Source organism: Neopsephotus bourkii, unplaced genomic scaffold (genome assembly GCF_033783945.1).
Source record: "Neopsephotus bourkii isolate Nb327-2 ecotype Australia unplaced genomic scaffold, CSIRO-AGI_Nbou_v1 NB_923, whole genome shotgun sequence".
Classification (NCBI taxonomy): domain Eukaryota; kingdom Metazoa; phylum Chordata; class Aves; order Psittaciformes; family Psittacidae; genus Neopsephotus; species Neopsephotus bourkii.
Genome location: NW_026901417.1, coordinates 706,387 through 827,492, shown reverse-complemented (window position 1 = coordinate 827,492; position 121,106 = coordinate 706,387). Strand labels below are relative to the sequence as shown.

At 46.2% G+C, this 121,106-nt stretch overlaps 1 protein-coding gene across 4 annotated transcripts; it reads right to left on the bottom strand.

Annotated features, from left to right (window-relative positions):
* Positions 1-36,229: 36,229 nt before the first annotated feature.
* On the bottom strand, positions 36,230-120,353 carry PHF2 (PHD finger protein 2). Of its 4 annotated transcripts, XM_061357770.1 has the most exons (22): positions 119,766-120,343; positions 77,596-77,681; positions 72,535-72,649; positions 69,655-69,815; positions 66,913-67,054; positions 64,041-64,227; positions 63,640-63,802; positions 61,736-61,823; positions 60,999-61,105; positions 59,749-59,840; positions 58,396-58,485; positions 56,802-57,173; positions 55,858-55,977; positions 54,511-54,629; positions 53,125-53,303; positions 52,855-52,928; positions 51,007-51,164; positions 43,178-43,455; positions 41,357-41,452; positions 40,354-40,463; positions 38,907-39,168; positions 36,230-36,458 (listed from the first exon to the last, which is right to left on the bottom strand). In XM_061357770.1, the coding sequence occupies exons 1-22, from the start codon at positions 119,861-119,863 to the stop codon at positions 36,370-36,372; spliced, it is 3,186 nt and encodes a 1,061-aa protein (XP_061213754.1). In that variant the 5' UTR covers positions 119,864-120,343; the 3' UTR covers positions 36,230-36,369. The 4 variants fall into 4 exon arrangements, with proteins under 4 accessions (XP_061213754.1, XP_061213756.1, XP_061213755.1 ...); XM_061357772.1 differs by lacking the exon at positions 38,907-39,168 and having other exon boundaries at positions 119,766-120,349; XM_061357771.1 differs by lacking the exon at positions 41,357-41,452 and having other exon boundaries at positions 119,766-120,347.
* Positions 120,354-121,106: the final 753 nt, after the last annotated feature.

Genomic DNA, 121,106 nt, shown 5'->3' with positions numbered 1-121,106 from the left:
TCATGTTGGTGTGAGTTTCTCATCTGTCTTCAGTTTTAAGTGAACAATTCCAGCCATTTTTTGCAGGGGGTGTTGGCGCTGTGGTGCCCAGGAGCTGTGCAGAGCTGGACCAGGCTGAGCTGGGGACTCCAGCTCATCACTGACCTAGCCAGCAGAAAGTGGCCTCTGTCTCAACTTGTGTCAGAAATGGTCTTGAGCTTTGTCAGAAGTGCCTTAGGGTTAAAACAATTCAGTAAACAAGTACGAAGAGAAAAGAGCCGCATACTTAGTGCTAATCATCCTTTCTTGAGAATGCCCCATTCATGGAGGTTGGAAGGCCAGGTTGGACACAGGGGCTTGGAGCAACCTGGTCTAGTGGAAGGTGTCCCTGCCCATGGCAGGGTGTTGGACCTAGATGAGATTTAAGGTCCTTTCCAACCCAAACCAGTCTGGGATTCTGTGAATCCTGGTATCAGATCTGGTAATGCAACCCATAACATGCTGGAAATCCTTAGATGTTGGATATGAACATTGACGGTCCAAGCAAGTATCATCAGCCCTAACATTTGCAGCCTTGGGATGAGCATGGCATTTCTGCAGAACCTCAGGATGGTTAGCACGGAGAAGGTAGGACCCACAGGCAGTGATTCTAGGTGACACAGCACTGCACAGACATGGAAATAGTTCATTTGCTTTTTACAGACCTAAAAACTCCTGCTGATGAATTAAGTTTTGGGATCACATGGGGGTTTCAGGACATACCTCCACAGGCACATTCTCTAGTAACAGACAACTAACACGCAGTATTTCATACTAATTTGGAAACTGATATTCTGTAGCTTTCACAGCAGTGCCTAAAAATTATTCTCTACTAAGATCCCTCATAAATTTCAATAGCACATTTATGTTCCAAATCTGCATTTAATTTAGATTTAATAAAACATTTATAATATAGCGTATTCACTAAATACTAAATGATTATTAAAACCTGTGGAGGATTAACAACTCCATAACTCATACTGGAGATAGATACCTACACCAGCTATTAACTTGCTTGTAGATACACCACCACTGCCGAGCTGGTCTAAGACCCTTAAATCAACAGTTTCCCTTCCAAAAGAGGGGACTTGCACCGTACACATGATTTCCCCTTGTGCCCCAGACCAGAAAAGCCTCCACTGAAGCAATGTGAGTTTCACCATTCAGGTGCAGAGTGCCAAGATTTCATCCTCCAAATGTCCTCATTTTTCAAGGCATGTCGCAAGATTGTTTTAGTGTTAACAGAGACAGCCCAGACTGGGACTGTGATGCTGATATAGTTGTGATTGAGAGCTGTTTAAGAAACATGCTCTGTGTTTTGCACCCCTTAAGTTGTGGAGGACAGGCAGAGTGGGGCAGAAATATCAGAGATCATGTGTACCTCTGCCCTGCAGCATGGTCTCTGTGATGAGATCTCACGGGGCAGCTTCAGAGATTATATGTGACATTATATGTATTTCAAAATGAAGATAATACTGGAAATCTGTAAAATGAGGTAGGATACAACTAGAAATGTTTCAGTGCAAGGACCCATTCTGCTATTCTGCTCTTTGCTTCTCCTTATGCTTGGAGAAGGACTGATGCACTTGCTTTTCTTCTGCCAGAGGGTACTCAAGGGTCTGGAACGGCCCTTAGTCCATTAAGACAAGCAAAATTATTACAGATAAATCATATGGATCTGCCATGTCAGGCATGGATACAGGGTCTTTATCCCTGCAAGCAAGCAGGACAAATACAGAGCAATGAGAGCAGGTGATGGATAGAAGGACCAGAAGCACCCTGCCAGCATATGGCCATGTTTTGCCTTGATAACATGAGGATCATGTGGCACAGCCCTTCAGCACAGTAGACTTAATTATTCTTACCGAATTATTACCCTTAACCGAAATGCTCACAATACAACCAAGCTGAGGCGGTTCTCTCAACTGAGGGCCAGTGGGCAATGACTGCAGGGTCAGCATCAAGGCTTGTGGCTGGAATCAGAATGTTTGGTATTAAAAAAATCATTTTTTAAGGGTTTGCATTGGAACATGAGGGTATTTTCCAGAGCTGGAGTAGATTTCTTCAATCCACATGTACTGTCTAGTAGGAAAATGAAGTGGACAATACATTTTTGTCTATGTATTTTGCATGCTGCTGCATCGGCTGCACTCCTGTTTTAACCAATGTGCAATACAATAGACATAACATGAGAAGTATGAGACAAAATAACGGAGTGAAAGCTTCAATTTCCTTGTCAAAATATCTGTTTGTGCAAACCTGACAATGCCTCCTGGCGTGTGGCATGAAAAATGGGGATTATTTCTCTGGGTACTGAAGAGGGGACACTGCATCAGTCAGTCAGATCTGTCCAGACATGCCGAACTCTACCCTGCAGCCTGATAACATCAGGTTATTTAATCCTGCAAAATACCTGCTAACAAGTCAGCAGCAGGAAGTTGTTGATGTGTGGAAGGAAGAATGATAGCATCATCCCACACTGTTCATAAAATAACAGTTTTTTAACGTGGCCTAGGCACCAAGTAGCGTTTCCCCAGCCAAGCTGGAAGAGAAGCCTTTGTTTAATAACTGCGAAGTGCTTAAATCACTCATAAACTATTACCCAGATTTGACAAGTTCATCTTTTAGTACTGCTGATATCCTCAACAATGGTGTTTCTGCAGTGAAAAAAGGAGCATTTGATATGAGGGTGGATGTATCATTTTTTAAAGCCTTACTAGCAGTTCAGTGTGATACTCTCATGCTGTCTGCCCTGAACTCTTAACCACATCTGTGTACTTCCCGGGTTACTAAAGCCTCTGTCCTAGTAGTGCAGGTTGTGCTGTAGGAGCCAGACACATATTGCTGAGACTGGAGCTTGTCTGGGATTAACACCAGAGCAGAGGGATGGGCTGTGCTTGAAGCCACGCACTGAGCAGAGCCAGAGCCACGAAGGGACAGGGACCCGCAGGGAAGAGGGTCACCTTTGGGCACAGTGGGCATTCCTGTGGGGTGTGCAACCAGACTGAGTGCCTTTAGCCCACCCAGCCCCTCCATAAAGCTGTGCTAGATCTGCTAGTCAGTATGCTCTAGGGAAGCTGGCACCGTCTAAGGAGCACCCGTAGATGGCCAGCAACAAGATCAGCCCTCTAGATCAGCCATGGGCTCCTGTGATGAGCTTAGCTGGGTGCTTACCTGTTCTGTCCTTTACTGCCACATCCATAAAACAACACTTTATGGTTGTATGAGGATACTGTGGTGTAAAGGATTGTGTTTGAAGCTGAAAATAACCAGAAGCCCAAACCCAGGCAGTGCCATACTGGAGAAGGCTCAGTGTATCCTGTGTGCAGAAACCCCACAGAGTTTGGTCCTCACCCAACTGAACAGTTCATTTAAATGCTAAAAAGACAACTAAAATACCACAGTTAGTAGATGTGTAACTACTGGTAACAAAGCGGGCAGTCAATAGATTTGTCACCCTGTGCTTGGGTGAAGAACTAATATTAAAGGAATTATTTTTGTTATCAAATCTTTCTAGTCCATCAGGATTTATCTAGGCACTCAACATTCATTACTGGTTATGGTTTCTGAAACTACACTCTTGGATTTTCTGTTCTTGAATCCTGCACAGTGGAAGGGAGGCTCCAAGCAGGCATCTTTTAGCCTGTTGAGGTGGGGTTTTTTCTCCTATAAGGAAAGAATTACCACTGTGCAATGTGCCTGCACAAGGAAGTCAGGGGGCTTGGGACAAGCCCGTTCAGGCAGTTAACAACAGATTGCTTTCATTGCTTTGGCCTGTCAGTGATTACTCTAATGCCGAGCTCTGGTGGGGGCTGCACGATGATGGTGAGTCCTTGAAAACTGGCCCCCAATTCATTATTCCCCACAAGCCCAAAGGTCATGCACCCGGGGGCCGGTGATTGGGCACCTTACGCGCAGTGCGCGTCCTGGGAGGAGCCTCTGACAGCTTTGATTTTTCCCACACACAAACTGTTGGTACAAGATGTAATCTAGGAATGAAAGGGCCGTACACAGGATGATTGAGGACAGCTGCTCCCCAGAGGCCTCCAACAGCAGAGCTCCCCCCTGCACTAAATACTCTCTGCTTTCCATGGCCTCAGGACAGGAGAAGTGTCAGGCTACAAAGAGGCACAGATGGAAGTGAATAGGATTAAGCAGTGCTGATTAACTATAAGTATTTTTTCAGTAATGTAATGGCACTTAAAAAAAACAGGAGGTGGGGATAAATGAAGGAGGAAATGCGCCCCCCCCCCCCCCTGCTTTTTTCATTCAGCAGCTGAGGATGACCAAGGCTGTGCCTGAGGTGGGTCCCTCGTGTTTGCTGGCTCATCCCTGCTGAAACTTGGCTTCAAAGTAAATGAGTCTGGAAGCAACACCCTCTGCCCTGCCTTGGCTACTTTAATGATTAATAGAAAAAGACACGGTCCTTTTTACAGCCAGATCTCAAACCCACCTGAGGAAGTAGCCATGACTTGAGCAGCTTTTGGAGCAAGTCTACACAATGCAAGAGCTTCTCCATTGCTTTAACTAAAAGGTGTCAGTTCTGCAGCTAGAGGTAATTCCTGCCAGTGTTCATTTCTTCTTTGCTAGCTTAAGGCCATGTGTGGGTAAATCCTGCTGAGCTCTAGGTGGAAAGATCCTTGTTGACTGCACAGAGTTCTCCCAAGTTAATTTCTTTTATCAAATCTTAGTTATATAAAGATGGATGAAGAATAAACAAGCTTTTGCTTCATTCCCTTCTTTTGTAAATGGATGATGTTCAACTTTTTGATAATCAGTTACTTTGACACTATAATGAAAGCTCTTAAATCTGAGGAGGTGGAAAGGCAGGTTTGGAAGAACTATATGAAGAATCTGTAATGTGATCATTGATCTACAGAAGAGATTCCTGATGTGCAGAACAACTGAGCTGTTTTCTGATGTTTTGATTAATCTGTGTCACATAATGGACTTTGGCTTAGGCCAACAGTTAATTTTAATTAACATAGAATGCATAGTTTCTGTTGGCATGTCTGTGTTACTTGTCTCTCAGCAGCTTTTCTCTGTGCGGATCACCTGCAATGCTCTGGCTGTCAGCAAAATCTGGTATCAAAGTGATGATCCCTTTTCTTGTTAAATGTCTGCTGTTTATGGCAGTTCTCCCCACCCCCTTAAGTCACCAGTTAGATCACAATTACCCCACTAGGGTTTTAATTTTCCTCTCAGTTAACAGCGAGTTCTTGTGCATTTGCTCCCAGAAAAACTGGGAGCACTGAGGAGCTCCTGGATTAGGCCCCCACACTGTATGCTACCCTGCTGATTCTGCTGCTATCAGAACCCTACTTGCACATCACCAGATACTAAAGGTTGCATAAAAAAGGCTGAGCTAATCCAAAAGAGGAGGAATTTCCAACTCCATTAACTTCACTGTAACCTGAGAAAACTCTTCCCAGATTGTCTGTGGGCAAATTGCTTTTGCTAATGGCCAGAGTGGAGCTGGCAATGTTACCCCTCCTACTGCCAAACCCCCACCCATTCACAGGCAGCCCTCACTTTGCAGCACTGATTCTTTCTAATTATATAATAGAAAGTGCTGCTAGTGAGATACTTAAACTTCTGCAAGAAATCAGTTGCCTTTAACCTGGGTTTTCTATTTATTTCCTCCTCTGCATGTCCTGTTTCTCTGCCCAGGACAGTGAAGATCTATTTTAGCAATTGAATATTTTGTACTTTGCTAACATGCAGTTTGGTTAAAAAAATAATACCAAACCACTGCCAACAGAGAGGTGTTTCAATGCCCCTGAAATACCCGTGAATGACTGTGTTGGCCATTTTTCCAGCACTCCCAAATTGTGCTGATGGTTTTGGGGGTGAAGTATCTAGTTAATGGGAATTAGATTACATTTATCCTGCCTTCACCAGCAAATACACATTAACCATTGACAGCTCATCTGTTCTCCTCTGTGCAAGAACATGGGACACACTGAGGCACATTCTGGGTGCAGACAGGCTCCTTTTGTGGCTCCTTTCTGATAAGAGCTTCATTTATCTGCCTTATGGTCAAAGGAGGTGGCACTTACCCATTGCTTTACAAATGTATTTTATTTTGGTGGACATAGAAAGAACTGATTGAGTAAAACTGCACTACTGTAACTGAGCATATGCAAGTTCATTTGTATCCTACAGCATCACTGCTAATGATGCAGTTCTGGCTCTGCTGACTGGCTGTGAAGGGTGACAGTAGTGTGAATTTCCAACTTCTATTTCCCAAAGGAATAGCCTAGCATGGGGGACATGTCTCATTACACAGTAATATTATGGGTTTCCAATAAAATGCCTACACAGAAAACGAGTTGCTCCCTAGGGGATGCCAGTGGATGATGAGAGAAACTTTCAAGAGGAGCAGAGTGCTGTTTTCATGAACTCAAGTGCTGCACTTGTGTGTAACAGGGGCTGGTTGGATTCTGTATTTGTACATGAAGTTGAAAAGGAAGCAAAGCTTTCACCCCGAAACTGTTCAGCCACCACAGCAACTTGGTTCCCTCCATGCTCTGCTTTGTTAGGTGCTGGGAATCAACAATCTGCTCCTGTAGTGCCGAAGAACAAGCACAGAAAATCTCAGTTGGCACAATTACCATCACAGTGCTGCGTATCTGCCTCTGCTGCATTCCAGCTGGAGAGGAGAAAAAATGGGGAGCTGTTTAAAAGACACGTCATGGATGTAGCATGGATGGAACGTGCCTGAACACAAACTTGGAGGAAAACAACACGCACACGTCTGCTGGAGAGGCTCGGCTGTGGTTTCAGACTCAGTCACTGACTTTGATCCCATTCCATAAATAAACATGACAAACTCAGCGAAGCACTGAGATTACGGACCAAAGACCATTGCAGACGTAGGGCCAGTTATTTTTAAACTCATATAAATGTGGAGGCAGGGCCTCTACCACATACACCATTGTCCAAAGCCACATAGGATCGCTAAATGGTTATGGTATCAAAGTCACAGGAGAAATGCAAGACCTCCATAAAAAGCTGAGACTAAAGTACATTCCCCACTGTGTAATGGGGCAAATTCCAACTTCTGGTTAAGCCACAGTGAGTTTGTATTTTATTTCTTTGTACATTCATAAATTCAGCTCCACCAGAGCCCCCAAATTACCACACTCGTCCTCTGGATTAGCAGCTGCTATAGTCAGCAAAAAAAAAACCCATTTCAGTTGGATTAGATGATAAGATTTCCATCTGGAATTGTGATCATTTTGTCTTTATAGGCCCAACAATAATTTTCCCCTTACTTGAGAAACAGGCCAAAAATTTCCATAGTTCTAACTCTCAAAGCATCTTCCACCTCACCTCCTTGTTGGAAATGCCACTCCCACATCAAGCAGATGATTTTAATGTAGGCTGAATTTTGAAAAGTAACTCTGTATCCACACAGCATCTGGGTAGGAGTCAGAGCAAGTGGAGGACTACAGCAGAGTAATTTAACAGGTTTAATAGCATGATTATTTTTATATCATATTACATAATGCTCATGTATTTATAGACAATTTAAGCTCATGAAGTCAAGTTTAATGCAAAATCTGCTACTTCGACTCTGCAAAAAATATCTCTTTTATTTATATAGGTATACATGGCGGACACATGGATGCCTTACTCCAGAAAAGGAAACCTCCCACTGTGTCTGATTTGTGATAAAGCATTCAACAGTTCATTAACGTGTTTAATTTTGCAGTTCAGAAAACATAATGGCCCTAATCAGACAGGTCAGGGCCTGTTCTGTGCACAATCTTGTAGCAATCACAGTTATTTCTCTTGTGAATACTGTAAGATCAGTGGATAAAGACATTTGGAAAGCATTGCTTAGCAGTGGATTTCAGTGAAATACCAGTTTATCTCTCTACATGGACTCCCCAAACTTTGGTTTCCCTTTGCTGCAGCCAGATCAATATATCATAGAAGGAGTAATTGCCAAGTTTTGAACAAGCACAAGGTGTGAGGAAGCCTTCAGAAGCTTGAGGAGTTTTCTATAACATCTTCATGCCTTTTAAAGCTGAAAGTGAACAAGCATTGTTATAACATATTAGCAATTATGAAGCTAACAGCATGAAGAACTCTTCTCACATTCACATTTCATTCAGCCGAGTCCTTACTTCGGATGGAATTTTTAGATAAAATCAGATTTAAAATAACCTCCATAATCTTTTTATATAATGACACCTGCAAATGGCATCTGTTTGAATCCAAAAATCTGCCAGAGCAGTGAATATTTGCTATTTCTTTAGACTTCTATAGAATACAGTGGGAAAGTTTTGGCCCCCCCATTCCTCCATTCCCTCCCCCCCCCCACACACACACTTCTGCATGCTGTGCTGTGACAAGATACTTCCATATCTTGTCCTTTTGGATTTAGTCAGTGAGGAACAAGGACATTTTCATTTAGTTCCTTCAGTAGTTTTAACTCCTGCCTGCAAATGAACAGAAAGACTTGCTTGCAACTGAGTGTTTATTAAGAGGAGCCTGAGTAACATCTATATGCCCACACAGTACTGTCAGCTTGGAAAACTACAGCACAATCTGGTCCTCAGATTGCCACTCTGAAAACAAGAACCTGGATGGCATCTCCATGTGCCCATTTTATTCTTAAAGTGTGAGGAGCCTCTGAGGGTTAGCTTTGGCTGCACGCACAGGACCTCTGTTGCCTAAGTATATGGCGGGGGAGAAACTAAAAGCAGCAATGCATCATCCACGCTCAAATATTAATACAAAAAAGCTTCTCTCTTTTGACAGAATTATGTCTTTCTCCTGCCAGCTGTTCCCTCTGTTCTGCATGGATTCATCCCAGCACCACTGGAACACTGCTGGCAGTCTGCAGACACACAAACTGCATGGAGGTCAGGCCATAAGCTCAGCTAACGGTAAAACAGAAACCTTTCCAATCCTACATCATTCAACATGTTACTTGTAGTAAAAATAGAGGAAATGGAGAGAGGGTGAGAAATGATGATCTCCAAAGTCATCAGGACCCAAGAAGACCCCTGTGCTTTCTCACCTTTGCACATGGTGGCAATGAAATACAAGTTGACAAAGTCTCCTAAGGATGAACCCTAATACATCAGCCATCGGGAACCTGGCCCTATCACAGTATCACAGTATGTTAGAGATTGGAAGGGACCTCAAAAGATCATCTAGTCCAATCCCCCTGCCGGAGCAGGAACACCTAGATAAGGTTACACAGGAACATGTCCAGGTGGGTTTTGAATGTCTCCAGAGAAGGAGACTCCACAGCCTCCCTGGGCAGCCTGTTCCAGTGTTCCATCACCCTCACTGAGAAGAAGTTTCTTCTCAAGTTTAAGTGGAACCTCTTGTGTTCCAGTTTGTACCCATTGCCCCTTGTCCTATCATTGTTTGCCACTGAGAAGAGCCTGGCTCCATCCTCGTGACACTCCCCCTTTATATATTTATATACACTAATAAGGTCACCCCTTAATCTCCTCTACTCCAAACTATAGAGACCCAGCTCCCTCAGTCTTTCCTCATAAGGGAGATGCTCCACTCCCTTAATCATCTTAGTTGCCCTGCGCTGGACTCTCTCCAGCAGGTCCCTGTCCTTCTTAAACTGAGGGGCCCAGAACTGGACACAATATTCCAGATGAGGTCTCACCAAGGCAGAGTAGAGGGGAAGGAGGACCTCTCTCAACCTACTAACCACCCCCCTTCTAATACACCCCAGGATGCCATTGGCCTTCTTGGCCACAAGGGCACAGTGTCGGCTCATGGTCACCCTGTCGTCCACTAGGACCCCCAGGTCCCTCTCCCCTACACTGCTCTCTAACAGGTCGTTCCCCAATCTATACTGGAACCTGGGGTTGTTCCTGCCCAGATGCAGGACTCTACGCTTTCCCTTGTTATATTTCATCAAGTTACTCCCTGCTCAACTCTCCAGCCTGTCCAGGTCCCTCTGGATGGCAGCACAGCCTTCTGGCGTGTCGGCCACCTCTCCCAGCTTAGTGTCATCAGCAAACTTGCTGATAGTACACTCAATTCCCTCATCTAAATCATTGATGAATATATTAAATAATACTGGTCCCAGTACCGACCCTTGAGGCACTCCACTAGATACAGGCCTCCAACTAGACTGCCCTATAGACTACAACTTTCTGGCTTCTTCAGCCAGTTCACAGTCCACCTCACTACCTGATCATCCAGATCACACTTCCTCAATTTAGCTGCGAGGATGCTGTGGGAGACTGTGTCAAATGCTTTGCTGAAGTCAAGGTAGACCACATCCACCGCTCTGCGTTCTAGCGTTTTTTGTTGTTGCTGTTTTACAGAAAGTTTTATAGTGTCCTCATCTAAAAAAAGCTGGGATTGGTCCCTTCCAGTTCTAATAATTCTGTGATTCTATGATTATGTCTCCAAAAGAGCTTTCACTTTGCAGGTGGGTCCCGCACATTTTTCCATGGGTCACACTGGAGGTTACATTTCAGGTTGACAGGCTAATGAAGAGTCACCCTGCCAGGTGAACGAAGGCCAGGTGACCTTTCTTCCCCTACTTACCACATTATGAAAGCTGAAAGAAACAGCATTTGGAGATGTCTTTGACTGTTGAGAGTTCATGGTGTAAAAGGCACTAAACAGGAAGTGCAGTTTGTGAACAAATACTAGCAAAATGAGTTTCGTACCAAGCAATATTGCTTTTCTGCTCTTTTAACAGATCTTGACAGTTATTGTTTAGCATAGCTTGGCAGCATATAAAAAGATACATTCTCTAAACAAGACCCCACTTAACTGTTTGCCAGCATCTCCTTTTCTGTTTAGTGTAAGTAGAGGCAGCTTCCATATTTTTTCCACCAAAAGAAGAAGGCATTGAAGTAGGTCTGATGGGTAGGTTGGCCTCTCAGATACTGCCAGGGAAATTAGTCCCTCACATACTGGAAGTTCCTTGCCCTATAAATAGGTCATGATCAAAGGGGTACAAATCTGGCACACAGGTGCTGAGGGAAGAGCTACCTAAAGTCTGAAACTGAGAAGAATCCAGTGTGGGGAGAGTCAGGGGTGTGTTTTTGAGCGGGGGCCTGGCAAGTTCTTCACAAAAAAAATAATGTCCAGAAGACTTAAAAATGGAGATATTACCATTAGTAATTATTATTATTGCTGATTTTGTTATTATTTGAATTTTCCAAAGGTTTCCTGGAGCTCATTCTGTCCGCCTGTGAGTGTGTCCGTCTGCTTCCCTCACTTTCTCTTTCTGAGTGGAGGGTTGAGAGGTTGACAAAGGGATAGACTCCAGATGTCAGGGATAGAAAAAACCTCAGAACTGATCCCAGCAGAGAATGTTCTGAATCAATGGGCTCCATAGTCTCACAGCCCGTGGACCCCAGCTCTATTTAACAAAGGCATTATCTGTGCCAGGAGCGATGCTGCTGCCTGACTGTATTTGTACTACAAGCTTATTCATATTCAGAGGAAGTGCCCTGGGTCGGTGAGTGTTCAGCTGTGTAACCCCAAGGTCAGCTTTAATTGCTCTAAAAGGTGGCACATGGCAATGAATGAGCTCTAATGATTTAGATAGTATCTATTTCACATCAAGAAGTTTCCACTCTGAACAGACCTAATTGAAAGTAATCTGAAAATTAGGGAAAATAAAAACCATGCCCACAATAACCTAAATACCTATTTCCTTGAATTTTATGCCCTAAATAACCTCATGCCTGGGAAGTTTAATTTTTCCCTTCTGCTAAATATACAATTGCCTGAGAGAAAGGACTGGTCAATAATCAAGCTTTTTAAAGCTGCAACTGTTAAAATATTATTGTTCTATTAAGAATATTGGAGGGGAAAGCAGCCAGTGTAGAGGGAGGGAATATCCCCAGGCTGTCAGAGTGACTGTCCATGGGAACTCTACTCACACAGCGCTGCTTTCACATCTTTATATATGAACATTTCATATATTTATATATTACTGACATATTTTTATATTTATGTCTATGTGTATATATCTGCATATGTATATATATTTCTATTTATATGCACGTATATATGTATGCAGTGTGCATGTGAACGTGTGTACGTACATGTTTAAGTACGGGACATTGAATAACCTTAGTTTCGCCTCCTGCTCTCACAAATAAATAATGATTTACCTCTCAGAGTAATGTGTGATTCTGTCTCTTTCACTTCAAAAGGAACAGTGAAAATGCATCAGAGAAGCCAACGTGCAGATGCAGACAGTGCCAGTGCATTGGGCTGCTGTGTGACCAGGACCGGCACAAAGTCAACATCAGGGTGATGTGCTGGTGTCCCCCTGCCTCTGAGCCATCATCGTCTCTCCATGCATGTCTCATGTTTGTGTTTTACCCTCCCTCCCTGGCCTCTGCACCCTCGTGTCTTTAGGCAAAACATGAACTGCGTGAGCTGTATGGTCAGGAGAAGACTATTGTGTGTCCAACGTTCCCACTTCCAGATGGGAAATGTTTGCTGAAGAGATGCTGGAGCTGTGGCAGATGTGCTCAGGTACCCCTGGCACGTTTGGTGCCTCTGACTCAGCCATGAGCAGCAGGGTCAGAATGGCTGCATTTGTTGCCCAGTGCTTTGTTGCACATCAGATATAAATCATCAGAAAACAGAGGGCTCATCCTGTGCCTGTGCCCTGCACGCTTGTCCTGCTCTATACTCTTGGTCAGGCATTCCCAGGTAAACGTGTGGCATACCAATGTTGGACCAAGCCATGTCCTCTGATATTTCCAGACTTCCTGTGCCCTGGGGAGTTGTGTGGTGGCTGCATTTGTGCTGGGCAATCCCAGGCAGAAACATGTTAACTCATGTCAGGAACACAAACCTACCCCCACGACTGAGGAGGCTGTGGGATTGGGTTTGCTAGCAATTAACATATTGAGGGTTTTGTTTGGAAAAGCTAGTGATTTCTTTATGACCTTGAGCCATCAAAGACTAAGTATGCAATTAGCTTTAGCTGCAGCGAGGCATTTAAAGTCAAGCATGTGTTTTAGTGCTTTGATAAATCAGGGCAGAGCAGAAACAAATCTGAAAATAAAAAATATACAGAAAGTTGAGGGGAAAACCATTGCAGCTTTCAGCCATGCCATTGCTCCAGGTCGTCACGTTACACAGCTCTTCTGCTTGACAACAATCCTGTGAACTCCAGTGATGTGATTGCCTGTACGTGGGTAAAGTGAAATAAGCTCTGCCCTACTGCAACACTAGCAGAGTCCATGCTGCACTAATCCCCTGTTGTGATCAGCTCAGAGCTCTGTAAGTCAGCATAAGGAAAGCTGAAGAGCTTTGAAGAAGAAAGCCAACCTTGTGTTGCCTTCAGGTACAGCTGGAACTCCATCTAGTTTAAATTGTAATATTGATTTCAGCAGAGGACAATTTTAACCATAAAGGTGGCTATAAACATATAACCATTATAATCATAAAAATGGCTATAACCATATAACCATTATAGTCATAAATGGTCTTAGGGGTACAAATAGTGCCTTAGAACTTTCCTAAGAGATTTTCATGGCTATTCATCTACAAAATAAGAAGATTCAGACTTTCAACAACATATACTGAAGGCCTAGCTGTGGGGAGGAAGGTGGTAATGGCTTATGTGATTGATAAATTAAAAGAGACCCTGGGGTGTCTTCATGTCCATGGGGGCACTGAAGAAATTGAAAACACATACAACATTTTGGCTGGCTCTGTGGGGGAAGCAAAAGGGAAGTGCACAGAGACTCCACACAGGACTGTGCTGTGTACACAGTGGGAAACCAAGAGAATCCACTTATTTCAGTGGCAGTTAATGATTTTCTTCCATGGATGTGTATCCTACACCCTGTGTACCAGTGGTTCCTGGGTGCAGAGGATGCTGCTGGTGTGCAGTACGAACCTGTGACTCAAAGAGTGGAAAACGGGGCTATCCAACCACTCTTCCATAGTAATATGTCCCTTTCTTTCTCCCTCTATTACCATCCAGGCATCTTATTGCAAAACATGGACATTTTACACTACAATTTGCTTTTGCTGAGCTATTGATCCTGATTGTGCCTGAGATTTGGGAGTTTCCCAAATACAATAAGGGTGTTTACATGCAGTAGTCAGAGAGGAAATTGCATGTGAAAGCACTCAACAAGGAGAGGGTATTTTGTTGCAATTATACATAAGCCTTGTGTTTACATGGGGTTTTTAAGGAGAATTCAAAGCATATCTCCTTCTTGTGATGCATCAACAAGCATATCAAATGATTGTTCAAAAAGCTTGTATTTTTTGCAAAAATAGAAACCAAATGGCTGAGTAATTTCCAACAGAGAAAGCAAAAACCTGCTACAGCAATTCCATGGTCTATTTAAACCTCTTTTATAAAACCTTTTAAATAATAAAACTCTACACTCCCAATTAAAAAACTCTACTGGCTCTGTTGGTTTCATGTTTCTAAACATTATACATTATAGGGCAGTATATATGAACTGCAGTTTTCCCCCTCCATACATCATGTTTCACTCTTCTGCAGATGCCCCTCTGGCCTGACCCCTTCCCTGATGTGGTTGTGGTCCCACAGAGCCCCATGACAGTCCCATCCTACATCCTTGGCACTGCTTTGGAAGTGGTTGTCTCTGAATCAATTCTCTTTCTGTGCTGTCACCAGCTGAGCCTCCTGCCCTTGGCTGAGCTGGTGCCTCCTATAGATGGTCCCATGAAGGAGCACTCCTCCTGGGTTCAGACCCCATCACTGTGACCTGCTTGTACTGAGGAGATCCCACTGACCCCAATGGGATCCACTGCCCAACAGCTGGATGGTGAGAAAATGGTGAGAGAGGAGAGGAGAGGAGAGGAGAGGAGAGGAGAGGAGAGGAGAGGAGAGGAGAGGAGAGGAGAGGAGAGGAGAGGAGAGGAGAGGAGAGGAGAGGAGAGGAGAGGAGAGGAGAGGAGAGGAGAGGAGAGGAGAGGAGAGGAGAGGAGAGGAGAGGAGAGGAGAGGAGAGGAGAGGAGAGGAGAGGAGAGGAGACAGAAAGAGGGGAAGGGGAAGGAGAAGGGGAAGGAGAAAGGGATGGGGAGGGAAAGGGAAGGGGAGGAAAGGGAAAGGGAAAGGGAAGGGAAGGGAAGGGAAGGGAAGGGAAGGGAAGGGAAGGGAAGGGAAGGGAAGGGAAGGGAAGGGAAGGGAAGGGAAGGGGAAAGGAAAGGGGAAAGGAAAGAAATGAAGGGGAGGGGAAGGGAAGGGAATCAGCAGCTCCACAGCATTGCTGCATGCCCCCAGCTCTGCTGCTTTCCAGTCTGGATTCACAGTCCAAGGCAGGAACACTGAGCATGGGGCTGTTTCTGCCATACATGAGCAGAGCCAGGGACACAGAGCCCGTGTTGGGCGGAGAGCAGTGTCAGTCATTAGCACATCTCAATTAAAGTCTCCTTTGTCATCTTCACTGCCCTTCACTACAAGTTCTCTTTCAAGCATCACACCTGAACATTGGCCAGTCACAGGCTCCATTCAAAGGACACGTCTAACGCTTGGGCTCATGTTACAGAGGTGCCTTAAAAACAATCCTCTTTTTCCCTAACAGAAAGGTCTTGTAATTTCACCTCAAAACAAGTTAAACACATGACAAACTAAACCCCTGGTCTTTGCAGTCCCATTAGAGCAGCAGGCCAGCTCACACCATGGGTGAAGAGGCACATTGGCTAGTTCTCTTGCACTGTGAACAGGACCTGCTGCATTGTGTGCTGGGATGGCACCTCTGCTTCAGAATTAGCCCCGCGTAGATGGGGTCAGATGCAGTTTAGCGTGAAGTCGATGGCCAGGTTTGTAGCAGTGCGTGCATAAGCCAGGCTTTGGACATGGGTCTGTCTGTGCACCTTTGGGTGTCCCTGCACTGCTGCTGGCTCAGGAAGGGCCCCCTGCGCCTGGCATGGCCCGTGCCCATGTCTGTGCTGCAGTGAGGCTCTCCCCATGCTGCTTGGTCCCCTCAGCCTGGGCTAATGCGCTGCTCACCCCTCACGTGGCCTCACACATGGAGGGGAACCTCTGCATCATGGGTCTGTCCCTGCTGGGGACCTGGATGTGGCCCATGGGTTGATGAGCTTCTTTCTTTGGCAAAACTGGTGCTGAAAGCTCCTGTGGGCAAGCACCAGCAGGACAGCCTGGGCCCGAGCTCCTGTTCCCCTTACGGCTGCCGGGCTCTTGCCAGGCCTAGGGGATCTGAGCACCTTTGGTAATGGAAGTGCTGCTCAGGGTGGGCACCTCTGACCTCCACAAGGATTTCTGTCCTTTCCCAGTGCTTTTCTAAAACCAGCCTGAGTCCAGACAAAGCTCCAGCAGTGAGCACCAGGCAGAAAACAGAGCCCCCAAGCTGTGCTGACCAGTGTGGGGGCACATTTATTACCAAAACATCATCTTATCTCTTCCCCATGAGGATACAAATCACTTTGTGTCTTCATCACGTCCTGTACTGATGGCTGCCATGGGCACACGATGAGGTCTCACTCTTAAAGGTCTCCTGGTAACCTGGCACTATTTCCACTGGAGCAGTGAGGATCCACAATGCCCACTTGTCAATCTCTGGATTTCCAGCTCACCTCTTGACTTCATCTCTTTGCTTGGTAGTCCCATTGCTGCATGTGATCACACCGGGAAAGGCACCATCCCATACCCCCAGTGCTGGCTGTAGGAATCAGGGGTAACTTGTATGTTTTAAATCTGGCTTATGTCTCTGTGTTTAATGAAAGCTGCTTTTCTCATGTGCATATGCACACACACATTTTTAGCCATATTTTTCCAATTACTTTCATACAGCAGATCACATTCAACTGGGACTCTGAGGCTGCGCTGATAGTAGCTCAAAGCACATGGATCTTTTGCACGCACTTGCAATATGCTAAAATCTTTTAGTTATTAACAAAGCCACGTTGTTGATCATTGTCTTTTGCAAGGGAATATTTAGAGGCCTGGCTGTTTAGATAAAGAGGAACTCCCATTTAGTCCAGACTCAAAGCCATACTATTGCCTTTGCTGTGTATGGGGTGATTTCTCCTGGATGGTGCAGCTGGCTGCCCCGGTGTTGATGAATGCTGATACCTCTACTTGTCTGAAGCACAGCTGCCAGACCTGGAGTGCACTTTCCAGGGGAGGAAGAGGAAACACAGTGCCATCTGTGCCATCTCATGGCAAAGTGAAATCACCTGGGTAGTCCTGGAAAGCCAGGGTTTTCTAGCATGGAGCACATTCACTTGCTTCTGGAGTCACTTTAGCAACTCTGAGCTCCTGAGAAAATACCCAGTGGTGGTGTCTCTCCATACCTAAGCAGTGACTCGGTGCCAGTGGAAGTAGCAGTTATCTGCAGGTGAAGACAACATGTTCTTTTCCAGATCTATTATTTTTCTGTTCTTCCCTCCCTTCTTTCTTCCTTCCAGCAGATCCCCAAGTTGTGGAATTTGTCTCCAGCTCAATACAAATTATCCACAATGTATTTGATTCTCCTTTTCTTAGCTGTCTCTAGACTCACTTTCATCCGCTCCATGTAGAGGGACACCATGTAGGAGATGTACTGACACAGGGCCGACAGCTTGACCTCATCCGTTCCACCCCAACCTGTGGCCAAGTGGTGTTTGAATGCTGAGTGCCCGCTTTACTTTGAACCTGAGCTGAACAGAAATGTGTTTGTGTTCAAAACAGCCCTGCATCTCAAAGGGAGAAACATTTTTCTGATTAGTTTCAGGTTCATAACTTTCAAACTCAATCAGAGAAAGCATTGCTGCTTCTTGAAACCAGACTTCTCTGACGACCTCCTTCCTCCAGCCATGGTCCTTGCCGTGCTGGCAGGAGCTGATGAGGGCTGTTGCTGAGGACGAAGGGGCTTAGAAAGTGCTTGCTCATGTGGTCTCTAGAGGAACCTCATGCCAATAGTTTCTTTTTTGGTTTTAACTTTTTGTTACCTATAAGGGGTGCTTAGAAATAGGTCAGCTTGTCCAGGGACAGACAGTACCCTGTGCTAACTGCCTACCTGAGCTGGTGGCACTATCATCTGTTGCACAGTGCAAAGGCTCTGGTGTTCAGGTGCTCAACTGGGGTCCCCTCAGTTTTGGCTCAAGGACCATGCTGGGCATGCCTCAGCTACTCTCCTGCTGCTGCACCTCAGGGAGAGAGCAACTGAAGTGTGGTTTCCTGTACAGCAACGCACGGAGCTCCCTCTTCCGCTAGGGTTTTAATGCAACTCTAGTTGCAGCAGAGACACTCCTCTCATACCTGGATAGCTGCAGAGTGCTATTGTGAGCAGGCATGAGCACCCACCCATGGACCCAGCATGAGGGCTGTGAATAATTGCCCACAGCAGCACCCACAGCCCTATAGGCTCTTCTTTGCCAACCTCCATCCCCACAAAAGCACAGTCACAGTGTGTCCCAGCCTTTCACATCCCCCCAGAACCCCAAAATGAAGTGCCACATGCCAGGCTCAGGTTAATTTTCCATGCTCTTAGAGCCCTGGGAGCATCATTCTGACCGTCAAAGCAAGCTGCTCAGCCCCTGCCATGTTTGTCTCCAAGGAAATGGGATGTTTATGTTTATTCAAATTGATACTGATGGATTACACTTTTGTTCCATTTACCAGCTGTTTGGACCATTTCATACCACAAAGGGAGATTAAGATCCAAAGTACTTTAGGGTTGTGTTATGAATAACAGCCGTTTAATAGCAATAACAATGAATACCAACTTGAAGTATGGGGTTTAGCTATTATTATGTCTGGTTTTCATGTATATAAATACATATATGTATTCACATATACAATACATACAGAAAAGGAATATACCTAAGGGCAAAGCACTGTGTTTCCAGACAGCAGCCTTCCAATATCTGAAGGAGGCCTACAAGGATGCCTGAGAGGGACTCTTCATTAGGCACTGTAACAATAGGACAAGGGGTGATGGGTTCAAACTTAAACAGGGGAGATTTAAGTTGGATATAAGGCAGAAGCTCTTCCCTGTGAGGGTGCTGAGGCACTGGCACAGGGTGCCCAGAGAAGCTGTGGCTGCCCCATCCCTGGCAGTGTTCAAGGCCAGGCTGGATACAGGGGCTTGGAGCAAGCTGCTCTAGTGGAAGGGGTCTCTGCCTGTGGCAGGGGTTGGAGCTTGGAGGAGCTTTAAGGTCCCTTCCAATACAAACCAGGCTGGGATTCTGTGATAAGATCCCCCTACTATTCTAGGTTTCTCATCCTAGCCACTTACAGAAAATAATGTTTAAGAAGTAGTGAAATGTACCTTGTGAATCTCTAGGCAGACCTGAGCTCAGGAATCCCACTGTGGAGCCATGCAGGTGGGCTGCAGTCAAATCGCACATGGGTCCATCAGCCACAAGCGTGTTGGCTCATAGCAAAACTAAGCACATTTTTCCTCTTCAATGCTGTGTCCTGCCTTTGGCACACAGAAGTAGATGCTTGTGCATGGGATGCTCTAAGAAACAGCAAACCTTTAACCAGCAGCAGCAGTGATGCTTCTCTCCATTGGAATCACAGCACAGACAACAAACAATGTCTGTCTCTGCCCAGCTCTCAGGGCTGCATCGCCACTGGAAGATGCTGCTGGAGCTTCTGCTCAACTTGCTTGGACCTGGCGCCTAAGCCAGCATCTGCCCTAGGAAAGGGACCTAGGCCAAGCTTTCTCTCACGCATCATAGTGTGTAAATGTGGAAAGACACATGGATTTGAGGACTGCAAGCACAGAATGGTCCGGTTATTAATGTCTATGCAAATCTACACTGTGCATAGGATTAGTGGGACTTCCCAGGATAGATGTGTGTGAAGGACCTCCTCTGGGCAAACAGTTACTGACCATTTAGGGCCAAAGTGGAGGCAGTTTTCAGGAAGAAATCTCCCTTGACCTCTGCATGAAAAATAATTGCTGCTGACAAGAAATAACTTTAATAGGGTCTGGTTCCTTATCATTACTGACTAGGCAATTAAGGAGTGAATAGTTGAAAATACAGCTTTCAGTATGACTCACTCTTCTATTTCATACAGATACTCTAGAAATTAGACCATAGAGAGAACACCGAAACACGACTATTACATTTTAAAAGACTGGTTAAATCCAAAGGAAAAGATCCTGGGTTCTTATCCTGTCTGACAGGTGGCTTACTTCTGATCCCACCTCTTAATCTTCGAAGTCAATGTTTTCTTTCAAACTCATTCTGTTTCAAAAGGAGACTGTGGCTGTGTAGGACATGTTATGAAGCACAGAGGTGGCAAATAAAATGCTTTTACAAGAATAAACTCCAGATCAAACTGTTGTCGTGGTGACACTGCAGGACATAACCATGGCAGAGGTTGGTGAGGCTGTGGTTGGGCAGGTTCGATTTATCTGCAGTATATAAACTGTTGGCCTTCTTAGTCACCAGCGCGCTTGTAGTAAGCGTGGGTAAATGCCCTTCCCAAATCTTTGTTCGCGAAGTCAAGCCATGATGATGATGATGAAACTGTGCACTGCAGTGGGCTGGCCTGCAGCATGGTGGTGAATGAAGATGGTGGCTGGTAGGAATCTCCTGGAGAGCACCATGCCCATCTTGCAGGGCAAGGTCCTGGTGTTCTACTCCCTACACAGCCCCTCACCTGCCCATTCACTATTGTGTTAATCATGTTCCTCCTCACACTGTCAGGGCAGCTCAGCCATCTGAAAGGGCTCTGTGTCGTGTGACCCTTCCCTTGTGCTGATGGTGCACACCATTTCATGGCAATGTAGGAACATGTGGCTTCCATTTTGCAGGGTTACATAGCAATCAACAAGCCTCTGGGCTTCTTAGTCCTTGATGTGCAGTTATACTCAATCCTCAGCAGTCCCTTCACTCTTCCGTTGTAGGAAAATGCTGCTGCAAAGGAGCACAAGCTACGGAGGTACAACCAACCTACATACCCTTGCATGGGAGGCACAGCAGTAGGAAAACGGTGGTGGTGATCCACCTCCAGCAGTGGCTCTGATGGTAGTGATTGCAGTGCCACACTCTGCCCTTGCCAGGAAGCTCTTAGGCTCATAGTCAGTCCCCCAAAGCCCAAGGATATCCGTTTGCAGGCACAGAAAGAGGCACACTAACAGTTCACGAGCCTTTTTGTCTCATACAAGGCAAGCATGAATTCAAAACCTACAAGTTGAACAGATTTATTTCTCCCCCTGCTCCTCATTTAGCAAACCAAGATGATTGTTAAAACTCAGGAAAATATTTCATGAGGCTTTTGCTGGGCAGTGATTGAGCTCTTGAATAAAAATGGAAGGAGAGGGATGTCAGAAAGGCCTAGGAAGGGTACAACTGGTTTGCCATCTAGTTTTGTGGGTTACAGGCTATCCAACCTTGCCAAAGCAGAGGGGATGGGGGAGAATAACTGTGGCCTTTGTCAACAGTCATCTGGTTTTTAATGTTCCTTAATGTACTGCTGAGAGACTAGTGGAAGGTTTTGCAGTGAGTGCTGTACAGAACTGCAGCATCAATAGCACCGCACAGTGAGTTCTTTTTGACAGCAAAATCTGTAGAAACAAAAGAGTCTAGTCTTTTTTAACTCTGGGCACTAAATAATGAGGACTTTTGTTTTACTTGCTCATTTGCTTTTATTATAGGGGACCTGATATTCTGCATAACAAGGAACGTGCTCAGAGAAATGAGCCCTATTTTAAGATATTGAAGGATTATTTGGATAAGCATCATGCTTCCTCCTGTCTTGCTGGTCTCCTCCATAACTCAATAGCTTTGACCTTTCAAAAGAACTGACAGAAGCATCTAACTCTTGTCAAACCTCGCAGTGTGCCAACACTCTCCATTCCCAGTAATTTCACTGTATGTAACAGGATCATTTATCTTTGATGACCTGAAAACCTACACCTTCCTCACGTACCCATTCTTACCCCAGAACAAGCCCAGCCTCACCCTGTGGGTCCCATTCTGTGAAAATCCTTTTGTTTGCTTCTCCCAGGAAATCTTTGCTCCCTCCTTCTCTCCCCCATTCCTTTTTCTTTCTTGCAAGCTCCCTTCTACACATGGAGCAATGGTCCTGTGACAGTCACTGAGGTGGTTATGTCCCTCCCTCTGAAAGGTCCGGTTTGACATTCTCAACATGTTGGGCTCTTCATAATAGAAAGCGTAAGAATGACTTCTGTGGACTTTTTGTAAATGCTGTATTGAAACAGGCAGCAGAAATTCTTTACACTGATGGTGGTAAAACATTGGCACAGTTTGCCTAGAGAGGTGGTGGATACATCCACCTGGAATGTCTCCATCCATCAAGGCCAGGCTGGATGTGCTTCTGGGCAACCTGATCTAGGTGGAGATGTCCCTGCTCATTGCAGAGGGTTGGACTAGGTGAGCTTTGAAGGTCCCTTCCAACCCAAACTATTCTATGATCATATGATTCTATTACATGTGAGATCCTGCAATGTGAGATTTCTATGTGCTTGCTTTGTATCTCTCCCCTCTCCTTATACATAGTAGAAGGTTAGCCACCCAGGGTGATGGCACCAAGACTCTTCAATGCACGTGGGTCTCCAGAGGGGTCTGGATATTGTGTGAAGGCTTGTAATCAGTAAGACCTTTTCTGTTACAAGGACAAACTAAGTCAGTGTGAGTTTCTATAGGTGGCATTAGCACTGTGGGACCAGCTGGGTAACTCCTGAGATTCTCCCTGTTCTGTGGGGAGATGCATGGTGAGCCGAGCTGACCTCTGGAGAGCATGAAGATGATGGCTGGCAGCTTCCTTGATCCAAATCCCACTGATGTTGATGGAAATCCTCAGCACGGTGAGCCTGGCAATGTAGTGTCAATAGTTCACAACACTGAGAGTTTGGAGACCACCTTTGCTTGACTGTAAAGGGTGACTGCGAATGACAGCAGAGCTCCTCCTGCCATTTCTGTGGGTTTAGGCAGCTAGTGAGAGGGCAGCCCACACACAGCAGTCATCAGAGATGATGCTGACACACAGCAATCATCAGAGATGTTCAATACAACCGCATCTCCAGGAGATGTATTTTATCACTTGGGCTCGTATTTTGTGTTATGAAAGGTCAGTTTGGGGGCCTGACAATCTGCAGGCTCAGTAATTGTGCCTTCTCTCCTTTTCATCTAAAAAGAGATAACGAGGGTCTCTTTTATCAGAACACTAAATGCAGAGACAGAACAGCTCTAGAGTGTGAAGGATGCTCAGACTGCACCAAGAGGACACTCCCATGGCTTTTAGTCACTGGAAGTACATTTGGAAAGTGCACAGTAACTGGTCAGAAGGATAATTCGTCATGCTGTGAGTGCTGCTACTGCTATGAAGGGTGAGTTTTCATCCAGTGTGGCACCATCAGATCTGCTCTGGCCAGTAACAACACAGGATCCTACTGCCTGCAGGTCTGTGTTATCCAACAGCTGAGATTTGTAGGAATCCAGCTAACCACATTGTTAGTCTACCTGAAACATACTCAGCAGGGCTCTGGAAGGAATAAATGTGCAAAGTGATAACCAGGAGCTCAGTGGAAATACATCTGCAATAGGAGGGAGGAAGCCATTGGACATGAGGACTGAGTCATACTCATGAGATAAACCACCATGTAAACAGGCCCCTCTGATGTTCCAGCACATGTATCCATGTATCCAGCTAAAACACACTGACAACAAAGAGCAGAGTTTCTTAATTGAAGTTAATTGCTTTGTTTGGATGTATTTCATTTCCTATTCAGTTTTAAGCATTGGACAAACTCTAATATTAATATTTTCCTCTTTTTCATTATAGTCAATGTTTCTTTCTGTTCCTCAAATTGTCTTTGTGACATTATGGTTTAGTGGGTATCATTGCCCATGGCAGGGAGGTTGGAACCAGATGATCTTAAGGTCCTTTCCAACCCTAACTATTCTATGATTATGCAGAAAATGGAGAATCACAACATTCTGAGTGATTTACACTTCTTTTTTCCACATTACAAATAGCTCAGAAGAAGCTTATGAAAAGCTGAGACTCTTCAGGTCCTACATTACAAAGCACATTTACTTCCTTCTTGGACATCCACAGCTAGTACAGGCTTTGGATAGTGCTGGAAGCCAGTGGCCTGAGCAGCAAGTAAAACCTTCCTGAAACAGCCCTGGATGAGGTAGAAGATTATGAGGAATGGCTGAGGGACCTGGGGGGGGGTGTGTTCAGTGTAGAGAAAAAAAGGCTCAGGAGGGACCTTACTGCTCTCTACAACTGCCTGACAGGTTGGTGGGCTCTGCTCCCAAGGAACCAGGGATGGGACAAGAGGAACCGGCCTCAAGCTGCACCAGGGCAGGTTTAGGTGGAGCTGAGGAACAATTCCTGCCCCAGAGGGTGCTCAGGCATTGGAACAGGCTGCCCAGGGCAGGGCTGCAGTCACCGTCTTTGCAAATGTTCACACACCATGTAGATGAGGCCCTCAGTGACATGGGTTAGTTAGTGGTGGCCTTGGCAATGCTGAGGAACTGTGGGACTTGATCATAAAGGTCTTTTCCAACCTGGTTGATTCAATGACTCTATGGTTGCAGCTGGAGATTTAGAAAAGCATTAATGAGCCTCATGGATTAAATCTGCTGCATGTTAAGAGGAGCAAAAAGTCAATTTACAGTGGTTTCCAAACAGCTCTCTGATAGACAAGCTACAACGAAAGTGTCTGGCAGTGAAACAGTGTCTTGGAGAAACTGAGGCGTGTAGCTAGAGAAAAAGAAAAGTTTCCTTTGTCTCAGGAGCAGAAAAGTCACCTAATGTGATGAAGGTTTAATCCCTGCAGATGGGCTGGAGTCACAAAATCTTTATTCTCTTCTCACTAGCATCTGTCGAAAAGTTGTCATCGCTGCTTATGCCAAATGCCGGACAGGGAACAATTTGTGTAAAACCTGCTCAAGATAACAAGCTCCTTAATAGCTGTAAGCAGCCAAGGTACACTTAGCTATGACAGTTTTCTTTCAGAGGGCTGGGGAACTGTTATCAGCTGTGACAGGGCAGAACGGGTGGAATGTGGGGAACAAAAGCCTCACACAAAGGGAGCATTTTAGGGTTGGAGCGTGTCTGGCTTCCTAGAGGCCACACAGGGCATACGCTGAGATTCTTTAATTAATAACTTCATTCTCAGAGCGAGTTTCAAGTTATCCCTTGAGAGAAGTTAAAGGTTTGCACATTTTGAGGCAAAGTAATGAGGCTGGTGAGCTTGAATTAAGAAAGTATGTTGAAAGGAGCTGTTACAGTCTTTAACCTTGGGCAAGGGACATGTAAACTGTACAGTATTAGTGCACTTTTTTATTGTATAACTTGTTCTATGTCCTATTTTATGGGCTGCTCCAATAAATTTATACATAAATGCTGCTAGAAAACATTCACCCCTTCTTCCCTTTCTACCTCCTCTGGACTGGGGCATCTGATATTCCATATTCTGTGGAGGTGTTTGTTTTCCAAACCAACCCACCAAATATGTTTTATGACAGCAATAAAATAAAGTGGCTATGTGGCTGGAACTGCTGAGAACAGCAAAGAAAGCAAAAAAAATGGCCAGTGGAGGAAAGTTTTTGCTGGCAGCAAGTGCAAGGAGTCTAGATAAAGCAGGATGGTGGGTCATCCAGCCTTCACAGTGAAGATCTGTGTGACACATGGGTGTAGGGACAGCCACGGTGCATTGGGCACTGCAACAACAGGATCACATCAGTCATTATCAGCAAGATTATAGCCACCTAAGCAGCTACAGGATAAAACTGTGTCAGTCATCATAGAGTCATAGAATGGTTTGTGTTGGAAAGGACCTTTAGATCATTCAGTTCCAACCCCCTGCTATAGGCAGGGACTCTTCCCACTAGAGCAGGTTGCTCCAAGCCCCATCCAACCTGGCCTTGAACACTGCCAGGGATGGGGCAGCCACAGCTTCCCTGGGCACCCTGTGCCAGTGCCTCAGCACCCCCACAGGGAAGAACTTCTTCCTTATATCGAGCCTAAATCTCCCCTGTTTAAGTTTGAACCCATTCCCCCTTGTCATGGCCTCATCTTTCAGGTTCTCTATTCAAGGCAATGTGAAATAGAAAGGTGACTTACTGGCAAGACAGGCAGAAGTGAGTTCTCTGAACTTCCACACAAGATGGTTACAGCAGTGTGTCAAAGCTGAGCAGCTTCATCCAGCATTGTCTAGTTGTCTCCACCACAGGTTATTGGTAGGCAGCAGTCTCTTAATCCAGCTGTAATTCCTCAGGATACGGTTTGCCCGAGAGAGCAAAGTCATTACAGATCTCAGACTTGTAAACTAGAGGTACAGTAAGAAAAATGATGCCACAAAGTGTTGAGTGGTTTACCTATAAGCTTATCAGGTGCAGCTTGAAGAAAGCCCTCCCTGGCTGAGCACAGCAAGAGGCACTTAATCCATCTAACAGCTCCCATGACATTGATATACCAGCTCTTTCACTGCTGTGTTAAGGACCTCTTGAGTGTTCTGCTCATGTGTCACTGGATGACATTATCCCAGTGTGTTACAGCCACCGGCACATAATGGGGAAACCAGCTAAATTATTATTGTGCATTCACAATGGCAATGCCTGGACCCTTTAGAGACTCTTCTGAGCAAGAAGCTGTGCTTATTTTATTTACCCAGTCTATCACAGTGATGCACCTCACTTGCACGAAGTGCTTCACGGTCCCATGCAGTCTAGTGCTGCACCTTCTCCTTTGAGAAGCTCTTGCAGGTGTTCCTACATAGCAGGATCTTATTTGTTCAACCCACTAGCAAGTGAGGGGGAGTATTGATCTCTCTGGGGCTGGAGGTACATCATGGTGTGACAAAAGAAAGGGTAAAGAAGAGAGGCAGGAAAGGGATTTTGGGGGTCTGGAACTTCTTGGTAGGTCTGTGAGTCCACATTAAAGAGGGGTCCAGCTCTAGGAAAGAGCCATTTGTTTCACAACACAAATGCTGAGATAAGTGTTCTCTGTAGTGCAAAGTGGACCAAGAATGAAGATGTGTGGGAGAATCTGCACCAGTGGCCTCATGCTAAAAGTCCTCCAGCTGTGTTGAAGAAACCAACACCCAGACTTTGTACAACCTTCCTGACCCACCCATGAACAGACTCTGCACACCCACGTGGTGCTCACAGACCTCTGTGGCACAACGGTCTTTATGAAGTGATGGCAGGTTTTGTGTGACTATGAAGCCACATCTGCAGAAGAGCTGTGGTTGCAGGAGGGGTCTGGCCTGTGGTGCCCACTGCCCTCTCCCAGCTAATGGCCAAAACAAAGTGATGAACAGCATCATCACAGTATCACAGTATGCTAGAGATTGGAAGGGACCTCAAAAGGTCATCTAGTCCAATCCCCCTGCCGGAGCAGGAACACCTAGATAACGTTACACAGGAACATGTCCAGGCAGGTTTTGAATGTCTCCAGAGAAGGAGACTCCACAACCTCCCTGGGCAGCCTGTTCCAGTGTTCTGTCACCCTCACTGAGAAGAAGTTTCTTCTCAAGTTTAAGTGGAACCTCTTGTGTTCCAGTTTGTACCCATTTCCCCTTGTCCTATCATTGTTTGCCACTGAGAAGAGCCTGGCTCCATCCTCGTGACACTCCCCCTTTATATATTTATATACACTAATAAGGTCACCCCTCAATCTCCTCTTCTCCAAACTATAGAGACCCAGCTCCCTCAGTCTTTCCTCATAAGGGAGATGCTCCACTCCCTTAATCATCTTAGTTGTCCTGTGCTGGACTCTCTCCAGCAGGTCCCTGTCCTTCTTGAACTGAGGGGCCCAGAACTGGACACAATATTCCAGATGAGGTCTCACCAGGGCTGAGTAGAGGGGAAGGAGGACCTCTCTCGACCTACTAACCACCCCTCTTCTAATACACCCCAGGATGCCATCGGCCTTCTTGGCCACAAGGGCACAGTGTCGGCTCATGGTCACCCTGTCGTCCACCAGGACCCCCAGGTCCCTCTCCCCTACACTGCTCTCTAACAGGTCGTTCCCCAACCTGTACTGGAACCTGGGTTGTTTCTGCCCAGATGCAGGACTCTACGCTTTCCCTTGTTATATTTCATCAAGTTATTCCCTGCTCAACTCTCCAGCCTGTCGAGGTCCCTCTGGATGGCAGCACAGCCTTCTGGAGTGTCGGCCACCTCTCCCAGCTTAGTGTCATCAGCAAACTTGCTGATAGTACACTCAATTCCCTCATCTAAATCATTGATGAATATATTAAATAATACTGGTCCCAGTACCGACCTTGAGGCACTCCACTAGATACAGGCCTCCAACTAGACTGCCCCATAGACTACAACTCTCTGGCTTCTCTCCTTCAGCCAGTTCACAGTCCACCTCACTACCTGATCATCCAGACCACACTTCCTCAATTTAGCTGCAAGGATGCTGTGGGAGACTGTGTCAAATGCTTTGCTGAAGTCGAGGTAGACCACATCCACCGCTCTGCCATCATCCATCCACCGTGTTTTTTCCTCATAAAAGGCTATGAGATTGGTCAAGCATGACTTCCCCTTGGTGAAGCCATGTTGACTGCCCCTCATAACCCTCTTATCCTTGATATGCCTTAAGATGGCACCAAGGATAAGGTGTTCCATCGCTTTCCCAGGAATGGAGGTGAGGCTGACTGGTCTATAGTTACCCGGGTCCTCCTTCTTGCCCTTTTTGAAGACAGGAGTGACATTTGCTTTCCTCCAGTCCTCAGGCACCTCTCCCGTTTCCCAAGACTTGGTAAAGATGATGGAGAGCGGTCTAGCAATGACCTCTGCCAGTTCCCTCAGCACCCGCGGGTGCATCCCATCTGGACCCATGGATTTATGGATATCCAGATTGCTCAACTGGTCTCTAACCCATTCCTCATCGACTAAGGCAGACCGCTCCGTTGACCTATCTCCATCTGAGGTCTCAGTGGTACAGGGCTCTTCAGGACTGCCTCCGGCAGAGCAGACAGAGACAAAGAAGGCATTCAGTAACTCTGCCATCTCTGTATCTTCTGTCACCAGGGCACCTGTCCCGTTCATCAGCGGGCCTACATTGCCTCTGGTGTCAGTTTTATCTGCCATGTATTTGAAAAAGCTCTTTCTGCTGTCCTTGACCCCTCTCGCCAGCTTTAATTCCGAGGAGGCCTTAGCCATCCTAGCAGCTTTCCTACATCCTCTAGCAGCAGCCTTATATTCTTCCCAAGTGGCCAGCCCTTCCTTCCATGACCTGTAAACTCTCCTCTTCCACTTGAGCATACCCAGCAATTCCCTGTTTAGCCACGCAGGTCTCCTGACCCTCTTCCTTGACTTCCTACGTGTCGGGATGCTCTGATCTTGAGCTCGGAAAAAGCAGTCCTTGAACGTCAACCAACTATCTTGGGCCCCTTTCCCTTCAAGCAGCCTAGCCCATGGGATTTCCCCTAGCAATTGCTTGAAGAGGCCAAAGTTTGCCCTGCTAAAGTCCAGGGTTGCGATTCTACTTGCTATTCTACTGGCCCTACCACACAAGATCCTGAATTCCACCATCTCGTGGTCGCTGCAACCAAGGCAGCCCTCAACCTTCACTCCTTCAACCAGACCCTCCTTGTTAGTGAGGATGAGATCCAGCAGCGCACCTCTCCTGGTTGGCTCATCCACCATTTGCATGAGGAAGTTATCATCCATACACTGGAGGAACCTCCTGGACTGCGGCTGGGTTGCCGAGTAGTCCTTCCAGCAAACATCAGGGAAGTTAAAATCCCCCACGACGACCACGGCCTGTGACTGTGAGGCCGCTCTCAGCTGCCTGTAGAAGGCCTCGTCAACTTCCTCACCCTGATCCGGTGGCCTGTAACAGACCCCCACAACAGTACCCCCCCTGCTAGCCTGCCCCTTAATTCTCACCCACAGACTCTCGACTCGCTCAACATCTGTCCCCGGACAGAACTCAACGCATTGTAGCTGCTCTCGTGCATAAAGAGCAACCCCACCACCCCGCCTGGCTGGCCTGTCTTTCCTGAAAAGGACATAGCCCTCCATGACTATATTCCAGTCATGTGAGCTGTCCCACCACGTCTCTGTAATTGCCACCAGATCATAATCTCCCGACTTAACACAGGTTTCTAACTCCTCCTTCATGGTACAGGCATGAAGCTTGTGTTCAGGCTGGTGTGAGGAGCTGAACTGAAGATGCCCTGGTGACCTCAGGAAGAAAGGGTGCATCGTGTTTTCCTTGGGCTGCCAAAGAAAGCTTTTTAAAGAGCTAATGAAGGAGTAGTGTAAACACAAAGCCTTTTAAGATGTGTCTCCTTGTCACTTAACTGACTGCTAATTATTAATTTGATAGAGTTGAAGGTGAGGAAGACTCATGGTCTGCAAATGCCTGCCTGTGTGCCACAGGGTGAGCCAAGGAGCGAGCCAAGCTCTGCCTGGCAGCTATAGGCCGTTATGTGCCTTTCTCCAAGAAGTGTGCCATGGAGCTAAATGTTTAGTAAATACAGTTAGCTGAGGGAAAGAGGTATGTGAATTTTGACAGAAGAGTGGTCTGAAAATGGGCCTCAAAGAGTGTCTTCCCAGCAGACTGGAAACAGAAGGAAATCTAATTAATTATAATTATTACACTTTTAAGAGGAGAAGCAGGCTTGCTCTTATGATATACAGAGAACAACTTCAGAACTGTTTACACAAATGCTCTGAATCCTGCAGGGTGGGTACTACAAATCTGTGTCAGATGTTAATGGAAAGAACAGTGTCTGCAGTGCAGGATGGCACCTGGCCACTGCTGTGAATAACAAACCTACTCTCCACAGTGCAGGCAGCACCTGCCCCCACCAGAAATGAAAGATGAACATAGGGTCTGTGAGACTAACGTAGGACTGTGCCAAATGTCAAGTTTTGAATGATTCTTGTCAGTTTAAAGACAGTAGAAACCCTTTAGACCTCATAGCAGCCTTCCAGTATCTGAAGGGAGTCTACAGGGATGCTGGGGAGGGACTCTTCATTAGGGACTGTAGGGATAAGGACAAGGGGTAATGGGTTAAAACTTAAACAGGGGAAGTTTAGATTGGATATAAGGAGGAAGTTCTTTACTGTGAGGGTGGTGAGGCACTGGAATGGGTTGCCCAAGGAAGCTGTGAATGCTCCATCCCTGGCAGTGTTCAAGGCCAGGTTGGACGAGGCCTTGGGTGATATGGTTTAGTGGGAGGTGTCCCTGCTCATGGCAGGGGGGTTGGAACTGGATGATCTTAAGGTCCTCTCCAACCCTAGCTATTCTATGATTCTATGATTCTATAACTGTTGTTAGTAATCATTTACCAGGAGTTGCCAACAGCCTTTTGCATAGATGTTTACAGAAAACACCTCACTGGCAGTGGGATCCTTTGTATACTGAGCAGTAGATCAATGAATTTCCTGTTGCCAGTCACTGTAAAAGTAAAATGTAAGGTGTACTCACTGTCCCTCCTGCAGGGAGCTCCACACTGGCAAAAAAAGGACTGTCAATTATCTTACCTGAGTCAGTGGAAGTGCCCACTGCAGGATGCTTTGATCATACTGATATACCCTGATAGGATATACAGGTAACACTGATAGGTGTTAGATGTCCTCAGTCAGCTTAACAGCAGTAAATGTGGAACACTCTGTGGCCTTTTCAAACACCTGTGGGGAATGTGAAGTGTACCCGTGCTGCATGTGGAGCTGGGCAGGCAGAAGGAAGGCAGCAGGATCTCTGCACAGTAAAGATTTGGGGCCAAGCAGAGTAGCCAGGCAGAGAGGGCTAGTACGGTCCAGGGTCTGCTAAAGGTATCTCATGCTGACTGCATTGTACAGGCTGTATTCAATCATGCTTGCTCTGAGCCCTGCTGCCGAGCTCTCCTGAGGAGCTGGAGAGAGATCACACCTGTGCCAGCCATGCTTTGTCTCTGTTGTCAGCATGAGGCTGCTGTTTTGATGGGACACATCAAGCCAGCCAGAGAGTAAGTTGGGCTGACCCCCATTTCCCACTCTGTTCTTTATTTTTTATATGACATTGTACAGGATAAGGACTTGTCCTGCAGAGCCCTCCAGAGTTTGTCCAAGAAGGGCTGGTGCTGTTGACTGGACAGGGTCAGCAGCCTGTCTACAGAGACAGACACTCTTATACTTCTATCAGCCATGCTAGTGAACACCAGGATTATGCTTCACATCCCATCAGGTAGAGCGTAAGAATATGACTGAAAGATACAGACTATCTGGAAGCACAGAGGAAGGGCAAAATCCATACAGGCAAAGGAAGCAGTAACATTTCAGGAAATAGGCAAGAGACTGGACAGAATCACAGACTGATGAATGACTTGTAACAAGCACCTACATGTTCTTCCTAGGAATAAGTCCAAAAAAGCCAAGATAAACCAGGATAAAATAGCAATAAGCCCCTAGCAAGCCAGGAGGCCAGCAAGGCAGTCCCTTCTTCCATGTAATTATGGAAATACCCAAGAAACAGCATCTGCATCAAACCCTGCTATTGGCTGTAAGGAAAGGTAAGAAATGCTTCAAAAAGTGTAATGATACTGTTCAAACTTCTGATGGCCACACTACATGCACTGGAAACCATGCTGTCCTCCACTTAAAGCTGCCCATATTGCTGCTGTTTGGAGATGTCCCAGGCACCCCAGGCCAGTGTTGCTGGAAAAGCATCTGTGTGTGTGAACAAGGCCAGGTAGAGTTGTTGGTTAAGATGGAGCATCTGGGCTGTCCTGCCCATGCTTTCTAAAGGTGTCAAAAAGGGACTGTGCAAAAGCCAGGATCCTCCTGGCTGAACCCACATATGTAGGCAGGCAGGTCCTGCTCTGCATCGCCACATGCCAGCCACTTCTCCTGCCCCGCCATGCCACTTCTGCTGTCCTCCCTGCTGGTTCAACGGGTACCTCGTGTCACTGGATGAGCTCCATGCTGGTTTGCGAAGAGCATGGTCTCCTCTGGACTGCAGTAGCTACATACACTCTGTCATTGCGTTTTTGTGAGGGTGTTTTCTGCACAGGCTGGAACAGAGCCTTGCAGTGGCCTCCGCGGGGTGCTGGTACACCGGAATGAGCCACAGGGCATCCTGAGCTGCGCTGCAACGAGCCCGGTTAACAAAGGCTGTAGGTGTCACCCAGCCTTGGGAGGTGCTAGGCGTTTTATTACAACAGGTCCTACTTTATGGGCTGTGGCTGTTTCTGAACTGGGAACTCCCCCAGCTGGTGAACGTTTGCTATTACAGTCAGCCACCCCCCCCTCGGGTCCAAAATGTCTCTCTGAGGATATTGCAAGACCAACCCAAAAATTCACCAGCCTCCAGAGATGTCCGGTCAGTCAGAGGGATGGTGTCTGTGGGATGATGTGCTGATGCAGGGTACCAAAGCGAGCGGTGCAGTAGTATAACTGTCTTGTCTGGCGTTTGTGAAAAGCAGTAAGGTCAGCATGTGTCCACGGGTGTCATATACTTAGTGGGGTCTGCCCATCTCCTGAAGTCTGAGCGCTGAGGGATGCTGGATGGGAATGTGAGAAAATCCAAACCCCCAGCGGCTGCAGGCACAGCAGTTTCTTTATCAGTGATCAATCCCTCAATCATGAGGGACCATCACGCTCAAACTACTTTGAAGTGTGACTTCAAGAGAACACAGACACAAAACCTCCCCATGACACGTTACAGGTCACCTACACATTCTTTTGGGCTTTGTACATTAACAAATCTATAACAGATCACTGACCACTTTTCAGGGGGCTTACAGCCAAAACTCCTTTCAACTTTCCAACAGGAAAATGAAACACATTTTTTGGCTCTGGGTGTGCTTTTTACAGGGTCAGTGAGCCAGTGCAAGATGCTCGGTAGGAACATAAGGGCAGGAATGGGAAGACAAAGGTGTGGGATGCAGGCAGGACTCATCCCTGCCTGCAGTGGTTTCCCTGTCCTAGCAGGGAACTCATGGGTGGGAACTAGATGTGATTGCAGCTCACTCCATCCAAGCTTTACCATTTTGGCCTGGGACTTTGTAACAAGTTACTGGCCAACATCTGACCAAGTTTTGTGCTGGGCGGCAGAGAGGATCAAACTGTCTGCACTGCGCTGATACATCCACCTGGGGCTTGGTACCCTGCTCCCCACACAAAAACATTCCCTGGGCTCCTGTATATATTTTTCATGCTGCCCTTGGCCAAAAGCTTACCCTTGGTTTAAAGTAACTTCTCAGCATTCCTTCAGACTCCTCAATCCAAATGGGTTGCCAGACCATTCCCCTGAGGAACACTCTTCATCCCCTAACCACGTGTCACCACAAGGTGCCTGCTTTGAAAGTTGACAACATTTAACTGGGATGAGTTCTGCAATGCCTCGTACTGCACATAATAAAAGTCAACCACCCCTCCTGCACACAAGTAGCCTTTGTGTTTGCCTGCAGTGCAACAGAGACCTAGGAACCAATGTGAATATTTCAGAGGCAGAGGCACCAAAAAAGGCAGCAATCCTTTGACAACACACCCGACCTTCAGTCCTTAAAAGAATTCCTTACGGTGAAGCTTCATCCAAAGGCAACCTGTTTGAAGATATGCGGTCAGTGAAAAGTTCTGTATTATCCCATTGTGTCATTGCCATCAACATGACTGAGGTTTGAGGCCACATCACACATACCTCTAGGCAGAAGACTTTACCAGGCTAACCTTGAGCCTGCTGGGGCTGTCAGCAGGTGTGACTCTGTGCAAGCTTAATTGGCTCATGCCCCTTCCAGTATGATGTGGCCAAAAGCTAGGTAGCAGCCTAGATGTGGGAGATGTGAACGGCCTTGTGCTAGGAAAAAGACCTGCAGGAGCGGCAACAGATGCACCCATCTGTGGGTATCATGTTCAGTCTCTCTTGTGATTTACAAGAAGCATCTGGAGAACAGCCCCAGGGACAGGAGGGTCAGTCTGGAGAAATGGTTCAAAGTAGGTATGAGTGAAATGTGAGGTATCTGATGTAGCAGAGGGTGAAAAGAAGGGGAAAGGGAAGTACCTGGTGACCTCCGAGGTGGAAAAAGGAAGCAGAGGGAAATGTGTACACTTGTGAAAGGGAGGTGGATGGTAAGAGCAGTGCTCAGCGGTGGGCAAACACGTCAGAGTGGCCCATGGGGTCCTACCAGGACACTGGAGGGAATGCCAAATCAGCCAGGGTTTCCTGTGGTGCTGCAGCAAGCAGAGGTCTTGGTACGTGTTTTGGGTGGCAGACGGGGCTCAGCACCCCGAGCTGTGCTTGCGAAGGCGCAGCAGAGCGCCGCACCTGCCTGCTCCTGCAGAGGGAGCGGACAAGCAGCGCAGGCTGCCATGGGGGCTGCCTGCCTACCCTGCCCGCCGCAGGGACCCTGCTGCCTCTCTCCCAGCCGCGCACTGCCCCTCGCCCACCCCACAAAAAGGCCAGGCCCAGGTGGTTGTGTACAAAACCTGAAATAGTTTACTTTGCTTTTTCCTCCCTTTTTGTTTTTTCTTTTTTTTTTTTTTTAAACTTTCCTCTAGGCTTACTTGAAGGTTTTGTGAACTCGATACAAGAGCATTTGATATGAATCGGTAAATAAAACACCGTCATAGATAGATAGCCACGATAAACTTTGTTAGAAATGTACATGTCGCGAAAAAATAATAATACTAATAATCATAATAAAAAAAGCCGGCGCGACGCCCATGCCGGCGCGGGCCTTGCCTCGCCTCCCGCGGGGGCGCTGGTTCCGCGGGCGCCGCGCCCCGGTAATGTGTGTATATAAACAAAGCCCATAAGAAATGTACAAATATAAAAAGCTACAAACATTAATAAATTACATCGTCACAAAACACGGAAACACTCCACAAGGTGCTAGTAAAATAACTTCGTCTCCCTCCTCGTACAAGAAGTTACGCAAAGAGCTGGTACCGGCGGGCGGCGCCCCGGAGGGACTTTCCCTTGTAAAAAACCGGTGGTGGTTATTCCAAAAGCTATGTACAAGCTACATTCTAGGAAAAGGGAGCCTCGGGAAGCGCAGCTACACAGGGCGCCGGGGGGGGTGCCTGAGAAACGCGCCCAACGCCTCAGCACAATGGCCGCTATAGCACAACGCCTCACCACAACGGCCGCCATCGCTCAACGCCCCAAGGCCTCGGCCCAACTCCGCCCCCGCCCACCCCGCGGCCCCGACCCACTGCGCCCGCCTGCCGGGCGGGAAGGGGCGCGGCCTGGCCCGGCGCCTTCGCGCCTCCCCGCGGCTCCGCCTGAGGGCCGGGCCCGGGGCCGAGGCCGGCGCTGTGCCGGGCCCGCCCGCTCTCCGCGGCAGGTTAGTATTAACTTTGCGGCTAGTCAGTCTCAGCGCTCTGAGAAAGGATACCTATATTAAAAAATATTTATAGCAGGATTCTGTACAGTCCGACCGCTGAAAGTTAACGGGGTGGTGGTGATGGTGGCCGAGAGCCCGGCGGCGGCTGCCCGCGGCCCCGCCGCTAGAGCAGCAGCTTCCCGTTCCGGTGGATCTTCAGGATCTTGCCGAGCCGCTGCTTGGCCGTGGCCATCCCCTTCTTCGTGCGCTTCCCTGGAAGGAGAGCGGGGCAGCAGCGTGAAGGCCCGGCCCGCCCTGCCGCCCGCAGCCGCTCCGCAGCTAGCCCTGCCGGCCGCCGCCGCGGGGCCACCGTCCCTCGCACCGCGGCGGGGCACGGCCCTGGAGCCGGAGTCCCCCTGCGCGGGGTCGGGGCTCAGCTCATCCCTTCCAGCTGCAGCCCTGAGCCCTGTCCCGGCCCAGCTCCCGGCTCACAGGTGAGCTGTTTGCCCACAGGTTGACGGTGAGAGCCCAGCCATGCCAGCAACCGTCCCACCCTGCAGGGCTCCATACACACCAAGGGCACTCTCGGCTCCTCACACCTAGGAGGCCATTACAGTACCCCACCCCCCCCCCCCGGGATCTCTTGAGCACCTCTAAGGGAAATCTGTAGTCCAAGAATGCTGAGCTCGTGGGCCACCGTGAGTCCTGCTCCAAGCACTGCCCTGAGGATGTCTGGTCCCTTGGCCACTGTGCCAAGATCAACCTACATACCATCACAGTTCCACATTTCTTTTTGCCCTCTCTTTCTCCAGCACTACCGAGACCACCTATGTCCAGCCCTGCCAGAAGGACACTGAAAAGACACACACACAGGCACGGGCACACACACACTTACTTCCTACAGATTCAGGCTAGCACCAAGGCACTACTATACACCCAAAGCGGGCAGTGTTTCTGTCCCCATGCCATAAGGGGACATGACCACCACAAGCCCAGACCCTTGCTCACGAGCTGTGTGCTTCAGTGAGGTCTGTGCTCCCTGTCTGCTGGTCCTGGGCAGCTGCTGCAGCTCCTCTCTGCTCACCAGCTGCCGCCTTAGGGCCAGAAACTTCCCTGGTCACCAGTGCACCCAGGACTGCTGGGCACACACAAACCCATACAGCCTGTTCTCTTCCCATCATGCTGCCACTGGCACACTTGCATGCAGCACCTGCAGGCACTCAGCTTCTCTGTGCTTTTCCCATCTGCATTAAGTGCCCTAGCCTTGAAGACCATGACCGTGTGGGTGACCTTCCATAGGAAGTTTCCTCTTTTTTCATCCTTTTGCCTCACTCGTTAAAACTGACAGACCTTCCCTGAGAAGGCCTTAGAGCTCCCTAATTTATGCTTCATCCCACCATCTCCTTCCATAGTTCCTTCACTCCTAGTGGTGCCCAATGTGGGGCAATCCTAGACTTGGGACTCTCCTGTGCTCCGTGCAGAGAGATTCCCTCAAGTTGCCCTGGTGCCCCTAGCTGTCCCAAGACTGCACAGGAGGCTCTGAAAGTGCTCGGCTCCCTGCAATGCCAGCCACTCGCTTTCTTAGCACATGGCTCTTTCCCTCCTTTGAAGACTGAGCTATGCCATGGGTAAGATGTGATCAGGCTCCCTTCACGATGCGCTGACTCACCAACCAGACTGGGGTTTGGCTTCATTCAGCCCTCCTTTTCCCATCACATCTTTCACTGGCTTGGACCTGTTAGACTAATGCCATCATTTCACCACAAAGACATAATTCCAGGCAAATACGTTCATTCCACTCTGGTTCTGCAGACAGCCACAGGTATTACCAGCTCCTGGCAGGACCCTAGCACCTACCACAGGTTAATGTACGTTCTGTATGGCCTATTCCAGCTGCTCTGGTGTTCTACTGTTTGTCAGGACACTGTGCTCTGCTTCTGACTTGCCCCACTCAAACAGAGGGGGACACAGGAAACATCTGCCACATTGCCTGGCTCACATCAGGGACTCTCCCAGTAGAATCACACCTTTAATCTTCACACTACACAGTGCCTGTCCCACACCTGTCTCTGTCACACTCACTGAGCAAAGTTCAAGCAGAGCCTAGTCTAGGTCCTAGCCCAGACTCCAGCACAGCCTCAGCTTTATAACGTTTCCCTACAGCAGACAAGCAGCGACCTCTTCCTCTCTCTTGGCTTTGGTTGTGTGGCTGTGTTACTCCCAGGGTTTGATATTCCTCTGCTCCCTTGTGGCAGCTCTCAAGACAAGTTTGCGGATGTGCACTGCTCTACATGTGCTGGGAGGATGTCCTTACAGGTACTGGTGTACCACCACCACCCAACCACAGCAGAGCCTGACCTAGCCCTGGCAGAACAGCCTTCATGGATGTATCTTCCCCTGGACAAGCTTCGCCAGACAGGCTGGACTGCGATGTGACCACTGCAGGTGTCCTCAGGAGCCCCAGGGCATGCTCAGGAGTACTTCCTAGCACAGGATGCCTCGCACCCTGCAACAAACAGCCCAGAAGCAAACACGTATTTGGGCCCACGATGCCAGGCAGCCAAAGCCATGGGCCCTGTCTCTGACCAGATCTGACCTACTGAAGCACTTGTACATACCCATGGCAGACACAACATGTGAGGTCCCTGCAAAAGGCACGGATTACATGACCAATTCACCCTTCCCCATTCCTACACCATAACTCCAGGCGTTTCCTGGTACCTTTGGCGGAGGCATTGTTCTGCGAGGATGATGAGGGTCTCCTCTGTGTGAGGAAAACACCGGGTGCCATCGGCTGCGATCCCCTGTTAGGCTGGGCGACCCCAAAGGTGCTGGCCCCTGCGGTGTACTCGTGATCTGTGAGGCTGCTGGCATGTGACTCCAGCTTCAGCTCTGGCGAGCTGCCTTCCTGAGCCGGTTTGTTCACGTTGTTGGTTGACAGCTTCTTTTTGGTATTTTTTTTCTTCTTGCCTTTTTGTTCCTCCTTTAAAATGACAAACATGAAGCTCAGATTAATCCCCAGAAGACCTTTAGCTACGGCAAGGGCCAGCGGCGTTGCTTAGGGTCCTGATACAACGAAAACCCATGAAGCTTGCCATGTACAAACTGCTCAGGGGATGTTCCAACACCGTCTCGCTCACAGGTCTCTCTGCTGCAGGCAAACATTTGCCTTTATTGTCTTTCTTGACCTACGTATGTGCTTTGTGCAGAGCCTCCTTGTTTGTCAACTCTGCACACACTGCAGCGAGCGGGAGCCAGCCAGGACCAAAATGACCCTGCCCTTGGAGAGCAGCGGGGTTTTGCATGGACAAATCTTTCGATGTTCCACAAAAACTGTCACCTCCTATCTTCAGGTATCTTCATACACTTTCATAACAGCGCGGAGGACATTAAAATTCCCACTGATTCCCAGACTCTGCTTCCTGCTAGGACATACATGTTATTTCCACCTGCAACTGCACTTATACATACATACCATGAGAACAGTGCTCTTCCACCATGTTGTTTCCCTTGCCTACTTTCAGTTCACTCCTTTATGAAACCCTGCTGCCATTCTTAAGAGCTCCTCTACTCAACAGTACACACCACAGAAGCCCAACGCCACCAAAACCTGCATCTCCAGCAGCTTGCCAAAGTGTCTCACCAACCTTGCTCCAGCAGACCTGGTCACCTTCCTGCCTCATTTGTGGGGCCTGTGTGCACTGGGCACTTAGCATCTGAACTCTTCAGAGACTGGACACTCAGCAACACTCAGAGTGCCTCAATCTTTGCTAAACTGACCCACAGTTACCCACAGTTCACCAAGTCTTTGGAAGTTAACCCTTACGCTTCTCTTTCCACAGATAAGGCAATCACACCAGTCACACCAGATACACATCAATGTGCTGTTCATGCACACTTCTTTCAGACAGCGTCCTTCTGTCTTTGCCTGGTAGCTACGCTCACTCATCCTTCTCTACACTTCCAACTCATCACCTACTCTGAGCTGCAGCACTGTCATGTTGTGACATTGTTGGACTTTCATCACACCCCTGAGACTGCTGAGCCCTGTGTCACTGGCATGAGTAAATACTGGGGAGGGCTGACACTGCACTGCTACTGCGGCACAGCTCCTGCTGGGGAGAGGGCTTTTGTTTCCTGACAGCTATGACTTCTGAAGCAGCCTCACCTGCTGTGACAACTTGGCTGCAGCAGCGGCGAGTCCAGTTTCAATGGAGGCAACTCTTGTGCCCTCTCGCACCGGTCTGTCTTGTCGAGGCACCGAGGGGCCAACTCGTGCTACAAGGAAAGCAGATGCAGGTGAGATGTGCAGAAGGTGCCTGTGAGAGCACTGTTACCACCCACCTCCTGTGCAGGGAGGGCCAGGGATCCAGCAGCCTCTGCCCTTCCTTCCCCAGGACGCGTGCAAAGCCAGGAGGTGCCAACAGCCTCCAGTCACAGTGGCTTGGGGAGAAGCTGCCAATAAGGATGAAACACAGCTGAGCAACTTCACTGGCAGCTGCAGCTACCTGAAGCCAAAGCCATGGAGGTTTCTGCCTACACTACAGATATGAGCGACTCCAGCACTATTTCCAAATGGAAAGTGTTCACTGCCCCTCAAGCTGCAGGTGGACATGCGTGCCACAAGCTGATGAGACATGGGCTGCTTGTCACACACACACAGCAAGCTGCAGAGACCTCCTTGTTAGTGGGCACATCAAAGGGGTCTAAGGACCCCCTGGCCTGTCGCTGACTCTGGTGTGCTGCAACAAAACCACCCCTCCAGACCACCAGCTTTGGCTGAACATGGAGGACTATTCCTATACTCTCTCTCATTATTCTTTACACAGCCAACCCCTAAAAGCCCTGGCTATTCAGCTGTCTGGGGTTCATGGCTACACCACTGCTAAGGTGGCCACCAACTGTTCCATCACCAAGAGCGTGAAGAAAAATAAACCAACAACCCACCAAGGAACGACTTTTCCTGCCGCCTGATTGACAGAGGAAGGCTAACACTGCTCGGCATGAGTCCCAGCGCAGGCTGTCACCTCCCACTGCGCTGGGAGGGATTAATCCTTCACATGATAAAGAAATTGCTAGTTGTGGTCTTACAATTTCTAAACTCCTTGAAAAATGGCTGATTTATTATGGACCTGCACAACTTAGCCTGAGTCGGGGCAGGACAGACTTACCAGTTGGACTGTAAGGGGCATCATCTGAACTTTTCCTTTTCTTTGATCGGGATTTGAAAACTGGATTATCTTCATCTGATTCAAGAGAAGGGTAAACTACAGTGGGAAACAAAGGCAATAGTTTCAGTGTAGGAAACAGCTCTACCCTTGCATCAAGGCCCACTTGCTCTGTGTGGGTGCAGTAACTACAGGCAGCACAGCTACAATAGCAAGGGCCCCAGAAATACCACTGAGTGGTGACACAGCTGCACCACTCAGGGAACTTTCTACTCTAATGCACACACTACACCTGGGAGCTGCTGTCATTAAACTGTGACCAGGTACTTTTAGAATACACAGTGAAACTTATCACACAGGAAAAATCAGCTCTTTCTCTTGTCTGTGGAGCAGCAGCACAGCTAGAAGAGACATGAAAAGGTTTCCTTATCTCAGGCTACACTGGTACTGAAGGCATCTCAGCCAACCACTTCTTTCAGCACACAGCTTCCTGGCTCCTGTGACTCCCGCACCATGCGGCAGAGGCAAATAAGACACAGTGCAAGTATCCAAAAGGTAAATGTGAACCATTCTGCCAAAGGACCCTTTGCAGGCCTGTGGCATAAACTCCAACTGATCTCTCTAAATGCTGTCCCAACCTGGACTATGAAGTTTCTGCTTTTCTTTTCCACACATTTGATTTTCTTGCTAGCTGCCATTTGTCACCTCACTTGTGATTTTGGCATTACTGTGTCATCTGGCTGATGACACCAGAAGCCTTCTGATCAGAGGTGGCACAAAGCCTTTGGAAACCAAGCGTGCTCCCCTCAAAGGCTCTCCATTCACTGGCAGCACAGGCACACAAGAAGCAAATCCATCCCTCAGCAGAGCAGAGCCTTGTTCGCTTGTGACGTCTGTCTCTAAACCACAGCCCTGTCCAACAGCTTCATGGAGCTGCCCTTTCCCAAAGCAGCTTCCAGCACCGCTACTGCATGCAAGGGCACTCTAAATGGCTAGGCAGCATTCTGCAACGTGTCACAGCATCTCCATCTCACCTTGGTGTCTCTGTTAGTAATGTGAAAAGACACACTCCACTTTTGTGATTGTAACAAATGATTTCTGATGGCCCTGCTTGTCAGGGAGACTCAAACACACACACAGACTCTCCTGTTATCCAGTATAAACCTCTACCAACTTCTTGCCCTCTTCGGGACTTCAGAATTTCCAGCCCCTACCAGTCTTCACATTATTCCTTTTCTCCATTTCCTCACTCCTTTATACTCAAAAAACACCCCTCCAGATTCTTATGGCAGAACTGATGTTACTGGTGCAAACTGTCTTTGTGCCCATATCTGCTTCAGATGCTGGCATTCTCTGCCAGCACTCAAACACCACTGGATCCCTTTTCCAAGTACAAATTCAACTTCTCATTCATCTTAGCTAGATATTTTATTGCCATTGTGTAGACAAAGACATTTCTGTCATAAGTACTAGTACCTGACACACATTTCTGGGACAGTTTCCTGTTTCTTGGCTGACTGCTGTGGTTTCAGTGGGCTTCCATGTTTCTTAAGACCTTCTGATTGTGACATGCCCCAAATACAGTCTGTCTGGATGGCCATGTCACCACTGGCTCTGGGGTCAGCCTACCCATCTTTACGGTGGTTGCTTAATTTTGCCATGCAGGTCTCTTGTTATTTGCACTCCTCCTTCCCAAACACCCAGTGGATTCCAGTGGGACAGAATGTGAAGAAGCGCATCATGAGAAATATGGGTGTATGTGCAAACATGCACAGGTATGTACATGCAGCCCCAGGCACTCACTTATTCCTCATCCGTACTCACCATAGTCTGAATCTTTAAAACAGGCATCTAAGTGGTCCTGGTCCTCATCATAATCTTCTATGTCGATGTTGTTCTTTGTGCTTTTCTTCAGTAACCGTTTGCTGGTGGTTTTGTTGCCGCCACCACCCGTTTTTTTAGAGTTCTGTGTGGAGATGGAGTTATTCTTTGCCTGGTTGGTTCCCCACGATGGCTGGAGGCAGGACTCTGAGGACTGGAGGTTTGCCATGGATAGCATGCCCTGGATTGCTTCCTGCGTGCTGGGTGAGGCAGGTGGCTGACTGTGGGGAACAGTGAGAAACACAAGAGCTGTCAGTGATTCCAGAAGCACAGGAACCCCTCTCAAACAGCTTACTCCTTTTCCTGAACAGTGCTCCTAGGAGAAGTTTCCTGATTGCTGCCTTCTGAGCAGCTGGACATACCACAAGTGATTCTTATGCTACCAGCACTATCCCAGTCAGCCCATTAGATTTTAGGGTGCTGCCCCAGAAGTAAGGAAGCTGGCATGCTGTGGGCAGCTCCCTGGGGGCTGTTGATGCTGATGGGTGACAGCATCAGCAGGGGTGAGGACAGGGGTCAGGTTGCTTTTCAGAGCCCAAACTAGCATTCATAGGATCACAAAGAATCATGGAATCCTTATGGTTGGAAGGGACCTCTTTAGATCATTCAGTCCAACCCTCTCCAAGGCAGGGCCACCAGGAGAAAGTTACACAGGAATGTGTCCAAGAGGGTTTATAATGTCTCCAGCAAGGGAGACTCCACAATGCCCTGGGCAGCCTGTTCAGTGCTCTGCCACCCTCAACAGAAGGAAGTTCTTCATGTTGAGATAAAACTTGTGTTTTAGTTTATGGCCAATGCTCCTCGTCCTGTCACCGAAAGTTGGGAGAATAAAACTCCTTACCACCAATGTAGCATTAAGAAGCAGGCACTTCTTTATTGCAGCGCTGGGTGCTAGGTGGAATTTCCACAAATAAAGCACACCCAGTGCTGATTTCATACTTACATTTATACACAAAAATCACAAGGTAGTACACTCCCAGTTACAATGATTGGTTATTGATTTACATACAATTATAATATCTTCAGTGTCTTTCTTTTCTGCTACTACACTTGCGCGGAGGAAGCATCTTCACTTGGGCAAAGGTCTTCTCAATCTGTGGGTGTGCTTTTTAGTATTATAATGAAGGCAGTTTACTTTAGATCACCTTAAAAGCAAGTTTTGTTGCCAAGTTGGCCTGTGAGATTTCTGCCTTGCCAGGTTGTCACATAACTCATCCTATATACAATGAATCCTAGGTGCTTTGGTTATGCTCTAGAGAGTAAGGACTAAGGCTAGCATGTCACAGAGAACAGGGACTTGAAGCAACACAGCGTCTAATTTCTAAGCTAACACAGCATCCCATGCTAACATAGAGGCTAACTTCTTAAATCAAGATGTTCTAATAGTTAATTGCTTCATAATCAAACACAAAATATAGAAAGATACAGTAAAACTTCAGAGAATCTGCAACAGTCCTGTCGCTGGGCACTACTGGAAAGAGTTTGGCAACGACACAGTGTCTCTACTACCAGCTCTAAGGGCTTATGGGTCAGCACTGGAGGGGGATGCTGTGGTGTGCTTGTGACATGCTGCCAAGAGAGTAGAGGAAGAATCTGAACAATTGTAAGGCAGCTCATGATCACAGGCAACAGTTCACACTGGGGGATGTCACCACTCCAGGATCTGCTAGAATAGCATAGGCCAGGTTGGACATAGCCTTAGGCAACATGGTCTACTGTGAAGTGTCCCTGCTCATGGCAGGGGGTTGGAACTGGATGATCTTAAGGTCCTTTCCAACCCAAACCATTCTATGATTCTACTGTGGGTCACAAACAACTGAAGAAATTTCTACAATGCATTGGGACGGTTTTCTGATGTGGGTGTGGGACGGATTCATTATGGGAGATGCCGGAGAGACATTGCCTGGATGGGGGGGCTGCAGCGTGCGTGAAAACCTTGCTTTCATGGAACCTGCTTTTTGGTATTTTAATGCCAGTCATCAACAGGCACAGCAAATCTACTATGGGAAGAAACACATTCCTATGGAGCAGGCTGAGGTCAACAACGTGTAAGTTCTGACTGGCATCTATGCTTAGTGATGTGGAAAGCAAGCTGCCCACCACAGAGAACACAGAGGAATAATAATCTCCTCAGAGGAGGTCAGACATTAATTCTGTGGCAGGCAGAACACATCATCAAGCGCTGCCAGAACCTTGGAGTTCGGGCAAAAAGTGAAATGCAAAATGCAAACACACACCACACCCCCCCTTTGCTGTGGGAATGATATTTTTACAGTTGTGCAGCAGAAGCCACCAAGATACAGCATTTCCCAAGCAAATTAGCAGTACCATTGCTTTCTCTTACTTTAATATAATCCACTTTAAACCATTACAGGACTCAGTATAGAGTAATGTACAAGACATAATGGGAGTTTCTGGGCACTAATTGCATTAATAAATAATCCTGGAAATGAGTTAAGACTGGGGTTAGCAGCTAGAAACTCAGTGAATAAAAGAATACTTGGTTAGGAAAGAGACATTTTAATCACTTCATTAGCATGCCAGATGCTTTAGCCTTCTCCTTGTCAAAGGCATATTTTGCAACATCTATAAGAAATTAACATATTTTCTTTCCAGTTTTTCCCCCAACTGCTTTTGCAAACACCGACCTCTCAAAACACTGCAAATAGACCATCAAGTAGTGACCACTAAATCGGCAAATCAGAGAGGAACTGCCTTAAGCAACACAAACTTCAACAAGTAAATTGTGGAATATGATCAAAACCAGTGGTTCTGAGAGTCAGACCACAGCCTGAACGTGTGGGAGAAATGTCTCAAAGAGACAAGAGTTGTGCATGGGGCAAAGTGTTTCTCATTAGAGCATGTGCTTGTGCGTATTTCCATTAGAAGCACTGCAGCTTTCTAAGCCTGAAAGAACTCAGAAAGACCCAGGAAGCAATCTGTAAGCTCTGGAAGGACATATCTATCCCCTTCCTGCCGCATCAGCAGTGACTTCAAAACCAAAATATTTATGGGAGTGAACTATCTCTGAGTTACAGCTCTGACTTAGCAAACACTTGAAATCAGTGGGGGAGCAGGAGCAAAGCAGCTAGAGCGCTTCTCAATGGTCTGTGGCTCTGTGACTTCTGAGCAAGCTGCTCTAGCGGAAGGTGGCCCTGCCAGTGGCAGGGTGCTGGAACTGGAAGAGCTTTAAGGTCCCTTCCTACCCAAACCAGTCTGGGATTTTGCATGGCCTCCCTGTTAGGGATTTTATTTTTTCCTTTTATTCTTGTAAAGACAAGGACACATGACTGAGAGATTAGTTTACTGCAATAACACTTCCCTGCCTAGCAAGCCTGGTGGTTTTAGCTGCATACAGTGCAGGAACTGAAGGAAGTTCACACTGGAAGCTGCCAGCTTCCCCTGCAACACCCAGCACTGCATGGTAAAACCCGGTGCAGCTGCTACATGGTCCCCTTAAAGCTCCTCCAGCTCCAACCCCTGCCACGGGCAGGGACACCTTCCACTGGAGCAGCTTGCTCCAAGCCCCTGTGTCCAACCTGGCCTTGAGCACTGCCAGGGATGGGGCAGCCACAGCTTCTCTGGGCACCCTGTGCCAGCGCCTCAGCACCCTCACAGGGAAGAGCTTCTGCCTAAGAGCTCAGCTCAGTCTCCCCTTGGGCAGGTTCAAGCCATTCCCCTTGGCCTGTCCCTACAGGCCCTTGTCCAAAGCCCCTCTCCAGGTTTCCTGTAGGCCCCCTTAGGTATTGGAAAGCTGCTCTAAGGTGTCCTGAGTCTCCTCTTTTCAAAGTTGATATATATATTTTCATATATATATATATACAAGTACATACATATGCCTACCTTTTAGTGCTTTACAAGTAGGGAAAGATGGAAATTATTGCTGAGAGTCAGACATGACCACCTGGCATTATGTTGTGACACGGTAGGTTTGTATATCACATTTCTTCCATTTATTTCTTTTAAAAAGCACGTTATGGCCATTTAAACAGCCCAGCATAATTATGAAATGAAACATACTCATTTCATTTATGGGGAGCTTTCTTCAATCAAGCTGCAACAGACACTGCCAAAGCCTAATTGTTTATACAAGAGCCAAAATTGATATGACACATTCCCACTGAACTACCACACACAGTGTAGTAATTCATGCGGAGTTTAGTTATGTGACTGCATTAGTGACTTTGATTTCAGAAACCACAAAGTCTACAAGTACACTGGCTCCAGAGCCCAGGCTGGAGGGAGGAAACTGAAAGGCCTGCGTCCTCCTCCATTACTGAGTGGCATTTTTAACCCTTTGCAGACAGCAAAAGACAATTCCCAAGCAAGGAAGAGAATGAAGGCTACATGAAGACCTCAGAGCAGCCTTCCGGTATCTTATGGCAGTCTACAAGGGTGCTGGAAAGGGACTCTTTGTCAGGGACTGTAGTGATAGGGTAAGGGGTGATGGGTTCAAACTTAAACAGGGGAGATTTAAGTTGGATGTAAGGCAGAAGCTCTTCCCTGTGAGGGTGCTGAGGCACTGGCACAGGGTGCCCAGAGAAGCTGTGGCTGCCCCATCCCTGGCAGTGTTCAAGGCCAGGTTGGACACAGGGGCTTGGAGCAAGCTGCTCCAGTGGAAGGGATCCCTGCCCATGGCAGGGGTTGGAGCTGGATGAGCTTTGAGCTCCCTTCCAACCCAAACCAGTCTGGGATTCTCTAATATATAGTGACTATGTTACTTGATTTGAAAATCATTGGCTTTTTCACCCCCATTAGGACTGAAAAGGGAACTCTTAGAGGAGACTCGGCATGCACACCTCTGTTCAATAGAGAGACGAGAATCCCAGTCACTGTGCTGCAGCAAGTAACAACTTCCCAATGTTGCTGCACAATGGCAAGATTGCTGTCACAGGGCTGCCTGGTACTCCACAACTGATGTACTCTGCATGAAGCCAGTCTATATAACATGCTTTAATCTCTAAGTTGGGAAAGAGACAACTGCCTAATAAACTGAGAAGATTGAACGAAAAGATGTCTCTGGTTCAGAAACACTCCCTCCCTTTGATTTCTCTATAGCTCTGTCACCACACTGCAATCTTCTCCCTGAACATCAAAAACCATATATATAAATACATATATATTTAAACTCACTGATAAAATTTGCTTGTATGGTTTCCTCTGGTAACTTATTCCATATGTACACCATTGACCAAAAGGTGCATCTTTTGGAATTCTCAGTTATGGCTTTTAGCTTCCCATCTTTCCTGGCTTTAGATAATAACATCTTCCTATCTGAGGGAACATTTTCATTCCATTTTAACAGGTCCTTTCATCTTTGCAAACTCCACTTTTCCTGGGTCACACGCCCCAATAGCCAGGAAAGGCATAGCATGGGTAAGGATAGCACCCGTCTTTGTCCAGTCTGTTCTCAACTCTCAGACCACTCCTACAGCTGTCTCTACTTCCTCTACAGGTTCTGTGTCTTTTATAACCAAAGCAGACCTAGACAAAGCAGGGAGGAAACATACTGATACCACAGAATGTGTGATCCAGTTTTACTGCTCAAAGCAAACTGGTTTTGCTGTTTTGCACATATAAAATGGTGCAACACACCTCTTGTTCTCATGCACCATAGAATCACAATTGTTTGGGTTGGAAGGGACCTTACAGCTCATCTAGTTCCAACCCCCCTGCCACGGGCAACATCTACTGTATGAATCATGAGTAGGATAAATTCTGCCTCAAGCAGCTATCCTGGAGAACCAACACTGCTTGTAGCCCAGAAAGCCAGCTGTGTCCTGGGCTGCATCAAAACAAGCGTGACCAGCAGGTCGAAGGAGGTGATCCTGCCCCTCTACTCTGCTCTCATGAGACCCCACTTGGAGCATTGTGTGCAGTTCTGGTGTCCTCAACATAAGAAGCACATGGAGCTCTTGGAGGAAGCCCAGAGGAAGCCACGAGGATGATCAGGGGCTGGAGCACCTCCCATATGAAGATAAGCTGAGAAAGTTGGGGCTGTTCAGCCTGGAGAAGAGAAGGCTGCGTGGAGACCTCAGAGCAGCCTTCCAGTATCTGAAGGGGCTACAGAGATGCTGGAGAGGGACTCTTCATTAGGGACTGTAGGGATAGGACAAAGGATGGTGGGTTCGAACTGAAACAGGGGAAGCTTAGGTTAGATGCAAGGATGCAAGGAAGAAGTTCCTTACTGTGAAGGTGGTGAGGCATTGGCACAGGTTGCCGAAGGAAACTGTGAATGCTCCATCCCTGGCAGTGTTCAAAGTGTTCAAGGCCAGGTTGGATGGAGTCTTGGGTGACTTGGTTCAGTTTGTGGTGTCCCTGCCTACAGCAGGGGGTTGGAAAGAGATGATATTAAGGACCTTTCCAACCCCAACCATTCTATGATTCTATGATATGCCTAGCCTGCCTGGTAAAGATGATTTTCAAATGAAGCAGAGTTAAGATGGAGCTGGCTTATTAAAAGGCCAGGCACGAACAGCCTTGCCATACATTTCACATGCCACATCTCCACCTGACCTGTCATTCTCACCTTTCAGGAGATAACTCCTTTGTTTGCACAACAGGCATAGTTAGAGGCTAGAAACTTGTGCCAGCAATTTACCCAGAGCTTCCAAAAGTACCAAGGCTGTGGTTCCTATGGAGCAGTGGAAAGTTCTTAGGTGAATACCTTTGGTTTTCTACAGATGGGGGACAAACATCCAGTTAAGACTGCAGCAGCAAAGGTCTACTTCATCAGCAGACTACTAGAGAGGACGGGGCGTAAGATGTAGCAGTTTATGTCTGTGGTGCCATTACGTGCACAGAATCCATAAACCCAATTCCCAAAAGCCCTTCTTGGGGACTTGTTTGAGTTAAGCAAGACATTTCCATATGTGAGGAGTTCCACTAGCTTTTTTCAAAACAACATGAATGCTTCTGCTACCTAGTTCTCTACCAGTAGTTTAAGATCTTAAAAGACTGGAGGTAGTGAACCCATCCATTTGTTTGGAGATGGGCCCAAACAAAACCCCCATTCAGACGATCCTGCACTGAAGGATTTGAGTCTAGGAATGGTATTTTCCAGTTCTGTATTGCTTTTCACTCCTCAGTGTTTAGATTAGTAAAAGCTCTACTGCTGTCCCTTATTAACCATATTCCAAACCATCCAGTGCCAACATCAGTGTCTACTGACAAAGGTCCCATGTAAAACCCAACCAAGGCCAGACAAGCACTTCCATTTTAGGTACAGAAGTATCCATGAAAGAGTTTTGTGTTTTCCAAGCCATGTGTTTTGGTGGGGAGAAGAATGATGACCAGGCTGTGAAGGAGGGTAGACAATTCCCTGTTTTCTTCCTGCAAACATTTGACATTGGGGCAACTGCACAGCACCTTATAATGCCTTATGGAAGGAGTGCTGGTCATCTAGATGACTTTATTATTACAACATTACTACATTACTTAATTATTACTACATTAAAAACCATTATTCATGCCCTCAAGCCACATCCACTGAATTCTCCCTTCCTTTTGAATGATTCATCTACTATGGTATTATTGCTAAAATGGATGTGCAACATTTGCAGATGGGAAATGCCTCTACATTATATCACCAAAATCTTTCCCATTCACTTTCCCAACTCTCCCTCCAGATCACAGGATAAAGGAAGAATTTCCTTACTGGATTAAAAAAAAAACAACAGCTGCTGAGGTACAAAATTCATTCTCACACACACAGCCACAAAAAAGCCTTTTCTGTTTATGGGTAAGAGGGAACACCATCCCTCAGTGCATACCTGTTGGTGTTATACTCCAAACCCCCAACTTCCTTGCTTGCTTGCAGAAGATCAAGAATCCCTGCTGAACTTCCACTCTCTTTCTTTACTTTGGAATTGCGCCCTGGCTTTGCCTCTGTGTCAATGTGAAGCAAATCTTCATCTGACGAGTCATCACTCTGCAAAAACAAGGAACAGGTTCAAAAAAGTGGAAGTTAGTCCCCAGTGTCCTGCTCCTCCAGAGACACAGGCCTGGCCTTTGCCATGTGCTTTCGTTAAATACAACAAAAGACCAAAAGACAAACAAAATCAGGCGCACAGTAAATGTCAGCTGCCTTGCAGGCCACAGCCATGGCAGGATTTCTATCCCCTTCCAACCCTGAAGAACCAGCTCTGAGATCTGATCCTGCACATAGCATCAAACCACCATAAGGTGGCATTTCCATTCTCAGCCCCTGCTCCTGTTCTTGAGACCATGACCCATGTAGCAAGAGAAATGAATGTGTGGCCATATGTCTGTCAGCCCAGATATGCATCAGGGCACAGGTCTGTATCTTGCAAAACTGTTAACAGAGCCACTTCTGGCATCACTACTGCAAGAGAACAGGGAGAACTGCCAGAGGAATGGGATAGCCACATAGAAACACTGGGATCTGAGGCCTCTGAAGGAAGCTGCCTGCATCTGCTGTTTTTCTGGGGCTGGTATCTCTATGCACTGTAGTCTAGAGTATAACAGAACATCTTTTTTCCCCATTCCAGCCCTGTTTTCAGACCTCTAAAGAACCAGCCCTTATGCATAGCCTGCACTGTCCTCTCCAGGGACTGGCCTCCTTTCTTTAGCTTCTGCACAGTGAGATACCAGCAGGTTTTTCCTTGTTCTCTGTATACTGGTCTCTAGGCAACAACTACTAACTCAGGCAAGGAGGTCTGCACTTGCTCTTGAGTATCTCTGAGTCAAACCAGGATGAAAAGTATTTCTTAGTTCTTAGCGACAAACATTTGAGTCAGCTACAGTGCTGTGTTAATAACGTATTTTGCTTTTCCTGATTTATTCAGATATAATATGATTTTTTATTAATTTTTATTAATTTTATTAATCACAGTTGGGCAAAACATCAGATTTTAATGTCATTTAATTTGCGATATTAAGCTTCCATGCTAATACAGAACAAACTTCCATGTGTGCTGTTCAACTTCCTTCCTATCAACAGGCACATTGACACTGCATGTAAAGGGGCATGTAAAGTATTACACTGTGTCGACAGCATTCTAGACGTAAACCCATAATGGGCAGAGGGAGCCTCTGCTAAATGATAGTAAAAAAAACCTTTAATTACCACGTAATAGGTATTAAGGACTTCTAGTAATGTGAAACGAGAGGTGACATGAGTTCCATTGTATGAGTACTCGCAGTTTCATCTGTCAAACATGAAAATGGAAATTTAACGACCAGTGTTTAAAGTGAATGGAAACAGGAGAGCAGACACAGGTTGAGAGTGCAGCCTGGGACAGCCCCTTGTGTCTATCAATCAGCAACGTAACATCAAGCCAGGTATGACAGAAAACTCTTTCTGACCCTTCCCGTTCTTCCTTGCTCCTGTTGTTGTGGTGTTGCACAACTGTCATGGTCCCCACAAGCCTCCCACCAGGCCTGACCATGTACCAGCAGTTCAAGCCACAGCACCACAGGATACTTATTCCTAGCAATGTCTGGATGCCACCTATTCTGGGCAGGCTGTGACTGCAGAGTGAAGGAGAGGATGCCACAGCAGCCATAAGGCTTTGCTCCTGCCATCACAGCTCTGCCACATGTACTTGTTAGAGACATACAACGAGTGCTTCCTGTGATAGGTACAATAATAACCATACCTTGTATGATACTGACTCCACCTTTGGCTTCTTAACAGGAGTGTGCTGCAGAGTGTCTTTTTTATCTGACAAAACTGAATTGAAAACAAAAAGAGAAAGAAAGTCATGGTTCTTTTCCCTTCAAAACCCAGCACTCCCAATCCACTTATACTGACAGTTAAGACACAGCTTGTTTTATTATAAATCATACAGATTTTAAAGCCTAGTTTTGGACAATCAATACCTAAGATTTTGTTGTACAGATACAGACAAAATAGGAAACATTCTTACAGGGCAGTTCTCTTTTTGTAGTGTTTTTCTTCCTCCTGATTGGAAACTCATCAATTTTTAGTTCACCATCATCTGACACATATTCATATTCATCGCGTACAGGTTTTCCTTTGTCTTCTTTAAAATTCTGCAGTGACCCAAACACGCTGGTGTTCAGCTGGGGTTTGACTCCCTTTGAACTGAAAGGAAAGTAATTACAAATCAGGAACAACGCTCTGACTGGAAAACACCTTGTGAGTGGCCTCGAGAAGACAGTGAGTATCTTGATGCAGAAATCTCAGGACACTTGGGTATGTCAGGAAGTGGCACAGCAACTCGAGTCAGTTTACAAACATGTTTCTGAACCTAAAATTTGTATCTCAAGATACAATGTCCAATAGAGTGGCCTTGGCTGGCCTCAAATAAGCACTAAATTGTTTAAAGCTGTCTTAAAGTATAGCGTGATTTGCATAATGCACGTGCAGCATGGAATTTTGGAATGCAGAGTTCGCTTAACAGTTACTTAAAACTGTATCATGAAGGATCTGCTGCAAACCCACTTAATACAACTGAACTAGTAAGAACCTGAAGTGCCAAAACTCAATGCTGAATGCTGAAGACACTATTCACAAGCAAACTACCATCCTCAAAGATAGGTTCTTGCTGTTATGGCAAATTAAGCTGGGTTCTAGGTAAAAGTTCTAGAGAAAATTCTGCCTTGGTTAGGCCGCATCTGGAATACTGTGTCCAGTTCTGGGCCCCTCAGTTCAAGAAGGACAGGGAACTGCTGGAGAGAGTCCAGCGCAGGGCAACTAAGATGATTAAGGGAGTGGAACACCTCCCTTATGAGGAGAGGCTGAAGGAGCTGGGTCTCTATAGTTTGGAGAAGAGGAGACTGAGGGGTGACCTCATCAGTGTTTACAAATATGTAAGGGGTGGGTGTCAGGATGATGGAGCTAGGCTTTTTTCAGTGATATCCGGTGATAGGAGAAGGGGCAATGGGTGTAAACTGGAGCACAGAAGGTTCCACGTTAACATCAGGAAGAACTTCTTTACTGTGAGAGTGACAGAGCACTGGAACAGGTTGCCCAGGGGGGGTGTGGAGTCTCCCACATTGGAGATATTCAAGGCCCGCCTGGACAAGTTCCTGTGTGATGTACTCTAGGTTACCCTGCTCTTGTGGGGGGGTTGGACCAGATGATCTCTTGAGGTCCCTTCCAAGCCTTGGGATTCTGTGATTCTGTGATTCTGTGAAAAGAAATTTTTGTGCAAGGGTATTTTCTACACTGACTGCAAAGGCAGATTTTCATCTTCTTGTATAAAAAATCATTATAAATAATAATGAACCTAAATAATAACTTTTAAATCTGCTTTTTTGTTGATGTGTATTGTCAGATTTTTACTTACCCAAGCAATTTCTTGTTAGAGAAAGAGAATGTAAATTTGTTGTCTTTATTTCCCGATAAAGGTGTCTTTTCTGTTTTGTGTTCCTCTTCCATCTTTAGAAGTGAATCAGGTTTACTGTTCTGAAAGGAGACAGACCCAAGCCAAAACAATAAAATCAGTTAAATGCCTTGTTGTTACTTCAGATCCCTAGCTAACCTCAGAATCCACTGACTTGTACGAGGAGAGTAATATGTTCCCGCAAATGTGGTGAGTGATAGAGGATTACAGTCTTCTGTAGACTAATATGGGTTTTAGCGAGGAACTTGTCCCCAGTCAGGAAGACTTCAGCACCACTTTAAGCAGTGCACGCCAGAAACATGATGGCAAGTCTACATACTGCTCTCTTGAGCTGGTAGACTGAGGTCAAACACTAAACACACATTTTGTGGATCAGAGCAGGCACCAAGCACACTGCTCGGCAGCATCGTGCCTGTGTGGGTAAGGACAGAATCCAGCACAGTGCTTACAACCTCCCAGATACAACTGATTTTTTCCTAGGCTCCACCTGCTTCTTTCACACCTTCAGAAGAGCCTGAATTATGAATTCAATAGTTTAATATCAAAGTCATTCAGTGCAGTGGAAGCCTTTGATTACTTTTTTAAGCATCACGTAGTACTTTCCTAAGCTGTACTGGCTGTAGAGCTAATTGGTACATATTGATCTGATCACATTAACTGTGACTAGTTTTACGCAGAAATTTTAGATGTCTCTGATGTTAATGATTCATGATTCTTAGTAGTTTCCCCAGGTGAAAAAGCATGTATTTTTGTTTTGTTTGGGGGGATTTGTTTGCAACTCTGTCATTAGAAGTTCACAAAGCAGCTATTGCTGTAAGAAAGCTTCATGTCACCTTGTTTTAAATAGTACCTAGGGAAAAAATGTATTATTCTATGAATGAATTTTACTCCCCCTACATTAGCCCTCCAGGAAGGAAAACTTTAAATTCATGTGGCATAATTCAGATTTCATTAACTCTACTTTTATGCCATCATTAGTTACTGACTTGTCTGGAACTACTCCAGACTGAAAGTAGCACTGCTGTGTTAAAGTAAGAATCACAAGAGATCAGCACTGATAAATCTCACTATTTACATGGGCTTACCCAAAGATGAAGATGGACAATTCAGTACATGCTTTGAAGAATCTGCCCCCCCTCCCAGCAATGATTACTTCCCATTTTCTTTGGGAACTGAAAATTGGTGCCTCCTACTCTCTTGCTTAGTATTTCTATGAGTATTTCTCCACACTTCACCTATCACTTGACTTCTGTGGCAGAATCAGCAGCAGGATTTAACAGGAGACATTACCTTGTACTTCCATTTGGCTTCTGTTTTGCTTTTATTTTGCTCTCGAACTTCAAATTTCTCCACCTCATTCTGCTTAGTAGCAGTTTCCTTATTGGGAGCACTTAGAACGTTCTTTGCAGCCTGGGGAAAAAAACAGCATGTATCTCAATGAGGATGGAGTGCCAGCATGGTACAGAAACACACCTTTTAGCTGGATTAGAACATGAAAACATTCATTCTTTCTGAGCCCAAATATGAGGTTCAATCAAGAACAGCTGAATGCAGAAGACCAGATGCATTTCTCCTTGACATACCAATGTACAGGAGTACTGTGATCTCCCTGCCTAGTGCTCCATGGGCAGCTTTCACAAACTGCATACAAACTCCTAGGAAATTTGGAGTGTTGTAGACAAGACTTAGAGATACTTTTAACAAACAGTTTACAACACATCACGCTGCCTTTGCCTCAATGAAATCCTGGGCCCTGCTGAAGTCAGCAGCAAAATTCAGGCTGAATTAAAGGACATCAAAATGAAACTTGTATTACATGGGCAAAAATGGAAGCAAACTATTGTTTTGTCTTCAGTCACTCATTCTAGACTAAAATCTTATGCAAGTAAGATGCTTTAGAAATGAGTTCCTTCATCTTTGATAACTGGTTATGGAACTGCGTGTGTGAATAACACCTGAAATAAGGATATAATGGTTCAAGGAGAAAAGAAAAAAAAAAAAAAAAACATTAAAAATATCTTCATTTTCACCTAGCCTCAGTTTGGGTTGTCAACTGGCAGAAGTGCCAGACTCAGTTCGAACCATAGGTTTCTTGGAGGTTCCATTTCAAATGAGTATCATAGAATCCCAGACTGGTTTGGGTTGGAAGGGACTTTAAAACTCATCCCGTTCAAACCCCTAGAATTTATCTTTATTATGGTAGGAGAAAAAGGAGAAGTTAAAATGGGACCCACCTTCCCCTTCTTTGGCGTCTCAATCTTTGTCAAAGCCTCCTTTGTGTGTGCCTCCAGCAAGTCCAGATTGGGAATGGCTGGTGGGGGACTCTCTTTTGCCTTCTTTCCTTTCTTTTTCCCTTCTCCCTTAACTTTTGGTGTTTTGGGAGGCTTGGGGGGCTTGGGGGGTTTGGGGAGTTTGGGGGGTTTGGATGGCTTCAGTTGCTTGGGAGTTTTCACAGTTTTGGGAGTCTTTTTTTTCGGGAGCTTTTCCAGAGGCTGGGGTGGAGGCATTGCTTGGATGGGTGATGGTGCCTCCTCCTTCTCCACAGGACACATCTCTTCGGCGTTGGTGTTGGCACTCGTGTCTGCTTTGCTGGCTTTTGAAGCATTCTGGAGTTCAGCACAAAATGGAAAGGCATTCAGACACACCTGCCTCACGTTAGGTATTCACCTCACCCTCTCTTCCTTGGGGAAACAAACCCCAAAGATCCCCCCTTTCATAAAGGGATAACTGCATTCCTGGGCCAGGCTGGCCAGGGAACAAAGACCACGTCACACAATAATGCACTGCTCACCGCTAATTCCCATCCCATGTTGCTCAAGCACAAGTTTGGCTTGGAGAAACTCCAGCAGCTTTGTAAGGAATGTCACTCTCACCAGGTTTTATGCCCAGGTAGGACTGTTAGATGGACCGCCCATACAAAATGAATGGTTTTTTATTTAAAATGCTAACCAGCTTGAGCATTTAATTCAGATGTGATAAATGTAGCAGAATCATATTTCATGCCCTCAGGAAAAAGCAGCAGTAAAATAGCTGCCTAATTAAAGTTAATGCTGTCTGACTAATTAAAAAGAAATGATTTTCTGCTTAACTTGCCATTCTGACAATCAGAAAACTTCCATACCACATCAAAGAGGATAGAAGGACAAGACAGATTTCAATCTGAAGGTCTCTGGATATAGTTAGAAAGGGGGAGGGGGGGGGGGAATGTAACACAACGTCCTCTTAAAACAACTGAACTACCTATGGCCACCCTGCACTGTCACACAGAGGAGACCCACCTCCATGCAACCTCCTTTTTTGAGGGTTGTTTCTGGGGGGAGGTTGTTATAATTATCACATTTCCCATAGTAATTCTGCCTAGAAGCCAGCCAAGAGCAAGGCTTCTTACTGGGACAATGTACAGAAGAACAGTTCCAAGTTCAGACAGTGTCATAGACAAGAACGTGAACATAAGGAAAGGGAAATCCTACATAGGGAGCATGAACATGGGGATAGGAACAGTGTTCTGTGAGTTCTATCATATTTTTGGGTAGGGAATAGCTAAGTGAAAAAATAAACAAGTATGGAGGGGGGAGTGTGGCCAGTCCAGCTAGGATAAGGTGTAGGAGAAAGGATGTATGACAGGCAGACACTGCGTAACGCTGAGGAGAAAGCAAACAGGAGCCTAGAGCAAGTGGCAAGTCAGCCTGAGACATGAGTCCTGAGCCATATATCACCAGCGTTGAAACCTCACATGAATTCCTTTAATGAAGAGAGTGGAGAAGAAGATTCATTTATTCCAATTCACCCATTTATTTATATGGTTAATATAATGAAAACAGCACAAACCTCACTTAATCGTATTTCTTTGGCAAGGTCCTTGATAAGTTGTGCTGGTTTGAAGTTTTCTGGTAGCTCATCTTCATGCTCTGCTAAAGCCTAAAACACAACAAAGCCAGACTGCTGTTTCTGTGCATGTGTTTGGAAAAATATATAAAAAAGCTGTTTAAGTGACATGTGCGTATTTTTCCTATGTACTGAAGTCAATACTGAATGCCTCAATAGTCCAGATAAGCAAGAAATACACCTTTTTTCCCCCTCCGGATGTTAGTGTAGTTGTCCTGAGAGAACAACAAAGTCAACAGTCTTTTTCAGATATTACTGATTTTCACAACTGTAGCATCACTCTGTTAACCCCTTAATATCAGGTTCTGTGAGAAATTCCTTTTCTGCATCTACAAGGAGAGAGTCTCAGGCTGGTGTCTTCAGTGAGTCCAACAGGCATGTAATTCCTCAGCAGGGCACTTTGGGAGCTCCCTGGCAGGACTAACATTTCCGTTCACATGTCATGTTATAATATTCAAAGTTAAACTTTACCTAAATGCCAACACAGTCCAACTTCTTTGGACTCACTACTTCTCATCTGCAGGGCAAGTGGAAAAATAAACAGGGAGAAGAGAACTCGCACACTGGTTAATCCTTCTACTGGAACCAGGGAGCAATCCTGAATTCAGCTTGAGCACTGTCTTTTTTGCAGTAAGGAGCGTTCAAGTCCCAGGCTACATTTAAATGTGGGACAGCCACTGAATGACCTAACTGTGTGTGCAGCAGTGTGTGCTCAGCTGCTCATCCCTTCCTGAAATGTGCGAAAATCCTGAAACTGCTAGTTCCCCTGGTCACGTTTTAGGATGGAATGGCCTGTCTCCTGCAGCTAATACCCCAGGCTCGAGGAGCAACACATGCAAGAATAACACTTCTGCAATGGCTGCAGCAGGAAATTTAGCCTGAAAATGCCTTTAAGCCTTCTCTCCAACCCAGATGTATTTCCTGGCTCAATTAATGTGTTGATTTGCAAGAACTGGGCATCTTGTGCATGCAAAAATGCAGGTGTTTCTCTAGGCCCTTCTCGCATACACAACCTCTGCTTAATTGACTTGGCACACAAAGAAGCTCAGAGTCATGGGAACATCCATTCAGTATCTCTTGAGCTGTGTGCAGAGGTGACTTTTTTATATCATCTCTTGTGGTAACTTTTTCATTGCTGTCTCTTCACGTGGCACTATGAAATCCCAGCTATTGCCCTCCTTCCATTTGGGAGTTCAGAATTAGCTGGTTTGCTATGGAGATACTATTTGTCCAGGCATTTGCTCTCTGTTCAGTGACTGGCAAACAGACAATATTAAAACCGGCTTCTTCTCCTACCTGTTTTTTAGTCCATGACCTGAAAGCACCGTTGAGAATTTTTGCTCCTTGGAGTAAGTGAGCAGGAGGCTGTTGCCCAGCTTTATGCAAACCTAAACAGAGGGAGAAAACAATGCCATTCACGCACAGAGAGGTAAAGGTGTTTTACATAAAGTCTTTCATTTGAAAAAGTTTAACTGTGAAATCTAACTCTCTGAAAGTTGGTCACCACGACCGAATCCCTACTATAACTTGATGGTAATGAGGAGTATATTTACTGTGTCACAAATCCAACTCAGCTTTCCTACACTGTGTTCCTGTAAGTTATGTCTACATTGGCAATCCTTCCGGTTCCTTTCTTGGTGCCATACTCAAGCTAGCTTCCATGTTCACACATCCTAGGCTATGGGAATAAAAAGGTACCATCAGCAGTTCTTTTATTCTGACCAGAAAAGCAAATACCAATATGTGGAAACAAAGGGTATAGTGGACAAAGCATTTCACCTGGGCATGAGTACAAGCTTGCCTGAACATCTCCCCTCACTCCAGTTTCTGCTGAGTAGGTCATAAAGGGGCCCCTTCCAGGCAGCACTCAGAGGGACCCTTCACCTTGTGTATTAATTACACACATTTTTCTCATTATAAAAGGATCAGGTGGGTGCCTCAAGGCACGTTTTTAGTAAGCGAAACAGAGGCAAGGAGCAAATCTGTGAAGAACACGCACACGTGGATGTTCGGATCAACTCCAAAGGAATCTGATTTGGAAGATTTTGAATTTCATAGGAAACTCCTTTAATTCTCAGTGTTCCCACTGGCTGCATGGCTGTTGTTCCCCTGGCCCTATGTTTCTGTGCTGTGCCCATGTACTTCAATGGGGATCAGCAGGATGATGGGAGAAGGAAGTGCTACTCTATGCCTTGAGCTGAAAGAGCCTGTAGTTCATGAGGTTAAAACAAGGAATGAACCCAGACTGGACAGGAAACTAACATCTAAAAAAATGATATGACACTATTTCCTCTGTTTATAAAGAAGATAAAACCTTCCCTTAGGCACAGGTAGAGGGACAGTTATGGTCCTTCCTAGAGTGAGATGGCAGTAGGTTAAAGGAAGAGCTGGACCAGACCAACATGTTCTGCTGGTATGTTAAAAGTGTTTTTCAAGACTGGTTTTGGCCACCATCTTCTATGTGGCATATCAGCAGAAATTAGGATCAACTATTTTCAGGCCCCCAAAGCTAAGTAATCAAGGCAGGCAAAGAAATGCAGTTTTACCTTTGAATGTCTCCAGCAGATGCTTCCCCATGTACCAACATGCAGTTTCAAAGTTTGGAAACTGGGTCAGACTGACAATTTTCAACCGTCTTTCTACTTCATATGCTCTGTAATACAAAGCCACACGAATTCAGAGCATAGCAGGGCACAAGTATGTCCCTCAGTGACAACCACTGCGCATAAATGCCTGAGATTTGTTTTGCAGTGTTTCATTTCTTTGTGCTGCTACCATGTATTCTGGCTTCAGACCAAAGCAAAACATTAAAGTAACACTGGGAAGAAACTGTGTGATACAGATATTAGATAGTTTCATTGCATCATTTGTCCAGCATCAGTGAAGTGACTACTTATTGTCTTACAGTGGGCAAAGACCCCAGCCTAGCAGGTGGGGGCTTATCCAGAGGGCAAATGGCATGTTCTAGGGTAAAACTGACAGTGTTTAACAGTTCTTCCTTCAGGATATGGCCACATTGAGCCAAGCACCTCATGTATCCTTCCATGAGATACACAATGGGTGTAAACACAGCTTGGAATAGCTCAGCACAGGAGAACACGGTCAAAGGGGACAAATGTGGATACACTTTCCAAAAATGCTCAAAAGACCTCCAACAGCGTTACTGCATGTGTAGTAGTAACTACACAGTAGTAATGGTAGTAAGTTAATAAACAAGAGAGACAATAGCCAATGTATTACAAAATGAACCTCCACCTAACTTCAGATACTTAAAACAGATTACCTCATCTGCATTTCAACACTTAGACTATGTAGAAAATGTCCTGCAAAGGCCAGGCAGTCTACAGGTGTTAGAGTTGCATAAATCCAACCTAAAAGAGAAAGAGTCCTGAGGGTAAAAACTGGAATGACAGTAACAAAGGCTTTATTCACAACATGATGTTTATAACCCAGATTACTTCCTAGGTACCAATATAGCTCTTCAATCCACATCAGCACCAATCACGTACAGAGAACCACACAAAGTTGCCCCTTGTTTGTTTTGCATGACAAAGGCCCAGCCCAGGGAGTTGCTATGTACCACTGCCTCCCAGTCCCAATCCCAGCACTACCTTCAACTCTCAGATGGTGAGAGGGGACATTCTGCTCACACTGACAGTACTTTCTTGTCACTGTGAAAAGCAGCAGCAGCAGCTACATAATGGTAGCTGCTTTCACATCACCATAAAAATGTGTGGCAGTTTCTGACACTAAATTTATTGTCGTGTCAGGAACAGGGTGTTCCTCCAAACGTTTGTTTTCATACAAAAATACACTCAAATTAATGAATCTTTTACATATTATGCATAGAGTGAATCAAGTATAGTGAATCAAATCAGAGAATTAGTGAAAGGACTTTTTACAAGGGCCTGTAGGGACAGGCCAAGGGGAATGGCTTGAACCTGCCCAAGGGGAGACTGAGCTGAGCTCTTAGGCAGAAGCTCTTCCCTGTGAGGGTGCTGAGGCGCTGGCACAGGGTGCCCAGAGAAGCTGTGGCTGCCCCATCCCTGGCAGTGTTCAAGGCCAGGTTGGACACAGGGGCTTGGAGCAAGCTGCTCCAGTGGAAGGTGTCCCTGCCCGTGGCAGGGGTTGGAACTGGAGGAGCTTTAAGGACCCTTCCAACACAAACCAGCCTGGGATTCTGGGATTCTGGGATTCCATGAATCCTTATAAATTGCTTGGTGTTTATTCCACCATCTGCTCCACATATGGTCACGAGAAAAATACCTGCTTTTCAGTTTTTACAGTCAAAGTAGAATTCCAGTGTGTAAAAAGAATATGCTCACACATAGACATATGGCACTAGTTGATGCTGCCTCCAAATCACAAGTACTAGTGCTCTTACTTACTCATGCTGCCTGGAAGCCTCGCTCAGGTTATGGATTGAGTGGGCAGTGCATCATTTAAAGGTAAATGGAGGGAAAGAAAATCCCTGTTCCAAACAGATCATAGTTTCAACAGGTAACGGACTGCTGGAAACAGCAATGGTGTTCATGGTCCATGGTGGTAGGAAGGTGAGGAACAGGGGCAGGAGTATCAACTCTACACTATCTTCTGATCAACTCTGTATGCTTATAAAGATCCTTCCAGGAACAAAGAAGAACAAAATCTGCCACCTGTAACCTGCAATGAAAGCCTGAGTCTACCAAGTAATTCATAAAAATCTGTGAGGCCCTGGTTTTCACTCTCAGGTGAAACCACAAATGCACACTCACATTTCTGCAGGCACCTATAGTTCCTTTGTGTCATGAGAAACCAATGATCATGAAAAGGATTTTGTGGGGAATTGTGATCAGAGAGTAATTCTACGTGAATCCTCTGTTAGATGGCAAAAAGAACCAATGTCATAGTTGGATACAGAGGGAGAACTCATGAGTTACTGCAGGCCAGCTACATAAAGAGTAGAACACTACTTACTAGCTGTATTTTTTTAAAGGCTGCCAAAATATTCATAGAAAAGAGTAAAAGTTCTGGGGTTTTGTTGTTTTGGCTGTTTTTTTACAAGCATATGAAATTATACTTCTACTGAGAATCTGAATTCACGCTTTGTCAGAGAAAATCACCAAATCACATCCCTCTAGCACTATGGACACATTATTTCAGCAGCTTTAAAATGAGCAGAAACCTCACCTGCCACAGCCTGCTCACCTGATGGAATGAAGAGTGTCTGTCCTTGTTTAACTGTGCATTTGTAGCATTTGTCTACTTGGTCTGCAAAAAACATCTCACTGTGGTTTGCTGCCGATTGCCAGCGTTCATAAAGAGAAATATTTGCAGAGGCTGGTTTGATGAGATAAAATATCTTTTCCCCCTGAATTAGAAAACATAAAATTAGCAACAAGCATCCAAACCAAACAATGCTGGCAGAGATATAAGCAGACACACAAGTATTAATCTAAATACATATACCTCTCTGCATATTACTTATGGATACAGCAGGAATGAGGATTAGAAAGCCTCAGACCTGAAGTCTGGAGAGAATTTTAGGATGGCCTTTGCATATGAAGTTTAGTTTGTTACTAGATACACTGGAGAAACATGGCCCTCACCTTCAGGACATGGTACCAGGCAGAAGCTCCTCCCGAGTCTATATGGAAATCTGTGTAGCTGTCCTTCACACAGATCAGGCAGTACTTGGTGACTTTTGGTTTAGCCAGAAGAGCATCATCAGGCCAATAGTTTTCCACCCAGGACAACTTCTTAACTATATCTGGAGGCTCTACAAAACTGGACATCCTTTACAGAGAGAATTGAAAATGAATGTGAGTACAAGGACCCTGATAGAACAAAAAGCAGACTGTGACTCTAATGCTGGCACAGAAATCCCTGTGTGTCAGTGGGACTGCTCTGCCTTTAGAAAAGCTCTCAAATCTCTTTTTACAGACAGAGATTTAAGGCTTTTAAAATCTGATAACTTAGCAATCATCCTTTGACTTTCTTCAGGTCCAGCATTTCTAATCAAGTCTATACTGTTTGTGTTTTCCCAGTCCCTGCCTCTTGCTGTGTAGGCTCAGTTACCAACAGATCTGTGATCATGGTCACTTCACCATGAGATGGGGCAGTGAAATGTGTGTACCCCTACATAAACCTTAGAAAGTTTGCAGTTAATAACAATAACATTGGTACTTAAGGACTAAATAAGTCTCAATCTGATGCTGGAAATGACAGTGATCTTTTTTGTTAGACTGATTAAATTACATTAAAAACTCAGAAGAAAGAAAAAGTCTAATCTGGGTTGATAATGTGAATACATTTAAAATACAGCATATGTAATATCTTCTTATCTAATTTATACATGTGAACATACTTATTTACATTGAGCATATATTAATATTTCATGAAATTATGTATATAATTTATAAAATAGAAACATATAATTTATGTTTATATTTAATATGTAATATATACTATAAATCACCGTTAAGACATTGTAGTGGCATAATAGACTGGTATTGAAAGTGTTTAATCCCAGAATGTGCTAAATTTTATGTTTAAATAGCCCAAAATCTTGGACTAATATTTGCAGGGGGTGGAGGTTCACTGTTGGACGCTCTAAAATACCATGTCAGGAAGAGTATCTGCACTTCAAACTAAAATTAAATGCTCCCATGTGTCAGTTATGCTCACTGTCAACCACCGATAACAATAGCTCCATTTCAAATGGCAGGGAAAGATGGAGCAGTGCATTCAATTAAAGTGTCAGTGCCTATGTTAAGAAATAAAATATTTGCTCATTAATGTCTAAATCAGCAGGAGCTGAGTGACAGCTCCACCAGGCCTGCAGAACAAAAGACCTCCCGTTATTCTGGGATAATGGCTAAAAAAATCTCAACTGAAGATCTTGGTAATCCTTGAAGCCTGTAATTACTGGAGATGCTTTCTGCAGAAATGGGTGTGAGCTCCTAAAACACTAACTACAGGGTTAAAGGTAATGGCTTTCAAAACATGATCTAGTAATTATTCATCAGCTTTCTTTTTAAGACCACTTAAAGTCTTCTCACTAAAATGGAATTCTCCCCACAACAACCACTCTTTATTTTTATATTGACTCTCATCATCTTCTGTGTAGCATTTTACATAAAGGAATCTCTTCCTTCTCTCACACTGCCTTTCCAGAAGCACCAGCTCCCCAGAAGGAATGCAAGCACTATAAAAATTATCTGCACAGCTGCACAAACTTCAGCACGTCACAGATGCATCTCCCTACTTCTGGAATAAAAGCACAGCTCAGGTGATGAATGCAGTGTAAATACTGTGAATTCTGTAAATACTGTGAATTCTGTAAATACAGTGAATACACTGCTCTGTAAAGCACAAAGCAGTAACTTCAACTCTTAGGCATTTACATCACCTAATTATAATATAAAGCATGAGGAGAATAACGGGCTTCCTGTCATTAAGGACTGGTGACAGTCTCATCTCCAGCACCACTACCTCTGGCTCACTGCACCAGTAAAGCACCTTGACCTCAAGTTCAGCGCTGATCTGTACCATCACCCCCTAACTGCCCACTGAGATCTCAGCATCACTGCAGTTGTAACCTGCCATACAGGTTGCAGGCTAGCTTGCAAAAGCACTGAAACTAAAACTGTAACACACGGTATAGGATTACTGAACTGTAATGATTTCAGTGACATGTTACACTATACCTAAAGCCACACCTCACCTACTTACTCACTCCGCTACTTTAAAGCACAGGTTTCAGTAAACAACCTCTGATGTACTCAATCCAGTGCTGTACAAGTAGGATGCTCACTGCTGTCCAGTGCATTTTAAAAAAGAAGGCTCTGAGGAGTTTGGTTGCCCAAAGAATTTGTTGGCTGCCCAGAGAAGCTGTGGCTGCCCCATCCCTGGCAGTGCTCAAGGCCAGGTTGGACACAGGGGCTTGGAGCAAGCTGCTCTAGTGGAAGGTGTCCCTGCCCGTGACAGGGGTTGGAGCTGGAGGAGCTTTAAGGCCCCTTCTAACCCAGACCAGTCTGAGATTCTGTAATCATATTTCTGTGGTCATCTCTGACCTCCTTTCTTTGGTCTTACCAGTAACTATCAAGTTGCATGTAAGTCCCTAATATTACATGAGAAACAGACTGTTGTCATTCACTACCAGGGCAAGGCAGAGAATTCACTCCTGGAGCATCAAGTTATGTTCTAGTATACAGCTGCACTGAAATAACTATACCTATACTAATCGAGTTAAAATAAAACTGAAAAGTAACAGAATGTTCTGTTCTGCTGTGCCTTGCCTGAACTGGCTGCAGATGGATCATGCAGTGGAGAGCCAGAGTGACAAGAAGCCACTGTCCCAAGGTTAAACAGTACTTCCTAAAGAAGAAACCACAGAGACAGCAGAGGCTGCTCAGCCTCTCCCAGCTGAACCCAATCACCTGCCCAGACCCTACATAGTGCAGCAGGCTGGGCTCTTACCTCGTGTCCGAGAACTCCAGGTTGGTCACATTGAGGACCCTTTTCCTGTTTGTGCTGTAGTAATAATCCACAAATTCCTTGAGCTTCATCTTGCAGTCCTTCTGCTTGGTGACATCAGTGACATCAACACTCCTCTCTGGTCCTACAAATGAATTCAGTGAAAAAGAGATTGAAGGGTAGCCTGACTTGCCCCATTTTGTGTGCCTGGGGGTGAGTTAACATCTCAAGAAACATCTCAATCTTTTGATTTTCTGCTCTTCTTTGTATCTTACCTGTATATACGTATACACACATTATATATGTATACAAGTTGCCAGAGGGGAGACTGAGCTGAGCTCTTAGGCAGAAGCTCTTCCCTGTGAGGGTGCTGAGGCGCTGGCACAGGGTGCCCAGAGAAGCTGTGGCTGCCCCATCCCTGGCAGTGCTCAAGGCCAGGTTGGACACAGGGGCTTGGAGCAAGCTGCTCCAGTGGAATGGGTCCCTGCCCGTGGCAGGGGTTGGAACTTGATGAGCTTTAAGGTCCCTTCAACCCAAACCAGGCTGGGATTCTAGGATGCATCTCTAAAAGATGTGTATAAACATAAAACATGCATGTATAAAATGATGCTTTTGTATTCGTGCCCCTGACATAATTATTTCTGCAGTTTTTATCTTTAAAAGATTAATGTTATTTTGAATCTGTTCATTTCATTGTGGATTTTATTTGCTCGGTGAATATTATGTGCAAATACCTGTATCTCCACAGAGTAAACCCCACCCACCATGCTGTGAAAGTCTTGTGATTGTAGATAGTGTGTAACACTGCACAGGACATCTTGTCAAGGTGATTTCCCAAAATGGCAAGTTCTCTAATGCTTTTTTAAACTTATATTATAAACTTTTTAGATCTATTTTAAACGTTTACTTATAAATCTATAATTGAGAAGAAGTTTTGCAGGAAAATTCCCATTTTTTATCCTGGTATGTGTCACAAAAAAATTGACTTACTGTTATTTTATCCCAAATTACACCTATCAAAAATCCATCCTCTCTGTCTTAGAGTACAGAGAATCTCCTAGTACCTATACATTTTCTCTGACAGACCTTGCTGGATACAAATCCCCAGTGTTAATGCTAACAGTCGTCATCGATTAATGGAATTGTACATTGGGCAAACCAGAGAACACATGGAGAAAGTCAGAGCTTTATAAAGAGAGCCCGTTTCTAAGCACACTCTCTTATCCTTTTTGCATGAAAAGCATCTCTCCAGTCTTTCTTCCCTTCAGTTTTAATTGGCTGTATTTTTCTTCTCCCAGTGTTTCATTCATAGCTTTTTTCACATTAGGAGAGGGAAAGAATTCCATTTGTTTTTCATGAACACCAGAACAGTAATAATGCACTTGGCAGCCTCCTTTGTGGTGTTTTGTCCTCTGCTACTTACTTTAGGTTGTTTCCAAAAGACATTCTAGGTCCAATGCAATAAACTACAAACCAGTGAGATAAATCCCTGCCTGGGAAATCCCATTCAAGCAAACTAACCCCATGGAGGTTGGACCAGTGCATATTTGTGCCATTCACTTTTAAATCTGGTGCCAGCTTCAGATTAAACAAGCTGTGTGCTTCCCTTCAGCTTTGAACTAACAGTTCTATTGGTAGGGTGGATTATTTCAGCTAGAGGCTAAAAGAAAGCCAGCAGATGCATAAGGAGCACCTAGGTCTTAAAAGAAAAACTGCTAAGTGTACCAGATGGGCAAAGAAAATATGTTTCTTGTAGAAGTAATGGGATAGAGATAGCAATAAAATCAGGGGTCTTGAATTCTCCTTTATTCGTAGTTATCTCACTGAACATGACTGTTAGATAAAATCAAGAGCAGCAGTGGCTGCCTGGTGAGCACCCTCCAGCTTGGGGAACAGGTCAGTGGCAGGAGGATGGGGTGGTTAGCAGAGATAAAGGGCTGGGACCGTGAAATACAAACAGATACACTGGAGCTGGAGTCATGGCTCCATACGGATGATGCCTTGCCAGAAGACTGGAAGGAGACGGAATCAGACAGGAAGTGACATAGAGGAGAAAGGACAAGAGACAAGATCACACATGCTAAAGGAAGCAGGATGTGGAGACAAAGAGAAGTGAAGAGCACTTCCATGGCTCTTGGCCAAGGGATGTCTTCTGAGGTGGGATGATGTGATGACTTGTGAGAAGATGCACTACAATACCCTACTCAGGGTGGAGACAGGAGAATGGCAAATCGAATCCAAGTGACCATCAGCAATGAAAATGGCTCTGATACCAGTGTTAAAAATTGCCCTGACTTTGCAGAGTGGGAGCCTCAGTCTACTAATTCCTTCCATACAAAGTGAGGTGGCAGTAATCAATTAAGACCTGGCCTGAAGAAACTATTTCTTGATACTACTATGACTGTTACTACTATTACTGCAGTGCTATGTACAGTGCAGTCCTGCTTGTGCTCACTGCCAAGTTGATACAAGAAACAAGAATGAATCATAGAAGCATAGAATGTTAGAATAGTTAGGGTTGGAAAGGATCTTAAGATCACCTAGTTCCATCCCCCCTGCCATGGGCAGGGACAAGTCACACAGTCAATTGATAATTACAAGCTACCACCACATAACAAATGTTGACATCAGCACATATCAAGACATAGACAATATTTTAAAGTATATTTTACGATTTTTTATACAAATATATGTATTTATAAAAGCAGCTGAGCTCCAAACAGCACAATGCCACCAGATACCCACCGACATAGTTTTCAACATCACTGACGTAGAAGGTGGGAGCAGGTACAGATAAACCCAGGCCATCCTTCTTTGGGACGAGGATGGGCTCTGCAAAACCATTTTCTTCCAAATACTCTGTTGTTAGCTGGCTGCCTGGCACTTTCACCACTATATCTTCAGCACTGAAAAAGTAAAGACAGATTCCAGGGATGAGGGGTTTGGCATATTCTGCATTTCCTCACTGAAAGAAAGGGTTACGAGTAAGCGAGCAGGTGCAAATAAAGTGCATAAGACAAAAGCCCCAAAGCCATTCACTGCGAAGCACACAGGGCACACTAAAATCATCCTGAACTGATTTGCTCAAGCCTCATGTACCAACTGCTGGAAACTCCTAAAATAACAGCTTATGGTGGAAGACCATTTTCCTCAACTATCAACTGTCAAGTTACCTGTGATGAATCTTAAAGAAATTTGTGTTCAATGCTCTGCTCTAAAGAAGGCAAAATCAAAAACGTTACAGGATCTCAAATAAATTGCCCAAGAAATACTTTGCAAATAATTTTTAAGTAGTCAAATCAATTGCTCAGGAAATACTCTGCAGATCATTTTCAAGTAGCTGAGAGGGCTTCAAAGGGATAAAGGAACGCGCCACTCCATCAGAACACAAGCTGTTCACACCAACAGCTTGCAAGGGAAATGCAAGTCTGATTTCTAGATCTTTTCAAGAGTAAAACTCTTTGAATTCAGAGTGGAAAGTGGCTGTCTGTGAAGGACCAGCAGTCCCAAAGACACCCGGCCCATGTGCTGTTTGACGGCTGGGCTCCAAAAACCACGTGGCAGGCCATGGCTATGGCTAGGTGTGGCTATGTGTGGTGGGAACAGCAAAGCTGTGAGTGTCCACCCCAAAAAGCACTACCTCTTGGGCAGGTAAGGCTAATACATGACTGCCATCTCCTGCAGCAGCTCTGAACTACAGCCCACATCTTCATATAGCACCAAAATCCAGTGGGAAAGGGAATGAGGCTGAGAGAGCCACTATGGTGGCCAGCAAGCTCAGGCCTCTCCACCATCACCACTCTGTGAAGCCCAACCTGTAGTGAAGCCCTTGATGCCCTTTAGCTATGGGGGCTCCTCCTTTAACCCCACCACACAGGGGGAACCCCTCACCCACAGCCTGCTCAAGCTGTCCCAGTGGGGTTTGGCCTGGAGGACAGGGTGGCCAGGTACAAACAGGGATAAGCTATAGAAAACCAACTTATTTCTGGCTCACCCCAGCTACAGTGAATAGGCAATGGCTGATGAGGAGGCAAAACTCATTAATAATGCATTAAAAGGAGTGTACCTCATTTGTGTGAGCACTGGTACCACACACCAGCAACGCGCATAGGCTGGAGGTTTTAAGGAGGCAGAAGCATAACATGATTTACCACTAAATCTCTGCACTTACTTTACAGTGTCCATATATATATTTTGTGCTTGTTTAAGTCTGATGTGCCACAGGATCTAACACACAGTGGTAAAGAAAGATCAGTACCACAGCATCTAGTAATAATTGTGCTAAAATTGAGAGTTTGGTGCTGACACTGCAGCATGTGAACCATCTATTTAACTGTTATTACTACTACTGTTACTACACCGATGCTATCTCAGTATTAAAACATTCAGGAGTGGAATTAAATGAGTAATATTTTCTGTCTTTTTACTCTCTCCACTTTCCTTTTGATCCAAGCCTCACCCAGGGACTAACCGTGGGTTGAAATTTACTGTCATGTGCTGGGAATCAGCAATGATGTTTCTGTCTCCAAACTGAGACCCCCTTTTTCTGCTCATTGCATTCTGAGTGATGAGTGATGGGATTTGCTCTGTGAACACCTGCAGATTTCATTCCTTTTCTTCAGAAGAGAAAATTTCTCAAGAAGACTTTGTCTTACTTATGGCACAACTAAAGATGTCAGAGGCTGAATCTTGAAGCTGCTTGTTTTGGCTATGGAGCCTTCTGTCTCAGAAACTTGAATTTGGCAGCAGAGTTTTCTTATGTGCATGTTTTCGTGAGAAAGAAACAGAAATGGGATCCACATTGGTGCTTTACAGTCTGGGAGTGACTCAAAAGATACTGAAGAGGTGAGGGCAATCTCAGAGGCTACCCCAGGTCAAAGAAAAGGAAAGGGGCAGAAAGGACAGGAAAAAAAGAAAATGGAAATGGAAATGGGAAGGAAAAGGAAAAGGAAAAAAGGAAAAGGGGAAAGGAAAAAGGGAAAGGAAAGGGGAAAGAGGAAAGGAAAAAGGAAAAGAAAGGAAAAAGGAAAGAAGAAAGAAGTTTTGTGGTTACCAAGCACACTTTACCAGTCTCTAAGGATTCTTCTAAAATAATTAGTCATTAATAATTCAAGATTTATTTGGCTAAGGCCTACATTAAAGAACCAGAAGAAAATCATCACTCTTACAAATGGCTGTGAAGCAGCCTAATAAAGTGTGGAACATGTCACCTAACAATTAGCACTATTCATTACCCCAAATAAGAGAGCCTTTGTCACTGCAGCAACTGAGGATGTCATTGTTCTTCTTTTCAAGATGGAGACACACTTCAGCACAACCATTAGTATTTTTGAGAACTGGATAATTCTATGCAATAAATTGGCTAATTTCTTATGCAAGCGAATGTTGTAGGGGCCAAACATGTTCTTGTCCTTGTCTTCACAAGTACGAGCTTCTATGGAAATCCACAGGAACGGGGGCTCAACCAAGAGCAGATTTGAATATGGCTGCACAGATATAAAAAAGGGAAGAGCCTGCGACATCTGTAATAAAACAGTGTTCATTTAAACTTCTTTGTTCTGTACTGTGCAATGCTTTCGGCAAGGAGCAGCAGCAGCTTCAAAGGAAACAGGCTGAACAACCTACCTTGGAAAAGTACGACTTCGAAGCTCTTTTATGAAGACTTGGCTCCCATTCTGCACAGGTTTAACCTCTGTCGTCTGTCCAGTATCATGTTTATGCCAATTTCTTTTCTTTTTCACTGAAAAAGAATTAATTGGACAGTGCTGTATGTTCAGAAGAAGATAATTATTAAGACATTCGAAGGAAGGACAAGTCTTCATTTCTTATGCAAGCAGAGAAGAGGGAACCCCCACTATGCTGCAGTGCAAATTTTAATATTGCTCTCAATTCACCATTAGACAATTATACTGTAGCCTGGAGATCTATTACAGACTGAACAGTGTTCGTTTTGTAACATAAGGGCAACCAGACGGGTAATTACTGAGCTGCACAGCTACCACAGGCTTTATGCAAACACAGGCTCTGGACATTCTGTACTTGCCAGACTATGCACTTAATCCTTATCATGAAACTCTTAGAAAGCCACTTTTCTGCCTTCTCAATATGCAGTATAGATCTTTATGAACATATCTGTCCTGAATTACCTTAGTCTAAAGGCCTGTGCAGCAGTGGCAGATTTGACATCAATTCTGAAGGGCTTTGCCTTACGCCCTGCACATAGGCGTGCACATAAAGGAAAAAGAAATGAAAAGGAAAAAAAAGATGCAAGGGCACCACAAATGCAATTTTTAGAGCTCCTCTTATTCCTAGGTTTTCAAGGCAAGCCAGGCTTAGGCCTTGAGGTGATGACAGCAGAAGGCCTCTCGACTGCGCTGCCAGTGGGTTACAGACATACAGGCAAGTTCTCATGGACAAAGGGTCAGCTGGGATAAGCACAAATAAGTAAGTCAAATGTCAGTGTAGTTCTGCTTTGCCTCCTTGACAACCAGATAACATAGAGCAAGAAAAACTGGTCCAGCTTTTCCTTTTAGTCAGCACTTTCTCCCTCAGCTATTCCTCCTTCCACAGTCTGTCCAGACACGCTCATTTTGGTAGTATATTGGGTTTTGTCCAAAGTGTGTATTTGTATCATTTCAAAACTCTGTTAGTAGAATTTTCATATATCATATCTTACTTTTATTTTTCATCCTTGTTTTACATCACGTAATTCAGTATTTTACCCCCAAAATCAAGATTCCTTACACTTTTCTCACTGTTCAAAACAGCCAGGAAAGAAACTGGACTCCTCAGTAACCACGCATGGACAGCACACTCCTCACTCTTTGCAGTCATGCTCAGATGGATCCACATGCTTTTTCATTAAGAAAGGAATCTGGAGGCCACAGCTATAAGAAATGAGGTTCGGGAAAAGCTAACTTTGTTTTCCCAACCACAGCCCTGGAATAACTCAAGTTATCTCCCCATGAATCCATCCCAGGTTTTGCACAAAGCATGTTGGTTTTATTAGTTCCATGCAGCTCTCCAGCCTAGCTGGATATATTCATTAAAGCTGCTAGTTCTTTATCTTAATGACTCTCAGGCTTAGGGTATTAATTCAGTGCTCCTGGTAACAAAGGAAACAAGCCCTACATGAATGCCAAACCTTCCTCCTCTCCTTCCCTTTCCAACGGCTGCCTCCTCCCCCCCCCCGCAGCAGATCCAAGCCAACACTGGGACTCTTAGCACAAGTCACAGTGAAACAGGTGTCACTTGCCACACTGAAAATTAAAGAGCTTATCATATTAGCGCGTTCTTTTGTTGCACTTCAGGTAGCACCAAGTGTCGAGAAATCAAAGTGGCAATTTGGTGCTGAATGGAGAAATTCACTGCAACTCTTCAGAAAGCACCAGAGAGCTATTTCTCAGCACAGAGCACCAGCAGGCTTCCACCTCTCCCATCCACCTCTCCCATCCACCTCACATCTACTTCTCACATCCACCTTTTGCATTCCCCTCTGATGCAGCAGCAACAACGATGCCTCTGACACCCAAAGGCTCCCCAGGAGGTGCTATCTCCCGAATGGCAGCAAGCTGTAGTGCATCATGCTACATCAAACAGTCAATATTTGGCCTATTTTCAGCCAATCTCTTTATGTTTCATCATTACCATGAACACCACAGGACTGACTGAAGGCCCACTAACACGTGCAACCAATACAAGCTTTGGCCACAAAGGCCACTTTTTCTTAACTGATTACAGATTTCTTTCTCTGAAGAACTTTCTGATCCAAATTTGACCTTTGTAAAGTCCTGGTCCAAAAAACGGGTTTCCTCCAGAAAACCCGACAGAGAGAAGAGGGAGCGTATGCTTATGAAAACTGTATCTCAAAATGACTAATTCTACACTTCAAAAGTATACTTACTTTTTGGAATCATTATTCCAAATATATTTATGAAGAAGGGATACCTAGAAGCACCCTCTTAGTTCTCTATTGGTATATATTAGAGGTTGTAACTACTTATAAACGGTTACAGCCTGACTTTGGTCTGTTTGCATCTATGTAACTTCACTGCTTCCACAGAACGCCTCCTGATTTTCACTGCTGCAAACGAGACAGAAATCCAACTAAAACCACTTCAGATCATGTTGCAGAAATGAGCCAAGTCTGCCTCAACAAAACACATTTTATTTCAATGATGTCAGAAAATTTCACATGAATGTGTACAATTTTTTTTTCCCAAAGAGGAGTCCCTACAAATTTCATTAAACCAAAATGGCTTCAAAAGTCATATGACAGGAAGTAATCTTCTGCAATAGTAGCCACTGAGCCACATTGGTGAAGTGGAAAAATGTAAGAGGAGGAAAATGATTTTTAAATTTGACATCTGGAAAACATATATTGCGGAATGCGTGCTCCAGAAATACATGTGTATTTTTAAATCCAGGCGAGTTGCATAACAGACAATTGGTGTCTGTGTTTCCTTTTGCTAATCTTGCAACCATTAAAACCTACCAGCGAACTACTGGCTCTGGAACAACTCTTACTCATTTATTACAAAACTATTGTGCTAGATAACTGGTTTAAGTATATATTGTACCAGTTACGAAGCAAACGAAAGTGATCATCTCACAGGAGCCCCAGTGGTGGGGAGCAAGATGCCCTGCATACAAATGCCTGGTGATGAAATGCATTAAGCCAAGCTGTTCCTGCCTTCATTGAATCAGTCAACTTCCCTGGCCTACTGCACTCCGCAAGGAGGGGCTGCAGGATAACAGCCTCATTTGTCAACAGGATCCATAACTCTACAATTATGGATAAAGAGAACTGGATTGTGAAAAACCTTCTTAAAGTATCAAGAAAACAGTTGTTGATTCAACTCTCCTCATCTTAACTGGTACAGTAAACTTGTGATCTTATTACTGAAACATCCATTTCTTGAATTCTAAGATATGGTAACACAGCTTTTATAGAACTGATATTTAATTCCTGAGTATAAACTTTTGCTGCTTCTGAGCTTTTTTTTCCCCTTCACATTGAAAAGGAGGTGCTTTGCATCATTCCTATTTCAAACCAAAGTGAAAGAAATCAAAGCATCACACACATCTCAATGTTACACAAAACACAGGGCTGGAAATCTTGCGCTGCTGCTTCTGCACCGGGTCAGTTACAGCCTGTGAGTATCTGCAGTCATACCCCCCTTATCAACACAACCCATTCTAATTCCAAATAGGTCACTTGAAGATGATGTGGTTATTTTTTTTACCAATTTCCAGTGTTTGATAGAAATCTTCCAACAAAGCATTAGAAAAACTGCCTTTTAAATCAGGGCCATATTGATTTTGTTAAGCCTCCCAAGGCTTTTTGCAGCTTGCCCAATCTGTGGCTGCCCTGCTTGGGTCCCACACCATCTGGGAGGCAGGAACTGCTGCAGGTCATTCAGGTTCCCAGTTCACACTTGATTTTGAGAAAGCCTTAGTGGAAAAATGATTCCCATTTTTGCCCCCCAAAATGAACATTTCTGACTCCTTCCCTTTCCCCCCAGAAATCTTTCACACCGCAACTTCTAAGGCAGTGCACAAATACTTGCTTGGTTTTCAAATGACAGAATTTAAACACAGCAGAAGCCAGTCTGCAGCCATCCCTTAGTTCACACTATCAAAGGAGAAACATGATTCGTTTGGCTCCTGGGAGATGAGCACAGTGCTGCTCCCCTCTGTGTTGCCGTCAGGTTGCAAAGCAGCAAGAACCTCTGCATCATTGGTGCTTATTTTCAAGAAATGGCTTTCAAGTAAAACATTTCATCCTTTACAGGGATTGTTCCCCCCCCTCCACTGTATAATAGAAAGAATTTGTGAATTAATCTGACTAAAGCAAACATCCTGCAGTTCATTCCCAGACAAAACTTCCAATGAGTTCAACTGTCACTTTTACTCAGGAGAACTTTTTCCTGAGAAAGAACTGCAAGAATTGGCACCCTCAGTGCATCCCACAATTTTGACTGCCACTGAAATCACTACAGTTTTATATCCAGGCCAAGCATAACACACTGTTTCTTACTCTTCTCATCCAAAGACAAAAACACCATGTAGTTTCCAAAGCTCACTGTATTACAATGAGATGTCCCTCTACAATTTTTCTAGTCCACAGTACTAAGTGCCTTCACAATTCTTCACTCCTGTGAGGAAGGAAGCATCATTAGATTCAGAGGAAACATTAGGAAGAAGTTCTCCCCTGTGAGGGTGCTGAGGCGCTGGCACAGGGTGCCCAGAGAAGCTGTGGCTGCCCCATCCCTGGCAGTGCTCAAGGCCAGGTTGGACACAGGGGCTTGGAGCAAGCTGCTCCAGTGGAAGGGGTCCCTCCCCGTGGCAAGGGGTGGGACTGGAGGAGCTTTGAGGTCCCTTCCAACCCAAACCAGGCTGGGATTCTATGAGCATTTTCACTGCTGAGACTAGGGACCAAGACTCTCCCAGGAAGGTGCCTTGCATCAGCTCACGCACGCTGCCTGAAGCCAGGCAGGGAGCTGCATCTAAAGCTCCACAATCCAGCCCACGGTTTTCTCCCCTTAACATCTTTTTTCACCTCACAGTTTGAATTCCATTATTTATGATACGTGATATTTAGGTGTGTCTTTCTGGAATGGGGAAAAAAAAGCCTATGTTGTTTAAACACAGAGAAGCTGAACTGTGCTGGGCCGCTGTACTTACAGGTAGATTTCCCGTGGGTTTTCTCACAATTTGGACAATGATAGATGTCGATATCTGGTGCCTCTTCTTCTTCAACACCCACACAGCTGGAATACATAAAGGCAAATATTACATTAACTTGAGTCCACCTCCAAACATGCAAGCACAAAACTAACAGTGAATAAACCCAAACCCCAAAAAGCACCTACTAGGCAGCTATGCTGACTGCTCACAGCTATCTCAAAGAAAAGCTTAGGTGCTTTTCACATTAGTATAGTCAGACTGGAATTTTCACATCCAACATTCGTGCTGTGATGCTAAAATACTGTCAGTCAGAAGCTCACTTCCAGCTCACTGTGGACCTCCATTAAAATGCGGCAGAGAGTCCTAAAGAATCTTTTTACACAGGGAGACCGTTTTGTATCTACACAAAGTTCTCCAAGCACCATCCCATGGAAGCCTGATTCAGAAAACATCTTCCACAAGCATGTACAGACAGATGCTAGGTATCAGAGCCTCCTGGCAAGGTATACCATACGCAAGACTTCCATGGGTTCCATATCCATTACAATGCATGAAGATGAGGAGGAGAAGACACATAGCTTGTAGCACTTCTGGCTGCTAAGAACATGGGTTGTACCATGGCAGCTGCTTGGAACACCCACTGAGATGACTTTGGATGGCACAGGATATGCAACAAATACAGAGCAGCCCGCAGGCATGCTGATGAATACTTCCAGAACACAGCACTGGGGAAAACAAAACCAAACTGCAAAGGAACGGAAGACCCAAGATAAGAAGTTGCTGTGCAGCCAATGCACCAAACAGCCGGCCAAATAAACTCCAGCACAGCACTGCTCCTTCCAATGGAATTACAGAATCCCAGACTGGTTTGGATTGGAAGGGACCTTAAAGCTCCTCCAGCTCCAACCCCTGCCACAGGCAGGGACCCCTTCCACTGGAGCAGCTTGCTCCAAGCCCCTGTGTCCAACCTGGCCTTGAACACTGCCAGGGATGGGGCAGCCACAGCTTCTCTGGGCACCCTGTGCCAGTGCCTCAGCACCCTTACAGGGAAGATTCTGCTCCTACTTGCTTGGTCTGACGTAGCCCAGGCTGCAAGGCACATGTACAGCACAGAGGAACAGTTTCAGCTGGGTGCTGTGAGATACAGCCCTGGTGCCGTAGCTCCATGAGAGCTCAACCTGGCGAGAAGATCCATGAGAGGCAATAAAGTCAGCCTCGCCTTAACCAGCTACACCAACAAGGGCAGATCTCACTGCAATAAGAGCTCTCCTGGAGTTTCTCCACCACCTGAAATGCCTCTCAGTGCTCCTCAGGTGGCAGAAAACACCACTCCATCTCTTCTGCCAGAGAAGGGGTTTGGGCACTGGGCATGGCAATGCCACCTCTATGCATACGGTACAGTTCAGTCTCCTTGCATCCTGCTGGCAGCACAAGGTGGGAATTGGTGTGGGAAGATGAATTCAGAGTTGTTACCTGCTGGTTCTGACCCATAGGAAGCAGAGAGGAATTCTGCCCCTCTCCCACTGGCAACAGGGTCGGTCAGCTCTGCCAACATCTGACAGAATCTCTCAAACCCTTCTCACTGTGTTCAAGCTCCTTAGGACAATACCAAAGTATCCAAGATTACTAATGAGATAAATAACGGGAGAAATTCACGGAGGTCAGATACACCAGCAATTACTAAATATGATGGTCTAGTTGCAGGAAGGCCCTCACCTCCCGGCTGCTGGCAGGCACGAAGGTGCACACCATCTCCTCCATGCTTCTTTAAGCCTTGTAAATCACCCCTGCCATGAATCTGCTTCCAGCTCCATGGAGCTCACAGCAATCTGGATGCCTGTACGTGAGCACACACACAAACACGTGCATGTTTGGAACAGGAGGAGTAGCTGTTAAAATAAACCGTGACCCCCTGTTTACAGAGGTGGGTTTGAAACCACTTCTGAATCCAAGGCACACAGTGAAGTGTAACTGTACACATCATGGCTACAAAACACAGACTGACTTGCTTTTAGAAAACACCATCAACAAAACCCATACTGAGTCTGCAACCAAGCCAGACAAAGCCAAAAGCTCGGATATGGAAACAAATCTTTGTTATAGCCATTGAAAATGTTTTGTCAAATGAGATTCTGCCAGAAACCTTTGTGGATATTTTCATCCTGTTGCAGCTGCCAGTGTGTGTATGCGACCCAGCTCCCTCCAAACCAATTAGGACAGGGTGAGAGAAGCTCTGCAACCAAAGCCAGGGGAATTCTCCTTTTCAGTGAGCTCAGGCTGTGAACAAGCTGGTACACAGGACGTTACACTGGAACTGTGTAAAAGCAACTGCAGATTAGGCTGGTGGCTTCTTTTATGAAACATTTACTTGAAAGAAGACAAAACGATTGGGTGCCCCTGGGCAGATAGCATGGAAAACTGACGAGTAAGTCTGCAGACAGGAAAAATCTTCCCAACAATCCAGTCCTCAGAGTCAAGCACATGCAGGCAGTAGAACACCAGATTAAGCAGCAGAAAACTTAAACCCTGGCAGATTAGAGTTGAGTGTAAGAAAACGTAGAGGATTCCTCTGCCCATAAAGCTGCGTCAGCTGCTTATGCCACTGGATTCAGCTTGTAAAGGTATGGATTAGGCTCTATACAAGGGCTTGAAAAGCCTATATTTAGCTAAAGTACAGGAGATGAGACCCTTGGGCACTGCATGGGTTGCCATGGGAGGAGGGCTGAAAAGCCTGAGCGAAGGCTGCGGTGCGGTGGGAGCTATTGTCTGAGAGCAGGAACAAACATTCACCAGAACAAAATGGAAAAGTAAAAATAACTGACCTCAGACTCAAGTGGCCCTCTAAGAGATGCAGTCAACGTTTCCAACTGCCACATGGCTTCTGGATGAGGTTTGGCCATTTACAGCTACTTGTAGGCAGAAGCTGCTATGAATATATGAAACTGCAAGTACAAACTGTCCAAGCAATCATCCCACTGAAACACCTCAGGTGACCTGTGACTAAAATACGAACCAGCTCCAGTCTGTGCCCCCAGCAGAGCTTGAATCACCAGGTATTTACACCGGCAGAACAGTCTGTGGGCTTCCACATGAATACAGGCATACAGACTGGAATTTCCATAAGGACAGACTGACAGAGACAACCCCTTGAGAACACTAGTGCCAGAAGAACAAGATTTTCAGCGAGGTTCCTCAGGGATCAGTGCTGGGACAGGCGCTGTTCAGCATCTTCGTCGGTGACATGGCCAGTGGGATCAAGCACCCTCAGCAAGTTTGCTGATGACACCAAGCTGTGTGGTGCAGTCAACACCTTGGGATCCAGAGGGACATGGACAGGCTGGAGAGGTTGCAACATGTGAACTTCATGGAGTTCAACAAGGCCAAGTGCAGGATCCTGCCCCTGGGTCTGACCCATGGGGGTCCTTGTGCAATCCCAAGCACAAACACAGGCTGGGGGCGACTGGACTGAGAACAGAGCTGAGGAGAAGGACTTGGGGGTGTTGATTGCCAAGAAGCTCCCCATGACCCGGCTTCAGTGTGCACTTGAGCCCAGAACCCCCCTGGTTCAGCCTGGAGAAGAGAAGGCTCCTGAAGGGGAGACCTTAGAGCAGCTCCAGTGCCTAAAGGGGCTGCAGGAAACCGGGAGAGGGGCTTGGGACAAGGGCCTGTAGGGACAGGCCAAGGGGAATGGCTTGAACCTGCCAGAGGGGAGACTGAGCTGAGCTCTTAGGCAGAAGCTCTTCCCTGTGAGGGTGCTGAGGCGCTGGCACAGGGTGCCCAGAGAAGCTGTGGCTGCCCCATCCCTGGCAGTGCTCAAGGCCAGGTTGGACACAGGGGCTTGGAGCAAGCTGCTCCAGTGGAAGGGGTCCCTGCCTGTGGCAGGGGTTGGAACTGGATGAGCTTTAAGGTCCCTTCCAACATAAACCAGGCTGGGATTCTGTGATTTCGTGCTGGCTGTATTGGTTTTCTGTGACAAGATTTTGGGAGCAGGGGGAACATCAGCTCCTCAGCAGTGACCTATCACGGGGTTGGTCTCCAGACATGTGACAAACTGAATTAGAGAGCATGAGAAGCAGGACACTGCCAACTCTGGCAGAAGCCTGTGCGGAGTCCTGAAGGCGTCTCCTGCCTAATTTACAAATGTGCTTTTTCTCAGAGTAGTTAATTAACAATAGAACAGAATCAAAGCATTTCTCCAACTGAAGAAACCCAAGTCAGCTGTAGCAGCAGAGCAGTGCTGTCCTTAACCTCACCCCCAAATCTGAGCACAAATGGTGCTTTGTGTTTGGAATCGATGGGTTTTTTTCATGAGAACACTCCACTTTGGTCCCTCTCGTTCCTTTTTTCAGCCCCATTCGCCTGACAGAAACACAAACATAAAAAAACTACTCGAGGCAAGCATCTGACCCCCTACAAGGATCAAACGGGTCTGCTCGGCATCAGGCCGCGCGGATCCCAGACGGCATCCTTGGAGCAGCCTCCCCGGCTGCAGCCAGCCCCACAGCCAGCTCTCAATACGAGCTCTGGATGCATTACCAGTGACAGAGAAGAACTGGGAAAAGTTTCAGAAGCACTTTTGTGTGATTACTCAGATCTGCCAATGAGATAAAAAAGGACGTAAGAGACTCAGCAAAGAAACTGCGAGGCAGAGCTTGCAAAGGGACAGGCAGGGAGCAGAGGCAGGAGGCAGAGCTGGGCGCAGCCTTGTGACCAACAGCCAGAGTGGATTTGTTTGTTTTGTTTGCACCAGCAGCTCAAGAATACGTTTCAAACAGCCCACAGACACCCCAAACCAGTGTGCTGATGCCCAGCAAGACCCCACTCCGCTGCAAGGACTCACAATTCAAGCAGTGCAGCACTTACACCCCATCAGGCTGTGAATGAGATGCTGAACATGCTCCCCATGTGCGCACAAGGGCACAGCAGGAGTGCTGGTGTCTTCTTCCCCGGAGGTGTGTGTGAGTACAAAGTGGTGTCCTCCAATGAAGTATTTTGGGTGGGTGTCTCTGTCTGTGAATTATCTGCAGGTGCTGCTTTTAACCGTGTGCCCAGAGAAGCTGTGGCTGCCCCATCCCTGGCAGTGTTCAAGGCCAGGTTGGACAGAGGGGCTTGGAGCAAGATGCTCTAGTGGAATGTGTCCCTTCCATCCAGTTGGAACTGCATAAGCTTTAAGACCCCTTATAACCCAAACCGGTCTGGGACATGGAGTATTGTGTGCAGTTCTGGTGTCCTCAGCATAAAAAGGACGTGGAACTGTTGGAACAAGTCCAGAGGAGGCCACGAGGATGATCAGGGGACTGGAGCACCTCCTGTATGAAGATCGGCTGAGAAAGTTGGGGCTGTTCAGCCTGGAGAAGAGAAGGCTGCGTGGAGACCTCAGAGCAGCCTTCCAGTATCTGAAGGGGCCTATAGGGATGCTGGGGATGGACTCTTCATTAGGGACTGTAGTGATAGGACAAGGGGTAATGGGTTAAAACTTAAACAGGGGAAGTTTAGACTGGATATAAGGAGGAAATTCTTTCCTGTTAGGGTGGTGAGGCACTGGAATGGGTTGCCCAGGGAGGTTGTGAATGCTCCATCCCTGGCAGTGTTCAAGGCCAGGTTGGACGAGGTCTTGGGTGACATGGGTTAGTGCGAGTTGTCCCGGCCAGTGGCAGGAGGGTTGGAACTAAATGATCTTAAGGTCTTTTCCAACCCTAACTATTCTATGATTCTGTAAAGCAGGAGAGCACAGGGTTGTGCTCATGGGCCCATCCCCCAGGGTGCTCACTGGGGTCTGTCAGGGCTGCCCAGGGCTGGATAAAGCATCAAAGCCCTGGGTGGGGCAGCCATCCCAGTGCAGAAACGGTGTATTTACAGGTAATAATGGTCATAATTAACCTCAGCTCATCCTTATCCCTTAACAACTGCTGTACTTTCTTCATGTGCCATTTTATCGAGCATTGCACAATAAAGCTCTTCTTTAAGAACAAGGTGTCATTTGTAAGAACCCATCCAGTTTCAGAAGGTTCCATCATCTGACAAAAACTGCAGGTGCTGCATGAAAATCAGACCTTCCAGCAGCAGAGATTCACACTTCACATTTTTAATGCTGGGGCATTGTTGAGTGACAGCATTTCTTATGTCCACATCACAGCACGTAGAAATGCAATGGCCAACACTGAGGACAAAATAATGTTACAAGAAAAGACAAAAAAAGGGGAAGAAGAAAGAAGGTGATTCTGTCCCTCTGCTCTGCTCTGGTGAGACCCCCATGTGGTCCTGTGCTCAGCTCTGGAGTCCTCAGTACAGGAAAGACATGGACCTGTTGGAAAGGGTCCAGAGGAGGCCACAAAAATGGTCAGAAGGCTCCTCTGCTATGAGGAAAGGCTGAGAGAGTTGGGGTTGTTCAGATGGAGAAGGCTCCAGGGAGACCTTACTGTAGCCTTTTAATGGGGGGCCTATAAGAAAGATGGGGAGAGACTTTTCAGCAGGGCCTGTTCCAACAGGACAAGGGGTAATGGCTTTCAATGAAAACGGGACAGTCAGGCTGGACTTGAGTAAGAAATTGTTTACAATGAGGGTGGTAAAACACTGGCACAGGTTCCCCAGGTGGATGTGCTATCCCTGGAGACACTCAAGGCCAGGCTGGATGTGGTTCTGAGCAATCTGATCTAGTTGAAAACGTCCCTGCTCATTGCAGGGGGTTGGACTGGATGAGCTTTGAAGGTCTCTTCCTACCCAAACTACTCTCTGATTCTATAGTGAACAGCAAGTATTTCACATCACCTTGCACATGCTCACCTGCCAGTGCATTAAAAACATACATTTAAAGGGGAAGACCTGCTTTCCAAACCAACCTGTGTCTGTGTGGTCCCTGTTAGGAGCACAGCAGCTTCAGCAGTATACAAATGTAAAGGCAAGGGAAATCTGCACTGTTCACCATGGTGTTACGACTGCATTCCATCCCAAGAAAACTGCATCACTTCTTTGACTCAATCTCCCTCCCCTGTAGAGCAGTGACACCAATTCCTGCCTGTTAGCCTCGGAGGCTGCTGTAGTAGTTAACAGGCATTTGCTTGGTGCTTTGGAGAAGACAATCTGCGTGAGCGCTGGGTTGTGCTACCTACCCATAGAGCTTTTGCTGCAGAGGCTTAACTCTACTGCATGTAAATACTCCCATAAATTGACAAATAAATGTTTTCCTTGTGACTTCAGCCTTCCCTGGGCTTCCCAGCTCCGGCATCTGCACAGTCACTTTTCTGAAGCTAAAAATTACATTTGGGTTTCCACAATTCTAGGCCCAGTGCTGGGGCTTGTTTGAAGCTAACACTCTGGGTTTGAAACAGGATGAATTAGACTCCCCTTATAAAAATCCTGAAGAGGCTTCTTTTCTTTTCTACACAGTTTTGACCACATTGCTTCAATCTGAAGAGGCTGGAGGAAAAACCAGAAGGTGGAGGTGCTCTAGGCAGCAGAGACTGACTTGGAGAATTCGTACCATCTAAGGGATGCCAACTATGGACAAGCAACTGTAGACTGCACCTTGAGGGGGAAATATCCACACAACTATTGCCACCAGGCCACAAAACTGCACGTACAGAGTATACCAGGAACGCTGTGCTAATACAGGACATGTATTCAAGTTACTCAGACACCACCCACACTTCTGACTACTTGCCATGCCCATAAAGTCACAAAATCATCCAGGTACTCAGGGGCTGGAGGTATGCCAGCATCCCAGAGCAGCCCCCAACCAGCCTTTCCCAAAACCCATATCCAAGCTGCAATGAGGACAAGGGCATGAACAGGATCACTGTTGAAAGCATGGTGGGCTGCAAGGGATGCACTCCTTGCTCTTCAGCTACGCTTCTCGTCTGATGTGAAAAGCCTGGTCCCAACACCCCTTCCAGCACCCAGAAACAGGGACGTGCCTCTCAGGGGCACAGGGTGGGATGTATCACCATTTCTACCTTATTACTGGGGAATTCTTTGTGGCATGGCAGTGCTGCGTACTTTTTGCTCTTTGCAGTTTCACTGAAAGCTAATCGCTTGCTTATAAAGTAGGTGCCCTTTCCTTTTAGAAAGAGGAACAGAGTAAATCTGTTGCAGTCTGAGAACTGCCAACAGGATTGAATTACTGCAAGGAGCTGCTCTCTCTGCTTCTCCATCCCTGCACTTCAGCCAGCTGCATGAGTTTAGCTGTCTTGGACAAACTTTGCTGTTTGGTTGACTGAACCACATTTTGCGACTCTTTCTCAAACCTGTCTGCAGTTGTGGTATGCAGAAGAGAATTAGCCCTTGGGGAGAAAGCAGGAATTACTTGACCTCTATAAAACTATGTATAAAAGTGAGTGAAATCGGGACCTTGCTGAAAACAAGTGTTATAGCCAACTAAGCCAGCTGTAGAACAATTTTTAGTTGCAAATGGCTGAGGGACTTCATGGATGTCACCGGTCAGTGCAGATGCTTGGCACCTCCTTGATTATCTCTTAGAGATAATAATCTGACCTGTTTCCAGTGTGAAGATCCCCTCTCGACAGTATATAGTGTATGGTCCACCTACCTGTTTATGGGAGAGCCATATCTGCAAGAGGCTCAAGATAAATCTCAAACCCCAATGATGTGAGGTGATCAGCTGCTTGGGATGGGGGCCGGGTGCTTGTGCTGAAAGCAGCAATGCACACTGAGCTCACCAGGGAGCAGAAATCACAGCCAGAGTCCTAAACACATGGACTGAACATTCTTCAGAAGGTGCATCCCAAACTGCAAGGGGAGCTAAAGCAAAAGTAAGAGTAGAAATAACATGCACATTGAGAACCTAAATTATATTCAGAGAATTACAGATTTTACGTAATCAACCATATCCAGATTGTTCAAGCCTGAGTCATAAAACAAGTCTAGTAACATTGGAAACAAATCATATTTAGCAACTGAGGCTAAAGGATCTGTTTGCCTACAGTATAATAGGTTTGTCTCTATTACACTGAACACTATTAATGATAATCTGTCCTCAGCTGCTATTTGGTGAGCAGGCTCGTTGTTGTGGAAAAGAACATCCTGTTGTTTGAAGGAGTTTTACCTGATCCCCTCACTGAAGTCCCCAGTGATTTCTGTAATCTCAACTAAGTACAAAGGAAACAAAAGTTTTGACCACTCTGCAGAGAGTGACTATTTTAACATGGTTGCATTGCTGTTCATAGGCATAATATGAAAAAATACTCCAGTGGTTTAGATGCATAAATCCCATTTTCAGCCTCTACCTACATTCAAAATTAATTCAAAAGGAAGATTCTTTTAAGTTGGTGGTATGAATCCACTTGAAAGCCCAGATCTGATTTTCATTAGTGGCATTCACACTCAGAAGCCTCTGAGCCATATGTTAGTTACTATATATTACTAGTGAATGAACTGGTTGATGCTTACTAAACTACAGGTCCCAGAGAGAGGGAGAAGAGGAGCACCACCACCCAACATCATCACAACGCTCCATCTCTCGGTCTCACTCCTGACCCTTTTCTGGCTCCAGAGTCAAGTTCCTTACAAAACAGCCCGGGTTTGGCTGCATTTTAGTTTCCTTCGATTGTGCAGTTGTATTTCAACTATGAACCAGATTCTGGATGTTGCTCTAGTCTTTCTGGGCTGCTCTTGGGTCACGAAGGACCAAACATTTGGCCTAATTGCTCAGCTGGGAATTCCTCTAGCACAGGGGAATGCCGGGCTGTCACAGAACCAGCCTGCATTACCTAATTTCATAACAGGTAACAGAAGTGCTCAATAACGTATCAAACACAAGTCTAATTTAATTTTCCTTTCTTAAAAACATACAGTTCTCCCAAATGGAGTAATGCAGAGAGCCACGATCTTCACATATTTACATATGGAAAGAGGACTGGAGTCCCGGTGAGCTGTTACAAAAACATCTCTTTATCTCTTTAATATCATGTTTAGCTAATGTAATTACTTCAAACTGGCTTTCCAGCCAGTCAAGTCCTGTACGTTTTCCTTATCACGGTCCTCCATGGAGCAAATTTAAGCCTGTTGACATCAGGCTTATTTTACTTACAGCAAGCATCTGTTAAAAACAGCAATTTCCAGGGGTCCCTGGAACACGCTGAATTAGACTCTTTTTTTCTGCCACCTGCAGAAACTCAAGAAGACATGAAACAGTCTAGGTTTTGGCCAGCCAATCTTGTAAGAAAGCAGGAGCAACTCAAAAGCTGTTCTAATTTAGAAGAACCACCAGTGACAACAACCATACTGGCACATCAGTTAAGTCACAAATGCAACTACGCTGAGATGACAGTGCCTGATCCCAACAGTGTCAATACACCCTTAACTGCTCATTGTGGATATTCACAGTGCTGCTGACATGACCCCACTGTAGAATAAAACTTCCCTGTCCAAATGAATACTCAGGAATTATCAATAATCTGCCCCATTTAATTGACAGCTTGATGGCTGTCAACAATTTGATGGTACTACAACTTGACATGGTAACCCCATTTCTCCCTTAACAAACCATCCAGATTTGAAGTTAATAACTTCGCTATATTAGTTTCATTCCTGGTGCGTGCAAGACTGTTTCTTTATTGCAGCAGCTGTCTGGGATTTGAACACAAGTCAATGCGCAGTCCACACCTTCCTCCTGGCTTTGCTCTCTCTCCTTCACATGCCAAATTCCTCCTTGTTGCAGAAGCCAACTAACATCGCTGTTCTCACCCAGTTATCAAGAAAGCCTCCAGGAAGAGCCGACAGAGCATTTTACAAACATCAACTTGCATACGAATTCCATTTTACTGGTTCTGTATTTCGACTCGCACTGTGCTTAGGAACCACAAATATTTGTATCACATAAAAAGCAGGTTCTAGGTTTATGTTTGAGACTATTCCCAGAAAAGGCATTTTTTATTTGCACACTAGAAGTTTTGCCTCACCTAGGAGTTAAACTTGTGCAGTGATGATATGCACACACACACAGACTTTATGACCCGCAGAGTGTCTTTGTACTGTGATTACCAGGTGCAGTTACCTGGATGTCCTCCTGGCCTCGTGCGTGGACACTGGACTTCAAGACCAGAGCTTCAATTGCTTATCTGCCGAGGCTGGAATTAAATGATTCTCTTGGGTCTGCTCACAGGGTGTTACACAGCTTGTTCACGTGCTAGAACAATACAGCTCCATTAGCAAACCCTCCACCGAGGCTCACAGAACCTCCTCCAATGGGCCCATCTCCGTGGGGTGCGCAGCATCCAGGGCAGACTGTGCCCTGAGGTTCAGGCTCTTGGTGGGGCTGGAGCAGGCAGATGGTTGTGCTGCACTGTGAGGTGAGGGTGGAAGCAGCGGGGAAACCACAGACTGCTTATCTCTTTGGTAAAACTGCACGTGGCCCTTGTGCAGCTGCACCACTCGCACTACCCAAGCGAGCACAAGAGCCTGGCACCACAGTGAGCCCTGCTGTGTGCTCAGTTAGACTTATGCAAGCTCTGACCTGCGGTTCTGTTCTCTCTAGGAGCAATAACAAACTGTAAGCAGTGGCCAAATAATCTCCTGGAAGCAAGTACTGTTTAATTTAAACCTCCCCCCAAACTGACCGTATGCCTCTTTCCCCAGCTATTCCTACCCTAAAGTAGTTTCCAAGAAGCTTTCTCCATATGTAACCTGAAAACCACCACTGTTACACTGTTAAGAATGTGTTTCATTGGGTTTAAAGGTCTTCTGATCTGAGTCCTCAGACAGCACACCGCTTGAGAGAAGGGTACTTTGAACAAACAGCTTGCCTCTTACTTTTCCAGGGTGCACTGGGGTGTGCCAGGGTGTCCACTCTCCCACAGCCTTCTCTGAAGGTAAATTACTACAGCTGCTGAAAAAATCTGGCAACCCAATAACTTCTTACTTATTCATAAGATTATTAAAAGTAATTATTAATAAATCAATGCAGTTCCACTTCCCAGCTGTCACAGTTTGGGCATACCAACCAGATACGTTTAACTTTGAATATTGAGCATGTTTCACATAACTGTTCAAAATCCACCGGTCTTAGAAGTTATTCCGGCAAGTAAGGAGCCCAAAGAACAACTAGTATCCATTGAAAAGGTGAAGCTCAGCTTATGCAGCCCTGATAGTAACAAGAGGATACAACTCCATTGTAAGTGTGTACCAAACCAATCCAAGACCCTCCCCCTCCTCAGGGTTCAGGCTCAGAAAAGCTTGGACTCTTGAAGATACAGTTAAGTTTCTGTATTTCCAAAGGCTAAATATATTTCCTTCCCCATAGTACTCAAGACACCCAGTATTTCATCAGGAAAATACCAGTTTTTTAAAGACAGATGTTCACTAAATTGCTGGCAGCAATATAAACACTGTGGGTGCCCTTTTACAAAGAAACAACAACCTTTATCATGAGTAGCACCAAGAGCTCAATAGCCTGTCATGGGTTTCTCCATGCTCATTTCAACATGCTACAGGTCTAATTACTGCTACTAATTTTCAAAGCATTCCCTTAAAATAACTCCTTTAATTTTCAAACCATTCCCTTTAAAAAAGCCAGGAAATGGTGATGGCCTTTCCTTAGGTGTGTGTGCCAATGATTCATTCCACTCTGCAGCCTGGGCTGACTGAAGCCCCAGGTCAGTTTGGATTCAGGTAACTTCTTCAATGCCCCTGGCTTTGATATTAGGACAGGGTGGCAAGGAATGGAAGCACAGCTGTGGCTGTCACCCCTGCCCCTGAACACCTGACCAGCTCCTTAGTTCTGCACTCCATGAGAAGCTAAGAAGCAGAGAGACACCACTGTGCTTCTCTGAAGCAACAATAAATAGGTCATGCGACAAGCAGAGATGTAATCTCGCTCCCACTCTTGCTTTAAGCAAAACATGTAAATTTACAAAATGAAAACCGTACCAAAGAGCCAGAAAGCCCCTGTAGAAGAGAAAATATCAACATAAACAAACTGTGAAACATCCTTCTGCATGTTTCCTGATCCAGGAACGTAAACAGCAATTCACATGGAGAATTTGGGATATGCATTTCCTGTTGTGCACTGACTTCTAGAGGCTGACACCAGCATCATGCACCACAGAAACAATTCCCAAAAAGGTCTGAAGTTACAATGACTTGCAAAATGTAAGTTCACACAAGAATTTTAATCATATAATTCAATTTCTGCTCTTAGAGACTATCTTCTTCTATGCATGTGGGAGCTGAATCTGGATCTGTTTATGCCTTATTAATAGAAAGAAACCTAAATATTAAAATGAAATAAAAGAGGTAGAAGCATGCCAGCAAATCTGAGGCTATTTATCAAATATGCACAGATCTAGCCCCCATCTTCTCATGTTTTTTTCTGTGTCAAATACCTTTTTCCTGTCTTTCAGAGGAAGTTCACAGAATCATAGAATAGTTAGGGTTGGAAAGGACCTTAAGGTCATCCAGTTCCAACCCCCCTGCCACGGGCAGGGACACCTCGCACTAAACCATGTCACCCAAAGCTCTGTCCAACCTGGCCTTGAACACTGCCAGGGATGGAGCATTCACAACCTCCCTGGGCAACCCATTCCAGTGCCTCATCACCCTCACAGTAAAGAATTTTTTCCTTATATCCAATCTAAACTTCCCCTGTTTAAGTTTTAACCTCTTACCCCTTGTCCTGTCACTACAGTCCCTAATGAAGGGTCTATCCCCAGCATCCCTATAGGCCCCCTTCAGATACTGGAAGGCTGCTATGAGGTCTCCACGCAGCCTTCTCTTCTCCAGGCTGAACAGCCCCAACTTTCTCAGCCTGTCTTCATATGGGAGGTGCTCCAGTCCCCTGATCATCCTCGTGGCCTCCTCTGGACTTGTTCCAACAGTTCCATGTCCTTTTTATGTTGAGGACACCAGAACTGTACTCCACCAACACAGTACTCCAGATGAGGTCTCACAACAGCAGAATAAAGGGGCAGGATCACCTCCTTTGACCTGCTGGTCACACTCCTTTTGATGCAGCCCAGGACACAGTTGGTTTCTGGGCTGCAAGCGCACACTGAAGTCGGCTCATGTTGATTTTCTCATCGACCAGCACCCCCAAGTCCTTCTCCGCAGGGCAGGAGTTCTGTCCTTCTGGAACTGTCCTATTTAACCCAACGTTTCCCTTCAGTTTACAGAGTATCTCTCTCATTTGTTTCCTTTAAATCACTCCAAGGCACTTTCATTTCCAGAATAAAACTCTATAGGTTTGGATCCTCTGACACCAGCAGTGGAACTTGTTGAATTTATCACCTCTCCTCTCAGAAATACAATAATAAAAATAAATCACTTCTGTATGTACCCACCACTGCAGACACAGCTATGTCCATCCATGTATAAACATACACAGACAGACACAAAGAACATTTTCATACAACCATAGTCTTGACCCTGAACAGGCTCCATGAAGTCCACCAGAGAATTACTACAGATTACTACTGAAACCCTGGCAGTGTTCAAGGCCAGCTTGGACGGGGCTTGGAGCAAGCTGCTCTTTCGGAAGGTGTCCCTGCCCATAGCAGGGGGTTGGAACTGAATGAGCTTTACAGGCCCTTCTAACCCAAACCAATCTGGGATCCTATGAATACATCAGTTATTGATAAACTCAGTCCCCAAGTCAAGCAGTCCTTCAGCACATGCTCACCACTGATTTCAAACTGAAGCTGAAACACAGGTCTGCAAGAAACTTTTGCCCAATTTGGGCCTTCAATTACAGCATTTTTCTACCAACGAGGACTTCTACAAGGCATAACTCTCCAAGCAACAACACTCAGATCTTTGCTTAAAGCTCAGATGTGCTCCCCCACCTCTTAAATAACTGTACAACAGGGTTCAGAGTCTAAATACTGCAGATCATATTTAAGGAGAAAAATGAGTCTGCAGTACCAAGCTGGTCTAGATGGAAAGCTCTGCCACTGTGGTGTCAACCTAACCCCAGTAAAGCCCATATGATCTGTTGGCTGCGATAACTATCACACCCTAAGCCTCCTGTAAGAGGTTACCAGAGATCCATACAGGTCTATGTTACCTCTTAGTTAAATTAGTAAGTGAGGGTCCCAGAGGTCCATATAGGTCTATGTTACCTCTTTGTTAAAGCAATGTATCCTTAGGTCTCTTTGGCTTATGACTGTCATTGTCATCATCTGAATTCCTGTAACTTCACTGAAACACTGTTCAGGGTGACAAAGGTGGACCATTCACCTCCCACCATTGAAATCAACACCTAAGGAGAAAATCTCACAGCTAGCTCTTCTTAAAATCAAGCAGTTCTGATATCAGCATGAAATTAAATGATAAAAGCAGAGATGTGCATCATCAATACTTTCCCAGATCCATAGAATTTCAGTCTCCAGGACTCTTAAGTACCAAGAATGCTACAATGCCATCTTCACTGCCCATCTGTATTATCTCCATTGGAATTTTATACATCTACAGGGATTTCCTTTGGGTTGGATTTTGTTACAGGACATGGCTTAGTTCAACCAAGAAAACGATGTCTTCCTTCAGGCCTTAATGAACCACTGAGATAATGTCTAGAGCTTATCAGAGAAAATCTGGTCTTGATTATAGAATCATGGACTGGTTTGGGTTGGGAGGGACCTTAAAGCTCATCCAGTTCCAACCCCGTGCCACGGGCAGGGACACCTTCCACTCAACCAGGTTGCTCTAAGCCCAGTCCAAACTGGCCTTGAACACTGCCAAGGATCCAGACAACTGGGAACAAAGCAAATCCAAGGGTCCACCTGTAAGACTGGAATCTTAGACGGAAAGTTTCTCACAGCAAGCTGTGCTTCAGCCAGAGCACTGCCATGGACTGTGACACAGTCAATGGCCAACTGCAGCACAGCACAAGCCCCTTCCATGCTGTGCATGCTAAGGGCCCCCAAGCCCATTACAAAAAGGTACAGCTGGTGATTTTGGGCTTTGCCTTGTTATAAATAATAAGGTTAGATTTTCTTTATAGATCTTTTGATTTTTTCCTTTGGGAGACTCGTGAGGTTTAATGGCATTAATTCCTATTTGCCAACCTTGTCCATATAAATGAGGATGTTCATTAAATTGATGTTAAGCGATGAGCACTATAATTAGGACATATTTAAAATGCAGTGCATCTAAATCAAAGATTGGCCAAGATGTTCTCTTTCATATCAAGATATAATTTGAAGGAGGCTTACGATTTAGTGTAAAATTAATGATATTTTCCAACAACCTCTTCTCACTGAGGCAATGTACAGACCAAGAAAACATATCAGAGACTGCATCTTTCCAGTTGACATTATTCATTCACTCTGGGGTATCACGTCTTTCATTTGCTTTTATATTAATATTGAGTTTACTGTGCAATTTTTTTGCCACTGGTAGCAGTAAAGAAAGAAAGGAAGACAAAGAAACATGCATTACTGGACTGCGTACAACTCATACAATTGTGCTTTTGGGAAGCAAAATGTAACATCACAGTTTTGATGAGCAGTCGTCCAGGTTACAGCACTTGTAGCTAATTTTATTTCACTAGGAACAAAGGCTCACTGAGGACGCATCAGTCAGGCACACCACCCTTGAGGAGCTACCAGCTAATGCAGATGTAGGTACACCGGTGATGTCACAACTCCAAGCCAAAGGCCAATTCATTACTAGACCATCCCTTGTGTTGTCCCATGGAGATACCTCAGCAGTACACCAAGCTGTCAGTGTTTGCCATTTCAGGCCAGACCATCCACAGTCACAGACTACCTGAGTTTTAGTCTTTGACTGCAGAAGTTGCTCCATGGGGCTCACTGAGTCATGCAGAAAATCCCTGGTAGACTGAAGAAGCAAGTCCAGCTCTCCTAATTCCCACTGCTGAAAGACAACACTCTCATAAGAATAGGTCAACCACAAATAAATCCAGGCTGAAAAGATTTCTAAATAAGGGGTGAGTGAAAAGTGCCAGATCAGACTCTTTTTCCTCTTGTTATTTTATATCAAATCAAAATTCTGTTTCACCTCCCTGTCATATAATTTACAGTAATTAAAGGCTTCGAGATTGACCCTGATGTTCAGTAACATATTCCAGCTGACTGCAGTGTCTGTCATCTGGGTGACATCAAAGGCAGCACCTTGAAGAGGTCACCCTTAACAGGGACAACACAGGGAGAACAGCTCATGCAATTTTCTGCAGAGCAAAATACTCCTATCTATATCCAAACTTCATCATCTTTCCACAGCTGTATAATCAGAGCCTGATTCTGTTCTCAGCCCCACCAGGCTGCCATGTAGAACCATACTAATGAAGAAACTCATCCAAATACAGCTTTAGATCTTGCTATTCTATGGTTTCTTTTCCAAATTCGTGTCCTATGTCCTTGAGTTTCTTTGCTTGACTGTTGCCCTCTCGGCTTGTCTCCTGGCAGCACCAGCTTGGGTTGAGCCCTCTGCCACATGCAGGACTTGCATTCAGTGCAGGACATCTGTGGAGATAACCTGCTGCCATGCCAAGGATTCAGCAATGTCAGAGGGGCTCAGCCAAACACAGCTCATTTGGTGGAGAAGATGCTCAGCTCTGTGTGATTACAGCTGTTCTCATTCTTGTTCTGCCCCTTCTCCTGTCTGGATTTCCCAAAAGCAGATGGGAAATAAGCCAAGAGGGAAGGAACCAGAGAAAGGAGCAGTGGTAAGAAACAGAACAAAATAAAACTTAAGGAAAAAATTGGAAAGCGAGAGTGAATTAAAACCAAAAGGTCAAAAGTGCATTGAACAAATAACACAAAAATAACCCTCCTCTCCAAATCACCCTCTTATTTTTCAGTTTCTTCCTTGTGTAACCCAACTGACAGAAGTGGCACCAGTCCATCTGGCCACACACAGTAAAACTTGTCTTTTTTCCCAGGCAACGTGGACATAAGGGAATGGCAGGGTGCCCAGCCGTGCTCATTGTGACCTGAGAGCTGGGTTATGAAGTCCAACCTGCCACCTGCAGACCACCCTGGTACCCACACCTTAAAAGCTCTGTGCTGTGCCCCAGCTCTGCACAAAGGATGTTGAGGAGGGCAACAGAGTCCTCCACTTGAAGGTGCAAGCTTGCAGGTGTGGAGAAATGACTGGTTTGCACACATTTGTCCTCTGTTGCTTGGTTTCTCTCTCCTGTTCCTCTCACCAGTTCCCTTCTGTTCTTTGCATAGGGTTTTCCATTTCATCTTCAACTGATGTGCCAGGTGTTAGCTAACGACTGCAGAACAGACACCAGCCCGACGCCCACCTTCTCAGAGTGACAGCATCTCCGTTCCTCTGTTACAGAATACAATGGAGATACACCTGAATAGACCATTAGTCCTCAGCACAGGAAAGACATGGATCTGATGGAAAGGGAGGAGTGCCACAAAAATGATTGGATGGAGCACCTCTCCTATAAAGAGTGGCTGAGAGAGCTGGTCTTGCTCAGCCTAGAGAAGGCTTCTTAAGGGGAGACCTTATTGTGGCCTTTTAGTACTTAGAAAGGGCCTAGAAGAAAGACCTGGTGGCACTCACCTCTGTGACCAACACAGCCTTCCCTCCACAGAGGGACCCATATAGGTCAAGACACAGACACAGTGCTGTCAATAACACCAGTGTGACAGGAGCCAGCAAGGAAAATCTGAACTGCCCCTTAAATAAGCAAAAGTGGCCTGATCCAAACTCCTTAGATCAGAAGGAATTTTCCACTAACACAAATATGTCAGTATTACCTGACGTTTTACACAACAGGCCCACAGATCAGCAACAGACTGAACACCTAATGTGATCGCTCCTTATAAACGTTCTCAGATGCAACTTTTCACATCCTTTAAATGTTAAGCAATACAGAGAAAGAGAGCATGAACCCACACACACATACTTGTACCCCTAACAGTGGAAAAGTACATGCTACACATACTTGTAGGGTTTCATGAGCTCTTCTCACACTTCAGTACAGATTCTTCATTTGTGACCTACAATCCTCAGAAACCTCGGAGCTTTCAGTGCAAGACTTTAACCGACTTCCTGCTACGCACACTGACTTGGAGCAGAAACAAGTCAGCTCCCAGGAATGACAGCGCAGGAAGGAGCACGGGCAGTCACTGATGGCAAGTATTTTTGGAACAGTAAATATGCTGAAGCAGAGCGTGTTGCCCTGGAATCTGAAGAGCGTTTCTGTTGGGTATGGAGAAGCAGAGACTGTGCCTCTTTCAAGGACAGGTCATTTCATGCAATGGCAGTGATTTCAAATGACAGCCGCTCCCTTCTGCTTTGTCCCAGGGAAAACAGTAGCTTCATGGTCTTCAGCAAAGTACACTCCTGCGGTGGCTGTTACCAGTTTACTGCACAGACCAGCCTGATGTTCACCTTGCAGACACAGAAACATAGAATAGTTTGGGTTGGAAAGGACCTTAAGATCACCCAGTTCCAACCCCCTGCCATGAGCAGGGACACCTCACACTAAACCATGTCACCCAAGGCTCTGTCTAACCTGGCCTTGAACACCGCCAGGGATGGAGCATTCACAACCTCCCTGGGCAACCCATTCCAGTGCCTCACCACCCTCACAGTAAAGAACTTCCTCCTTATATCCAATCTAAACTTCCCCTGTTTAAGTTTTAAACCACTACCTCTTGTCCTACCACTACAGTCCCTAATGAAGAGTCCCTCCCAGCATCCCTATAGCCCCCTTCAGATACTGGGAGGTTGCTATGACATCTCCACGCAGCCTTCTCCACGATGCCTTCAAACCTGTTATCCTCAGGTTACTTCTAAAAGAACCTCTTGTCAGTAGAGGAACTCCTCACACAGTGTTTCCTGATGGCTGAGATCTAGAAAATAAACGGGGCGAATACTGAAGTTTTCCCACTGAGAGCTTTACATGAACAAGGAGCACTCGCAAGCTTAGTGCTGGTCCTGGGGCTCCTTTGGAGCTAAACTCTTTGTTAGTTTAGCTGCAATAAATCAAAAGTGGATTCACACCTAAAATTGTGCTATACCTTTTATCCAGCTCCCAGCTCGCTATCAGGCTCCACAGGCAGCTCTCCAGAGAGCTACAAATCCCCTGCCTATCTGCACACACACTTCAGAACTTCTATGTGAAATTAAGTTTGATCCAAACAAGTCATTATTTATCATCTGTAAATAATCGTTAATGAAGTGTGTTCTCTGACAGATCCTGAGAGTCAAGTGCAGCAGTAACAGAATAACAGCAATGTATTTATGCTTAAACCGTGACAATTTATTTTCACATTGGAAACCACAGGCTTAATTTTGCCCAGCGCAGAAGGGAGTAGGAAAGGGAATTGCCTTGGGGGGAAAAAATGCATCCTTGTATTGTATGACCAACAACATTCTGTGATAGTGTCTCAGCACTTTTTCCTTACTCAACACGTCACCTCTGCTATTCACCACTGCTCCATAAAAAGCTCCAGAATGCTGCCCATACTGTCAAAATAGTTTTGTATTACAGACACCTAACAAAACCAGCATAAACTGTTCTCCAGAAAGCAGCACTGTGATTTAGCCTTCATTTGTTTTCATTAATAGCACACCTTTTGCATGAGCACAGGTCAAAACTGCTTGATAAAGTGTCTATTATTAGGCAAGTGCCTTTTGTTCCTCAGCAAAAGCAAACTGGTATTGTTGTATAAATGAAATATTACATATCTTGGGAACCAGGAAATCAATCAAACAGAAATAAATAAAGTTTCTAGATCACAGCAATCTAAAGTTACTGCACACTCAAAATCTCTGCCAGCATCACACTGTTAAGTGGCCTACCTAGAACTGGTGCATACCAGTGACAAATGTATTTTCCAAAGCTGAAAGTCAGAAACCCAAAAGCCAGCAATACCCCACTGCTTGGTCCTTGAGACCCCACAGACTGAGGTCACACTCTCAGGGTTTAATATCACACATCCACAATGGACTGGGACTTTGGATACTTGCAGCAATCCAGCCACCATGTACACAAGACCCCCCAGGCTACCAGTGGAAGACCAAGTCTGAGCGACACATGGAAGACACCAGCCCACCATGGCAGCAGACAGCACTGGGAACAATGCTTGATTTCACCCACAGGCTTTCTTTGCTGTCCCAAGCATTTGAAGATGAGAAGCATCTCTGCCAGTGATTCACCTTACACATTGATAAGTGGGCAGCCCACCTTCCAGGGAGAGTCCCCAGGTTGCCCTCAAGGACACAAGGCAGAAGGGACACCACAAGCTCTACTAAAACCAAGAACTGAGGAGTGGGAGCTGGGTTCAGCTGAGCCAGATGAACTAATTAATTTCCCTTGTAAAGCAGCACTGCAGCACAGAATCACAGAATCATAGAATGGTTTGGGTTGGAAATAACCTTAAGATCATCCAGTTCTAACCCTCCTGCCATCAACTAGGTGAGCACCACCTTGTAAACCATGTTTCTTATTTCCTGTCCTCTACAATTCTAGGAATTAACTTCTATAAATAAGCACATACTTAGCAGGAACTAAACCATTATATAAAAATATAAATATAATATAAGTATATTATATAATAACCTTATAAATTGACTGCAGTCTTACTATGACCCTGTGATTTTGTTCCTCTTCCCAACAGTAACATTACTGCAAACACTTCTGCAACCATGGCCTGTTCCCACAGTGAAACCAGGCACACAACATCCACAACTTATTCAAGCATCTGTGACACTAGCCTATTACAAACTCACATCTGGAATCCAGCAGATCTCTCAATAACTCTTCATTTCTTCACTTGCTCTCCAAACTCCCCACAATACCTGGAGCAAGGCCACTCCCTTGCAGTGTGACCATACCAGGACTAAACCTGACCACAATACAGCTCAGCTGGATGTGAGCAGGGACATGGGACACACTGCCATTGGAGATGTATGTTTGACTGCTCAGGGGGTCAGGATTTACCTCTGCTCTTGGCAGACATGCTCCCAGGACAGGCATTAGACCTTACTGGGATGCGGGCAGTCAGGGTGCCTGGAAGGTTTCCATTAGTATCTGTGATGCATCTCAAAGAAACTTCCTAGCTTTGGTAAGCAGCAGGAAGATTTCCAGTTGATCAGCTCTGCCGAGTGATTAAGAGACCAACGTGAATTTAAAGGCAAACTCCAGGGAGCTGAAAGCAACACTAAAAAATATACATTAAGATACTCACCACCCAAAACAGTGAACCATAAAGCAGTGCTATTTATTTATAAAAACTACCTTGTGCAAACCAAGAATGTTAGAATTATTAAGAAGATCATCAGTACATGCAAATGCAATTTTACATTCCCCTCTTTCCAGCAGTAAGCAAGAGATTCATGCTTAAATCGCTCAGTCCCTCCCTTCACATACATCTGCACTGCCAGCCCTGAAGGCCAAGGGAACTTAACAGAAAGTTTAGACAAGCAAATCCAACTGTTTGCAATGAAAAACTTGTGTTCTCTCTCTGTGAACACTTGTTTTCTTTGAAGACACACGGATCACACCTTCAGCTGATGCAGATTGGCCCAGCTGCACTGAAGTCACCTGTACTGGTCTCCATCCAGCATGAACTGGGTCCATCTCTTTTTCTTTTCCACTTGTTTGATTTCCCACCCCCAGTCCTTGCTCTATGCACACAAACTCTTGCAGCATGGCTTCTCCTGGCTGCAGAGGGGCCAGCAGAAAGGATGCGCCATCACTTGGTGAGATGTGATTTGCAACACCACCGAACACCTCACATGGAGTCCTTAGAGCAGCTCCAGTGCCTAAAGGGGCTGCAGGAAACCTGGAGAGGGGCTTGGGACAAGGGATGTAGGGACAGGCCAAGGGGAATGGCTTGAACCTGCCCGAGGGGAGACTGAGCTGAGCTCTTAGGCAGAAGCTCTTCCCTGTGAGGGTGCTGAGGCGCTGGCACAGGGTGCCCAGAGAAGCTGTGGCTGCCCCATCCCTGGCAGTGCTCAAGGCCAGGTTGGACACAGGGGCTTGGAGCAAGCTGCTCCAGTGGAAGGGGTCCCTGCCCGTAGCAGGGGTTGGGGCTGGATGAGCTTTAAGGGCCCTTTGACCCAAAAGAATCTGTGGTTCTGTGATTCTCTTTCCCGATTGCAAGCTGTGGGTATGCGGGAGGAGGAGGGAGGAAAGAGAAGGGCCTGCACAGGTGGCTACAGTGTATGTACTTGCTCTTTGGGCACAGCTAAAATATGCACAAAAAACCTTGCTGTATGAAAACTTGCCGTATGAAAACTTGCCGTGCTTGTCTGTGATTCTCAACACCCACATCTTCAGTAGCTTAAAGCTGTGCCTCAGGCTCATCACTGTCATTCTTGTTTCCTTTTAGGAAGTAATTTTCAGTTTCTGTGGATAGTTTCAAATCTCTATGCCATTTGAACCAAGAACAAGGGAAGAAACAGGGCTTTCTCCCACTGCTAAAAAGGAGTTCAGATAATTTTCCTGTGCACGGATAACTAAATGGGTTTGGATTTCAGCTTGGATAGACACATCCACACTCCTGTACATTGGCAAAGGTGAGTTTGCAAATGATCAAGCTCTGAAGAGGGAAAATATGTTTTATCAGATGTTTTTAAGCTTAGCAAAATTAAAGGATGTCTTTGCCTTCCTGTACACTAGTCTGAGGGGCTCTTTTAGACAGAGCAATATGACTAATTTTACTGCTGAGGTTACACTGCTATATGATCTGAATTAAACATCTACATGGGAGGTCCATCAGATCTGGTTTAGTCCTTCAGTTGCTTTAAGCAACGTAAATACTTTAGAATAGAACAACTGATGACTGTCACAGCTCCTCTGCCTCTGAAGAAACCAGTCAAAAGGCTCAGAAAACAATTCTGTCTTGCTGAGACTAGGGTACGATTATCAAAAAACTTTTAGTTGATAAATGAAAACAGCTTTTACATAATTCTTTAGATGCAAATATGCATCTCTCCTACTACTGATCAAATATTTCTGATTATAGACCTAATATGTTGTTAGATTTGTATTTCTTGTACATTTGTTGTGGGGAAAAAGTCTATTTTTGTACGGTCTTATATTAAGATTTTTTCTCCAGTTTTTATTTGGAAGTCTTCACTGGACTGTTAACAAATTAACTTGGTTTCCTCAGCTGTCGGAAAGCAATGGTTTTATTGATGTCCAGTAAAGTAATCAACTGCTATCAGAGAATTCCACTTGATTTTCAATAGATGTTCTATAATAAATAGATGAGGGTGCTGAGGCGCTGGCACAGGGTGCCCAGAGAAGCTGTGGCTGCCCCATCCCTGGCAGTGTTCAAGGCCAGGTTGGACACAGGGGCTTGGAGCAAGCTGCTCTAGTGGAAGGGGTCCCTGCCCGTGGCAGGGGGCTGGAACTGGATGAGCTTTAAGGTCCCTTCCAACCCAAACCATTCCATCGTTCTATGATTTGTGCACAAACACGATTTCAGAAAAGATCTTTACTTTGCCCACCCCATCACCGAGCCAGCCCCTCTTTAAACAAGCCACCAAATGCCGATTTCTCCAGCACCGTAATATGCAGGGAGAACCACTATATTAGGAGGGCAGAGTTTGCCATGCTCCTTCTAAGCCGCCATCCACCACAGCAGGGATCTGGTCATTCTGTGTATCACACACGGCCACACGTGCTGAAGAGCACCCTGGAGATGTGTGACCATTAGTACATGTGTGAACAAACTCCAGACAAATGCAAATCAACATGTTCCAAACAACCTAAACAGCAACAAAGCCCCAGGCAACATCATTAACTTTGTACGACAACAACCACTTGTACTAAAATAGACATAAATACAATTCTGAGTACTGCATGAGTTTGCTTTAGTTTAATTGCGACGTCCATTTATGTAACTTATTTTCAAATCTGAGGTCACTTGTAGTTTGCATAGGCAGTGTTATGCTAAGAGCTCACTAAAATACACTCCAACATTTGGATGGATCCCATTTTCATTCACAGTATCACTTTTATATATTCTTTATATATATATATTTATTTATGAACACACAGCAGTCCTGATAGTACACTGGCATTCCCTTTTCATGATCTATTTTGTATGGCAAACAACCTGAGCCAACTGTAATGCTCATAGGGGAAGCTTCAACAATGAATCAATGGTATATTGAGAAGAGGAGAAGGAAAGGGAATGATTTTCACTGTTCTATTTATGAAGAACTTGCTATATTAAAACTAATGACAATAGAAGATGGCTGAAGACAGCATCACGGAGATGGTACATCTTCTCCTTTGACAGAGCAGATAGCACATATGTCTCAGAATGATGAATAACATACAAGATAGCGGGGAAAAAAGGCAAATCTACATGTTTAGAAACATGGTAGTAATATTTATACTATCCAGAGGTGTAAAGCACACAGGTTTCCTAGGATCAGACATTCAGACTAATCATTGGGCTGGTATGAAATTAGGTCCTTTTCTGTCCATGGACTCACAGTAATTTGCTCCACCTGGTAACTCAGCCCTAAATGCACACTCTTCACCAGCTAACTGGTACTACTGGTTTCTCTCCTGGTCTGCAAATGGATCGATTTCACTTTTGGAAGCTGTATGATGTAACAGGCTGATGATTAAGGCATCAGCCAGTGAGACTGGATGATGGGGCTCCTTTGCTCCCCCTTGACTTTGGCAGAACTTCTATTTACTGAAACAGAACCAATGGCACTGCTGCTGAGTGGATTCCTTCTGTGTGCTGCATCGTTTGGGGTTCATCATTGATCAGCAGCAATTTCAGAGTACATACATACCAACACCTATTTGCAGCAGTTGCTCCTTGCAGTAGTTGTTCATTACAGATGTCACAACAGCATCTCATCCAAAGACATGATGCCTTGCAAACACCAGTAGCCAATCAGGCACTGCAGCTGGGCAACATCCCAGGGATCTTCTAAGTGAATCCTACAAAATTAATTCACTAAAAATGAACATTACATTGCACAAAACTATTCTTCTAAGCTCTATCTAGGGAGTAAGTCTTAGAGCCAGACTCAGCGAACAGTGCTGCTCTTAGGACCCAGAGGCGAACTGGAGCTTACTCATGTGAGAAACACTGCTTGAGTGCAGCCAGGACTGCAGGGATGGGGATTCTGATTTCCCAAGGTGGGAGGAGAGGTTCATGCTCATTTTAACACAGGAAGACGTGTGGTGGGATTTACAAAACTGTTCAGCATGTGATGGTCTAACCAGAAGCCAGAAGGAACTGCTGGTCTCGCAGCTGCTCATACAGAAGCAGAGTGATACCCAACACTTGTGAAAGTCACACCTATTGTGAAAAGCCAAAGTTTAAACAAACTTTCCAAGTAACACAAGGATAGTCTATGTGGTAAGTTTGCCTAAATCAAAATGTAAGCTAAAACAAAGAAACAGGAAGCAGTGGGGGTTCTTCAGGCACCTGACAAACTCAAACCTCCCCTAAATACATGGAGGAAAGAACTCCTAAATTCAGTAAATTTCAGAATTTGATTTAACCATGAATTTCAAATGGAAAGCAAGTTCCCTGACCCTTTTTTGGGAAACACGTGGCCAGCACTGCCCCGGGCAGCAGCACCCCTGCCTAGCAGCTGAGCCTACCACCCCTAGCACTGGCTGCTGCCAGCACTTGACAGTGACACTGCTGAGGTTTCTCTAGCAAAAAGACCCAAAACAACAACAACAAAAAGAAAAAAAAACTCAAACACCACCCAAAGAAATCCCAGACAAACAAAACCCAAAACTGCCACCTTCATCCTGGGCTGCACTCCCACAGCGTGAGCAGCAGGTCAAGGGAGGGAACTGCACCCCTCTGCCATGCTCCAAGGAGACCCCCCCCTTGCAGTCCTGATCCAGCTCTGGGGCAGCAGCACAAGAGGGACCTGGAGCTGTTGGAACGAGGCCAGAGGAGGCCATGGAGATGCTGCAAGGGCTGGAGCAGCTCTGCTCTGGAGCCAGGCTGAGAGAGCTGGGCTGGGTCAGCCTGGAGAAGAGAAGGCTCCTGAAGGGGAGACCTTAGAGCAGCTCCAGTGCCTAAAGGGGCTGCAGGAAACCTGGAGAGGGGCTTGGGACAAGGGCCTGTAGGGACAGGCCAAGGGGAATGGCTTGAACCTGCCAGAGGGGAGACTGAGCTGAGCTCTTAGGCAGAAGCTCTTCCCTGTGAGGGTGCTGAGGCGCTGGCACAGGGTGCCCAGAGAAGCTGTGGCTGCCCCATCCCTGGCAGTGTTCAAGGCCAGGCTGGACACAGGGGCTTGGAGCAAGCTGCTCCAGTGGAAGGGGTCCCTGCCCGCAGCAGGGGTTGGAGCTGAATGAGCTTTAAGGTCCCTTCCAATCCAACCCAGTCTGGGATTCTGGCATTCTATGAAAACAGTATCTCAATGTAGGTCTTAACAACTCTTCAAAAAACATTCCTACTCTTCACTCCCCAGTGTACCTGTTTACTCCTGTGTCTTTTGTTTTTTCATCTCTTTGTTCACTACCTGTTTGATAATGCTGCAAAACCTGTCTTGGCCAGCCAGAACAGATAAAATCTTGTTATATTTTCTGCAGTCTGAATGGAAAGCAAAAGACAAGCTTCAAAAGTGGCCATAAGGTCACATTCATGGGCCATAATGGTTGTTTTCTGGCAGCCAAACTAGTTTTAAGATTATGCTTTTCATCTGATGAGTGTTTAAGATGATGCTTTTCTTCTTTCTCCTTATCAAATCTTTTACTGTGGGTTTGTGTCATTTAAAAGCAGAAAATATTCAAAAGTTCAAAAAGTAGATCTGAAAACACATATAAGAAATAATATTCAAAGCAGACTGTCTAAAACTGATTTCCTTAAGTTTCATGATGCCAGTACCAGCAAATAATAACAAAACACTAATTTGTTTCCAATAGGAAACACATGTTGCAGCCTCCTGTAAGTTTTTTTAGTCTACTTTCAAATCACTCTGAATGTGTCGGGAAGCGCAAACATCCCATTTGAGCAACTAATTTGGTCCAAACTGACATGGGAACCCTGAAATATTTCTTAATAACATGTGTTTTGAACTGTGGAGGAGCACTAACAGGACCTAAAATACACAGCAGCACTTGGTGGCATTAGTAAAGAAGGTGCTCTGGAGACTGCATGTTGTTACAAGTGTGATGCTGCACTGTTGTAAATTGCTATTTGCTGTAAACTGCTGTTTGCTTCCATCTGCAAACCCACAAACACTGCACACAATTTATGGAGCAGACTTCCACTTACCAAAGAACTGTAAAAAAATGTAATCATGTTACATTTTGAGCTGTGGCTTAAATGTCTCCATGGACACAGTGAGTAGCTCTTATTGTTCACACACCTGGAGCCTCTGGGTCTTTCAGCCTACACCACCTAGCACATGGTACTGAGACTTCGCTATGCTTCCACTGAGTCCTGGATGAAGTGTTGTTTTCTTTCCGACACACATTCCTAAGCACAATTAACATTATATTTATGTTTAACATTATTCCTTAAAATTATAATTTTACAATTATAATTTACAGATTGTGTGGCACATAGCAAGATGGTACATTTACTGGAACTCATATAGAAAAAGAGTAGGAAGATGCAAACTGTTACCAGTGGCACTTATTTCCAAAGCTACCTAAGTTATTAAATGGGAATGGTTTTAAACTAAAAGAGGGAAGAGTCAGGCTGGACATGAGGAAGAAATTGCTTACAGTGTGGGTGGTAACACAGTGGCACAGGTTGCCCAGAGAGGTAGTGGATGCAACCATTCCTGGAGATATTTAAGACCAGACTGGATGTGGTTCTGGGCAGCCTGCTCTAGTTGAAGATGTCCCTGCTCATTGCAGGGGGTTGGACTAGATGAGCTTTGAAGGTCCCTTCCAACCCAAACTATTCTGTGATTCTAATACATTTTTTTCTTTTTCTCCAGACAGCTTTTATGACTTTTACAAACATAACAAAATGTTAGTACTGTTTTCCTTCTAGTGGCTTATCAACACAGAATTAGAGTTCAGCCTTGCTCTCCTCAAAGATAAAACCTTACCTAAAGTAAGAACACTTTCAGTCCTCTCAGGCTGGGTTTCCCTCAGGTACTCCATCCTTCCTGAAGTGCCTGTGACACTCCCCCTGAAACTTCCGTCCCTTTGAAGACCTGTGGCACAACCAAGACCTGGGACCCAGGAGGGAGCCAGCCACTCTAATGTGTAATCTCAGTCTCCCCTCTGGCAGGTTCAAGCCATTCCCCTTGCCCTGTCCCTGCAGGCCCTTGTCCCAAGCCCCTCTCCAGGTTTCCTGCAGCCCCTTTAGGCACTGGAGCTGCTCTAAGGTCTCCCCTTCAGGAGCCTTCTCTTCTCCAGGCTGCCCCAGCCCAGCTCTCTCAGCCTGGCTCCAGAGCAGAGCTGCTCCAGCCCTCGCAGCATCTCCATGGCCTCCTCTGGCCTCGCTCCAACAGCTCCAGGTCCCTCTTGTGCTGCTGCCCCAGAGCTGGATCAGGGCTGCAGGGGGGGGTCTCCCCAGAGCACAGCAGAGGGGCAGGATCCCCTCCCTGAGCTGCTGCTCACGCTCTGGGGGTGCAGCCCAGCACAGAGGGGGTTCTCTGCTGCAAGTGCTATGGTGTATGTGTGTATGCTATGTCACCAGAGCCACCCTACGGGCATCAATTTTCTTACCTACCCCCCACATGATACAGCTTGAAAACATCAAAAATTAATCTGGAATTCAAACATCTATAGCAATACCCATGTCACCCAACAAGAACCATGGACTGCGTTCAAATGGGAAGAACACAATCACATCACCTGTGAACCAGGTCGTGGGGGTTTCCTGTTACAGTGAGCAGTGAATGTGCAGGAGAAAAACACACTGATGTAATCTAACCTCTGAGTTACCTAAGAAGTAAAATCAGGTAACTTTTGCTGAGAAAAAACAAAACCTCAAATTAAATCCAAAAATCCGCAGAAGAGAAAGCAAATGACATACCCACATCTCTGACAGCAGCATTCCAGAAACTACAACTTATACACAGATTTGTTGATTCAGATAGCACATACTACAAGAGCTAAATATTCTGACACACACTCAGAAAAATCACAGTGGATTGTCAGTTATCTGCTATGCCATATCACTGCCAATCTGCAAAGGAGCGCAGCGTGTTCAAGACACACATTCTGCCTTGAAGATACCAAATAACAAAGGAAGGCTGCACGCAATTACAAGTTTGCTGGGCTTCTGCAAAGTAGAAATCATAGAATGGTTTGTGTTGGACGGGACCTTAGAGCTCATCCAGTCCCACCCCTTGCCATGGGACCTCTTCCACTGGAGCAGCTTGCTCCAAGCCCCTGTGTCCAACCTGGCCTTGAGCACTGCCAGGGATGGGGCAGCCACAGCTTCTCTGGGCACCCTGTGCCAGCGCCTCAGCACCCTCACAGGGAAGAGCTTCTGCCTAAGAGCTCAGCTCAGTCTCCCCTCGGGCAGGTTCAAGCCATTCCCCTTGCCCTGTCCCTGCAGGCCCTTGTCCCAAGCCCCTCTCCAGGTTTCCTGCAGCCCCTTTAGGCACTGGAGCTGCTCTAAGGTCTCCCCTTCAGGAGCCTTCTCTTCTCCAGGCTGACCCAGCCCAGCTCTCTCAGCCTGGCTCCAGAGCAGAGCTGCTCCAGCCCTTGCAGCATCTCCATGGCCTCCTCTGGCCTTGCTCCAACAGGTCCCATGTAAGCAATTCTCTAGGTTCCCAAATAATGAAGTATTGAACTTCTTTAGAGCCAGTGACCCAGCATTGTGCTCAGGGGTGAGCAGGTAACTTCTATGGTGAGCCCAAGGTGGTGCTGTGGTCACAGCAGCTGTTGGGAGTGCTTTGTGGTGACTTGCCCAAACTGGATTTTGTAATACTAACTCCTGTTCCATGCAATAAACTAAAATCTTAGTTTAGGGGGAAAGTTATCTATTTCTTTGTGCTTTCCTTGGTCATTCAGCACTTTGATCTCTTGTTGCAGTGTGCCTGGTGCTCTGGTTGAAATGCAGGGTGCAGTGCAGCCTGGAGCTGATCTGCTGTGACTTCAGTGTGTTTTGTACAATTGTGGAGCATAAAGGTAGCCTGGATTTAAAGTTGCTGTGAAAACTGTTACAGTCAGGTCTCTGTGTTAAATACTTGACATTTGTATTACCAGACATACTAGTCAGACACAGACATAAATGAAGAGAACAGGGAGATGGGACAAGGTTTCACCACTGGCTTTGCTCCTTTCCTCCTGAGTTTTGGTCAAGGCAGTTAACTGCTCCGTGGTTGGGTCTGGTATAACTCTCTCTTGTGCAGGCACATTAATTAATACATTGATATTTTAAATGTAATACGTAACACAATGAAGAAAATAAATAGTTTCTCTCTGTAAGAGGAAGAAGAGTGGAATTTGTTCTGGAGGAGAAAGCCAGCAGACCAGGAGACCGGGAAGGTCTGGAACAGTACTGTGGTCTGTGTCTGCTGGGCTTCCATCCTGACAGCCGGCTGACGACTCGAGCTGCCTCTGAATCTGAATTTGCTGTTGGAGGCATCCCCTTTCCTTCCCTTCTGTCAGGCACTGACTGACACTGGGTGCCAAGTCTGCATCAGCAAACTTTGCAATATTTGATGGCCGTGATGATGCTGTGAGGGCTGCAGCAGCTCTGCAGTGTTCAAGGCCAGGTTGGACACAGGGGCTTGGAGCAAGCTGCTCCAGTGGAAGGTGTCCCTGCCCATCGCAGTGGTTGGAATGGATGGGCTTTAAGGTCCCTCCCAACCAAAACCAGCCTGGGATTCTGTGATTCACTCAGGTATCCAGCAGGATTCTTCACCACAACAGCATTCTTTGATTCCACAAGAAATACTTCTGGTATAGGAACTCATATGCTTTGCCTATAGCAGTCTGTAAGGAGCTGGAGGCCCAAATGGTCCTGCTTCAACTAATTCCAGCCAATAAACTGCACATTTTAACAAAAAAAAAAAAAAAAAAAAAAAGGAAAAAAAGGAAAGTACACCAGATACACTCTAATTTTACATTCCATAGCAACTGCTGCAATTGTATTTAAGGGTATTTAGTGATCATGAATGCAGAGAAAGAAAATCAGAAATGGTTACAGGGTGATCCAGGTGACGCTGTACTTGTTTAGACACAGGCCAAACAGCAGTAGAAGTTTAAGCCCTTTTGCTTCCTCCTCCTGCCTCAATCCAGAGGTTTGGTGAGATGGTCAATAGAGGGGTTTGAATAGTGCTCATGTTCTGACTGTGGGGATTGTATTCCCCAGGGACGATCACTGCCTGTTTCCCGTGCTCCCACATTATTCCACGTTCATCTAAAACCATAATGAAAACCATTTGCAGCCTCTGTAGTATCTGGCAGTAGAAGGCAGAGGCCTGTGCGGTGCCCAGCGCTAGGCACACACAATGGGACACTGTTCAGCACCGTCACAGGAGCAACACAGACCCGAGCTGGAAGGGTAAATCACAACCACATGGCTCGCACTTAATGAGTGTATTTTTATACACATGAGCAATCGCAAATGCATACCGTAACCATGTGTGCTCCATGTGCAACGCCCTCCAAAACCAAAGATATCATCTCATCACCTAAGACCTGTCTGCTGTCCACACACAATGCAGACAAGGGGTCATTGTGCCAAAGGAGCACAGGAGGATCTTTTTTTCAGAACCATGAGTATACATTTATTAGGGTGTTTTTTTTAAATCATTATAATTTGGCCATATCAAATCCAGCTTTTCCAGAAGAGTGGCACATACGACACAGGAACAATGTTCCTGCCAGTTTCCACATTTCCATCACCTTCCATTGACATGTTAACAGCAAAAAGGAGGCTTAACAAAAAATCACAACTAATGACTCCTTGTAGAAATATCTCACTACTTTTTTATCACTGGTTACATCCTTTCAGTAAGCCAGAGCATAGAATTACAGAACCAACGAGTTGGGAAAAACCTTTAAGCTCATCAAGTCCAACCTTTACCCCAGCACTGCCAAGGCCACCACTAAACCACGTCACTAAGGGCCTCACGAAAACCTCAAGGAAAAATGCTCTCCCTGAGAGTAAATGTACCTCATTTTTTTGCTGAAAGAGGAAAACACAATTAAATCCATAAGCCATTAAATGCAAACAAAAGGGCAACTGTAACTCCAACTGCTCTCACCTCACACAGTTCTAGATGATCACATTAACAACTGCAAATAGAAAATTTAAATATATTCTTGTTTTTACAATCCTTTTTTTTTTGGGGGGGGGGGACGATGACAAAATACACTATTGCTTAACTTTCCTGCTTTTCTCAACTACTCGCTAAAACTAACTGATAAGATACTGAAACTTGTGGATTATCCCATTAGAGGCTTGCACTAGTTAGCTGTGCCACTGTAAGCACACGAACACCACAGTGCAACTTGGTGTCCTCACATCTGCTCAGGTCTGTAGAGACATTGCTAAGCCATGGCTTCATCAAGAGAAGTGTCACCGATCATTCCTTGGGGATGTGCCTGGGAGGAAGCAAAGAGAGGAACTCCTTTCTGGGCTGCTGGCTCGGTGTCCTTCACATGTTGTCAGCCAACTCTACCCAGAGGCTCAACAGGAGGGGTTTGCACTCTCTGAGACCAGAGAAAAACCACCCCTCACGAGGCAAGAAGCACCCAGGGCTGGGATCCCATGTCTGGAGAGCACCAAGCACCCAAGCAAAGATGCAGTCTGATCCCACCACTCTACCAGAGACCATGATCACAGGGACACCACTGTCCCTCACAGAGTATGCGTCAGGACGGGTTGAGCTACTCAGTCATTCCATGGAGTGGGGGAAAATCCCCTCAGGAGCAAGTCCACATGACAGATCTTGTAAAATCTGCTAAACACTTTGCTACTGCCATTAAATTCCACATGGACAGTATTCAGATGTAAGAAACAGCTAGGTAACATCCTAAAATAGATTGTGCATAATGGCCTAAAATAGATTGGGCACAGGCTTAGTTTTTTCAAATAAATATCTAGAAAGGAATTATTATCCATATCACTTAGCAAGTATAGGATTTTCTAATACATACCCATATGACAGTGTTCCCAGCCACAGGTAAGATGCATAAAATAGTTACTATGAAAAATCCAGTTGATTTTCACACAAAAAAGCACCCTAGTGCTGCAACCGCACACCTTTATATCAGAGTCACAGACTGGTTTGGGCTGGAAGGTATTTAGAGCTCATCAGCTCCAACCCCTGCCACAGGCAGGGACCCCTTCCACTGGAGCAGCTTGCTCCAAGCCCCTGTGTCCAACCTGGCCTTGAACACTGCCAGGGATGGGGCAGCCACAGCTTCTCTGGGCACCCTGTGCCAGCGCCTCAGCACCCTCACAGGGAAGAGCTTCTGCCTAAGAGCTCAGCTCAGTCTCCCCTCGGGCAGGTTCAAGCCATTCCCCTTGGCCTGTCCCTAAAGGCCCTTATCAAAAGTCCCTTCATTATTCCTTCATTCTAGAGCTATTCAGCAGTAAAGACAAAACCCCGGGGGAACCAATTCCCACTGATTTTTCTGTTCTAACACTGCTTTAATTTATTAGATTAAGAGCCAGCACCTGGTAAGGGTGCAGTCCCACTACTACTGAAATGAACAGGCACTCGGGTGCTTGTAGGACTGCTCACCAAACACAACAGAGCTAAAGGCTCAGGCTGCTGAAGGGCACTCCTTAACTCATACTCTTTTTCTAATGTTCCTTTTCTTAGTAAACAAAAATTGTGCTTAATCTTCATAATATTTTATCCTTTCAGAGGCAAAATCTGTGCAAACACCTCTTAAATTAAAAGAATCTTTATATACAACACCCTTCTGTCTTCTATACATACTCTCACGTACCAGTGCATCAAGCAACATACTTGTAGGCCAGTTCTTCCCACGTTACTGTCCACACTTAGTATTACTTAGAGCTGTATTTTCTAAAGCGTACTTTAATTTGGAGAATAACTCCATGATTTCTGAGCTGACACATCAAAACCTTCATGTTCGGGCCAGCTAAGCACTCATGCTACTTAAACTCCTATTTGCAGAAACTGGAGTAATCAGTTCTTTTCACAACTAGACTCAAAGTCTTAGTTAAACACTTTTTCAAACTGAAACCTTGAGGTGTTCTAAGGAGAAAGTTTAAATAGAAGACACCCAGGCACGGTAAACCTAGAGGAGTCTAAGAGTGGTGTTCAGTCCTAGAGCAGAGAACTGATCAAAGAAAAATGTCTGTTGGGCTTCAAAGCCAGCTTTGCAGACCTAGGTGCTGCATGGGCATCCATTGGAAACCTGTCCACTACTTGGGCAGTGGTTCAGAAGAGGGCAGGAGACTCAGAAATGGGGAAGCTGATGCACTTTTTCCATGGACACCTAAACATAGAGCCTATCCCACCATTCAGGATTGAGCACTGTGCCAAGTGCTTTTCCTGGGGATGTCAGCTTTACAATACCACCATGGAAAAGTGAAGGGTGAACTTCAATTTCCATGCAAGCTTCTTTTTTTTTCAGATTCAACCCTTTTAAATCTTCACCCAGTACAGGCTTCCAACCCTTTAGCCTATTTTCTCTGCAGACACAACTGCAGATAAAACTTTGTATTTAGAAATCTGCGACCCAATTGAGACTATACTTTTAACAAACACTTGCAAAGTATTCCTGCAGCTGTGATTGATACTGCAGTGGCGCGGGAGACTCTCTGAGGTCAACTTCAAGTTTTAATGGCATACTAAAACTCTGACATATTTTCCATTCTGAACCTCAAGCTCCTTCTCAGAGCACAAATGGATGTGAAATGGTAAGACAAGAAGCTGATCTAGCCATGCTAAAGGACAAGGAACACAAGGGTTGGCACATGCAAAACCAACTTGTTTTACCATCCACCAGACTCCCAGTGCTTGGGAAATTGGTGTCAATCATCACTGGGGGACCACAGAACAGTACGAGGCCACAAACCCAGCATCAGTTCTGGGACACGTGTGCCCCGTGTTTTTACATCTCTGCAGCCCCAGACATTAAAAAAAGAACTTTTTAAAAGATATAAAATAGATTTAAAATGAAAAAAGCCTCTTAGGTTCTCTGAACAACTTTCAATTTATAGTGTAAATAATGGCATGCTACTGGAGGATTAAAATGGCAGTGATTTCAACCTGAAGACAAGAAGCATTTTAGCAGTTTTATCTTAAGTTCAAATCTGCTCCACATTCCACACTGACAACTCATATTAAGAAGAAAAAAAAAAAGGGGGGGAAAAAAAGTCGTTGTCTTGGTTTGTCTGGGTTGTGTTCCTTCCAAGGCAAACAATACCCACTGAAGTGTCCTTGTGGACACTTTATTGAGGATAACTGGCATGCTTCGTGGGCACTACAGAATCGGTTCTAACCGACTCAGGTTTCTCTTTCTGCTGGGACAGAGCAGAAGAGGTATTAGCAAGGCTGGCTCATCCACGGCAGCTTCTCTGGGCAATCCCCCAGTATATTCCTGAGTATAAATCTTCAGGAAAATATGAAATAATCTTAAATATTGAGGTACTGGAAGAACTTACACACTGTGTTCCTATCTGAACTCGCACACACTGAAGACAATCACGCTGGGCATGGTACAGTTAACCTGCACAACTCCCTCCACTGTGATAACATTAAGGCAAACAGCACCATATTTTTAGGATTATCCTCATCTTAAAATTTTTTACAAATACGGCCACAGCTCGAGATTAGCCTATGGAAAAGAGAGGACTGCACTGCTGCCATGCAAAACCAGGCCTGCATGAAACGGGACAATGCTGAACGCTCCAGTGGGAGGGCACAATCTCCCCATACACAGTACTTCAGTTTTGCAGCGTAACAGACAAGTGCTTTTCCTAAGCCAGCCAGAGATCATCCTGAGCACCGAAGCACCTGGATTAACTCTCATCATAGAACAGAACCATAGAATCATAGAATGGTTTGGGCTGGAAAAGACCTTAAGATCATCCAGTTCCAACCCCCCTGCCATGGGCAGGGACACCTCACACTAAACCATGCCACCCAAGGCTCTGCCCAACCTGGCCTTGAACATCATAATTTTATGCTGCTGTGGCAACAGCATGAAATACTTTTAGATAAGTAAAACTTTTTCAATTTTACTAAGTCACTTGCTTCAGCTGCACCTGGGGCAGTAAGTATCAAAGTTTAAATACTCATAGGGTGGAAAAACAAATACAAAAATACTTGTTACTTTATTTAGCAAGTGACTGTTTGATCCCACCCTACATCAACAGGTCCATGTGGTAAGAACTAGTAACAGAATATCCATGGCAGAGAAAATAATTTACTTTCTTTCACCTACAGATGCAACGAGTAACCAGGTACAGATCTCTAGTGGAACAAACGTGTACAAAAGGACTTGCCTTGCTTGAGAATCAGGTTCTGTCTGTGGAGACCCCTCCTGCAGTCCTGATCCAGCTCTGGGGCAGCAGCACAAGAGGGACCTGGAGCTGTTGGAGCGAGGCCAGAGGAGGCCATGGAGATGCTGCGAGGGCTGGAGCAGCTCTGCTCTGGAGCCAGGCTGAGAGAGCTGGGCTGGGGCAGCCTGGAGAAGAGAAGGCTCCTGAAGGGGAGACCTTAGAGCAGCTCCAGTGCCTAAAGGGGCTGCAGGAAACCTGGAGAGGGGCTTGGGACAAGGGATGTAGGGACAGGCCAAGGGGAATGGCTTGAACCTGCCCGAGGGGAGACTGAGCTGAGCTCTTAGGCAGAAGCTCTTCCCTGTGAGGGTGCTGAGGCGCTGGCACAGGGTGCCCAGAGAAGCTGTGGCTGCCCCATCCCTGGCAGTGCTCAAGGCCAGGTTGGACACAGGGGCTTGGAGCAAGCTGCTCCAGTGGAAGGTGTCCCTGCCCATGGCAGGGGTTGGAACTAGAGGAGCTTTCAGGTGGTCCCTTCCAACACAAAACCAGGCTGGGATTCTGTCATTCTGTAACACTCCCGTAACAGACAAGATCCATGCAGATCTGTCATTAAAATGTGACCTGCTCCAATCCTCAGCAGTTTACATCCCTAGCCTGTTAGCAAACTGGCCCTTGGGCTTGCAACAGCAGAAAAGAGGCTGAAGAGCAAAGGGACTAAAGGTGTCCCTGGAGCCAGCACCTCCTGAACCATGCACAGACTCACAGAGCGTGGCTAGCACTGTCACCAGAGCAGAGGAGAAGGCATTGCTCTTCGCACAGAACAACTATAACATGCTTTGGCCATACCGCTCCACCAAGCCAATGGCCTGTCTTGTCCCACGTCATCTAATACAAGCCTGCACAGCAGATGACACAGAAAACATCTCCTCCAGCTTTCAGCGCAGCCAGTACAAGGCTGTTTGTCCATTCAGGCCTACCAGTGAGGCAGCAGAGTAGCTGAGCATCTGCTGCTCCATCAGCACATGATGCAACTCCCTATTCCTCTTCTCCTGGTCTCCTGTAAGTACCAAAAAGCCATCTCGCACACCGACAGGCTTTACAGCAGAGCGGCACCTACAACCCCAGCTACTGCTCTTGCGTGCAGTCCTGACACTGGGCAACATGCAGGACGATGCCAGGAGCTCCCCTTCAGGAAGGGACCCAGGATCTGGGGACATAACACAGACAGGCTATGACAGAATGACTGAGGAGCCAGGAAAACACAGAGCACTGAGGCTGGCTTTTTACAGCAAAGGTCTAGGAGCAGTTGAGATGTGTGGGATTTCATCAGACCAAAGAGCCACATCAAAGAACACAGGCTCCTCACAAAAGAGTCTAACCACCCCACTGTCTGCTTTAGCACTATTTTCCTTTTGCCTATAAGATCATCTCCATCCTCTCCAGACGGAGCTTGCAGCTGCTTGTCTCGAGCTGCTCAGGCAAACGGGAAGCATGAAATGATGAAACTCAATTTAAGGAAAAGTCACAACCAGCATTCTGCAAACACGCTGGTGGCTGCATAGCTCAACACACTTCACGAACAGTGTCCCAGGCTCTGTGGTGATGGGTTGTTAAAACATGGAGTTGTAAGAGAAGGATGCAGACAGCTTTTTGAAAGAAAAGGACAGAGACAGCAATGACAGGTTCTTTACTTTTTCTTCTTATAGATCAGCAACACCACCACATGGGTAAGGCTACCAAAGTCCACTGATCTACAGAACCAATGCAGACGCCTTATCTCTATCCATCAGGAGTACGGATTGATCCAGCCATACAGTCCAATGCAGCAACTTCACTGTGTGCAGGCCCACCACCACAATGATGGCAACTGCCAGGCAAGAGCAGGGAGCACTCTGAGGTGACACCTCCCTGGCCAAGCCGGGAGGGACCACTCGGACCTTCCTCAGGATTAACTCATGATTTATATGGAAAGATCTAACACCATTTTGCAAGAGAAATCCTCTCCGAAAATGGTAATAAAAATGATCAGTGATATGTAAAAGCCCAGAAGAACTTGGAATCCATCCCTCTGGCACCTGTATTGGGAAGTAGCAGAGAGCAGTGAGCTCCAAACTGTAGTCAACAGCACATCATCAAACCATTGGCAGTGGTCTGGAGAGTACTATTGCAAAAGCTATGGCTCCAACTCCCCGTTTCCAACTTCTAACCCACATTAAGGTTAACACACATTTGATTTTTTTTAGAATAAACATTTACCATCAGAGCTGCTGAAGTTGCCCCAGGGATGAGACCCAACTTCAGACACAAGGACACTGTGGCTGCCAAGTGAATAAAGCGATGAAAAACATTTACTGAGATAGCTGGAAACCCCAGTCAGAAAAGGAGCATGAATACACCCAGAACAGGACTGACACTTTTTATTCTGAAACACACACTGTACATCATGTTAAAAAGAGACACAGGTAGGGTTAAATGATTAAAAAAATGGACAAGCCTCCTTAACAGTATGAGCCTTGCAAACCTGCATGGGTTTGGTTGCAGCAGTGTCCATATAAACACTGACACTACGAGTACTTTGAGTGTCTTAAGAGAGAGACAGGATGATTTTATACAACTAAATCCTGACATTTATTTTTCTTTGTTGAATATTTCTTTGTTCACAGAACACCAGGGAAAGCAGTCACGGACACATATCCAGTGTTTTCTACTCAATCACTCGGCAAACTTCTCCCATACGATTATCTGAGGTTCTGATGCTGTCAGAGGTGTCCTTCTCCTCAGTTTTCTCTGGAATCAATCTCTGGATGCTTCTGTGAGCTAAGGGGACAACACTCCTGCAACAGACCTACAACTCCATTCTGCCCCTGCACACCACAAAGTAAAACACCTTTGTCCATATATAAGCTATTGCCCCTGAGCTGCCCATGAAATGTTTTCTTGATCAGCTACAACTGATCTCTTTTCATCTGTTTTAATCAAAATTCACCAGCATATGCAGGCAGCTTAACTCCTTTTGCTGTTCCTCCTTTCACAAACCCACTCTGCCACCACTTTGCATGAAAATCTTTATTTCTTCACATTCTTAAGTTTTCCAAGTTTCAAGCACGCCACATTTGAAGCTTCTCTTATCAGCCTCACCCTCTCATCTGCACCCAAATCTTAACTGACACACAGGCCAGCACAATTCCTTTAAACCTCGCAGCCGGAACCACACGTACAGAGCACCCACCACTGGCACTAGAGCTACTGATTTCAGTATTTTGCTGCCAGTTTGCTGGCAGAACATCAACCCTAGAGACACAGCAAAGGTTCTTTAATGTTTTTTGGGGTGCAAGGGTAGTTTTGGGTAATATCTGCAGCTTACCCAGGGCCTACTCGGCATCTGTGTGCTGCAGCGGCAGCAGACACTGCTTCTGGCCTTCACCTCCATCAACTGTTTTGAAACAACTGTCAGAGCCGCTTGGAATGAAAGAGTTATGGCTTCACGTCCTGAATACCTGTCATAAAACGCGCTCATCCAGGTGGTTTGCCGGATTTTAATTCCACTTTTTGCACTTTCCATCACTCACGGAGAACTGCCGCAGAGCCAGCAACCTGCCGACCTCCTCCCCGGCAGCCCAGAGCCCTGCCTGGCCCCCCTCCTCCTCGCCTTCCCCTGGCCAAGGGGACCCCCGCCGGCCCGGGACGCGCCGCAGCACGGTGCCCAGGCGGCTGCCCGGGCAGTTCGGTGTATTTTAAAGTTCTCGGCTCGCCGGCCACCAACTTCCCCGTTTCTCGAAGGAAGACAACAATAACAACCGCGCTCTGAAGTTGCGCCCGGCTGCCCCAACTCCAGCGCGGCCGCACGCCCATTGTCTGCCGCGCCGGCGCTCCCGAGGGTGGTTTGGGGGGAAACGAGCCGAAAAGGAGAGTCCTCGCCCCGGCCCTCTCCGGATCCCACTTCCCCGCCGCGGCTTCCCCCCACCCGCCCGGCGGCAGCCGCCGTTACGGCAGGCCCCGGCCTCGGCGCCTCGGCGGGCAGGGCCGGCGGCGGTGGTCGGGGGCAGCCGCCCCCCGTGAAGGGCCGCCGGGTCGCGGCGGAGATTCCGGCGGGGCGGGGGTGCCCTGCCCGGGCTCCGGGGCGGGCTCTGGCCGCGCGGGGTCTGCCCGGCCCGGCCCTCCCCGCCTCAGGGCAGGCGCTCGCCCCGCCCGGCCCAGGTTTCCCCTCGCCCGCCGCCCCTCCGCTGGAGCTGGGCCCCGCCGCGCTCCGCTCAGCCCTCGGCCCGCCCCGCCAAGGGTTAAGCCGCAGGGCTGGCGGCGATGGAAGCACTGTCAGCGGGGAAACACCCCGGCTGCCCCCCGCTCCGCCCCGCGCCCGCCACCCCGGGGAGCCGCGGAGCACCGGAGGGGGGTGGGGGGGTGCCCGGAATCCTCCCCGCGGCCCGGCCCGCAGCGCCGGAGCCCGCTGACACCGCGCCCGCCGCCCTCCCGGTCCGCACAGGGCCCCATGCGGGACCCCGGCTGCGAGAGCCCGGCGCCGCGGTGCCATGGCCCGGGCGGGCGGTGGGAGCGTCCCCTCCCCGAGCCCGCACAAAGCCCCCCCCCTCCCCCCCCCCGGTGACACCGGAGCCCCGCTCATGGCGGGGGGATGGGGGGGGCTTTGTGCGGGGAATCCCGCAAAATTGACAAAACACACACAAAAAAATATCTCCAGCGGGGGAGAGCGGTGGGAGCCGGGCAGTGGCTCCTCCTCCTGCTCCTGCTCTCCAAAAAGGCCTGTTGGAAAACTGCACACGGCGGCGGCTCCGCGCCCCGCGCTGCCCGGCGACAAACGGCGGCGAAGGGCGGCGGGAGCGCGGCGGACGCGGGGGGAAAGGCCCGATGCCTTTGTGTTACCTGCCGTGGAACCAGTCCTTGCAGGCGTCGCACTCGATCATGAAGCGGGTTACGTCGTAGGGCAGCCTACAGATGCAATAGACGGGCACCGTCGCCATGTTAGCTCCCTCCCGAGCGCGGCGGGGCGCCCGGCGGAGCGGGGCTGGCGGCGGCTGCTGCGCGGGGCCGCCTCGGCTGCTGCTCCCGCCGAGCGCCGGCGAGGGCGCCGAGCCCGGGCGCGGAGGGAAGGAGGAGAAGGGGGGGTGGGGGGGATGGGGGGGCTGGAGAGCGGGAGGAGGGGGAGAAAACAAAATAAAGAGGTAAAAAAATATCCGATAATGCGGCTACGGCTCCTCAAGGGCGGGCGGGCGCTGCCAGGAAAACAACAATGCCGCCGGGCTCCCCAAAGTTTGGCTGCATGGCTCCTTCGGCTCCGCGAGCGCCGGCCGGGCCGGGGCTTTCTGTTGTTGTTGTTGTTAAATGATTCTTATTCAAAATGTTTGGCGAAATGCGCTCCGTGGCGTGCCCCCTGGTGACAGTACAGTACCGAGATCCTCATCAACACCCCAAATGTGGCCCTTGCCTCGTAATGTCCTTACGTCAGCTGCCAACACCGCCGCCTTTCCTCCGCCGCCGCCGGGGCTCGGGGCGTCCGGGCGGGTTTATACCCCGAAGCGCGGTGGTTGTATGAGGAGAGCGGGCCAGGCGCGGCTCTGCCCCCCGGGATGGGGGCTGGCGGAGGGGGGACTCGTTATCGGGGGGTGATGCTAGCGGGGTGATGGCAAACGTGTGCCCGCAAAAGCGAAGCGCAGGAGCCCTCCCTCTTCGAAGGACGAGCCACCGCGGGGCAGGGACGCTGGAAAGTAGCTGTAAGTATGGTGCTGCCCCGCCGGCAGCAATAACGCCTGGGGCTGCGGTCCCTGCGGGCACGGGCCTGCGAATGCGCACGGGTGCTGGTTTTCGTTAAGAAATAAAAATAATGGCCTTCGGTTTAGGTGGTAGAATTGTATTGCCACTTTTAAAGTTACTGACCTCTGCCAGTGGCAGCCCTTCCACCGCTGCAAGCAGGGCTGCTGCCCTGAAGGAGGTGAAAATCAGAGCATCACATACTGGTTTGTGTTGGAAGGGTCCTTAAAGCTCCTCCAGCTCCAACCCCTGCCGCAGGCAGGGACCCCTTCCACTGGAGCAGCTTGCTCCAAGCCCCTGTGTCCAACCTGGCCTTGAACACTGCCAGGGATGGGGCAGCCACAGCTTCTCTGGGCACCCTGTGCCAGCGCCTCAGCACCCTCACAGGGAAGAGCTTCTGCCTAAGAGCTCAGCTCAGTCTCCCCTCGGGCAGGTTCAAGTCATTCCCCTTGGCCT

Excerpts from the sequence above, each read along its gene's own strand:
- PHF2 (XM_061357770.1), bottom strand. The coding sequence starts at position 119,863 with ATGGCGACGGTGCCCGTCTATTGCATCTGTAGGCTGCCCTACGACGTA. Across the intron at positions 61,106-61,735 it reads AGTGTTGAAATGCAGATGAG|AGCATATGAAGTAGAAAGAC; the intron begins GTAATCTGTTTT and ends TTTGTATTACAG. Across the intron at positions 36,459-38,906 it reads GAACAATGCCTCCGCCAAAG|GGAAGCGCACGAAGAAGGGG; the intron begins GTACCAGGAAAC and ends CTCTCCTTCCAG.